Below are 112,695 nucleotides of genomic sequence, written 5' to 3'. Positions count from 1 at the left end.
AGTGCCTGCGCAGTTCCTTAGAGGTGCTGCTCACAGTTGCCTCAGGAATGTGGGCTCTGGAAGAAAAGGCAGACGTGCAGGGCCACTGAAGTTGTGCCAGGGCAGGTTCAGATTGCACATTAGGAAAAAATTCTTCGCCAAAAGGGTTCTCAGACACTGGAACTGACTGCCCAGGGAGGTGGTTGAGTGACTGTCCCTGGAGGTATTAAAAGACAGGTAGATGAAATGTTTAGGGATGTGATTTAGTAGTGCACAGGTACACTTGGGTTTGATGATCTCAAAGGTCTTTTCCAACCTAGTGATTCTATGATTCTGTGATTCCATGATTCTAAGGCACCAAGCCTGGAACTGCGCCGGGTGCCGAGCCCTGCAGCGAGCCCTTTGCCCCAGAGCCTGTTTGTACAGGAGCAACCCATCTCCCAACCCATCTAACATGCAGAGGCCGTGGGTGGAGTAAGACCATATATACATACCTATGCATATATTAACCCAGAGCATGACAGCTGAGGAGAGTCCAGGCTCATGAATGCACGCAGTGCTCACACGTGTGCTGCTCATGCCCTCATCCACACCTGCACCCTGGGGCAGCAAGGTAGAGCCCCAGCAGGAGCAACCCACAGTGGGACGCAGGAAGAGGAGTGTGCAAAGGCAGCCTCTCAACCTGGGACACGCCTGCAAAGGGATTTCTCCATCAAGCACTGGGCAATGCCTCTTGTTACACTCGGTCACCCTCCACAGATGGAATGTCACTGGTTGCCAGGCCAAGCTGAGTGACAACCAACTCTTTATACTGTTACCAGCACCGGTTTCCCATGTCATTGCAAGCCTCTTAGGTCTGCTTTGAAAGATCTCTCTGAAATAAAGGTCTGTGCTTACAGCTTCCTAATATGTACCCACCATGTCTCTTTTCTGTTCTGGGGGTCCTACTCTTTCCATGCAGCCATCCTTTTGTTGAGTAACTGTGGAGTCACACCTTAATTACTACAGATCCAGGCTGTGACTTAGGAAGTGGTCTGGTAGATCCAGTCTTGCCTTCCTCAAAGACCACCCTCCACCAGGAGCCCGGTCAGACTCCACCACAGGGCAAGGGCTGTTCACCCGCATTGGTTGAGGAGGGGAAGTGAGGATCAAAGTCCAATGACGATGCAGAAGGGCAGAGTTTACTCCAACATTTACCCTCTCAGTCCCGAGACTCCTCTCCATCTGCTCTGAGAGTCTAGAAAAGGCATGAAAAGCAAAACATTGCAAAAAAATGGTCCAATTTCATTGCAAGTAAGGTGGAAAAAGGTGCTGACCTGTCCTCAGGAGCTGCCAGAACAAATACACCCTGCTCTGACTGCAAAAACTGTTCTTATAGAGAGCTCTGGCTTGCCTTTTCTTTCTCATTTCCAAATTCAGTCTGGAGAATGAGATCTTTTCATAGTAATCCAGTAGCCCAGGGAGGATTTGTACATGCAAATCATCCGTAATCCCTGCTACAGCGTAAGAGCCACAATGCGGCTCAGAGAAGGTTAAATGCTAAAAAAATATGGCAGACATGGTAAGTATTTGGCAGGTTACATGCAACAAAAGATGAACAACAGCAACTGGGACATTATCTTTATTTGCTAAAAATAGAGTCCCTCAAAGTTTAAAGAAAAGCGCTTTATAATTGTAAACCTCTGCTCTGGCTGTTAAAGAGCCTTCAAAGATGGGCTTTGTGGCTTTGGGATGTCGCGTCCCCTTTCAAAGGCTGCTTGGGGCTCAGACAATTGAAACTCAATACAACATCAGCCACAACACAGGGGAATAAATAGTTCTGACATGACCCTGCTTTTCTCACTTGGGAGAGAGTGGTGCGTGAATGGGAGCTTTGTGGCAGGTACGTCCTGCACACAACCACATCCCACACCCGGGATGGCCACACACAGCCCAGGTTCCTCGGCAATGCAGGGCAGGGGCAGCCAGGCACTGAGGGCACTGTCAGAGCCACCAGAGAGTGAGCAGATCGGTTGCCCACGACACTGCTGAGTTATGCGCAGGCATTTGATACACTGCAGCTGACGGGTGGGTTGCAGAGCTGGGTGCCTGGCTGCCCCTCAACGCCTTCAAAGAATTGCTCATCAACCGCATGCGGATATGCTCAATTCCGTGGTACCCTGGAACAGGGCAAAAAAATTCCCCAATTCTCCCTTGCTCTAAACCCACATAACCAAGTATGAAGTTGGCCAACCCTGTTGTAGCTCAGAGTATTTGTGCATTAATGCAGAAACTCATTTTTGCAATAGAATAGCACCAAAGCCATTAACTTGACCCTGCGAGCGAAGAGGATGGTGTGATGTTCGGCACCAGCCAAAGAGAGAACAATAGGGCTATTTTTGTGGAAGAGAGTTCAGAGGGCTCCCCAGGGAGATGAACCTCTTGCTGGCCCATCATGCACAAGGAAAATAAGATGGAGCTCTTACACCCTGGCTTCTCTGTCATATAAATACCAGCTTCAGACAGGGCATGAAAGAAATCTATTGTCTCTAAGGCCACATTTCAATGCAAAATGCTCTGGGAAGGCCAGCAATCTCAAACCCCCCACACGTGTGCCTATTGTTTGAAGTGCAGAACAATTGAAGAGTGCTCTCATGGGCTAAAGATAGAAAGGCAGCTGGTGCTGTCCTTTTCCCTGTAACTGAGAATAAAACAATGCCCAAGTATTGTCTGCATTTCTAGAGCGATGACATTGGACTCTCTGCCAAGGGAGCATCTAAAAGATCAATGAAACCCAGGTTATTTATAAATGGGTAGTGTCATTTCTTCCCCGAAAGTAATTTCACTTCCTTAGCTTTTCCACCGGGCCTTTCTGCATGGTGAAGTGGCGGTGAAGCAAGGTATAAATAGCACCAAGCTGGGGAGTGAGGGAGGCTGCAGGACTGGCTGGTGGAAAACAAAGCTGTTGTGCTCAACCTGCATCTGACTGCACCTTCACTTCCCCAGACTGTGCCCAAGCTGCTGCATCACCGAGGTGGGCACCAGACATGGATGCTGATCCCCTTCTGCTGGGGGAAGGCAGGGCTCCAGGTGTGTGTCCGGCTCAGCTGCTGCACTGGGATGATCAAGGTAATCCTTGAGCCCAAGTGCCGTGGAGAAGAGCCTTGCGTGAGGACAGGGGGTGTAGTTGCTGTCTGCAAGATGGTATCCTACCAGGACATATTCAGAATAGAGGCTGGAAACCTGGAATCAGACGTTGGCTGCAATTTGGAGAAAAATAAGTCCATTCTGTTTGATAGGCCATAATGAGGATGTCATGATTTGAGGACATGCAGGAATATTGCTCCCTCCTAGGTGACAGGCAGTCTTGAGAAAGGTCCAGGCCTACCAGATCCCACAAAGAACTGTTGCCACTCCATCTTGAACAATTGACCCATGTCATGACATAGACTGAACTCAATCTAGTGCGAGGCTTAATGGCCGAATGCAGTGGGGAGGACAAGCTGAGCAGCCTGAGCCTGTGGTAAGCAGAATGTTGCGTTGATGGGCCAAGAGAACAGAGCCATGGCCTTCATCAGGCCAAAGAAACAACTGCTAAAGCCAAGCAGATCCCAGCCCAGCGCAGCCACTTCCATTGGCTTATGTCCTAACACCACTCTAGTCTAATTTCCCATGGGGCGAAGAAGTGCATGAAGAATGGAGAAAGCGGGAGGCTGGGATGGAATTGTCCCAGGGACCGATGCTCTGCAAGTGGCTGGTTTTGTGGGCTCGGTGTGTATGGAGGACACTGCTCAACCTTGTACTTGCAGATCTCAAAGCAGATGAAAACTGATGCAAACCCAGAACAACCAGGGCACTGCAGGGGCAGATCTGCATATGAACTGGCAGAACTGCATCCCAGCTCTGGTTCTGGTCAGGCTCTGCAGCTCCCTAGCAGCCTCCAAGGCAGCTCTTAGTCATGATTTCCAGTGGCTGCTGTTTGCCAGGGTCTCTCCCAGCAGGCCAGCTGCAATTAAAGTGCTATTAAGTATTCAAATGAACAGAGCAAGATTCTCTTTTCTCTCATTGTTTTGAAGTGCATCACTAAAACCTCAAGCATCTTCACTAAAGGTTCACACATTTCTGTAATTTTTGCAGTGTTCAGTGCAACCTTAATTTCCAAACAGATACTTTGTGGTGGCAATCCCTAGAAGAAAACTGCTTAAAACTTCAAAGTTGGTAAATTCAAAGCAAGCAAACAAACCCCCTCTGATTTCCCCAGTCTCCAGGTGAGCTCATTGTCTCCATGCCTGCGTGTGACCTTCCCAGCACCCTGCTTGCTTCTGGATGCTAATTTCTCACATCGTGTCTCTTCCAGATGCTTTCTCCATGCTAATACTCATTTTAGAGACTTTCTGCATGCGGTGTAAGCACAGTGCCTGGGGGGTCAGCCACCAGCATGCCCGTGTTGCTCAGGCCTCATGCCATGGTGACGTGCCTACCACTGCATCGAAGCGCTCATGGCAGCAGCTTCATGCATATCCATGAAGGGTTACAGAGGCAGCGCTTCACTCCCAGCTAAAGGACAGGGGGAGAAGCACTGGGGTAGATGGCCAGGCAGCAGGGCATTTGTGCTGGAAAGTGCTTACATAGCTGTGAGATGAGTGCTAACCCCATCCCAAGCACCATGAGGGCATCTGCATCACTGCTGCACCCATCTCCTGCTGCTGTTGAGGGGTGTAAGGCAAGCTGTGCTGTTGTGGTAGCTGCTGTCTCTCTTGCCTTGATGGGATAAAGCTGTGAGGATTTGGGGGTTTGCTTTGGAGGGAATCTTGCATGGCCAAGCTGAGCCAGAGGGACATTGTTGGGGTGGCAGCGTTGTCCTGTCACCTCCGCCTGTCTCACTGTGAGCAGACATTCTCTCTTGATGGAAATATGCCTGAAATAGCTCCTCTGCAGATTGTCTTTATCTAATCAGCCACTTTTGCAGTCCCCTCCAGTGCATTTCAGGGAGCTGATAGCTGTGATATGTTAAGTGTGGAAACCTCTAGCAAACTGTCCGACACGTAGAGTAATTCTCCTTCCTGCCACTTATCAGAGCCTGCTAATGGGAAACATTCCTCCTGGGGGTCAGGGAGCAGCCAGGGAATTTCTCCGGAGAGCATGGCTAAGGCGCTGGCACCCTCCTGGCTCTTCAGAGCTGGTTAGGAGCTGATCTGATGATAAAGCGCTCATTGAAGAGGCAGCTTCACAGTCTGGTGCTGGTGGTGTGGTGTCCCATGGGGAGAGGCTTGTGCAGCCCTTGGGACATCTCTGAGGAGCCCCATCATCTTCCGTCATATCATGGGAGGCCAACATCAAGCACAGAGCTACAGGAAGAGGAATTGGGTACCTCAGTGGTCAGGGAGATGCTCCCACTGCTGACAATGGTCGTGCAGGGCTGGTGGGACATTCAAGCAGGCTGTTTGCTTTGGGCAACAGGCACCTAAACCAAATATCCCTCTGCTAGGGCTAGAGCCATGGGCTCGAGCCATGGGCTCCTTGCTGTGCCCTTGGGGTTTTGTGGGAGGTCCGTAGGAGCCCTCTACGGGCATTGCCTCTCTGAGGATGCCCCATCACACCTGTCTGAGCAGGGCACAGCTCAGACCTTGCCAGCCATATGAGGATGACGTTCCTACCACCCTGAAAAACCACATCACAAACGCCAGTGCTGAAAACACCCGAACCCAGAGGAAGTGCAGTTCAGCAGCTGCTGGAGCAACCATTCCACATTTCCCTTTCTACAGATCTGCTTGGCCTTTGATGGACCCTGCTGGAACCTCTTCAAAGAGGGTGAGAAACTAGGGCGAACAGAAGGAACTGCAGAAGGAATCTCCGAAAATAAAATCGCTTTAAAGATAAGGCAGTGGAGGGGGTGAGCAGAGCGTGGGGCGGGTACGTGCCCTGAGAAGAATGTGTGAGGCTGGGCCAGCTGGTAGGTCTGGGCCGAGAGCTCTTCCCACTGCCAGGGTCCTGATGGCAAAGGTACTTGGCACCAGACCCACCAAAGGCCTCTGGTCCCTCCAGGGTGTGGGTGGAAACCTGACTCCAAGGCCAGGACAGAGAGGCAGAAGACCACCAGGGTGACCTCAGAGGACCTGTGGTTCACCAAGGCCTGGGGCTCATCAGGACACTGAAACTCTGCCATCTCAGCAAGGTTGAGCACCTCTGTCTCACCATGGTCAAGAGGGGTCTCAGCACTGCTGTCTGTCTGGTGGTCTCTCCAGGGGAGTTGCAGTAGATGCATCTGCAGAGCCCAGCTCTGCTCCAGCTGCTGCCAAATCCCGATGAGAACCTGAACTTCTGATCAGCAACCTGATGAGAGGGTGCCCACATGGAGCATGGACACGGGGACTTGCACCCCATTTTATCCTGATGTGCTCAAGGTTGCTCTGTTCATGCTACAGGCACCCCTCCATGGGAACATTTTAAGTCATGAGCAAGATTGGCACCGTGCAAAGTTCTTACATTACACTGCACAATCAATGAAGTAACCTCAAGCCATCCCTGAGTTCAGCCGTCCTCTCTGCTGAGGATCAAGCCCCAGGGGACAAGTCTGGAGTCCTCCTTTCCTCCAGGAGTCTCCCAAACTTCACTCCAAAGCGCGGGGGGGGGGGCGCAGAGGTGGGGTGTGTGTTTATTAACCCTGCCTGTCAAGAAGGTGTAGAGGAGACCGCACTGGGTACCCAGACTCATGGGGTGCAGTGGCAAACCCTTCCATCCAGCAGGCTGGATGTGGATCCAGCAGGCTGGATGGAAGGACTCACCACTGCTGGGGCTTTAGTGGAATCCTCTCTGGTGCTTGGTTTAGGTTCAGGGAAATTCTTGGAGCTGCAAAATTCTCTCTGTAACCTGGGCGGTGTGCCCAGGCTGAAACCACATTCCCTAAGTGGCTCCCGGTGCTGCTATTGTGGATGTGGCCATGCCACGTTCAGCCTGGGCACAGCGCTGTGCAGCTAATACTTAATCACCCCGTGCCTCAGTTTCCCCTGTCCTCAGGAAGCTACAACAACCCCAGGTCTTCTGGGAGCTTGAAGGCTGCTGAATTGGGAATAGCAAAACCCTGCAGCCATGGGCCCTGGGTTTCCAGCATCACCTCAGTGGGGTTATTTCTAATGTCTTTGTCCCCAGGACATGACCACACAACTGGGGAGCCAAGAGGCACTAAGGTGACCCCTGACCAAGGCTGGGGGATGCAGCCCTCTGGATTGTCTGGAGGGGCCAGATCCTGCCCCTCCCTGCACGTGTATGTGGATCCCAAGTCAGGCAGCTCTAGATAGGCTGATGTCCAGCTCTGGAGGTGGTTGCAGCTCGTTTCACATGAGCCTGCATTGAATCCAAGCAGCCCAGGAGTGCCTCTGCTCCCATCAGGGACATAGAGTGTCTGGGAAGGAGAAGGCAGCTCTGAGGGTCCTCTGCCCATGTTCTGAGGGGTCTGAATGACGGTAACCCATCCTGGTGGGGAGTGCACATCCTGGCTGCAATCGCTGGGCTGCTCCGCGGGGCCCCTTGGCCTGGGGAAGGTGGGCGCTGGTCCTGCCCTTGGCAGTGGCACATCCTGGTGCAGGCAGGAGGGAGAGGGGATGCAGAAATATATCCAGCCCTGCTTTGCTTTTTAAATGCACCAAAGCAAAGGTGAAAAGAGGAGCAGGGTACTTGGTGGGCAGGCAAGAGGGTCCTTCGGGGAACAGCAACACAGCCAGCCCAAAGGGTAGAAATCTCACTACTCTTCAGATACCAGCAACTGAAATGCCTTTTCCTTGTGCCTGGGATAGAAATCCCCTTGGCACAGCCGTGGGTTTGGATGGCCGCTGCTAAAACCTATTCCCATCTCAGGCAGCCTGTGGTGGTGCTGCTAGGGTGGAGGTTTGCTCCAGGCTGCCAATGTACAGTGTCTTGGATGCTGCCTGGGTAAAACGGTGTGGAGGAAACCCAGCAACCTCTCTGTTGAGAGATGTTTTAATCTAGCCTAGCCATGAACCAAGCTCCCCCACCAAGGTGAGCGAGCTAAGGGAGCAGGATGTGGGGTTTACCACTGGGCAGACCTTGCCAAAGGTAGAGCCCATCCACAGCAGCGTGCCTGCACTTGGGGGGCTGCTCTGAGGCCACGACAGCTCAGGGGAGCATCAGGCCCCTCTGGCCAAACTGTTGAGTTTCATCCATGTAACCAGAAGAGTAAATTAACATAGAAACATAGAGTCATAGACTGGCTTGGGATGTAAGGAACCTTAAAAATCATCCAGTTGCAACTCCCCTACCACAGGCAGGGACACCTCCCACTGGATCCATGTGCTCTAAACCCCATCCAACCTGGCCCGGAACACCTCCAGAGATGGGGCAGCCAAGGCTTCTCTGGGCAACGTGTGCCAGGACCTCACCAAATTCTGGTGTTTGTGGTCGTTGGTGTTAAATGGGCAGTGGCTGGTCTGCCTCAAGAAACAAGCCAAGCCCTTTGAGAAGGAAACAGCAGAGCAGCAGGGCCCAAGCCCCGAGGTCTTTCCCCAGTCCGCTGCTTCTAGGCAGTCTGGCTGGAGAGACCTGAACCAGAGCTGAGTGAGAGGTTGGGATGCTCCAGCTCGGAAAGGGCAGTGGCTGCACGCATCCCACCAGGCAGCAGCTCTCCTGGCACAGTGTGGGGAAGAAGCAGGAGAACCCATTGCTCAGGTGCAGGAGGAAATGGTGAAGCTCTCTTTCCTCTGGTCCCAGCCAGAGAGGCAGAACGGGCAGGCTTGGAGTGCTGCGCTGCCTCCCAGAGCTGGAGTCTCTCGCTCTGCCTTTGTACTCGCCTGACAATACAGGAATAAAAATAACCAGGCTGCATTTGCAGAGAGATAAAAGCGAAGTTTGCCTTTTGTGTCTCTCCGGGCAGTGGGACAGCAGCACCAATGGAGCTGTGCGGACATGACACATGGGAATTTCTGACATATCTTTTCCCACTCTGACCTTGACAGACACAATAAAAAGGGGCTTTGCTGCACGCACACAGCCACTCAGTCCTATCATCAAGGTTAGTAAGAAAGAGCATGTCTGTGTGCACGCCTGTCCTCTGCTACTAACCCGCTTCACCTCCGCAGCGTGGATGTTCCTGGAGGACAGGGGCTGACTCCAGGCATACAGGGAAGGGTGGGACAGACCTGGATCAAGAGCGTTTTTGCTGACGTTGTCAGGTTGCTGGCTACCAGCAGTGGCTACGTTCGTGCTTGCTGTGGCATTTCAGAGCTCTGCTGCGTGATACCACATTAGATGGATATTGGAAAGCACTATTGTAAATGTGCTTTTCCAAGCAGCTGTCATGGCAGTCTTCTAGAAGAGGTCCTTCCAGGGATAATGCCTCCAGTCTTGCTTTTATCTTCCTACAATATTGCTCTGCAAAACAGACCTAGGTCTTTGCAGAGGCGTTGTACAGGGCACCAGAGCTCCAACGGGTCTGTAGAGCTGGAATAGGTTTTAACTGGGTTTATCAAGAAAAGTGGTGTCGTTGACGATCTCTGGTGATGCCTGAAATGTGAATACAGATTTTGACACCAAAGTGATGCTGGCTCACCCAGCTAGGACTTGCAAGTGTGGGGCTGATAACAGCAGAAGGGAAGAAGACAAATAACTGTCTTGTAATTATAGTTATTATTTGCTGGTATTGTTGTTGCTGCTTTCTCTCGCTCTCTCAAATTAAAAGCACATTTGGTGACCATGTTGCTCTTGGGTGGCAGCCCAGCAGTGGGTGCTTTCCTTATGCACTGACCCCTTGTTCCTCTTCTCCTTTCAGTATTCAGGTGTCTTTCGCTCTTCCTTCACTGCTGCCAAGTCTTCCTCCGGCTGGGCAAGATGTCTATGCTGGACATGAGCGAGTTTGGGGAGGCTGCTCCATACCTCCGGAAAAGCTACACGGAGCAGCTGAAGCTTCAGACAATCCCATTTGATGGTAAGACCCCAAGGCAGCTCTTGGAACAGCCTCATATATGTTCCGTAAGCCAACCCCATGGCCATGTCTCGCCATGGCGAGCATCCCCATCCCCTTCCCCATGCTGGTACCTATGGTATCGCGGGTGCTGCAGAATTGCCCCCACCACCCTGGAGGACAGTAAGATCTCAGATGTAAGAAAAGCAGATTCTTGACTGTCCCCTTGTCTTCTGAGGAGCAGGCAAAGGTGGCTCTTCAACTCCCTGGACCCTAAAGGACAGGAGAGCTGAGGGAGATGAGGAGAGGGACAGATGGCAAAGCCTCCTCCAGCTCCATTTCATTTTGGAGATGTGCAGAGCTCACCCCACAGCCCTCCTGCTCTGTCCCAGCCATGCTGCTGTACCGTGGGTTTGCTGTGCTTTGGCTCCAGGGCCCGGCTCGTGCTCTGCCTCATTCCTCTCTGCTTGGCAAATGAGAATTTTGCTTCCTCTCATCATCCTTTTTCTCATGACAGTCTGATTGCAAGCTTACATGAAGCAGCAGGCTTCTGTCAGCCTTAGATGTTGACCCCGGCAAATTACATAGCTGCCAGACGTGAGAAAGGCAAAGAAATCACAGCTACTGTGACCAAGAGTGTAGGAAGAAATAATTGCTGCCCTTCCATGTTATCAAACTGAATTCATGTGTCTTTCTGTTGAAAACTTGAAATGGTTTCCCACCTTTAAACCTGTTTTTTTTGTATCCTTTCCTTCCCTTCCCTTTCCTTTTTTCCCTCCTTCTCCAGGAAAGAAGCGAGCTTGGATCCCGGATGAGAAAGAAGCTTATATTGAAGTGGAAATCAAAGAAAGCACTGGTGGCAAAGTCACTGTGGAAACCAAAAATAAGGAAGTAAGCAAAATACCTTTCATTTCCCAAGGGAGAGCCAAGTGGGTACTGTTGGGTGATATGTGTGACAGGATCACGTCTGAAATCCTTGCTGATAACCCTTCCACGCTCAGCAATCAGTCATGCCCCGAGGGGACACACACTGCAGTGTGTCAGGACACGTAGGCCAGTTACTTGCCAAGAGTGGCAACAGTTCAGCATCCCCCGCCGAGTGTTTGCTTTCAAACACGGTTGACCCTGCAGGACAGATGGAAGGAGGACAATTAGGCTGGTCCAGCACAGCTCCTGGCCATGGGAGGAAGGTCTGCCTGAAGGCAGCACTTGCCCCAATACAGCCCTTTGCAATGCTGAACCGCTGCCCGGCTCACCTAGAAGGTTGGAACAAGAGGTAAGGGGCCAATTGACCAATTCCTGCTCGTTTTAGCTTGGATTTGCAGCAGGATGAGCAGTGCTGTTGGGAGAACGGGTGCTGGACTAAGGGGAAGGATCGGCTATGTCTAGTGGTGAGGCTCCAGCTTTCCAGCGGGGGGAGGCAAAGCAAGCTGGATCACCTGATATTTGTCAAGATGCTATCCAGTACAAATAGCTGCAAATTAGCTTAATTAAAATTCCTTTCTCGGCCATGGGAGTCACATGGCCCTGAAACTTCAGTGCGGTGGTGCAGAGACTCACACTGGTGTAAAACTGGGAGAAAGAACAAGGACCTGCCCGGGCAGTGAATGGTAGACTTTGTTATTTCTGTTTCTTGGCTAGTCGGTGTGGCACTGAGAAGTGCTCATATCTAATGAATTTAGAAGAAATACATGTAATCATCTTTGAAAAGTGTCAAGGCTTTGAAAATATTTTTTTGTCTGGAACTGGGGAAAAAAGTAAAGAAATTTCCCCTCTCCAAAATAAAATTTATTAGGGAGGGGGTATAGATTTAAACGGTTTATTCTGATGTTTAAAAGCTCTTCAGAGTCTGAGAACAAAGTCGTTTCCAAACCTTTTTTGCTGTTCCCTCTTGAAAATGTCTTTTAAACAATTTGTCACAGATTTACAAACTCTGAAACTTTAGCTGCTTTCCCTGGATTAACATTTCCAGCAGGAACAGTTTTGAGAGAAATAACCCCACCCTTCTCCTTCTAACAGCCCTGCTGTTCTTAACACCTAGCGCCTTTTAACACCATGCACTTTGTACTCACCAAACAAAACTGTTTGAAAGTTTTCATTTAGTCTTTATTGCAAGCCAATTTGCTAAATCCAGATTCTTCCATTCAGGCTAGATACATAAAACAATAGTTTCCAAGCTTTTGGCTTCACAGGATTAAATAAATCCAGCTATAAGTGACGGGGTACAGGCTTCAGATGTTTGCCCAAATAACCAGGGACCGCTCTGAGTGAAAGACCGTGCCATTGTGAGGCTTTAGGCTGTGAAGAAGAGAGCAGGGTGGGAGCTTCAAGCACATTGTAGGGTGAACATCTTGGTGCGTCCCAGCTTGGACCTCCTCTGTCATGCTCGAACAGTCCATCACCCCCGGGAGGGAACAGGTCTGGGGCTTGGTGGCCAGAGTGCTGGTGGGAGTCACCTAGCTTCATCACCTCGAAACAGAGGGCAGCCCTGTAGGTAGAACAGCAGTCGTGGAGACAGATTTGTACAGAGTGCGTTACTGTCTGTGTGTCTGTCCCCTTGTGGGCTTGGGGAGAGAGGGTGTTCAGTGGGGGCTGGCATCCATCTGATGTGTCCCCCCTTCTCTGGCAGACACGGGTGGTGAAGGAGGATGAGTTGCAGGCCATGAACCCCCCGAAGTTTGACATGATCGAGGACATGGCCATGCTGACGCACCTCAATGAGGCCTCTGTGCTCTACAACCTGAAGCGTCGCTACTCCCATTGGATGATTTACGTAAGCTGCTTGTGCCTGGGGGACGGGAGGTGACCCTGTGGGGTGCGGAGGTGAAGAAGGTGTCAGGGCACCCCTGTCCCTCATCTGCCCGTTTTCCTCTTGCAGACCTACTCGGGGCTTTTCTGCGTCACCATCAACCCCTACAAGTGGCTGCCCGTCTACACGGCACCCGTGGTGGCAGCCTACAAGGGCAAGCGGCGCTCTGAGGCACCTCCACACATCTATTCCATCGCTGACAACGCATACAATGACATGCTGCGCAGTAAGCCCTCGCCTTGGGACCCCATCTTGGGGGATTTTGGGCTCTTGGGGCAGGGATGAGATGGATAGCATTGACTTAATGCCTTCTCCTTCTCTTCCAGACCGTGAAAACCAGTCCATGCTAATCACGTAAGTTTTCCTCTATGCCCTTGCCCTGCCCAGCCCTGGTGTGAGCAATCAAGAAACCCATGCTGCCCTTCCAGGGGAGCCCTGGATGGGCACCCTGTGCCCAAAGAGGGTCCCCCAAGTCATGTCCCCCCCTGCCTCAGCAGCTGTTGTCCCCCCGTCCCTTCCCACCCAGTCTGCCACCACACCAGGTGACAAAGCCCCACGCGCGGGCTCAGCGGGCAGGCTCCCCCACACCCCAACAGCTGCTGTGGGGAGCTCTGGCTGCCGGTGTCCTCCAAGGAGCGAGGGGGAAGGAGAGATGGAGGCCAAGGCCAGAGGGAGATGGCGGTGACAGTGGCCGGAGGGTGACGTGGGAGGGTGTAGGCCAGGTTGATTTCAAGTGACATATAGATAAGGGCTATATAAAGGACTGTAAAGGACCCTTCGCCGCTGCCAGGAGCCACAGACATTTTTAGCCTTGTCCATAGCCTAATTAGGAAAGGCAGGGGCTGTGGAGAGATGCTTGGCTCGTGTCTGGTGGCAGCTCTGCCCCCCTAGCTCCCCCCCGGCTCTTTGTGATCTGAGATTACAATGGGAGAGCAGCTAACTATAGGGATGAGCTCAGCTGGCCCGCTGGCCACCTGCACCCCATGTCGGGCACTCCGGCCCCCGTGCCCACCCAAGCAGGTTTCACCCCAGCATGGTGCCACCACCATCTCCAAGACCCCTCAGCAAACTGGGACGTGCTGAAACTACCCAAACAGGAGCAGGAGAAGCCGGTTTCTGGCTGATCCTGGACAGCTGAAGCCCTGGGGCCAGGCCTGTACAGCCTTGGTGGGCGCCAGCACCTCCTGCCATAGCTGTGGTGGGGCAGCTGACCCCCCGCGGCACCATGGAGGAGGCAAGCAGAGCTGGCGCTCACAGCCTGAGGACACGGCAAGGATGGAGCTGGGTTTCGCTACAAAGACAAGTCCCAAAGACAAGCACGTACACCCTGAGGCTGGAGGGGATTGATAGTGCCAGCTTTCCTGGATACTTGGCTTCTTTCTCCTGGCATGAAAAGGGGGCGGCAGGTCGGCAGGGGCTCTGTTTGACGTTTTGCCTGTTCTTTGCCTCATGTCCTTGATCTGTGTATTTCTGTTACTCTAAGCGGAGAATCTGGTGCTGGTAAGACTGTAAACACCAAGCGGGTCATTCAGTACTTTGCCATTGTCGCAGCCTTGGGCGACGCACCGGGCAAGAAATTAGTAAGACCCTCTTTTGAAAGAAATTCCTGCTGTTTTCTTCCTTTATTATTATTTTTCTTTCCTCCTCCCTCTCCCTTTCTTCTTATTTTTCCTTTTTTTATCCTTCCCCCAACTTTTTGCATTTGGAAGCGTGTTTTGGTCTGACGCACCCAGGCCTTGGCTTTTCCCTGACTTTTGAACAAGCAAGGCTTGAAATTATTCTACTCAAGGGGAAATGGATTTTCTTTTTCATGTGGCTGCTGAATTTGTGCCACCTAGAAGAGGTGCTTTAATGCCCTCTTTATCTTCTCTTCCTCCTTCAACAACCCATAAATCTTCTTCTTAAGCAGCATCAAAAGAATGGAGTAAACCTGTCATTTCCCGCCTTGCCTCTTTTAAGCCTTGCTTTTCATCCTTTTCTCTTTTCTTTTTTTTTTCCTCTCGTTCATTTTGACCCTTTTCTACCTTGTGCTTTTCTTGCTCTTGTTTTGATTCTTGCATTTCTTTGGTGCTGGTTATTTTTGAGCTGTCCTTGCGATTGCTTATCTCTTCTTGATATGTTGAGGCTCCAGCCTGCTTTTACCCTATAGAAACAAACTTTCTGCTTTAGGTATCAGACAAGCAATACTTCAGCATTATCTTCTTTACTCTTCTTTGGGTTTGGATTTAACTGTTCTTGCTTTTTGATGCATTTCTTTATTTTCTAATCTATTTAACTTTTTTTTGGCATCTTTTATAAAGTTTAATCCTCCTGGTTTTTTCTTGGACGTTTTTTGGCACTAAATGGTCATGCCCTGCTTTTCTGACCGTGCTTCTTGTGCTTCTTGCCTGGCTTTTCTGGGTTTCTAAAGACAATTTTCTTTCCTTTCTCTAGGCAGCTCTTGCCACTAAAACTGGGGTAAGTGTCGTAGACCTAATCTTTGATGTTGAGGACAGAGTTCTGCTGCACCATGGAGCTGTGGCGGGCTGATGAGGAATGGCTGTATGGGGTCTCTGCCTTGGATCTGGGAGCAAGGGCTGCCTCAGCGTTAAGTTCTCTGCTGGGCTTTGTATCTCCCACCTTCCCATAGTTTGAAGCTTTGGTGTTTCATCTCTCAGTGACTTTCTACCTTTCTAACTCCAACCTCTCTCTCAAGGGATTATTAATCTTCAAACACTCATTTCCAGTCAACACAAAGTTTGCCTGGCAGAAAGGGACAATTCTCTATGTCCAGCTCTCTGTGGCCAACTCTCCATGATGGACAACTCTCCTCGGGGCAACTCTACACAGCCAACTGTCCTCAGGGACAACTCTGTGCAGGGAGGGTTATGGTTAAGGTTAGGGTTTGAGACTCCCTATGTAGAGTTGTCCCCGCAAAGAGTTGGCCATGTAGACCTGTCACCTGGAGAGTTGTGCTATACTCTTGGCTGGGCATGGGCTCCTCCAAAGATCAGGTGAAGCCTCTATTCTCATGTCCCCGCAAGCCTCAAAGCCCAGCTAAGGGCAGTGGTGCGGAGCTGCTGGGAAAGAGCCTCTTTGCCATGGGCAGCACTTGGCTTTGGCTGCAGACTGGGGCCCTGATGATGCCTGGACATGGCACCCTCAGCAAAGACCTGAACTGCCTTGGCCCACCACATTGCCAGCGCTGATGTCCTTCTCTGGGGTGCATTTCTGAGGTGCTTGCTTAGCTCCAAGGAAATAACTGAGAGCCTTTGGATATCCAGCTAAGGTACAGTCCCTGGTGCTCCCAGCACCCCAAGGGCTCAGCTGTATACCGTTTCTCTGAAGCACTGAAGATGATGCACACTCTTTAGGGGGGGGGATGCTCATTAACATATGAGTCTCCGACTGCTTGGGCAAACTTACTAACAGCAAGATAGCAGGGGAGACTGAATCGGAGGTTCCCAGGGTAGCTCTTGGGGCAGCTCCATTGCATCTCACAGGCCAGGCAATATTATATCGGGCTGAATTCAAAGATAAACAATCAAAGGACACCCAAGTGACAAAATGCAGTTAGTAAAGCTGTGATTCGTGGCTGCTCCCTGTGTTTTTCATCCATCCCACACCTGGAGATGCAGAGACGGGGCCAACTTTGAACAGAGTGTGGGTCTTGGTGTTTCCCACCTGAGGAAAGCCCTATGGACTGTGACGTGTTAGAGCACAGGCAAAAGCTCTCATGAAAAATCCTGCAAGTGCCTGAGCCACCAAACTCTACTACTGTTGCCAATGAGTCTCTTGCTTCTCTCCTCAAATTCTTGTCCTGCATTGCCTGCATTTAAAGGTTGCCTCTTTGTCTTTGCATGTGAAACACACATGGAAAAACAAGTTTAGGGGAGGATTACTCTTGGGGCTTGCTCAGAAGAACTCCAGTCGTTCAGCAGAGCATGCCAGCTGAAACCTGGGAAGTGTTCCCATCACACTGTGACTCTGCTGGACATGTTATTGGGGTAGGGAGTCACAGACTGGGTTTGGATCTCTTCTTTTGCAATGTGCTGTGATTTGAACTGTCCAAGACTTTGGTTTAGTGGAAGAGGAACTGCCTGGCAGATTTAAAGAGCCTGAAATGTTTCAGACTGTTGTGGTGACAGTGCATGCTTGCTGTTGGTTTGCATATTGTAGCAGCTTAAGAAGGGGGCTCAGGACTGCTGTGTGCAGAGGAGACAATAGCCTGGATCTTCAGAGGGACCAGTTTAGGCAAAGAGAAGCCTCCAGAGAGCATTGCTGACCCCTAAACCGAGCTGCATTGCCTCATGAGACAAGGAGGTGCCTCAGGAACAGCAGGCTCTTAAAGACAGCAAGCGAGCAGAGCAGGCAGATGGTGCAAGGACCCTCACTCTGTTTCCCTGTATTGTTGCTAACAGAACCCCTTGGGCTGGGTGGGACCTGACACATCCTTTGGTTTTGTTTTCCAGGGCACCCTCGAAGATCAAATCATTGAGGCTAACCCAGCTATGGAAGCTTTTGGCAATGCCAAAACCATAAGAAATGACAACTCCTCGCGTTTTGTAAGTGTCTCAGCAGGACAGAGAGTTAATGTGCCACGTTTATGCAAGCTGAATGCATTGCCTGTGGTCTTGTGTGGTGTGAGCCAAAGGCATATAACAGTACTCTGGCCCTGCTTCCTAGTGGGATCACACTGCTGAGACCAAGCTGCTTCTGGTTATATCAGTGCAGTAAATGGTGTGCAGGTCAGAATGAATCGCCCTGGCGTCACAGCTGGAGAGAAGTCCCTTACAGGACCGAAGCTGAGAGGGCTGCTAAGCTCACCCTGGAGTTCTCAAGCTGGGACAGACAACCTGCCCCATCCAGGAAGCAGCACCTTTCTTTGCCAAGCCAAGCTTGGGTCTGCTGTGGGATGCAGAGCTCCTCAGCCACAGGTGGCTTTGATGCCTGAGCTTGGAGGAAAAAGAGGCACTCCTGGGTGAGATTGCTCAGCACCTCACAGAGCAGGAGGCTGCAGGCAGGCTCAGTATCCCACCACCCTGCAGAAGTGCTTAACTTTAAGAACAGGCCTGAGGACAGGGATTTATATGCTGTGAATGAAATTTCAGCATGCCTAGTGTTTAAAGCCTTAGGTGATGCTGTCTGATACTCTGCATGTTACAAACCAGAGAACTTCACTCGTCTATCCCTCCCAGAGCCCAGGAACTTGCCGGGCAGCAGCCGACACCTAAGAAGTTGGAAATGAGCAGTATCTTGTCTGTGGTTTGTAGGAGCTGTTCAGGGTTGTACCTGTGTAGCCAAGCCTTGCATTTACCTCTTGTGCATATTTTCAGGGCAAGTTCATCCGAATCCATTTTGGCCCCTCAGGGAAGCTGGCCTCTGCAGACATCGACATCTGTGAGTAAACACATGCCAGCTGTGATGGGGAGGGATTTCACCTCGCTGTTTGTGCTGGTGCTGGGTCAGCTCCAGGAAAGAGCAAGTCTTCCTCTAACCCCTCTGTCCTCTTTGATTCTAGATCTTCTGGAAAAATCAAGAGTGATTTTCCAGCAACCCAAAGAGCGAAGCTACCACATCTACTACCAGATTCTCTCTGGGAAGAAACCGGAGCTGCAAGGTAAGGCAGTGAGGCTGCAGCGTAGCCTTTATGGTGCAATGGCCTGAAAACAGCCACAAAGAACTCTATTGTCAGCTTAGGGGTCTACAAGAAATAAGCAAACCCAGCTCACCATGCGGGTACTGCCCACAAATGCTTTGCAAGCTGTGCAGGATCATAGGATTGGCAGCTAATTCAGGGTGGAGGGGATTTCAGGACGTGGTCTAGTACAGCCCCCTTTATCCTCATAGACTGAGAAGCCAGACTAAAGTCTTTTCTGCAACTGTCTAAGAGTAGAGAAGTGATAACTTGAGGTGGAGTGAGCTTTGCAAAGCTGCTTTGCATAGAGTCCTTGTCATGTTGCAGGTACAGCACTGACCTCAGCATGTGCAGGCTGGATATTTACTCATTTTGGGGTAGGGGGAAGCATTTTGCAGACCTCTCTGAGCTCCTTCAGCCATCCTACTGAGGTGATCTCTTTCAGGTGAGCTTGAAAACAGCTGCACAGCTCACTCCTGGCAAGGGCCCTGGGGTTAGATGTATTCTCCAGAACAGTCCCAAATGACCCAAATTTGCAGTAGGGCAGTGCTGTGCTCTGAGCAGCTCTGTCCTCCAGGTGCCAGACCACACGGAGCGCACAGGAAACCTTTCCACAGTGCGGAAAGATGGCTGGCACAGTCCCTGGAGGTGGTCAGCCTCCTGGCTGAGGGCTCTTGAGTTTGTTGCTGGCTGGAGAACAATACCTTATTAGGCAAGTCTGGAGAGCTGTGCAGAGCAGTAATCTTATCTGGTGGTCACAAGGGCATGGATGGCCACTTCTAAATCAGTCTGCAGTCAAGCTATATCCCAAGATAGCAGGCAGGAGGCACCTCACAGAAGAGGTGGACCCATGTGTGGACCTGCCCAGGCTTGAAGAGGCTGTTCCTCCCACTGGCTGGTGCCCTCTAGTTGAGGCTGGTGAAGCTTTACCTCTTCTTCTGTGCCCAGGGCTGCCCCTCTGCCCCACCTTTGTCTCTGTTAAACCAGTCTTACCCTCTGCATGTCTTCCCCCAACAGATATGCTGCTGCTTTCCCTCAACCCCTATGACTACCACTTCTGCTCTCAAGGCGTAACAACTGTGGACAACCTGGATGATGGCGAGGAGCTCATGGCGACAGATGTATGTGTACTTCCTTCACACTGCACAGCCCAAAGCAGGGGCCTGAGGGAGGGCACAACCTCCTTCTGGGCAGACATGGGGTTGTGTCCTGGCTTTTCTGTGTCCTTCTCTAAATTAGCTTTGATTTCCCTCTGGTTTATTGGCAATTGCTCTACACATGCTAGAAGAAAGAGCAGAGCGAGTCTGCTCAACAGCCTCCTACAGGCAGATACGGGAGAGTCATTCCCTACATTAGGGATAGAGCACCCTGCCCAGAGCCCTAGGATAGGGAGAACACCTTAAGAGACAGTGGGAGAACCAACCCTCACCATGGAGTGGTGATTTTGTTCTGTCTAATACTGCTTTCTCTCTCTCCTCAGCACGCCATGGACATCTTGGGCTTCAGCAATGATGAGAAATACGGCTCCTATAAAATAGTGGGCGCTATCATGCACTTCGGCAACATGAAGTTCAAGCAAAAGCAGCGAGAAGAGCAGGCAGAGGCTGATGGCACTGAAAGTGAGTTTGGCTCCATGCTCCAAGATCTGCCCAGCCTGGGCTGGGCATGCAAATTCCTCCAGGGCAGACTGTGATAACTTCCCTGGCTTGGTCTGTGAAGGTCAGTGATCATGACCCCAAGCATAAACACTGTCTTAGGACTTGCTGTAGGTGCACAAAGGGGTTTGTCCTTGAGCGGGCATATTGAGGGCAGGCTTTTCTGCAAGCACTAGGTGGTCTCTTCTGTATCAGCCGTGCCTCAGCCACATCACAGACTGTCACACCGTGGCTGTGCTTTGTCTTCTCCTGCCCTCCCATCACCTCTTCTCTTGCATTTCATTAAACAGCCTTCCAGAGCAGGTTGTCCACCAATGAGCTGGGCCATGATCAGGACTGTAAGGACCTGCTCAAGCCACAGCCTCCGGAGGAGCGGTTAGAGTAGGATACAGTCACTGTCTAATACTTCTCCTTTGTTGCTCAGGAAAATCCCAGGCAAATCATAGCTCTAAGAGTACAGTCAGACTGCAGAGCAAACCTGACCATTCAGAAAAGCCAGGGATCAAATATTTTCTATTGCTTCCACACTGCTGTGTTATGCCTGGCTCCCAGGCGTAACGGAGCAAGCTTCAAGGAGAGGATGTTCCAGCATGTGGAACGATGAGAAGGGGGAACCCTGTCTCTTAACTGGAAGGCTTAAGCAGTAACTGTACATCAGCTGAGGCAGGGATCCAGCAGAAATGACTACCTGGATCAGACTTTGGCATGCTGATGTTCATGAAGGACGAGTTCCCCTGGCCTGAGGAATATCAACATCCTACCTGATGATTATTCTAGCAGTGGTTTTCCTACAGAGGTGATTTTCTAGCTACGATCTGCTATAAGTCATCTATGAGAGATAAGCAAAAAGATCACATCTCTTCTGGTCAGTTTGAATTTAGTGCATGGGAATCCAAGCTTGGAACACATAGGGATCCTCAGATCAGGAAAATTCAAAAATTTGATGGAATCATAGTATCCCTGGGTGGGAAAAGACTCTTGAGATCATAAAGTCCAACCATACCTGTCCACTACTAAATCATATCCTTTTAAATACCTCCAGGGTTGAGGTTCCAGTGCCCGATAACCCTTTCAGTGAAGAAGTTTCTCCTAATGTCCAATCTGACATTGGACATTATGTCAGATTGCCCTGGCACAGCTTGAGGCCATTCCCTCTCATCCTATCACATAGGCGAAGAGACCAACACCCAACTCTCTACAACCTCCTTTCAGGCAGTTATAGATAGTGATAAGGTCTCCCCTCAGCCTGATAAGGTGCAGTAGGTCTGCTGTGGCTATCTCCTCCAAACAGTAACTTCTCAGGCAGGAGGTCCAGACTTTAAAAGCATCGTGTGATATTCAAGATGGAAAATCATGCTAGAAAGTGAAAAATCTAGGATAGTTAGGACTGATCAGCAGAAGAGTTGGTCGGGTTTTGTTTTGTTTTCTTTATTTTTGTTTTCCTGGGGCTTCCTTGCTGGCCTCTCATGCCTTTGTACTGTTTTACAGGTGCTGACAAAGCTGCCTACCTCATGGGAATCAGCTCAGCTGACCTCATCAAGGGGTTGCTCCATCCTCGTGTGAAAGTGGGCAATGAGTACGTGACCAAAGGTCAGAACGTGGAACAGGTGAGTGTGCCGGGACGCGGGCTCCCTGCTCACACTGGAATGAGGCTCCTCTGCAGGCATAATGTTCTCTGCACAGGGTGACTGGTGCTTCAGTTCACTCTCTTGAGTTTAGGAGGAGTCTCCAGTGCAGCATGAGAAGATGTATCTACAGTTACTGGCTTTTAGCAGCAGAGAAAGTTTGGTGGCAGAGCTGGCAGATAACTTGGATTATTAACCAAGGCTGGAGGTTCAATGCAGCCACAGCATAATTAGGAACCCAAACCTGGCCTGAATAGTGTAAGCTAGTCCTCGACTAAAATTCAAGAGGACCGTAGGAGCTGGTGTCCTATCCAAAGTCAGCTGTAAGCTCCGGCTGTGCACAAAGCTTCTGAAAATAACCCTTTAGTCTGAATCTGTATCCAAAGGCCTTGGAGGCTAAGACCAAGCCAGGTACACAAGAACACATTTTTGAGCATGTGAAAACTAATCTTAAAGCATATACTGTAACCATGAACTCCTTGAATGTCCTTTGTGTGCTGGGAGGAGCTCTATTCTTCAGCCTATAGCTTCTACAAGAGCAAGTGTAAGTGCTCATGACCTGCTCTGTGGTTTGCTTTGGCAGGTTGTCTACGCTGTGGGAGCCCTGGCTAAAGCCACCTATGATCGTATGTTCAAGTGGTTGGTGACTCGGATCAACAAGACCCTAGACACCAAGCTGGCCAGACAGTTCTTCATTGGAGTGCTGGACATTGCAGGCTTTGAGATCTTTGATGTGAGTTCTGCGGGCTCCCTGTGTTGGGTTCAGGGGAAAGTTGTAGCTAAACATCTCAGTCCCCTCATGCCTGACAGCTTTGTCTTCTCCAAGAAACTGCTGGCCTCTATAAGAAAAAAGAGCTCTTGTTTGGATTAATTTATCTGGGGCAAAGAGGCAGCTCACAAGGACTGTCCTAACATTGCTGTGGGCACATCTCCAGTGATTCCTGGCTACCTGCTCTGGTAGCAATACAGCTGAGCTTAGCAGGGATCACTCTTCGCTGCCAGACAAAGCAGAAGAGTGAATCCCTTTATGCCTGGAGCTCCTTCTTCTAACACAGGTTTGTTTTCTTCTTGCAGTTCAACAGCTTTGAGCAGCTGTGCATCAACTTCACCAACGAGAAGCTGCAACAGTTTTTCAATCACCACATGTTTGTCCTGGAGCAAGAAGAATACAAGAAGGAAGGCATTGAGTGGGTCTTCATTGACTTTGGCCTGGACCTCCAGGCTTGCATTGACCTGATTGAGAAGGTAAAGCATGAGTCAGGGCACGGGGATGGTACTTCTAGTAGGTAGCTTGATTGCAGAGACTGGAACAGTGAGAGGTGCCAGAGATGAAATTATTCCCTCCCCAGTCAATGGCAAGTACCCAATGTAGTTTTCCTCACACCTACATCTCAAAACTTCCAGCTCTTTGACACAAATTTTGACTTTATGAAACCACAGAAATTCTGTTCCTATCCACCAGGGAGTCACAAAAACTGGGGTGACCTTTTTTTTCCAGAGAACAGTGATCTCTGCCTCTTTTTCCTATCTGCTTACTGCCCCTCAGTGCCGCTTACTTGAGTACTTGCTGATTCAGAGTAGATGCATTTCCACCACTGCATGGAGGGAACTCTCCTTTTTTTGTTTTTGGAAAGGAGTAAACCTTTCAGGACACTAGAGAGGATGTCCCTTTCCCAACAATCTGATGGATGTGGGCAAGCCCTGAGATCTTGCAGGCCTGGCCAGTCCCACTCTGACTGGCTGGAGGTCAGATGCAGCCTAGAATAAACCAGTGATAGCTTGCTCCATGGTCAATGTCTTGTACCAATTGCCTGCTTGAGGATAAGCTCACCCAAGTCAAGTCTTGCCTCACTTTGCTCAGTGGCACAGAGAATCCCCCAGTCTGGGATAGGACATGGAAACACTGAGCTCAGACCTCTTTATACCACATTCTCTCTGCAGCCGCTGGGAATCCTGTCCATCCTCGAAGAGGAGTGCATGTTCCCGAAGGCCTCTGACATGTCGTTCAAAGCTAAGCTCTATGACAACCATATTGGAAAGTCACCCAACTTCCAGAAGCCCCGTCCAGATAAAAAGCGGAAATACGAGGCCCACTTTGAGCTGGTGCATTATGCTGGTGTGGTACGTCCCCTGTCAGCTCTTCCACGTCATCCACACCTTCCCTCTTGCGGGGCTGTCCTTACCTTTGCCTCTCCCCTCTGCTGTCAGGTGCCGTACAACATCGTTGGGTGGTTGGACAAGAACAAGGACCCCCTGAATGAGACAGTGGTGTCTGTCTTCCAAAAATCCCAAAACAAGCTCCTGGCCTCCCTCTATGAGAACTATGTGGGCTCTACTTCAGGTGAGGAACAATCTCACTCCTTTTTTGACCTCGATTTCTCCCTCCCCTTGCAGTAAAGCCTCCTCACGCCCAGGCTGATGCAGTATTCCTGCACTTAAAAGCCCTGGCAAAGTGAAGACCTACATTGACCCCTAAAAACTTCTCTGACCTGGGTTGGTGGGTGCTCTGGACATGCAGTGTTGGCCTGAGGGCTTTGGTTGGGTGGGTAGCACCAGCCTGAGATGTACAGTGCTGTAGAGCTGTCCTGGTGGCCTTGTGACTTGGGATGTGTGAAGGGGTCTCTTTTTACCCACAGCTGAGGGGCTGCACTACAGCTGGGCACTGCAGGAGTTGCTTTTGTTGGTCTGTGGCTTTGCTCTGCAGCAAGGCACTGCTATCTCTGCTTTACAGAAAGCAGAGGCTGTGAGTGTTTCAGGGGTGTTTGGAGGCTCTTAAAGCTAAGCAGTTGTTTTGCTGATGTAATTAATGAATATTTCAACCCAACAGATGAACCTCACAAGCCAGGGACCAAGGAGAAACGTAAAAAGGCAGCTTCTTTCCAAACAGTGTCACAGCTGCACAAGGTAAGAGCCAGAATCTCATCCAAGGCCATGAGAGAAGCTTGCTCAGAGGGTCCCAGTGTCAGTCTGACTTCCCTGCCAAGGCTCTGGAGTATCTTGCACATGAACTCCTTGGGTTTGTAGGACCACCAGGGCTCCTGAAGGACCACCACTAGGCAAAAACTCCTAACACTCTCTTGTCTCTGGGCAAGAGGCCTGTGCCCAGCCCTGTCCCTGTGCTGCTAGGGAAGGACACGATGGCTCCCTTTGAGCTGGGGCTTGTGCTGCTTCTGCCCACGTGACGCTTGCACTGCTCTGCAGCTCCTTCGCCTTTGAGAGAGCGGCAGTTAAGACTTGTAGTGATGTTTAGATAATGTATTACATGAACATCACTTTAAGTCTGTGCTACTTCTCTCCTCATTCTTGTCGGCGGGAAGGACAGCCTTTGGGCAGAAGAAATGGAGGAGGATCTTAGAGGTCTCTGAGCAGGCAGCTCTGCTGTTTTGTCCAGGGATGTGACCTGAGCTCAGGATAACACTCCCTACCCATTCCTGTGTTCAACATGCCAGTTATTCATTCACCACAGAGCATAAGCAACTGGAAAACAGCACAGAGCGGGGTGTGAGCCCAAAGCTGTGTCCTGCCATGACAGCCTTGTGGTGACGAGCTGCTCAAAGAGCGCAGCGCTTGTGTCAGAGCTCCTATTCAGGGAGACATGTGACTTTCTTCCTCCTGGACAAGTCACTGGCCTTGGGGAACGGTGTCTGTGGTGAAAAGTTGCCTCATGATGATATGGAGCTATAGGAAAGTGTTCCCTTCCCTGAGCTGGTCCTGGACAGCAGGGAAAGGCAGCTTGGAAGGTTCAAGGGTGCAGACACCTTTCCCACAAGAAAAGACAGGGCCATGTCTTGGCTTGAGCCCTGCCTTGAAGAGAAAGAAGGCCCAGGCTGGATCAGCTGGGGCTTCCATCACAGCTGAAGGGCACGGGCAGTACTGTGAAGGTGCAGGGAAAACCTGATGAGATGAAAACTGAAGCCAATATGGATGCCAGCACCGGATTTGCAGGGCTGATAGGCACCAGGAGGGCTGTGTATCAGGAATATGGTCAGTCCTGTGTTCCTGGCTCTCCACTGCAGCAAAACTTTAGCTACAAACACTTGGAAAGCATCTGGCTCCTCTCTGGCATAGCAAAACCTGCAGGTGCCATTTGGCATGTCCTTCAGCCCCATTTCTCCCACTCTGGCAGAAGGCACTGGTCCTGCTACAGGACTGAGAATGTCCCATTGACGGGATAGGGCAGAGAGCAGCCAGGGAGAAGGAGATTTCCCCTCTCATGAAGAGTGGGAAGGGGGTCGCAATGTCTGCTCTCTCCCTGCTTGTTGGGAGAAGAGGCTGGCGAGAAGTGTTGTAGGGATACAGAGCTGTCACCTCATCCCTCATCCCCCATGTCTGCCCTACAGGAGAATCTCAACAAGCTGATGACCAACCTGCGCTCCACTCAGCCCCACTTTGTCCGCTGCATCATTCCCAATGAGACAAAGACCCCAGGTAAGCATGGAATGAGGCAGTACCCTGACGGTTCCTTTGGGTGCCATCCACGTGTGGGAGCTGGCAGGAACTCTTGCACCCACCTTCTCCCCAACCCTTTTCTTGCTGCCACTGAGACCTGGCTCCATCTCAGTAAGCCCTGTGACCCACGCCAGTCTCATCTGCTGAGAATGGGTTTTGCCAGGGCCCCAGTTTGGTGTTGGTGGCTGCACTGCTTTGCACTTGTGTCTAACAGCAGGCATGGATGAGTCTTTCACCATCTAAGGCCGAGGCTGCAGCACTGATGCTCAGCATGGGTCTACAGGATAGGTTAACACCCGTGTTCCAAATGACAGGCTGTTTCCAGAGTTGCTGCAGCTCCATTTTGCCTGTCCTCTCAGCCTGAGTGTGTGCTCCCTCTTTGTTCTCACCCATAGGAGCCATGGATGCCTTCCTGGTGCTGCACCAGCTGCGGTGTAATGGTGTCCTTGAAGGTATCCGCATCTGCCGTAAGGGGTTCCCCAACAGGATCCTCTATGCTGACTTCAAGCAACGGTAACTCCCTCTTCTTCCATGCCCAGTAACTCGCACGTATTCTGAGGGGAGACAGACTTGCTCTGGCTCTGTCCTGCTGCTCAGCTTGTGCCCAGACCGTTTGGGATAGCTCTGCTGCTGGCTCTCTCATGCCATTCATGGATAGTTTGGTGCCAAACATGGATAGTTTGGTGCCAGACATGATGGTGAGACAGCAGGGCTGGTGATGTTTGAGATGCTGAATACAGGACTGGTCCAGGTGGATGGTGGCAAGGCTCAGGGCCTCCAATTCTGGCTCAAATTTCTCTCTGCTTGTGAGATCCTTACTATTCTCCAGGCTGGCCCCATTTGCCCTGCTTGGCCTGAGCCTGACCAGGCGTGGTGAGGCCAGTGGCCTCCTGCACAGTCTTCATTCTGTTCAGGGACTGAGATCTGGCAGGGTTCCCTGGTGCTCTGCAGAAGAGCCCATATGGCACCCTGCAGCTCCTGGTTCATACGTAGCTCCAGCCCCTGTACTCGGCATTGGTGAGACCGCACCTCGAATACTGTGTTCAGTTTTGGGCCCCTCACTACAAGAAGGACATCGAGGTCCTGGAGCGCATCCAGAGAAGAACAACAAAGCTGGTGAAGGGGCTGGAGAACAAGCCTTACAAGGAGCAACTGAGGGAACTGGGGTTGTTTAACTTGGAGAAGAGGAGGCTGAGGGGAGACCTCATCATTGTCTACAGCTGCCTAAAAGGAGGTTGTAGAGGGCTGGGTGTTGGTCTCTTCTCCCAAGTGATAGGTGGTAGGACAAGAGGGAATGGCCTCAAGCTATGCCACGAGAAGTTCAGATTGGACATTAGGAAAAACTTCTTCACCAAAAGGGTTCTTAGTTACTGGAACAGGCTACCCAGTGGAGTGGTTGAGTCCCCATCCCTGGAGTTGTTTAAAAGGTGGGTGGATGAAGTGCTCAGGGATATCATTTAGTAGTGGACGGGTACGGTTGGACTTGAAGGTCTTTTCCAGCCAAGGGATCCTATGATCCTATGATGTGCTTCCGGGGAAAACTGGCAGGAATGTGGTACTGGCGTGATGATGGAGCCCTCAGCTCTGTGCTGGGGTTCTTTTGCATGCCCACCCTCTGCTTTGACCCTGCAGCTACCGTATCCTGAATCCAGCAGCCATTCCAGATGATAAGTTTGTGGACAGCAGAAAGGCCACAGAGAAGCTGCTGAGCTCCCTGGAACTGGACCACTCACAGTACAAGTTTGGTCATACCAAGGTGAGACCAAGCAGCTGGTCCTTGGTAGGGAGATGTTGTCATTGCTATCTCTCTGCAATCCCAGTTTGCTCTCCCTGCCCAGCTTGCTCTCTGCCTGGCCACAGCCCCGCTGAACACCTGCATCCTGTGTGTTGAGGGGATTGAGGAGGGCAGAGGAAAAAACAGCTTGGGAAGAAACAGGTCTGAGCAGAAGATCACTTCTGCCTGACCTCATGCCACCCAACACAGCTTCCAGGGGACAGGAGAGCATGTGCGCAGGGCAAGGAGGTTTGTGTGCCTGTGTCTTGGGTGGGTGCAGCTCCAACCAGTGCAGAGCGTGGGTTCTTGCTTGTGCTGGGTGGGCACCAAACCCTGCAGTGCGTATCCCTCTCTTCTCTGTGTATCCCTGCTTTGGGCCACATGTACCCCAGGTCTGCTAGCCCTGAGCTCTCTGTCCTCTCTTCTGTTGACTCTGTTTTCACTCTCTTGCGTGCAGGTGTTTTTCAAGGCTGGTTTGCTGGGCCTGCTGGAAGAGATGAGAGATGAGCGTCTGGCCAAGATCCTGACCATGCTGCAGGCCAGAATCCGTGGGCACCTCATGCGCATTGAGTATCAGAAGATCATCAGCAGGAGGTAGAGTTGTGGGGGGAGGCAGAACTTTGTGAGCATCTCTCCTTGTTCCTTCTGCACATTTGGGTGGGTTTGATCTGTGGGGCTTGCCTCTGGCTGGCAGTGGTTGGGTAGGGCCCTGTCCTGAGGGTATGGAAGCAGACCTGTAAGAGGTATGACATGGGGCTGGTAGGGAGGGTCAGCGTATGCAGGCCTTTGGTTTCCACTAGAAGATTCAGAGGGACATAGAGTGAGGAGACCTGACAGCCATGCCACTCCACCTATCCCACTAAGGCCACTACAGTGTGCAGACAATGTGCCATTCATTCAACATGCTGCCCTCTGCCCTCCTGATGAAAGCCCCAGGCCTTCAAAATCCAGGTTTCTGCTGCAGTGAGGATGGGAGGTGAGGAGTCTACACCTATGTTGATGCTGTGCTTGTATCCCTCCAGGGAAGCCCTCTATACCATTCAGTGGAACATCCGTGCCTTCAATGCTGTCAAGAACTGGTCCTGGATGAAGTTGTTCTTCAAGATCAAGCCTTTACTCAAGTCTGCTCAGACTGAGAAGGAAATGTCTAATCTGAAGGAGGAGTTCCAGAAGCTAAAGGAGGCTCTGGAGAAGTCAGAGGCTAAGAGGAAGGAGCTGGAAGAGAAGCAGGTCTCCATGATCCAAGAGAAGAATGACCTGGCTCTCCAGCTGCAGGCAGTGAGTGCTTCAACCCTCTATGAAAGTGTAAAGATAGCATAGGGGTCCATGGTTAGAAGAAGGAAAAGAAAGTGCTAATTCCCTCCTTCAGCCTTTTGCAGTTCTTTGCGATTCCTCATTGCCACAATCCATTTGAATTGTTAGACTCAGGGCAAACCTGAAGCAACATTATAGACTTGCCGTCTCAGGGCTGCCACAGGGATTCACGCAGCCGTAGCTCTGGAAAGGGTCATCTCCTCATATTGGGGTGGGAGGGATGGGAACATATGCTTGCAAAGCTGTGGCTGATCTGTGCCATTTCTGTACCAGAAAGTGTCAGTAAAGTGATTCCTTCCTCTGGAAAGTTTAGCTGCAGTTAGCTCTTTGGCCCTGGTTAGTGTTAGTTGTTGTCCCGTGGCCCTTGAAGATGGACAGTGACTGGAGCTGTCATTTTTTTGTGCACCTGAGTACCTTGGGCTTGCTCTACCCCTTCCACAAGGAGAGCTTCCTCTCTGGGCCAGGGTAGCGTGGTTGAGAGCCTGCTGGTGTGCTCCTGCGGCAGTGCAAGAGCACTGGCTTTCCTGTCTCTGTCCCAGGAGCAAGACAACCTGGCAGATGCAGAGGAACGCTGCGACCTGCTTATCAAGTCCAAGATCCAGCTGGAGGCCAAAGTGAAGGAGCTGACGGAACGTCTGGAGGATGAGGAGGAGATGAATTCTGACCTCACCGCCAAGAGACGCAAGCTGGAGGATGAGTGTGCAGAGCTGAAGAAGGACATCGATGACCTAGAGATCACGCTGGCCAAGGTGGAGAAGGAGAAACATGCGACAGAGAACAAGGTAACTGACCATTCTCGCAGAATACAGCCTCTTTGCTCATGGTCTCGGTGCTTGTGGGGGCACCAAAGAGAAACAGCAGGGATGAGGCTGCTGGTGTGTGGGATATGGGCAAAGGAAGAGTGCAAAAAGGAATGGGAAGGGGCAAAACCTTCTGATGTCCTGCCTCATTGTGCAGGAGTGGTATGGGCAAAGAGTTCTGTGTGATGGCAAGTGATTTGACATTGACAAACCCCCGGTGGAACCAGCCTGGCCAAGGGGAGAGGGCCTGGCTGCTGCTGTGGTCCCAGGCTGCTGTTGTGGTGGACTCCTGCCTTTCGTGGGTCAGGATACTGTATTGGCTTTGCTTCTCCTGTTTCTGAGAGGATGCACTTAATTTTTGACCCCACTGATCTAGGTTAAAAACTTGATTGAAGAGATGGCTGCTCTGGATGAGATCATTGCCAAGCTGACAAAAGAGAAGAAAGCCCTGCAGGAGGCCCATCAGCAGGCCCTGGATGACCTGCAGGCTGAGGAAGACAAGGTCAACACTCTGACCAAAGCCAAGGTCAAACTGGAGCAACAAGTGGATGATGTAAGTCATCAACCAGTGACTGTGAAGGGAAAGAGTTTGAGTCATACCTCCGGGAGAGCCCAAAGGCTGTCACTGAGTGGGATCTGGAGGGTGGGATCATTATCAAATCCCTATTTAATATGGCTTATTAAAGAATAACCCCATGGACAAAGTGCCTCTGAATCAAGAGGTGGTTGAGAGTTCCCCATGGAGAGCAGTCCTGGGATGTGGGAATAGGAGTGAAGACCAACTAGGATGAACCCAACTCTGTATCTCTAGGCTGGGTGAAGCTCCCACAGCAATGGACATAGAGAAGGCTGGGGCTACAAAGGGTCCTTTCCCTCCTCACCTGTCTCCTTTCATTCTCCAGCTGGAAAGCTCTCTTGAACAAGAAAAGAAAGTCCGCATGGACCTGGAGAGAGCAAAGAGGAAGCTTGAAGGAGACCTGAAGTTGACACAAGAGTCAGTAATGGATCTGGAGAATGACAAGCAGCAGCTGGAGGAAAAACTCAAAAAGTGAGCGTGTGATGTTTGCCTGGGCTGTCCAATTGCTCTGCGGGGCCAGTCCCCATCTCCACATCAAGTGGACATGCGGCCTCCACAGAGGCTGTTGGGATGCGGCTTTGAGCACTGCTGGAGTGATCAGTCCATGCAATAAGAGGGCTTAGTTTTCCTGGGCTCTATGCAGAGATGCTGAGGAGCTTGTCAGCTGCACAGACAAATGGACCAGGTTGCTATAGGCCTTATTCTGTACGTGGAGTTGGAGAGGACATACTTGCCTGTCAGGATCCTAACATAGAGCTGGGACCTCAGCTACAAGTAGACTTCATCACTCGTGTCCCAGTGTCATAGGGGAACTGGAGAACAACACCTAGGGACCTCTCAGGGAAAACCTCAGAGCCAGGTTATCTGTCAGTTTGGCCACTCCAGCCCTCCCTCAGAGCAGTCCGTGCTCTGCTTCTTAACCCTGCAGTTCCCGTCCTATATGGGTTGGTTTGTTTGTCTTCTGGACTTGAGTGTTACAGTGCAGGGAACAATCTTCCTCTGGCTTCAGAGAGCTGGAGGGTCTCAGCAGGACAGTTTGGTGTGACCAGAGGCTCTACTTTCTTTCTGTACAGGAAAGACTTTGAAATGAGTCAGCTGAACTCCAGGATTGAAGATGGGCAAGTGACTGAGGCCCAGCTGCAGAAGAAGATCAAGGAGCTGCAGGTATGGTGGAAAGAGCTATTTTCATAGCCCAGGAGTCCTAAATTTCCACCAGATGTAATGTTCTGGGGAATCAGCATGAGCCAGTCTCTCTCTGAGCATAGGGGCATCTCCTTGGCAGAACAGTGATAAGCAAAGCTGACACTGTTATCAGAAGCAAAGCTCTGCCAAAGCATGGTGGACTAAAAACTAAAGCATGACCTATTGAGGTGAATATTTGCACCAGCATAAGGAACTGCTTCTAGGATGTAGTTTTCTGTCAAGACTGAAACCTCAAATCCAGTGTCCAAACTCTGAAGTTCCAAATCTAGTTTGTTGGACCTCTTCCTATCAGAGGGAGGCCCCCAGATTCAGGCTGTTTGCATGAAGGTTCCCACTGAAAAAAAAGCTACAGTCAGCCTGGACACTGATACAGGGTAGAGAGGAGAGCAGGTACCCTGCAAAACACGCTACCAAGGAGCACCAGGCATACCTGCCTCCGGCGATCCCAAAACAGATCAAACGTTTGCTCCAGACTGGTGGCTTGTTGCTCCCCAGCATCAGAGGAGCCAACTTGCTCCATTGTGGAGAGCCAAGATGCTGGAGCTTCACCCAGTGCTTGTAGCCTCTGCCTTATTCTGTCTTTACCAGGCCCGCATTGAGGAGCTGGAAGAGGAGCTGGAGGCTGAGCGTGCCGCCAGAGCCAAGGTGGAGAAGCAGCGGGCAGAAGTGTCACGGGAGCTGGAGGAGCTGAGCGAGAGGCTGGAGGAGGCTGGTGGAGCAACGGCCACGCAGTTGGAGATGAACAAGAAGCGGGAAGCAGAATTCCTGAAGCTGCGGCGGGACCTGGAGGAGGCAACCCTGCAGCATGAGTCGACGGCAGCCGCTCTGCGGAAGAAGCACGCAGACAGCGTGGCGGAGCTGAGCGAGCAGATCGACAACCTGCAGCGTGTCAAGCAGAAGCTGGAGAAAGAGAAGAGTGAGATGAAGATGGAGGTGGATGATCTGTCATCAAACATTGAATACCTCACTAAGAACAAGGTGAGCACTGGTTCTGTACAGGGCAGGTTCATCCCTCCTGTGAACGTGAGCACAACTGGTTGCAGTGTGTTCAGCACAGCCAAGTGTTCCAAGACCAGGTTGGATGGGGCCTTGAGCAGCCTGATCCAGTGGGAGGTGTCCCTGCCCATGACAGAGGGGTCGGAATTTGATGATATTTAAGGTCCAACCCAAACCCTTCTATGATTTATTCTATCTCCATGAGATCATGTCTTAAGTAGCTCCTTGCCACGGCCAAGGCCATCTCTTTGGCATGTCCCTACGTCACTATGGCAGTGCTTGCAGGATGCTTTGTTTGTTCTAGTCAAGTCTGGAGGATCTGGGAAGATATCTCCTGGAAGAGTGATTCAGAGAGCCTCTTTTAGCTTAGCAGAGACACGAGAGCTCTGACAGGCTCCTGCTCTCCGCTTAGGGTGCACACGGGGTCAGCTGAGCAGGACAGAGAGGTCCCACATTGATGCAGTCGCTGAGCACCTTCTGGGAGGAGCTGGGTCTCATGCAGGCTTTTCTTGGTGCACGCAGGCCAATGCTGAGAAGCTTTGCCGCACATATGAGGACCAGCTAAGCGAGGCCAAGTCCAAAGTGGACGAGCTGCAACGACAACTGAACGACGTGAGCACGCAGCGGGGCCGACTGCAGACCGAGAACGGTAGGCGGAGGTGGCACCCAGGGGACGCATGGCTGCCCTGGGCTGATCGTACACTGGGGCATCTGAGTGAGGGAGCTGCGGTTTGGCCGGGCAGAGTGTGTCCTCCTTCTCCCATGGACAAAATAAAACAGCAGGAGCTCCATCTGGAGTGGAGCGGGGTTGGGATGTCTGTGTTGTGCCTCCACTCTGGCCTTGCAGAGGTACATACAGCTTGGCAAGGAAGAGGACCTCTGTGATGATGATTGTGGTGTTGGGGGATGCGCTGTGATCTCAGGCATCAGGAGGGGGTTACTGGCTGGCAGACTTTGCCTTTAGCTGCTTCCACCTCTGCCCATGGGCACAGCTTGCCACGATGGGGGACTACAGGAGGAATCTGTGCTGCTGAAGGCCACAGACTTTTAAGCACTGTGAATTGAAGCCCTTCAGCCCCAAAGTAGCTGTTTTGGCTCTGTTTGAACCCAGGGGAGCTTAGTCGGCTGCTGGAAGAGAAGGAGTCCTTCATCAATCAGTTAAGCCGTGGCAAGACCTCATTCACACAGAACATAGAGGAACTCAAGAGGCAGCTGGAGGAAGAGACCAAGGTGAGGCTTCCAGGGCATGGCTGATCTCCGAGTGACACAGATAGCAGGGAATAGAATGTGTGTCCCACTGTGGCCGTGGCCCAGATTCTAGGCCTGGGGAGGTGGAACGCACCCTGCACACGGGAGCTCCAAGAAAAAACAGTTCCCTCCCACTGCTCCCAATCCTGGTGCCATGGCCAGTGTCCTGGAGCCTGGGACTAGCTGATCGTCTCACAAACTCTCCCTTCCTCAGAGCAAGAATGCCCTGGCCCATGCCCTGCAAGCCTCCCGGCACGACTGTGACCTCTTGCGGGAGCAGTACGAGGAGGAGGTGGAGGCCAAGAGTGAGCTCCAGAGGAACTTGTCTAAAGCCAACGCAGAAGTGGCCCAGTGGAGGACCAAGTATGAGACGGATGCTATCCAGAGGACGGAGGAGCTGGAGGAAGCCAAGTGAGTCTCATGGCAGGAGCCTGTTCCTTGCAGGTGGCAGGTTTCTGTTCGAGAATGGGATTTTCCCAGACTTCAGGGTGAGACTGCACCCTCCTGCCTGGACCTGAGGCTGTTTGGGCAGGCTGTGTCCTCCCCTCCTCAAAGCAGCCATGTGAGATGACGCTTGGGCTGGGAGGGCTCACCCCTTGCTGCTGTTGGCAGGAAGAAGCTGGCCATCCGGCTGCAGGAGGCAGAGGAGGCAGTGGAGGCTGCTCATGCCAAGTGCTCTTCGCTGGAAAAGACCAAACACCGGTTGCAGACAGAGATCGAGGACCTCTCAGTGGACCTGGAACGCGCCAACTCAGCCTGTGCTGCTCTGGACAAGAAGCAGCGCAACTTTGACAGGATCCTGGCTGAGTGGAAGCAGAAGTATGAAGAGACCCAGGCGGAGCTGGAGGCATCGCAGAAGGAGTCTCGCAGCCTAAGCACAGAGCTCTTCAAGCTCAAGAATGCCTACGAGGAGTCCCTGGACAACCTGGAGACCCTCAAGAGGGAGAACAAGAACCTACAAGGTAAGACTGGGCTCAAGGTTTCCCCTTGGACTCTGCCCAGGGTCCTCGTCCCTTCTCCTTAGCCACGTGGTGGGATGGGGATCCTTTGCAGGCAGGGAGGAAACCTTGCTGCTCAGCCAAGCCTGGCTTGGAGGGATGCAGCAGCCCAGCCAGGAAGTCAGCATGTGTCTTGCCCTCTTGCTGGGGCCGCTCTGGGCGGGCAGGCACCATCACTTGGCTCTTGTTGGCAAACAGTGTGTGTTCTGCTGCCGAGAGAGCCATGGCTGTGGCACACCACCAGGTTGGAGGTGTAGCTCTTGGACAAGCAGGGTCCTTAATGCCTCTCTCATGCCTTGTCCTTCACCCAGACTGCAGAAGAGCCCACAAATCTCCCCGAGCACAAGCTCAGCTGCTCTCCAAGGGTCTGGGGAACATCAGCAGAGCCTGGACAGGGGGACTGGAAGGTCACCTGTGCAGGGCTGGCCCCACAAACTCAATCCTGACCCCATGTCCTTCCATCCCTGCCAGAGGAAATTGCTGATCTGACTGACCAGATTGGTATGAGCGGTAAAACCATCCATGAGCTGGAGAAGCTGAAGAAAGCTCTGGAGAATGAGAAAAGCGATATCCAGGCAGCTCTGGAGGAGGCTGAGGTGGGTCCTTGTTTCTCCTTGATGCTTGCACGTGCCCACTGCCCTCAGGAGCCCATCCTGCAGCTCTGGGCGGGCGCTGCTGGAGCAGCAACGCATGCTGCGCCAGTAGAGTGAAGGTCCTGAGCTGGGCTGGTGCCCTGAGCACCCCAAACACCTCATCCATGGGGGTTCACAACCACAGCAAGGCATGGGGTTGTACAGGGCTCCCAACACCACTCTGTGCTGGGGGCAAGGCCAGGCTGCGGTGGGTGGCTGAGGAGATCCGCCCCAGGGACCTTCTCCTCACTGCTGCCGTCTTTAGGGGGCCCTGGAGCATGAGGAGAGCAAGACGCTGCGCATCCAGCTGGAGCTGAACCAGATCAAAGCTGATGTGGACAGGAAGCTGGCAGAAAAGGATGAGGAGTTTGAGAACCTGAGGTATGTGCAGAAAGGGGACACAATGGGACGTTGTGGAGGGGCAGAGGTGGCACCGTGGCCCAGACTGGGTGTCTTTGGGCAGATGGGGCTGATGCATCACCCTTCCCGCAGGCGCAACCACCAGCGAGCCATGGACTCCATGCAGGCCACACTGGATGCGGAAGCCCGGGCCAAGAACGAGGCCGTCCGGCTGAGGAAGAAGATGGAGGGAGATCTGAATGAGATGGAGATCCAGCTAAGCCACGCCAACCGCCAAGCTGCTGAGTTCCAGAAACTGGTCCGCCAGCTCCAGGCCCAGATCAAGGTTGGGATGGGTTGGGTGCTGTTCCCACTGCCAGCCCCAGGTCCCTCCCATCCCCACTGACCCCCACTCTGCTCTGCAGGACCTGCAAATCGAGTTGGATGATACTCAACGCCACAACGACGACCTGAAGGAGCAAGCGGCTGCCCTAGAGCGCCGCAACAACCTGCTGATGGCAGAGGTGGAGGAGCTGCGGGCAGCGCTGGAGCAGGCGGAGAGGAGCAGGAAGCTGGCGGAACAGGAGCTGCTGGAGGCCACCGAGAGGGTCAACCTGCTCCATTCCCAGGTGAGGGACCACCCGGATCCTAGGCTCCTGCTGTTCCAGTCCTGCCGTGGGGCCGTGGTGAAGGGCTGGTTCCTGTGGCACTGCTCTGCTCTGTCCACAGAACACGGGCCTGATCAACCAAAAGAAGAAGCTGGAAGCTGACATCTCACAGCTGAGTGGTGAGGTAGAGGATGCAGTGCAGGAGTGCCGCAACGCTGAAGAGAAGGCAAAGAAGGCTATCACGGATGTAAGAGCCCAGTGGGGCTGGTGGGTGGGAGGAGAAGGGTGGGTGTCAGAGCTGCTCCTGTGTCTGGCAGGGAGGCCTGGCCCTGTGCTGACACCTCTGTGCTCTTGGTCTTGCAGGCTGCCATGATGGCAGAGGAGCTAAAGAAGGAGCAGGACACAAGCGCGCACCTGGAGCGGATGAAGAAGAACATGGAGCAGACCATCAAGGACCTGCAGATGCGCTTGGATGAAGCGGAGCAGATTGCTCTCAAAGGGGGCAAGAAGCAGATCCAGAAGCTGGAAGCCAGGGTGAGGTGGCAGGGGCAGATCCCTGGCTGTGTCCCATCCTCTGGGGCCAGGCTGTACCTTTGGGGCAGTGAAGGGCAGCTCCTGCGGGCCTGGGACCAGCTTCGTGTCTTTGCTGCAGTGGCTTAGCCTTGACTGTGGCTACTCTGAGCTGGGGAAAGGGATTTGACCTGAGCTGGCCTCTATCCACCTGCAGGTGCGGGAGCTGGAGGGAGAGCTGGATATGGAGCAGAAGAAGATGGCTGAAGCCCAGAAGGGCATTCGCAAGTATGAGCGGAGGATCAAGGAGATGAGCTATCAGGTACGGCAGCACCTGGTGCAGCTCCAGCCCAGCAGGACTTTGTCCTTTGCTCGGGTCCTTGTGTTATCCAGCATCCCACTCCAGCCCAGCACATCCCTGGCTTATCTGGGCACCGTGCTGGGACCGGTACAGGCAGGATGGGCTTCTCCTTGTCCCAACTTCCACCACTTCCTCTGTCTTGCTCCTTTGGTGATACCTCTTAAGCTTGGAGGGGGGGAACCAGGGGGCTGGGCGGGTGCTCGCTCTGTGTGTGAAGGGCCCTGGCACTGCTGGGACTCCTGGAAGAAGGTATTGGGGCAGCCAGAGCTGGTACTGAGGGCTCTTCTAGAGTCTTGCTGATGGGGTTGGGGTGCTTGCAGGCCGAGGAAGACCGGAAAAACCTGACACGGATGCAGGACCTCATCGACAAGCTGCAGAGCAAGGTCAAGAGCTACAAGCGCCAGTTTGAGGAGGCGGTAAGTGCCTGTCACCACTGCAGCTCTCCTCCTGGGGTGGAAAACAGCAGTGGGTTCCCTGGCATGGTTGGCTGCAAGGGGATGGGACCATGAGGAGTTGTCAACCTGGTGTCCTGCTGTGCCATCCCACCCTCACCCCCTCCAGGAGCAGCAGGCCAACTCCAACTTGGTGAAGTACCGCAAGGTGCAGCACGAGCTCGATGATGCTGAGGAGCGCGCTGACATCGCCGAGACACAGGTCAATAAGCTGCGTGCCCGCACCAGGGAGGTCATCACCTCCAAGGTAAGCTCACAGTTGTGGTGAGTGGGACACAGGGCCAGGGCTCCTGCCATCCTTGGAGGCAGAGAAGCAGTCGTACAGCCCAGGGCGCTGCTCTCCTCGCCTGCTGCCAGGACCTGAAGGCTGGCAGAACCCTCCCTGCTTCCATATCCAGGATCTCAGCAACGTCCATTTGGTTTTTTTGCCAGCACGAGTAGCCGGTGCCCGGCCGCCCGCCCTGTCCCGAGCCGCCTGCTGTAGCTCAGAGGCGCGTGGCTGCAACAGCCACCGCCAGCTTTGCACTGCATGAATAAACATACACCTGTCAAGCCTCGCTCTGTTGTGTTTGTCACAGGGTAACCAGGGCCTTGGCCTCTGCTGCTGGGGATGCCAGCAGCAAGCTGGGGCCTTAGGGGACATCTGTCACAGCCAGGCAGGGACAGCAGAGAGGCACAGGCCTCCCACGTCCCTGCTCTATCCCCCTAGCTTGCTCCTAGGGAAGAGCCCTTTCCTTATCCCCTTCCCACCAAAACCCTTCAGCCCCTCCCAGCTGCAGGAGACAGGAGCCAAGGGCAGAAGAGACCCAAGTGAACCCACTACACCCCAGGGGAGAACATAAACCGTCCTCCCTCTGGTCCTGCAGGGCAGCAGGGGGGTTGTCACAGCTTTGACAAACGGACTGCAAAGAAAGACATCTCCACTCGGGTCTTTAAAATAGAGTTCTTTAATAGTTTCCATTTAATATGTTTATTTGCAGTTAGTAAATTGGCATTAATCCGGGCAGCACAAACCTCAGCAATCCATAGGGACAGTGCAGACTTCCAGAGCATTTGTCCCACCTCCCCCTCTGCCAGGCTGCCGCAGCCTCCGCCGAGCTCTCCCCTAGCACCACGCAGGACGCTTCCTCCCAGTGCTCTCCATAAATAAGACAAAACAAGGATGAAGGACAGAGCTGTCTGGTCCCTCTCAAAATTAAGACTCTTGAGGCATCTGGCATGGACAGATGAGCCCACAAAACCACAGCCCCAGTTCAAATTTGCCCCCTCCCTGCACACTCACCCTCCTTCCCCCAGAAAGCTCCCTGGCGGGAGGAGCTGCTGCGGGTTCCTTCCCTGCGCCTCAGCCCGAAGGAGAACGCAAAGCCAAGCCGGCTCTAGCAAGCGAGGACCCAAAAGCCACCCAAAAGCAGGCGGGGGTGATTCCAGCTCAGCCAGGGCAGAGGCAGCCTCGCCCCAACTGTCCGTTCCGTAAACACAGCGGTGGAGATGAGACTGCGGGTTTATAGCAGCAATCACTGGATGCACCAATTAACTGGACTGTGGAAAAGGCATCCCTTAACTTAAAAGCCTTTTAATTCGAAGCATTTATTTGAAGTGTACATCTATTACAGTTAAGAAGAAGCAAAGATACACCAAAACCACAAATACCCAAGAACAAAAAAAAGTACAGATGTGAAAGAAAGAAGCTGAAAGGAGGGAGGGGGGACAGGATGGGAGGGATTTGGTGAAGAACAGAGGTGCAACCAACGCAAGAAGGAGCTCCCTAACACAAGGGGTGCGAGCAGGGGAGCCTGCCCAGGGGATTCAGCCCCCAGGGAGGGACAAGCTGAGCCCAACGAGCTCCCAAAAGGCTCCCAGTTTATGCACAAGTTCAGCAGCGTTCACCACCATGGAAGCAAAGTACTGGCTGCAAGTCCCCAGCAGGACACCGAGGTGTGAGATAAGCAAGAGAAGGGTGACTTTTAGAGAGCAAGTCCTGCACCTGGGGCTGGAAGCCTCATCCACTCATCCAGGCCCCACAATAGGGATCCTCCAAGTGGGTTTCATTCTGCTGGCAAAGATTAGAGACAAAACACCACACAGCTCTAGGCCACCCTCGCCCCCTGGTCCCTCTCCAGAGCCTGGACAGAGCTGAAGTCAACTCATCTCATCAAATAAAAGCAGGAAATTTAAAAATCATTAAATCCATGTTTCAAAGAAAACTGGTTTCTTTTAGCGTTCTGATTAAAATGCACTTACTCAGGAGTTCAAGCTGCATTTCATCCCTGGGAACCTGACTGTTCTGGAGCAACAATTAAGCTTAAGCAGGTAGGGCATGTGCAGGCCTGGAGTCCAGGACTGCCAAAACCCAACTGCCCTTTTTCCAACATAGCCTAGGAAGCTATTTTCAACCAGGAATGTTTATACCCAGCATTTACCACATTCTGATTAAAATAGATCCAAGAAAAAAACTGCCATCTCCAGCAAATACTGCACCTCAAGATTAACGTGTATTAAGGACTAAAAGCAGAGACTGACGTAAGGCTTCCAGGCACAGCAGGTTAGCAGAGAGCAAAGGTCCTGAAAAGGATTGTAAAACCAGATTAGTTACCCAAGAAGGGACAAGCCGCAAGTTTAAAAAATTAGTACATTTTAATGCTAGTGCTCCATGAAAAAGCCAACCCTTGTTGCAATTTCATCACTGCTGAAACGTCTCTGTTCTCCTCAGCATTGTAAAATGCCTTTAAACGGGAAGGATCTGCAGGAAAGACAGCAGGAGCGGAGGTTCTCTCCTAATGCACAGATAGATTTAGTACCAAATGATCCAAAAGTAGATGGTAAAGAGGTGACTGGAGCTAGGGCTCTCAGGAATTAAAAGCACACGCACGCACGCACACACACACACACACACACACTCGCACTCTATCCAACCCCAAACCCCTGATTCCAAATCCCAACAGAAGAGTTCCACCTTGCGGGAGCTCTGCTCACAGCTGGTGTGGTGAGATCCCAGCAGATCGGCTCTTTGGACCTCATATTTGGAGGGCAATTTCTGTGCTTTTTGACTTGCTAATTCTGGTAGCCAGGAATGACAACCACAACTCAATTGGCACGTACAGAGTATCCTCATCTGTCCACAAAAAATATCCCTGCCCAGCCACACTGGATTGGGAGAGAGAAAAAAAGAATAGAGAGGCTGGTTTTTGCAGGTGTATATTTTTATCCCAGAACAACTGTAAGGTACATCCCTGAATGTGTTGCCCAGAGAGCTTTCCAAGTCTCATCCGTTAAGAGATCAGAGATGGGGACCGGGAGGGGGCTGGGGTTTTGACAATGCAGTAACGCTCCACGGTTCCAAGCCGCACACGCACACACACATTACACAGCGTATCCCTGAAAATCCACGGGCTGCGAGGTACCCTCCGAGCGCTGTCCGTCAGAAGCCAGAGCGAAGAATTACTCTTCAGAAAAGTCTCTGTCAATGTCCATATATGCCTCGTCGATGTAGCTAACTATGGCACAGGGAGATGTCCGGTCTGGACTGAGCAGTATAGATACAGTCTCTTTCCAGTAGGTAAAACTAATACATGAGCTCTGTAGGAAGAGATGGAGAGGCTGGTTAGAGCAGTCCACAGAGAAGACTTATCCCAAAGGCACACAAAAGTGACTGAAAAATCGCTTCCTGTTCAGCATTGCCTTCCCCAGCCACGGTTTCACACCTCTGGTTCTCCATTCAGCCCACCCTTCCCAGGGCTGCAGAGTAGAAGGGGTGGATGCAGAACCAACTACACCATCTACAACGGGCCTCCCACCACCCAGACACCAGCAGGGACTCCTAGCGCCTGCGGCAACTACAGCCCTGCTAAGAACACCACAGGGTGACCGCTGTCACCACCACAACAGGGTGACCACCTGCGCTGGCAGGCAGGGCTGCCCTGAGCATTACACACACACAGGCACAAACTCCTTTCCTGTCCAGTCCAAACTGGGACACGGCAGTTCAAGCTAATGCTGGCAGTAGCTCCCACTACAGATATAGAAGATAGAAACAAAGCACCCTCCCTGCTAATATCCCTCCTGCATCATTCTCCTCAGGCCAAAACGCCTCTCCAGCAGCCCTACATCCCATCATGCATTACCCACAGCCTCTACACAACAGACAACTATTTCCACCCCACCAGTGGCCCAAGACATAAGTACAGCAGTATGCATACACAGCACAACGCAGCCCTGAAACACAGCACTGGCAGAGACCTTTGGTTTCTGCAGCATCACCCCACCGAGGCCCAGCACACGATGGATGCATCAAATCCTGGTGTGAACATCACAACACAAAGCTCTGCATCAGCCTGGTGTTCCCCAGGACTGACTGGCTCAGCCCAGCGCTCCCCCAAGCAGGAAGCGCTAAATGAGGCTGAGAAAAAAAGCGTTCAAGTCTGCAACCGTTCAGCGGAGCTTCTCTCTCCCAGGCAGACTCCCTCTGTTGTACTGCGTTCTGGGGAACTGAAGCTCCTTGTTCTATCTACCCCTGAAGCCCTCGTGCTGCCCCTCTTCAGGTGCCTCACCGGAAGGAGATTACCTGCACTGCAGTTACATCAGCCATAAGGTTGTGTGCTACAGGTTACAGGCACATCAGAGAAGGGGTTCTCACTAACATATTAAAAACCCGTTAAAGCTGCCACCCAAACACTGAAAAATCAAGGAAGAAACCTGTACCATTCCACTTCTGCCTTCTAGAGCATAAACAAGAGAGTCACCTTCTTACGATAGGTCTTTCTTCCTCTTCTCAGTACCCAACACAGACCAGCTCTGGAGTGGAAACTTGCAGGCTGCTTTCCCCAGGGCCGCTGCCCTGTCTTCTACCAGCTACACCACACCTTTCCTGCACTTTTTGCTACGCCACTTTGCTATGGGAGGGATTCTGCCATGTCTCCAGATCCCCACCTCTCGAACTCAGCATCATCAAGCTTCTTTTCTGGGTGCTAGAGTCAAGACCTACGGTCCTGTTCACAGGGAAACCCAGCACCTACCTTGTGGTAGCCTGACTGCTTGCAAAAGGGAGCTGATTGGCTAAGACAGCGTGAAAATCACTCCAGAAAGTTACACTGGGGCACAGAACTCGCTCCCCCCTTTCCCTTCACAAACCCTCTCCATTTTCCCTAGGTAACTGGTAGGCAAACATTGCAATGATCGAGTCCTGCTATGGTAAAAGGTTCACGTACATTTTCTAAGCAGGTACTGTCTTTATCCTTGTTGAGGTAATGCTGTTGCCAGAATCGCAGGAGGCTGTGGAAATTGTTCAAGATGAAGCCTGGGTATTTTTCTGTATACTCCATTTGTTGCAAAGTGCGCAGATAAAAAGGTAGCTTTTCTTTCCTTCGGGCCAGCATTAGGATAACTAAACTTGTGTTCAAACAACTGACGTTTTCCTAAAAGCAAAAATGACACAGTAGGTCAAACAGAAAAACAGAGACATCAGTTGGACACACGTCCTTACAAAACACGCTTGTGGTAAGCATGCAGAGGAGTACAAAGAAAGAAGGGAAAAGAGTCTCCTCAAGAGAGGTCAGATTCCTCCCTGCTCCCAGCCCAGTCCATCGCTATATGATATCAGTAAGACAACCGCAAAGGTACTGTCAGCTCTTTACCTGCGTAAGTGTCTGTACATGAATAATATTAATGAGACGGAAAAGAAAAGACATTCTCATGGACATCTGGGACATATATGATAACAGGCGGCACTCTGACAGGACTTCTGCAACTGCAGCAAGAAGAAAAAGACAACCATCAGGTGACTGAAGTCTGGTACTTAGTCCATGCAATGCGGCAGTAAGCATTAGTGCTCAGTGCAGCAACAAACCCGCAAGATACCATTGTTTTGTCTAAACCAAAGTTTTTCAAAGCCCAGACTTAATATAACCATTATCACCACCAAACACACCCCTCATTTCTTATTCTTTACCTTTAGCATCAGACTGATTCTCAAACCGGTCCAGTGACAGCGTAATGCAGCGAACAAGCATGTTTGAGTCAACTAAGGAACTGTTGATCTGATTTAAAAATATCTGGAACTAAAAGAGAAATACCTTTTAGTGTTGCATTAAAAAAACCCAAGCAATAAAATTCACCCACACTACACGAACAGGCATAGATGGGGTCTGACAGAACAGCATTTCATACTCTTTCCAGATACACGTGGCCAAGAGGTCTACAAGGGGACCAGGTCAGCAAACCCAAGTAGGAAAAGCTACAAAAGGGTTTGCCAATGGGGCAACAGATTTCCAGATTTCTGACATTGAAAGAGCCCAGTTCTTGAAGGTGACTGGAGAAACCACCTTGAATCCTGCGCACAAGCACCTAAAACACATGCTTGACCAACATAAGGCTTCACAGATGTCAATTATTTCCCATTCCCAGAAACAAGACGTAGGTTCTTAATGCCACGATACTCAGGGTTGTTACCTTTTTGTTACCTCTAACAAGAGCAAGGGGAGATGAACATTCCCGGACCTGCCTGATCCAGCCCAACCCAATACTGGTACCAAGGGCTGACCAAAGGATCCCATAGCAAGTACTTTAAAATCACTATGGGAACAGCAAAATGCCAAACTCCTGGCACCACTAAAATCTCTTTAAAAGCTGTGTTACTTCAATGAGACCAAGATGTAGTATACTATGTTTTGAGAGAGGGAGACAAGACAGCATGGCTGTCCAGCTCTACACTTTTGTACAGCAGATGGTGCTAGGGAGGAATACAGTGAGGGACTCATACAGAATGGGAATTAAAAAAAGTTAGAGATGAATAAATAGGAAGTACACAAAGTATAAAGGCAGATTCTCTAAAATATGCGAGTTCATTTACCAGAGAACAATCTGAAATTAAAAACATCTTTCTCTTAAAATACATCTGTTTCTGTTCTCCAAGGGCTGCCAGACCTAACTGCAACTAGAGAAAAATTACAGTAACATAAGCAGGAGGTCATTCAAAACCTACCCAACAGTTGATGTTATGTGAACAAAGTGCACCAGAGCATGACTCCCCTTTGCACAGAGACCTGCCCATGTTTGATCTACATACGCAACTAAGTTTTATAGGTAATTACATCAACCATGACTTCTGAAAATGTCTGTAGGTTCAAACAACATCAAAGATGATATGCCTTTTTGGAGTATCAAATATCGATGAATGCTTTAAGTCATCTCTATGAAGAGCATCCTCCCAAACTCCAGTAGAAGATGTTTTGGAGCCTGTCTTAATGTCCACAAGTACCAGCTTAACCCAAAACACTACTGTGTTTTCACAGGAAACAGCGCTTCACAGGAAGCGCTCTACATCTTTGAGCCCTGACCTTAGGCCTGCCTGGTTATGTAGTAGGGCAACGTTTTCTGAATAGCTCTGTATCTGCTGACTCAGAATAGCTGGGAACACTTCTGAAACACCAGTGTGCACAGCAACACACATGCTTCTGAAGCGACACTGGTAGCTCACTCTTTAGTGTTTATTGTGCACGAAGCTCAACAATCACATCAGAAGAATCTCAGTTTTAGTGCTAGGTTTGGTTATAAGAGCATGTAAGGTGACCTACTGGGGACAGCTTTTACAAATATTTACCTTCTCATCTGTGTTGATGTACTTGTTGAACCTCTTGAATGCGTCAATATTGAATTTCATCAGCTCTCCCAGAAGGTCAAAGTAACTCTGAAGCACATCTCGTGATTTGCACTCACTATCAACAATGCAGTAGAGAATATGCTGGCACAGGAGGAAAACACGTTACCGCCATAGCTCAGCCCAAGCCAGCAGTACAGCACAGACTCCGATTTAAGCGCTATTTAAAACATATAGCTGCAGGTTTGGTTCTTAGATGATGGAACTGAAGACAGACAATTCGTGAGTTCCATCAACTTAACTCCCCAGTGATGCGGGCTATAGACTTGCCCACCCCACACCACACAGCCACGAGCATAAGTCATCAAGGCTTTTCAAAAATTGCCCTATTCCCAGTGAATTTTTAATGCTACATTTTTACCCCCATTTAAATTCATTACAGATAAGTCCTTCTTGTTCACTATGCAGATACGTTGCAGATAAGCTTGGCATAAACTTTGTTACCTCAAGGAGTCCTCTCTTTAGCAGGAACATCTGGTCTGCATAGGAGGTGGTGCCTCGCAGAAAACTTTCAACTGCCCTTGCTTGCCAAAACCTGAGAAATAGAAGAAATCAGGTTTTAATTATTTTATGACAACTATAAACACAATCAAAGTTCCTAACCAGTTTCACTTTGGTCTGCAGCTGGATTCAGAGCGGTTGATCCTGCAGAGACACTGACTGTACTGGGTATGGGGTTCAATGCTTTGAATGCTTTTTCCTTTCTAACCTGCGCTGCCAGTGTAGCCAAGTGCCCAAAGCCAGATCTTTCCACAGCTTACGTTTGTCAAGCACTTTCAACTGCTGTACAAAAACAACTTCCCAGTCAACTCCAAACAGCGTGTTACTGTGCCAGGTGAACCCACCTGAAAGAGGATTCAGCTGGTTCCTTCTTCATGACCTGAAGCAGCCTGGTCAACAAACCTCTCTTCCCATCACACACAAGACTCCTAGAGCAGGTGAAGAAATTACAGCATGAGTAGAAGGGCTGGCAAGCACCATACCTTGTAGAACACTGAATGCAGTCTCTTCTCCACAGCTTTCAATGATCAAAATCCCAGTATTAAATATACAGTACAAACACTCAATACTTTTACTGTTTCTACCAGTGGAAGAGTTCTCCTCACTGCCTTTGGTAAATGTCCACAATACCTGCAACACGACTTCCAAATAAATCCTAATGAAAAATTATTCATTTTCTCTCAAAAACTTAATGATTTAGAAAATACCAATTTACAGCTTGTAGGAATGAAGAGAATGGAAAAAATTATATACCGCATTGGAGCCTAGGAGTGAAAGAAACTACACCTTTATTTTCTCGACAAATCTTTATTTTCTCAACAAATGTAAAGGAAGCTCCAAATTCCATTTAGGAGGCAGAGCTGAGCATGGGAACCTAGATGCTACGTGAGGTAGCATCCTTCTGTATGTACTTGTAAAAGTACAGAGGCGGTAGAGCTGCAGTACTACTTATATTAAATAACATCTTCAGTGGAGCATCAACCCACAGTAAAAGCCTGTGCAGAAGCAATTCCTTGATCTCAAGTAGCAAGAAAAGCAACATAAAAAAAGCATTAAGAGTGAAAAAGAAACCAAGTTTAGGCCAGAAACTGAGCAATGCTGCCTGCCTGGTTACACCAACCATTCTGCAGAGGTCAAGTAAGGTGCTTCAAGCCCTATTTGCTATTCTGCTCAGAAAACACCCCAACACGTGTATTCAGCAGATGCACCCAGGTTAATGTTTTGTGCCAGCACCTTTGCCAAGGAGCTGACAAAGCCCCTGTGGGAAGTGGTTTGTCTGGCAGCACAGCAGTCTGCTCTAACCAACACATCCCAGGGAGATAAGAATCTTTGTACACTGGAAAAAAACCTGTTTACACCCTTTATCGGCTTCCTTTGTGTGCTCCCAGCAGGTGAAATTCCTCCCTCTCTCTCAATACTTACTCCTTTTTGAAAAAGGCCAGAGAGGTAATTGCTCAGAGGGTCTGAGTAACACAGACACCATTTCTTCCCCATTAGGCACAGTATTATGATAATATAGAAATCGTGTCAAAGAACTCCCTTCTGAAGCAAGGCAAACCTGCTCTGTGCAGAACCCAGGTGCTGCTGATACTCTGGGGGTATTCTGTATTCTGACAACTAAATTCTGTAAACGGTGTTTCATCTTACAAGGTCTGTACATCAGAATTGTGTATTAAAGAGCTTACCAAAACAAAACAGTCAACGTAACAGATACTCAAATATAACATGGTTGATTCCCTAAGTGGTTTAAGATGTTAATCTAAGTTAGCTTATTCTAGTTACTAACTGCTCTTAAAATAACAACTCTAAGTAGACACACTTAGATCTGTTTATGCAGACTGGAAACGTGTGCACAGACTGCTCCTGAATCTCAAAGCTAAGATTTATCAGTGGCAGCAATCCATGCATTAAAGGAATCGCAGTTTACTTTCCAGGTCTGTCTGCAATGCCTGCAGTGGGAAAGGCCAAACAGGCAGACCTAGCACATCATAAGGAAGTCCAGGCCGTGAACTGAAATCCCCCGTTTTAGGTTGCTTCAGTTTTTGAAGTGCCTTATTCTGAGCACAAGCACACTTTGGACTTGCTAATGACCATGAACATCATACAATCCTAGGCACCTCCTGCTGAAATAGGTCACTGAAACTAAAGCAGGTGAGGTGGACAGAAGGACCTCAACCGACACAGCTGACATCAAACCTCCAATGTAAGTGCTTGCAAAAGCTGGAAGCTGCTGACCTAAACCCTCTATTCCCACTCACCTGTCTGTGTTGACAACTGCATCAACTTCAGGGATGTTGGCTTTATGGGAGATCGCACTCAACTCATTAAGTTCTTGGCTGTTTAAAAGGAGATACTTGTTCCTAAAGCAAAACAGTTGGGGAGTCAGGGAGAAAAACATTATGAATCCAAAAGGCGAGCAAACATGCAATCCCATAAAGAGTAAAGCCACGTGCCTAGGAGAGCTGCAGGCCCAGGCAATCACCTTTCACCTCTCCTTACACCCCTCACCACAGCGTTCTCCCAAGCCAGGCCAGGTGGCTGCTGCTTCATAACCCCTCTCCAACATTAGCCAAATCCAAGTTTCAACACTGACCAGCTTCAGAATGCCAGCTTTTTACTGACCTATTCAGGATCTTATGGTTTGCTTTGTTTGTGAATATTTGCTTCCAGATGGCACTTGTTTTTCAAAGTCACAGCAACATTTTGCTGAACTTCAGCAGGCTTAAATAGCAAACTTTTTCACAGCTTCCTACAGTCTTTGCCATACAGTGACTGTGCTCCTTATCAGGAATAAACCTCAATCAGAAAGCAGAAGCTGCAAAAAACTACTCAAATCATCCTGGTATTACTCTGAGCAAATCACTTAGACTGGAATTATTTAAAAGCTTCATGAAATGAAGAAAACAAAACATAGAATTTACATTAAATGCTTCAAATACTGAACTTTTCATAATGAAAAGCTATTTATCTGTAAAATAAATTAAGCGCAGAACAAGTCTGACAAAGTAGAAATGTAGTCCAGTGGCTCGCTATGATGGACTCCCTGCCCAACATCAGTCTGCTCCCCTAAAGCCCTCCCACTTCAAAGTCCTCAGAATCAACAGGTTTCTGTAATGAAAATACAGCCTCTCTCCATGCCATAAACAGTTCTGCAAGTTTGGTTTATACAGTTTTACTGAAGTTAATAGTAGCACATGAATACTTGCTGTCATCCTGCCCTCAGCTGACTCAGCTTATCCATGATTTCATAGAAAGTTCATGTAATTATTTGTTTGAAACCCCTAACCAGATTCCACACATTCCACTTGCTCGAGTGCTACGGCTGAAAGATGTTTTCTGTTTAAAGAAGCTTGAGGTCTCTGTAATAACCACTGAAGTAGGAATAAGATTTAAGACGTATAGGAAAACCTGGAGCAACGCCTGGGCAAACAATGTCTTGCACGGAAGACTTACAATAGGTCAGCCTTTCCATTTACAATACATCCAGCAGTGCCCCACTCTTAAAACTAGTACTTTCCAATCAAAAAGGCTGATATTTCAATACGTGTATTTAACAGTACTAGAAAAAGCCTACACAAAAATATCACCCTGGCTGTAGATAACAGCAGCTAGGCAAGCAGTGAAGGTGTATACATATTTAGTGCAATACAACTCAAATGCAGATGTTTGTATAGAACAGGAAATCATCCTGCAGGACTGAATCAGAGCAACTGACACTGACAATGCAAGATATGATTCTGCAAGGCAGAACAGAGCAACCTCTATACCAGCAGAGGAGGTCTGCTTTTTCAGTACAAGCATTAAAAGATAAACATAAATAAATCTGCATCGCCCTTCAACTACTCCAGCAGACTCGAGCTTCCTAAGTACGCTTTTTGAAGGCCAACAGCAGTTTTTCTTCTATTTCTAACCCAGGTTCCTAATGGCTAGCTGATAGGCAATTGTTCCCCTAACATTTTCCCACCCTGTTTAATCAGGTCTTCTCCATAGCTGGCATTTAGACTGCAATCACATCTTCCCAGTCCATTTACAAAGCGAAAAGTGTACAAATTAACCTCTTCAGCAGTATGCTGCTTTCACCCTGATCTTCCAACAGCCTGTTTCACACATGTTCCACACTGAATTAAACCTGAACATGTCCCCACAGGGTACGTGTGCTCTTGCGAGCATGTTGGCTCACTACCAACTCCCGGAGAGAAGACAGATAAATAGCATCATGAAAGCTGCCTCCTTATTTCTTCAGCCAGAAATTCTTAACTCATCACAGAAATGTTTCCACTTTGTTTCAACATGAAGCAACATGGGCAATTTCAAATCATGAAGAGACACACTAAGACATGCCCACTGCAGAGCACATCCTTAGCCTTTACAAAGCAGGTGCTGGAAAGCACATAATGCCTGAATCGAGTGTAAGGACAGTACAACGTTTCACTTATACGGAGGCCGAACCATGCCTAGGACACCCGCTGTAACTGCAACCAGGCAAACAATACCACAGCTTTTTATACTCACTCATGGTGATCGCTAAAGCTCTGAAGAAGCCTCAAGAACTGTATCTTTAAAGTAATGTCCTAAAAAGAGAGAAGAAAGGTCAAAAAAAAATTCCTTTAGGATTTTTGGATACCATTAGTTACCAAGCTGACGTGAAACAGTTGAAACTGAAAGCCTATCCAAACCAAATCCATTTGGACAGCAGAGCAAGTGACTTGCATAAACGGAGAAGGTTGTTCTTTGAGGCTTCCCAAAATGGAACAAAGTAGAGACTGCCTGCAAGTCTATGCATGTAACAGTCATTCCTTCTCACTGCAAAAGCAAAAATGCTCATCGCTGTATTGATCAATCTCATACATCCAGGTTCAGGGGAAAAAAAAAAAAAAAATAAATCTATCAACTCAAATTCCCCCCAAAACTTTTTGCTCTGTGCCTCTTCTTGCTAGATCCACTATTATCTCATTGAGTGTTTATCCTAACTTTAGCTTCCAGGAACCACAGAATTTATCCCTTTCCCTGTTCCCAAACTGGGAGAGAGGGGAAAGGCTAAATTGCTAGAAAGAACTAAAGATAAAAATATAAGTGAAAATAACTCACAAAAAAATTAATCCTACTACAGAATCACAGATTTGTTTAGGTTGGAAAAGACTCTTAAGATCGTAAGAGTCCCACCGTGAACCTAACACTGTCAAGTCCACCTCTAAACCATGTCCCTCAGCACCACATCTACACATCTTCTAAACACCTCCAGGGATGGTGACTCCACCACTGCCCTGAGCAGCCAGTTCCAGTGCTCGACAGCCCTCTTTCAGTGCAGTAATTTTTTCCTAATATTCAACCTAAACCTTCCTGGTGCAACCTGATGCTGTTTCCTCTCATCCTAACCCTTATTACTTGGGAGAAGAGCCCAGCACCCACCTCACTACAACCTCCTTTCAAGGAGCTGCAGAGCGCAATGTAGTCTCCCCTTGGCCTCTTCTCCTGACTAAACAGCCTCAGGGCCCTCAGCTGCTCCTCAAAACCCCTGTGCTCCAGATCCCTCCCCAGCTTCACTGCTCTTCTTTGGACTTGTATATCTCTACTCATTTCTTGCACAAGTGTCCAGGTACTCAATGCAACTCCTCAAAATTATATGATAAATAAAACCAAAATCCAATACAGAATGTAAAAAGTTACTTACTGGGCTACAGTCACAATTTTGATTGTGTCCATGCAGAACGAGGATTGATGTAGAATGCTTTCTCCAGATCAGTTTGTCAAATAAGTTATTGAGGCCAGGAATCAGTCTGAACTCTGCTATCATTTTATGAACCTGGAAAACAAGACAAGCACATACTCATTTGCTGCAGCCTCAAATATGGATACAGCGTGGTCTGCTAAACAGGTCAGCACAATTACATCATCCTCTGACAAAAGAAAGTGAATTCTTTTAGTAAACAGTACATGTTTGTGCTAACATGCACACTACAGTAGCTTCCAGTTGGTGGTCATGGAGAGAAAACAGGCGTTAGGGGAGAAAGCTGTTAGCCAGTGCTTCAATCAACCTCTGTGCTTGCTGGAAGCAGCTTCGGACACTGGGAGATCACTTACAGCCCACTGAAAAGACATCTCTAGGGAACTTTTATGTATCACAAAACTAAGCTGAGCACATTCTGCTGCCAGTTGTGCTAAGCATCTTCTGTCTTTCTGGTTCACACAGCCGAAGCCCAGGCAGTCCTGAAGACACCACAAACTGCCAATGTCACAGAATCACAAGATCGAGTCCAACCACAAATCTAACACTGCTAACTCCAATGATTTTGTTCAAGGGACCTATGCAGGAATTCCAAGCAAAGTAGAATCCAGCAGCAATACAAGCACATTGCAGTTCAAGCTCTGCGCTGGGTTAAAATGACGTTGAACTTCCTCAGAGAATGCTCAGAAGAGAAGAAAATGCCAGATCACTCAGGTTTATTAACTGATCTGCCTGCCAAACTAGGACATGGTACATCAGAACGTGTTTGAAACAGGTTATAGAGTTACTCATGTAAAAAGCTAATAATTTTGGTGTGAATAGTTGCTAAATACCTTCAGTCCAAACTTTGATACATTTGAGGCAAGCAATTTGGAAGATAAGGAGCAGAAGTGGGACTCTCATCAGCTCTATGCCTATAACAAGAAATATCCTTCGAGACATAGGGCAAATTAAAACCAGGGACAATTGGGAAGCCCAACGTACTGTAAAAATCAAGTGCCAAAGCTGTAATAGATATTCCTTAAAACCAAGTCACCTAAACAATAACCCAGGTCACCCCCAAGATGCAGAACAACAACAAGCAGTATTTCAAGCAGAACACTGGCTTGCTCTAGTTCCTCAAATACCTGAATTAATCAAAAATATTTGAAGCCGATGCCACTTTACAGGTTTTCATTCTCATTCTTGCTCACAGCATAGCTGGTGACCTTTTGCATTCAACTTGACTGTAGCCACCAACTTTTCCGTCGCATTCCTGTGGCACCTCTGAATATCACACCAAAGGAAGCTCACAGAATCCTGACAGATTGCAAAGCCTGGAGTCCTTCGGTGCTCCCTTATTTTAAAATGTCCTTGGGACACTTTGATCTAGTCACAAGCTTCCAACAAAAACAGCTCTGCGGAATCTCCCTGAACAAAGCACTCCCTGTAGTTCCCGTCCCTCCGTGGCCAGCGTGGCACAAGCACAAGAAGATGAAACCAACCATGCGAGCTGCCTGCTTGGCCCCTCAGTAAGAGAGGGGCTCTATGCACATCATTTTAATGCCTTTGACTCTGTCCTACTGCCATGCAGAAATTCATTCCACATTAATTGCTCTATTGCGTTCTCACTTCTAAAACTATCAGGAGCTTCTGCTGCCTGCAGTTTGGCTTCCTAGAGCAGGGACAAGTAAATAAGCTGACTGCCTTTCACCACAACGCAGACATGTAAGACAGCCTAGAAAAAAACATAAAGAGAGAAATTCAGAGTGTGGCCACAAGGAGAAGGAAGCAAAGGCACAGATCTGCAGTGAAACACTTCTCATCCCTGAGGGTAGGATCATTCCCAGTGTGGCAGCAGGTAAGAGCCAAGTGACTGCTAGCACAGTTAGCCAGTTAAAACTTTTTAGCTGCTAGGCCAATAAAAGCAACGATTGGGAGCAAACATTCAGCAGCAGGCTGGGTTCATCAGGAAGCTGCATCGTGCCTCAAGCTATGCCAGACCGTTATGTTGATGATCATAGTGGACTGAAGCAGGTTTGTGATGCACTTCAGAAATTCTATACGAAATTTTTGTAATTTAAATCCAGAGATATCTTTGGATGTTCAGACTGGAAAATTGATATCACAGATCCTGTGCTTTTATTCCCTCAAAAAAAGAGATCAAAGGATGGTTTAGGTTCGAAGGGACCTTAAAGATCATCCAGTGTGAGTGTGCTATTGCAGACACTGCTGCTCCCTGCTTACTGGAACTTTCCACACAGAACAGCTCAGCTCTACTTCTTAATCTGATAGTCTCTTGGGAAGGGGAATGGATTCACATCTGTCACACAGTCTCTTGAACACTTTATGTAGATTAAGGCATAAAGGATATAGCCTGTATTTCAAAGGCAGTGGATTTTACAAAAAGAGCTGGCTCGGGACAAAAAGCTTTTGGGAATGAACTCAAGACCTTTCCAGAATTCAATTCCAGTCCTGAATCAGCCATGGAGAAGTGAACTGCATGCCAGCTTTATCCTTAGACAGTTTCCCCATTTGCATGGGGGCAGAGGCAGCAGAGTTAATTAAAAAAAGCAAGCTTCAAAGCTATTTCAGCCGCACACTTTCTACCTTGTCACATCTGACAGCAACACACAAGAGTTGACGCCGGGAGGTGAAGAAGCTGGCACCTCCAGCTCCCAAACAGGCACTGGCAGGACGAGTGCAAGCTGCAAGTAGTTTCTGCAGTATCTATTAAACTGCATTCTTGTGGTGAAATCGGACAGAGATGTATTATCTGACTTCATACAATGGAAAAAATGTCATCCTAACAGATTCATGTTCTGGTAGTTCCAGTTATGGCTTGGGCTTCTTTTAAGTTCTATTTTATGCCCAATAGAAACAGTACTTCCAAAAGGAATGACAATAGGATTATGAGTTTCTTATGGCAACAATTGTGGTTTCTGCAAGAATCACTGTTTTCCTCTGGTTACTGCTCTAGAGAATCTATTTCTTTTTAATGCTAAGTATCCAATTGTAGGTTCACAGTGAACAAGTTAGCTACGTTCAGGACCGTACTACAAATTTACTTCTGTTTAAAATTCAGATGAAGACTTAAAGAGACTGCCCATGGCAAGTATTTGTGACTCCAATACAGGGGGAGGTTACTAGCAAAGAACAAAACACTCAAGATAAATGTGCTCAAGGAACAGCCCCCCAACACAGCCGCTCTTGCCTAATATAAAAGCCCTTCAACAACTCAAAACAATTTGATCCTCCCAGTCTCTAGGGTATCCAAATGCCCCCACAATTAATTCCAAGCTGCTCCGCTGAGCTGAGCAGCTTGAGTGTGTTGGAAAACTATCAAAACCATACCAACAGATTGCTCTTCTTTCCCTGCACAATACGCTCTTGACCAGTTTAAATCACTTTACAGCCAAGCTACAGTGATTGGTTCTTCATAAGCCTACGTGAGGCAGGGAACAGATTATTTTTCATTTTGAAAGCAAGAAACACAAAAGGAATAGATGAGTGGGATTTCTAGACAGCGCCTAGTGCAGACAGCACTGAAGTGTATCCTCCCAGCTGAGAGTTTAACAACACACTCACTCAGTCGAGACATGGGAACCTACTGCAAAAATCACCCACTCACAAACTAATCCAGAGCATTTCCACAAGTAAGCTCAGCCAAAGAGGGGGAAGGCTGAAGGGGCTCCATCCAAGCGGCTCACCAGGAAGGGAAAGAAAGCCTGGCTGCAGCTCCCACAAGCATCCAGGTACATCCACTTGCTTCCTCACACACAGAGACAGGATCCCTCATCCAGGAAGCATTCTCCTGCATCCACCTTGCAGCTCCACGGAGGCTGACCACCTCTGGCACTGGTCAGCACAGCTTGTGACAAGCCCTGCCCCAGTGGCACATTCTGGGTCCCAGCAATGAAACACTACCTGTTTGTGCATGGCTGCAATGATGAGATTTGCCTGGCTTTATGCTTTGAGCTTTGCCTGTCATGTTTCTGTGTCCATGACCTAATTAATAAGGACTTAGGTTTAGAGAGACATCAGCTTCTGCCTGTGCTGACCACCAACAAGCACTCACCTGGTTCCTCTGTCTCCCCATGAGCAGCACACAGAGAACGTACAACACCTCCAGTTTATACATGATCTCATGCATGATCTTCATGGACTGTGGAAGCTGCGTTCGTGTTGAGGTGTTGGCCAACCCACTTTCATCCGAAGACTCTGAACAAGATGGCAAAGATGTGAGCCTGAGGCAGCTTCAACAGGAAAGGATTTTTTATTACTGACACACTGAAATACTGTAAACACAAGACCAGCACCTCTGCTTGAATCTTCTTCTCAACCAAAAATAGTGGCATACAACAAATAACCAAATTAAATCAAGGGCTACGGAAGAGAAACACACAGATTTTTTTAGAATTACTCAATATTTCATAATAAGTTAATCTGAATCGTCCATCTGAAATAAATAAGATCACCTCTATGAATTAACAGACTACTACACCAGAAAGGACACAACAGAAAAAGTAATAAAAGTAGGGGTGAGATTATCAGAAGCATTTACTACCAATCTATTTATATTTCATACCTCAGTACCAGTATACCTAGGCCACAATTAGGTAATGTTCATAGCCCTGTCTAGAACTATACTGCTAAAGGCAGAAATAGGATATAACTCACCATGGTTGCCAGTGGGAAACATGACAGAAATCATGAGCGACACAGAAAAAGTAAATAAGACTTAGCGAAACTTGTAGTTCAGAAAGGAGTTGGTTATGTGTTGTGTAAAGAGCTAGGTGATGAACTGCCCTGCCACAGCATAGCGTGAATGCTTTTTGAACCCATGTGAAGAAACACTAAGACGCAAACACACAAAGGAAGGAAACCATCAAAGGCGAAAACGTACAGACACCACTTCTGACTCAGAAGTTCCTAAGCCACAAGCGACTGAGGCAGAATCCTGGGAAAGTACATCTAGGTTTGCTTGCTGGCTGATGTGGTGGGTCAAGAGCTGTGACTAGGCATGTTCCACCTCAGCAACATTGCTTTGTGAGTTCTGTTCCAAAATAACAAGCGTTCCCCAGTTTCCACCAAGTTTGTGTGTATTAAGGTACATGCCAGATGCTGTTGGAGCATTCGCATATTTCAATTTTGTGTGTTTTCAGATGTTTTAATAGTTAATTGCTACAACACTGGATAAGGAAAAAAGTTTTCCGAAGCACTACAGAAGCAAAGATTTAGATATCAAAATTGTGGGATAATTCTTATTATGCTACCAAGCACGTCAAGTTCGACAGAACACACGTTGCATTTTTGTAACAAGGAAGGGTGAAGACACAAACTACGCACTTGCTTCAGAGCATTTTCCTAGGGCTGTATTAACACTTCCATACACTCACCTAGAACAATTATTTTTTCCCAATTAATTTACTTAATTTTGCAGGAACTATCATTCGTTTTTAAGGAAGGCACAGCTTGCATGGTGTGAAGACCCACCAGTTTAAATGTTAGAGCAAAACACTGGTGAAGTCGCCTACCTCAGATGTGCATTATTTCTGTCACTCCAGAGGAAATCAGTGCTGAGGATGGACAGCGTTACAGTGTTATCTAGGTGGGCAAGGGGCACAGTTTGCCTTAAGACATTTGCTTTTGCTTATTATTTCAGGAAAAATCAGTGCTACACAAGAACAAAACAGGAGTCAGACCTAAACACCAACGCATCAGTCTTCCATGCCAGCAAATGGGAATCAATGCCATTTGAAAGGCAAAGTAACACATAGCAAACACTGAAGAGGTTAAGATATGCATCAGCTAACGGTGTCTAGAGGAACACAAGCCACATACCTGTACTGCTCTGCTCCGCCTCCTCATTTGCCACTCTCATCAGCGCATCAAGTACCAGAGCATTGTCCAGCCAGGTGTACCATTCTTCCAACTCCTGGAGGAAGCTGGAAGTACCTGTTGTTTCAGACACTTTTCGTGTTGCCAGTTTGCACAATCGCTCGATGAAGCCTGGAATATTCAGAAGTGTAGCTGAAAAAGAAAAATCATTTTCCTATGATGTAAGATCACCAAACACAGTCATCAAATCCTCCATAGCACAAGGTACCACAACATTTAGGTTAGTAATACAGAAGAGTACACATGAAAAATTCCATCTGGTCAAAGAGACCCAAAGATGGAAAAAGTCTGCAAACTCTCCGTATTAAGGGCTGGAAGAGAGTGTACATAACCTGAGCATAATTCAATCAGTATTAAACTGGTTTGTGTTGAACTTACACTGGAAAAAAATTAGTTCTAGCCTACTCTAACCGCTTCTTTCCAGCCAATTTCTTTCCCTTTTGCTGGCACTGCCATTTTCCAGTCCACTGTGAGTCAATATCAAGGAACTGATCTGGCTGAAAATTAAGTTGGCAGAAATAAAGCAGCAGCCCTGGGAAGGGGCAGCTCCACCTTCCCCTCTCTCTGTGCTTTGCCACCCCCTTCATTTTACCTCCTGTGGCGCTTGTCTCCTAGCAAAATGAACTAGCTCACCGCAGTAGCTGGGTGGGAAGCTGTTAGCTTTTTAAGTACTTGCTCCCCGAATTAGTTCATCAGGGAGCAAAACAGATGGGGAAACCACGACAGCAGCCCCAGTTGTGGAACTGCACCCTTTGAAATAGCAGTTCAAGGACAGAAGTCGCTGATCTGCAAAACACCTGGGGGGCTTGGGGAGATGCTGCAAGCTGCATTTTGTCCTAAATTTTTCAGACTAACTTAATACACAGAACCTGTAATTATAGATATACAGCTAAGTCTTCACTTCACTACATGCTTGCAGATAAAGTAGAAAAGGACAAGAATTTGGCAATGAACATTATGTGAAAGAGTTGCAGGATTCTGCCCGTTGGTGCCATCTCTGAGAATAAGATCCCTGACCAAGTTTTTAAGATGGAACATGTTTTGCAGTCTTAGATACGGTCTCTGACTGCACAAACAAAAAACGCTTCATTGTTTGCTTGGCTAAGTTCAGTTCTGGAGGATCCACAGTTATTCAGTTCAACTGATTTAAAAGAGACTTTGTACCAACACCTACACACGATTGTCCACTGCTCTTCAGAAGCAAGCTCTGGTAATGGCAGGGGAGAAGCCAACACAGCTCCCTTCAAAGCTTCTCTTCTTCTGTCCCCTGGATGACACTATCAATCTCTCACTGAATGCTGCAGAGGTGGCAGTGGTTACAGTTTTATGTTTGCGGCTAACACAGAATGTTATTAGATGGGAGAATCAGCTCCAACCTTCTTTTGTGCACTTCCAAAAATTGTCTGATCTGGGCCTATGCAAATGTCTGCTTCAGACACTCAAAAGCTCTTCAGAGTTCTAAGAGCTGAAAACAGCAGATTCTACCCTTGAGGGTACTTTAACTTAAACGTCTTGTCTAGAAGGACAAGTAAGAATTTAAGACTTACACATCTGAAAAGTACTCAGCAAAATAAGGAAACCTGCACTGCAGCCAAACTTCAAGCTGAGATTAGACCCAGATTTCTAAGGCCGATGTAGTAAGGGCGATTAACGTTAAACATGCTTTTCTTCTTGATAAAGACAGACATCCTGCTCAGGAGAATATCAGAGAAAATCAGAGAAGGAGCTGCTCCAAGAGCAACCATGCTACATGCGGTTATAGTTCAGGAATTCTTATTTTAAGCAGGACAAGGAATTACAGAGAGCTGCCAAGGGGTAGGCCATAAGAGTAATGGAGGGACAGAAAACAAACCCAATTATTTTAAGCCATTTAAGTTGACCAGAGAGAGATGAAGTGACAGAAATTCAATCACCTAATTACCAACAACATAGAAACTGAAAGTTACAAAGTAAGTTTCATTTACAAAAACGACTACTAGGAAACTACTTGAGGAAAGTGAATAAAGAGAAATGCTTGGTAAGACAGAATGCTTAATGTATCCTCTAGAAACATGTGCAACAGATGTGACACTGAGAAGAAGGCAACTTTACACACTGTTGAGGTGGTTCTACATTTTCCCACAATGCAACAATTACCTTGATTAATTTCAGCTCGAGAAGGACCCAGGTTTCTTTTCTGCTGGGCATTCTTGGCCAGCAGCGTGTGCTTATCATCGCTTCCCGTGTCAAGTTCAGAAATTGTGACAGCAAGGATCCTGCAGAAGGTTGCAAGCTGCTGCTGATCAAAACTGGACACAAGGCTTGCAAGATTGGGAATATCATCCAGTTGTATCATTTCCTGTAGAAGGCAACATCAGTTGAGTAAATCATACATGACATTCAATACAGGAACAAGGACACTACCAGAGGGCAGCAGCTACGGTTACTCCCTGACCAGATCTGTGTGTTATTTCAGTGTTAGCAAAAGAGAAGCAATCACTGAAAATGAAGAGTATGAAAACACCTGCGATTTACAACTGGTGTCACTTAAGTTTATCATCTCAAGTAGTATAGATATCTAACTTTTAACAATTTCAAGTATTTAAGTCAAAATTTTGAGGGCTTTTCTTTTTTAAAGCTAATTTAACAGACAAATTGTGATTAGATATTACAAAGTTTCAGTTCAGTTTTCCACTTCTCTATATTCTCTAGGAAGTTCTCAAATAAGAACTGATGCCTTGATTGTTTCTCCTCAGTCTTTTTCATCAAAAGATATGAAAAAGATGTTGAAAACAGTTTTCAGCATTAATGTTTAGATAAACTAAGCTTGTTTCTTATCTTGGGAAGCACAATCCTTCAACTTTACTCTAAAAAAAAAGTAATAAGTTACAGAAGGCTGACCGTCTCCACAGAATGCATAGACACCCTTCATTCAGGGCTTTCCCAAGGTCACACCTTTAATACTTTCTTTTGCATCACATCAGGCCACTAAGCTGTAGTGATGCTGGCAAGCAACTTCTACACAAACTGGATTTTTGAAGACTTAAGTGCCCTGTTTGCCCATCCTACAACTTCAAATGATTTCAGAGAGGTGACAAGCCCCAAGGAAAGAATAAGAAATATGGGAAACCTTCCAGATGTCAGGAAGGCCACTGAAGTATCTGAAGTGTAACCAGAAGGCAAGCATGAAAAATGAATTAATGAGGTTCATTTTCTTTACTTGAAATACTGGTTGTATTTTACCGAGAGCTAGGCACTCCCCCTCCCCTGCAAACTACGCAAAACCACAACAACTATGACAGCACATGCATAATTTGGCTTCTGTATGGAACGTGACTGAAGTTAATGTTCACTGAACAGTCAGGCTTCAGATAAGTTAAAAGAAGTGAGAATGCTGGCTCACAGGATTATCTTCAGCAATTCTTCAAAGAAACAGCTGTCCTTCCTCTACTGGCTTGAAAAGCCATACAAACAAAATTAAGAAACCAGTAATTAACCTTTTTAACTCCCAGGATATCTTCAATGAGCGTTGCAGTTTGTAGGAATGTCTTTTTGTTTGTCATCAGTGTAAACAGGAACAAGACAAAGTCGTTTCTTTCTGCCAGTCGCCTTGTGACTCCTTCCGTCTAGAAAAGCAGGGAGATGCACAAAAAGATCTGGAGTCAGACAAGGCTCACGACAGAGGTACATGCAGGACAGTTTTACAAGACGATGCGTTATCAAATCAGCTATTCCTGAACCAGGAGACACTCTGTTTATGGTGATCAAAACTAACTCCAGTCCTTTTTTGAAGTTAACGTGACACTTGCAAAAACTACAGGCTCCAGGATGAGAAGCTTCATCAAGGCAGTTGTTTACTTGACTGAATCGAAAGTAAACATGCCATGCCTGCAAATACATGAGAGACTTGTTTCTGCTTTCCATGCAAATTACAACCAGCTCCATTTTATAGTATGTAAATGGAATGCCCAGATTCCTCCTCAGCTGTGAGTATTGCTCTCAGCTGAGCAGACTCTGAGCAACCATAATAAAGTGCTGGCCTTAATGAACTCAATGATGAACCCAAGCCATGCTAAAGCATGCACTAGGGTTTGTCACCAAGTTCATTAAGGGCAGCTTCCATGCTCTGATCTCTTGCTTAGTGCACAGCCAGGCTTTTCTGGAATTAACTGTAACTAAAAACTACATCCTCACCACTTCCAAACTGTCTATTCCACAACTGACAAATCACCAGCGCTCACGGAGCTAAACCAACCCAGATCCTTCCTGATTATTCGCACACAAACATAAGAACAGTTATTACTTCACAAAAACCATTTCAGTGACCCTGAACACTTTTCATTCAAGAGTGCAGTAAAACTGAAGCAAATTAAAACAGCAAGTCTATAAATTGCAAACTTGTTTCTTAGCATATTATGCTGTTGCCAGTTTGCAAATGTTGCATTACCTGTAGCTAAAAGAAAGTAGAAGCATTTCCTTTCTTCCCCCTCCTATGCGTACAGATACACAGTAGTGCAAACACCATCTATTAAGACAAACTCTCGAGATGATATGGATGTTTTTGGACGAGCTCCAAGCCAGTACCTAACTTTACTAAATTTTTTTATTAAACAATGCTCCTTAGGTTATGATACAATAAACTGTAATTAAACAAACAATCCTGAGGATGTTCCCTGCACGCCTAATCTAAAGCATGTGCTTTTAACTTCAGAATTTTAATGGCAAGGTATTTCAACAGGCCTTTAGCCCAGCGTCTTTCTTAGCTGATGACTGATCTGTCATCAACTGAGCTGAATATTCAGTATATGAAGGAGCTGCAGGATCAAACTTAATCCACTTTGCCATCACCATCACTGAACCTGACCAGCTGTATCTCAGGTTAGCAGGCATCCATTTCCAGTTTCAAGCTTAAATGCTGAATACAACAAAGGCTGACATGGCTTTTCTATGGAAACACAGATACCAGAAGATCCAAACTAGAGGATTTAACAGGAATTATTTCACTAACACATGAAAATACAGGGCAGTCTGACATTTAACTAAAGGAATTGTAATGAAAGTCTCAAATTAATCTTAAATTATGCTTAAAAGAGTCTGCATGTTGTCTTATTAAGCTCTACACGTAAAAATCACCAGCATGTAAAAATTCCACAGCAGTCATACTTACACATATACAGGTATTGTACAGTATGCTTAAACAGTCCTTGATGAGGTCATCGCTTACTGCAAAGGAGAAAACAGATAATCACTAGCTAGAGTTGCCAAGGAACATTAACTTCCACGGTAGGGACATGAATAGCTATAAAATGGGTGAGAATTTCAGATTAATCTCAGATCATATGTGCAAATGTCTTGGAGGACAGAAACCAGAGGATGAAACACGCTATACCAGCTCACATCCTTTCTTTCAAACCTACAGTGTGCACTGGCTAGGACCAGAGCCAGAGGTGTACTTGGAGTCTGGTGCACTTCTTAGTCACACACGAAAGAAAACGATAGGGGTGGAAGGAGGTATGAAAAACATCATAAATCAACTCAAAACTTGTCTATGAGACACATATTAGCTCAAATTATTAAGCACAGGGTGGGGGAAAAGGACAGTTCATGCAGTTTTCTCCACACAGCATCGGGAATTCATAGAAAAGCTTTCAATTTTATTTACACCAGCACTTTCATATTTAAAATATGTTTTCAGTACAAACATACAACAGCTGCCTGTAGCTCAAGTTCCAGTTACTCCACCTTTGAAGTTCTCTGGCTGACGGGCATGAAGCATACCACGACATTTCCCTTCCTTGGAAGGGTTCAGGGAACGAGCAGAATCACAGACAGGAGAAATGAAAACACTAAACTAAAGCTGCAGCAGCAGGAAAATTGCACTAAAGCCACTGTGCCCCGCAGGCAAATTCTCCTCACAGCAATTTGGAAATCAGCAGTCACTATGACCAGGTCAGGAAAACAGCACGCTCTTCATTATCTCACAGTGTCTAGAACTCCTATTACATAAACAATGAGTTATTATTAATAACTGTTAACTGCAGCTATAGTCACAGTAACAATAACAGCTTCCAGTGACTGCAGATTCACTGCATTGAGAGAAGTATGTTATGCTGCAAGCCCATGAATACTCCTGAGCCGTGCTTTGCAACAGGTGACTACCCTAAATACCATTACGAATCAGTACTACAGAGAAAAAAGAAACCAATGATTCATTTAGGAACAGGAAATTGCTGGTATGGAAAGAGAGGAACACAGAACTATAATAACTTCTGTCTGAATAAGGATACGAGGCAAGAATGAAAGACGATAAAAACATATTTTACTTACTTTTCTGCTTCTTTTTCTGTGTAATAAGAGTTGGCCTCATGAGAATTTCTACTAAAAGCTGTAACAAAAAGATAAAGAATTAAGGGAATGATCATTGGGATACAAATAACCAATGAATTTGTCAACAACAAACCAAACTTAGCCTGTCTCTGCTGAAGTCAGAGGTGAACAACGTAAGCTCTACAATCAAAAGCCCACTGGTGTCAAAATTACACCGATGAAAACAGTTTTATTTTCCATGAATAAATAATAACAGTTGTATAAAACAATCTCCCTCTGGCAAGTTTTAAAGAATTTTAGTCTGCAAAGAATATAATTCCACAGATACCATCAAGGATGGCTATCCCACATCTCCCAAAATCATGACTCTAACAATAACCTGCAAAGAGATGCAAATTTTACAAAGGCTCTCTCTCCCTGGCTCTTGCTGGGCTGCAAAATACATTTCAGGTCCAGACATAGCAGAACATTGTTGCTCTACATTTTAATCCCACCAAGCAAGAGCAAGTCACTGCTTTTGTACATGCTCCTTTTACAGATATTCACATATACATTTACAGCTGCGTGAAGTGTTGTCTCATTTCTATTTAAGGAATGGCACATTTGGCTTTCAAAGACAAGGCCTACGGTTCTGATAGACGCAGAACTGATCTGTAGTTGTTCTACCCCATTACCACTGGTTTATTTTAAACCATTAAAAACCAGCAGTCTGTTTAACAATGACTTAGCCACTAGAAGGAACTGATGACTCCTGCAAGAAGTAGTTTGAAAATTCAGTTTAAAATTGTTAAAAGCAATGCAGGCATCACCCAGTCAAGTCATGCCAACCCACTGACATTTTACAAATAGTTCTATTTGTGTCCACTTACATTAACTCTTTTAATGAACTACCTAACAGACACAGAGAAAAACATCTTATGGCACGGCTCACATTTTAAGGACTGCCAAATAAACAAATCGGCAGTTTAAAGAGGAATATACATAATATTTGCAATGGTAGCATTAGCATCAGTAGGGTAGAGAAAAACGACTGCAGCAGTACTGTGGTGCTCACGTTAATGGCTTACGTTTTAGGAGGGGAATACACACCTCAAGGCTCGGTACCAGAGATAAACATCCAAAGCTACCTCTGTGGACTGCTCTGCTCCTGAGAAAGGACCACTACTGCAACAAGGTTGTCTTTTAAGGTTGGCCGCATGATTGTTCCTGCCTTGCCAATGAGTGAATCTTTTCACATAATATTTATTTTTCCTTGTCAATACTATAACCCATCATATGTTTATCACCTTATTCTTGCAGAACTGGTATGCTCCTTGCATACACTCCAGGGACTGGACTGCAGTGGTGCGAGACACTCCTTGGAGAGGGCTTTCTTCAGCCATCCTACTGAAACCACTGCAGTATGCAGCAAGGAAAGTCCAATGGCAGAAAGAGAACAGGTAAGAGGATGCCTCACCAGAGGCAAAAGGGGCAGAAAGGGAGTTATGGGATCTTATTTGCTGGAATAGGATTGCATTCAAATCCAATGTCCACAAGGCTCATGTATTTATTTATACTCCATGTGTTTATACTCTTGGGTAATACTTCACATTTATTCATATACAGGTAGGAGACAAACGTAGTATTTTCTTCTTTGATGTAAAGGATGTCAGAATCCAAAAATATTTTAAAGAATACATTATCATGCATTATAGCACAGCGCAAATTGCAAGTTTAGTGTCCTTTGAAATTCCTCACGCCTCACAGTTTGAAACGCTGCAACATGGGCTCAGTACATGGCACATGGAGCCAGCAAATTGGACTATTTCCCTTTCAAGTCCTAGGGTAGGATTTTCAAAAACACATAGCACTGGCTTCTGTCACTGCCTTTAACCGGAATGAACTCACTTGTATCAGTCAAAACTCTGGCCACAGTACTGGGTAATTACAGTGCATCTGACATTTATAACCTCTAGCCCAAGAAAAAAAACAACAAACAATCCAAATAATAAAATCCAATCAAATCCCACCACACACACTTATTCTGTGCATTACCTTAAAAGCATTTCTACAGAGACTATCACTATTTCCCTTTAAAAACAAGGGAAATGTAGAACATTTTTATACAGTGTTGTAAATTGCTTGGGTAGCTGAAGACTTCTGTACTCAGTTGACAAGATAACAGCAACTAAACCAGTGCTGATTTCAAAACAACACAACCTAAATACCAGTTTTAATTCAGTAAAAGCATATCAAGCATAACAAGAAAGAATCACAAAAGCCACTGTTCAGTTAAACCAAAAAAAAGGAAGAAAGTGTCAACCAGTTCATTGGAAAATACAACTCATACATTTCTAATGAAAGCTGAGATCCCAGGGCCTGTCACCATAAAACTGAGCAAAGTTGGGTGTTTGTATGAAGTAGAATTAAAATAGATAAACAAAAAGATAGATTGCCAGAATGTCATGGAAATCCAGCAGCTGTGTCTAAAAAAAATCTTTCCCTAGATGAAGCAGTCCGTTGCAGGCCAGCAATAAACACAGCCAACCTGGGTAAGAGCTCTCTAGCATGCTTAAAAATTTGCCACACCCCCTTCGTGGGAAGCGAAGCTCTCGCTGCTCTAGTACCAACTAGAAACCATATGAAACTGTTCTCATGCAGAGCCTAGAGGGCTCACCTTTTGAGGTAAAACGACCACCTGAAGAAACAGACGGGTCTTTTGTATCACATAAGCGGCAGCACCTCACTTTTGATGATATTATACCTTGGAAAATAGACCCTTTTCACATTGTGATTAACAGAAAAAGGCACAACTCTAACGCTTAACCTCAAATTGGTAAAGTCATTCTGTAGCTTGCATTTCAAGGCTTCAAAGCTCTCAAAGACCTCACTCAGATTTTTTAGGATGTGACAATCATGCAGAAATCTTTTGATATCGTTGAAAAAAAAAACCCACCACTTACATCAACACCTCCAAATAAGTCAAATGTGTACGTATTCGGGAAAGTGGACTCTTGAGCAGCTTTTCTATCTTCTGTAACAAATGCCATGGCTTCCATTGAAAGAAGTGGAGAAATTTCCTGCATGCAGTAAAAAAAAAATTACACAGTTCAAAAAGAAAACTGTTCATCACTACAAACACAATTGCTTTCGACTGTCTGTGTGAACTACTGAGTAATCAATTACATGAATTCTTAGCTCCTACCTAGCAGCCAATTCATAGAATGAATTCACAGATAGCATCATGCAAACAGAATATGAAAGCAGTAGACTTTAAAGAAAGCAATAACACAATAACTCCTGGCTTTCAGGAAGAACAAAGCAGACAGTACCTTTAAGATGCTTTGGCACTGGGAGAAATCGCTGTTTGGGTGACTATGTTCATACAGCTTTTGTAGCAGTAAGGGAATCCCATTCCATTTTGCTTGTTTATCTCTTTCCTTTAACAAGGCCTCTGTGATCTGCAACAAAGGAAGAATAGAATTCCTGTGTCCAATGTTTCACAACCAGGAAAATAACCTTAACACCTCCTAAAACACCAATATCACGATGTCACAGAAAAATAGTTGATTGTAGATAGTTTGATAAAATCCAGCACCTCCTTCCATGCAGCAACTTACCCAGGACTGGTAGCTGCAGAATTTTACAGATGGTCCAAGTATTTTAAGTAGGACAGGGCTCACAGCAGACGTTATAATTTGAAGTACTTAATCGCACTTCATATTTTTATATTGATCAAATATTTTCAAATGGGAACATAGAACATATTAGTCTAAATAATTCCATTAGTAGAACTCCGATTGACAGGTCACTAAAGGAGGAAACAGGTGCCCTTGACACCATCCAAAATTACTCTAGTCTAAGGTAGAGAGAACAGCAAAGATGGAAAGGTTTCATTACCGTTACATTCAGCTGGTGATGAGTCCCTGAAGCCATTATTGATCATAGCAATGACCCAAACCCCTACAATTTACAAGCAGGCTCCAGAAGGATCTATCAAACATACAGTGAAAATTTCCTCTGTAGTCTTGGGCTGGTTATAAACAGAGACTGACAACTACATCAGTAGCATAACAACACCGGCATCATCCTCTGGGAAGCAGGCTGCAACCACAGAAGAGAACATCGCAGTATTTGCTACTGCATTTCTGTAAACTTCCTTCCATTTTCTGCCTTCTCCACAAAATATATATACAGAAACCCACAATATTCACCATTATATTTTACGCTTAAAAATGAACTAGAAGCACAATACTATAAATAAATATAATAAACCTGCTTTCCACAGAAGATGTTTTGAAGCCTAAGCACTTCCAGGTTACAGCCAGCAGACGCTGTAAAGGAGAAGCTCTTTGTTACAGTTTACCCTCCAGTTAATGCTGATCAAAATTCACCCCCCTTCCTTAACGAGACTTTAGATGCACCAAGACCAACCCTGCAACAGGGACTTGTCCTTGCACAGAAACATAAAGGCAGACAAAAATAATTACATCCAGCAGGATTTCTAGCCGGTTTTACAATTTTTTTATATGCCCTCCAAATGAGAAACAGAATACCACCCCCGCTCTCAGCCCAGCAAGACTGCATTTCAGTGCAACATTTGTGGATCTGCTCCTGCTCCCAGACTCCAACCTCTCAGCTCCCTCATTCTGCACAGGTCACTCACCACACCTTTCTGCACTTAAACTGCATTGTTTCCCTCCTGCCTGCTGAAACATTCACAGCCAGAAAATCTGTTTTCTTATTGTTTCATCCAAGACATCCTTCCCAGATACACCTCAGTGTACAGTTTGAGGGCCACTCAATTCCAATCAGACAATTATATACAAATATACTCCAATTTCTGACTGGGAATTTAATTCTGCTTGTCTGGCAGCAGACAGGAAGGGCAGAAAACTGATGCATGCACACAACTGCTCAACGCCAGCAACATTAGCTGCTATGGGTCCTTGCTTTTCTTTGAAGCTTCCCAGACACTCAGGGTTCTTTTCCTGACACAATACCCAAATTTGCACTTAAATAACAATTTTTTGGCTCCTGAAGTATCAGGCTTTCTTGCTACAAGGGGTGACTGAAGAAGCAAGAACAAACCTGTGACATAAAACTCCCTATATTTTAACTTTTCTCTGCTTCAGAATAACCAACTTTCTCTTCTTCAGAGTAACCAACAAGCACTGCTGGAACAACACCGATTCCTTCTGAGGAGGTCATTCACACAACAAATGGCAGGAGGACACCAGAAAGTCAAAATGGCTTCTCCTTGTTTGGGCTGCGAGTAATGGGTCAGCTCCTTTGAAGTCACAGATTTCCATTTCTCCTCATAATACTCAGTACAGAGAGAGCAAGAGGAGTTGAAGTTCTAACACTGCCTGATTTCAGGTTTGGGAGGAGTACACAGCCTTACAAGCAGTGGGAGGAACTGGATTAATTGCTGGGTAAAGTGCAAAGAATGCACAGCAAAATGCCAGGGAACAAACCCAACTCTCCGTCTCCAGCTGATGTGGAAGATACCACAGGCAACGATGACGTGCATGGGCTGCAGTCTTGGGTCCAAGTAGCACAGCACAGAATTCAGCATCCAAGTGCTCTCAGAAAAGGCCAAAAGCCCTTAATTGATGTTAAAACCTTGTTCTGGGCTCAATACCACAGTAGTTAATCACATACACACGTCTCAGTTTAGGCAGGATCCATCTCCATTCTCATTTCTGTACTAGCAGGTCTTCCTCTCCCTGTCCCAGACCAAGAGTCTGTCACTTGTGCTGATCTGCAGAACTGAAATTCTGAGTGTGTGAAGCAAATGTTTCCTTGCTCTCATCTTCTTTTAACTGCTTTCAAAAGAAAAGGACAAAAAAGTTTCTCTTGATTTAATACATGGCATCGGTTCCATTGCAACCTCTAGCTTATGGTCCCTTCTCTGTATTTATGAGGCTACCCAGGCTCTCAGTATTTCCATTGTGGCAGGGCAGTATTTGCCAACGCAAAGATTTTGGATTCCGTGGAGGGATCAAAATTCAATTAAATTGTATGGAGCTGTCTTTCTTTACGATCATTCTGGTTAAAAACAGCATCTCATGGTTTCTGCAATAGCAGTTACTCAATTGTTTTCATTTATAAGCAAAGTCGATTTCCTTCTTGCTCCTTCTGGGCAGACATTGAGTAGTCTCAAAATTAGCAGAGTCTTTTGGGGTCCATTTCGCTCTCCATCATTTTTTTTGGTCTCATCCAAGCAGGATAAGCCCATTCTGACACAGATTACTCAGAAATTTTCTCCATTCACACAAGCCAGAGAGCTTGCATACAAGATTCTTAAGTTCAGATGCCACCTAGCAGAAAAAGCAAGGCTGCAGGAGCCCAGCAACGGCATCAATTAAAAGAAAGGGCCAACCTGAGTGATGGTTGCAGGGGGTACGAGATGCCATGCCTTCCTGGCATTAGCAGACATCAGAGTAAACACCAATTACTGGGCAAACAAAAGAGCCAGCGTCACAGCTTCTCTCCCAGCCAGGTACAGTGAACCAAACTGGTACAAACTCCAAGGCACAGTCACTTCTGAGCAGTTGGCTGTAACACACCCAAGTGTTGAATCACAACCTGGGGACGGCATGCTGCGGCTCTCCAGACAAGCTGATGTTCCAGGCAGGAATCTGAAACAAGGCAGCATGCACCAGCACAAGCCCAGGCACCGAGCTCCCAAGCTCTGGCAGCCCAAAGCGGTTTGTAGGACGCCCTTTTCCCACTGGCAGTTCTTGGGGGATGTTCCCCAGCCCAGTGCTCATAAACCCGGCCAACACCAGCCATCTCCCCTCCAGTGGTGCTGTGGAACCCATGGCACTGTGGCTTTGCTGGAAGAGAAAGCAAGGACTTCTGAGAGGAATTAAGTACAGAGTTAAAAACGTGTTATCAAGCCCATCCATGACTGCAAGGCAGCTCAGACTGGGTGGTTTCCTCCTTGAAGTCTTCCAAAGGATTGGAGCCCAGGATATCCCAGGAGATTACTCCCTCCACAGACTGACAAATACCATAGGAATATTTTCCTGCTACAGAGTTTAAGTAACTTTTGTGCATAATTTTTCTTGAAATTATTTAAAGGGCTGAACAAAGGCACCACACACAAATCTAAACGTCTTTTACATTTCTTTCTAATCCTCCTGTGTTACAAATCCTTTAACAACACTTCAGCATCCATTAGCATAATGGTCAATAAACAACTAGGAATCATACCTAAATCTCCATCAAGTTATATCATAGAATTGTTTAGGGGTTGGAAGGGACCTTAAAGCCCACCTAGTTCCAACCCCCCGCCATGGGCAGGGACACCTCCTACTGGGTCAGGGGCTCCAAGCCCCATCTAATCCGTCCTTGAGCACCTTCAGGCAGGGGGCAGCAACGATTTCTCTGGGCAACCTGGGCCAGGACCTCCCCACCCTCACAGGAAAACATTTCTTCCTCTCATCTCAATCTCCCCTCTTTCAGCTTAAAACCATTCCCCCCCATCCTACCCTTGCCCTCCGATAAAAAGCGCCTTCCTAGCTTTCCTGTAGCACCCCCCTTTTGAGTACTGGAAGGCGTTAATATTTACCCAAACCCACCACTTGATCATACCTTTCCTCTTTTACCCTTCACTCCCCTATTGATTTTCCTACCCATGACTGCATCCTCCAGGCACAGCCTCTCCACCAGAAACAGATTATCCTCCTGGCTGCTTTGTGCCTGGTGCCCTTCCACGCGGTCAGAACTGCGTTACAAGCCTTGCTACAACATTTGTTACAGACCTAAAAGCTCTTATCGTTATGATTGCTTCAAAACCCCTTCCCCTTTCGGTAAGGATTTTCCTTTCCATTTGTGTCCCCGCATTGTGACAACTTTCACTGTCCTGTATAACAAACCCCTTGTTTTCAACTCATCTCCACCACCGTCTTCAGCTGTGGGCAGTGACACATCACCAGGTACTCCACGGCTGCTGATAAACAGGACCAAGAGCACACGACAGATGCCAGCATGCCATAAGCTAACCCCTTTGTTCTCCTAGAATTCCAGAATCATTGAGTTTAGAAGAGACCTGTAAGCTCATCCAGTCCAACCATCAGCCCAACCCCATCGTGCCAAACCATGTCCCGAAGTGCCACATTTTCAGGTTTTTTGAACCCCTCCAGGGTTGGAGACTCCACCACTGCCCTGGACAGCCAGTTCCAGTGCTTCACCACTCTTTTCAGTGAAGAAATTTTTCTTGATATCCAATCTAAACCTCCTTTGGCACAACTTGATGCCTTTTCCTCTCGTTCTATCCCCTGTTAATTGGGATGAGACAAACACCTCACTACAACCTCCTTTGCAGAGCAGGGATAACAGTCTTCTATTAAAATTGTGTCTTTATTTCACAGTTCACTGCCTTGCTCAACACTCACTACAGAAGGGTGTTTTTAAAATGTTTTCTGTGATCTTTCAAAAAGCAAAAAAAGTGATTCAGGTGCCAGAGCATCCTTCACAGCACTGAAGAATTCATGCTAAGACAGATTTCACAGCTCTGACACATCAGCTGTCTTTTTCCTTAGTTCCATTTTCTGTTGCAATCCTGCATTAAGTCAGGATTGGAAGTCCCCTAAACAAAGCAGAATTCCCATTCCCCGTGTTTTGCATGCCCACTTCTGAAGTATTCAAATGGTCTGAAAGTTTAAAAGGATGGATCTCAAACAGATGCAAGCGCAGGATCTCTACGTATTTTTAATGAAACTGAAGCCCTTCCATATCCTTCCCTTCAAAGCTTTTAGGACGTACTTTTAAAAAGCAGGAAACTAATATTTGTGTTATTAAATATTTAGTTTTCCTCTGAACAGTAATAACTTAAGATGTAATCCCTGACAGGCTGCCAGAAGAACAATTATTTAGTATTTTGGGGAGTGCCCCATCAACCCAGCTCTTCACTGTATCTTCCTTTCCAGATGCCAACAAAGATGCATGGGTCTGGCTAAACTGTCTTTTTCCTCACGCAACTTGTCACAAAAAAAGCCTACAATCAAGGCAAACGACCACCTATGTTTCCATTTTCAATGCCATACTACAGAAACAGCTCCTGGTCCATCCAGTGATTCATGAACTTGATTCAAGGAAACTGTGAGTGGTTACCCTGCCGCTGTAGGCAGGGAACAATGCAGCCAGGCCTCAGCTGCATCCAGCTTGGATCAAGGACACATCAGAGCCCCCGGACTTTTATTCCTAAAAAGAAACCCTGCTGATGATATTAAGCTGGGAGAAGTCCCAGTAAGAACACCTATTCTCAGCCTCTCTCCAGCTCCTACGTTCTTTGAAGTGTGGATTAGGTTTCCCATAACTGGTGTTTCTCGATCCTTCACAGACCTGGATGGAGCCCATCATCCTTTCTCCTGCTAATCCAAAAGCCAGGCATGGACCCCGAGACACAATGTCCTGGGATAAAACCTGCCACAGGTTCCAGCCAGGTCTAACCATCCCCACGCCTCCCAAACCACACTCTGCTCACCATCACAGGAGGAAGAGCAAGGCTACCAAGACAAGTAACAGGTCTCACAAACTTCAAAACCCCACTGCCTTCCCAAGAGCAGAACAACTCCAACACAGATCCACAGCTCTTCAAAGCACTACAGAATTTACCAGATAGCAATAACAGATACTGGTGTTTGTTTTGATAACCTTACTCGCAGAGAAAAATAAACCAACCTGTATGTAAAATTATATTAACCCCTCAGCGACTGCTCTTTCTTTGACACTGCTGAAGCTTCTTCTTTAATTCTCTTTGAAGGAAAGCAACATCTGTAGGGATACCTAAAGAAGAGAAAGCTCCAAGGAGACCTCAGAGCAGCCTTCCAGGACTGAGAAGGGGGTCCAGGAAAGCTGGGGAGGGGCTCTTTATCACGGAGTGAAGCGACAGGATTTTAATCTGAAAGGGAGGAGATTTAGATTAGATCTTAGGAAGACATTTGTTACTGTGAGGGTGGTGAGGCCCTGGCCCAGGTAAGTCATGGATGCCCCATCCCTTGAGATGTTCCAGGCCGGGTTGGATGGGTCTTCAAGCAACCTGATCCAGTAGGAGGTGTCCTTACCCATGGCAGGGGAGTTGGAACTCAATGGGCTTTAAGGTCCCTTCCAAACCAAATCACTCTATGAAAAAGCAGAGGGGCAAGGAATATCACACCTACAATGGTTTCCTTCATCTTCAGTCACACAATGTAACATGGCAGAAGTCCGACACCACCACTTCAGAGCATTTGGAACGTGTGACAGCTCTGGTCCATGTTATGTAAAAACACGCCTGGGTTTTCCAATACTCACTAGCTGTCCTCCACCAAAGAGGCATAAGCCTGCTAAGACTCGCAATTAGAGCTAGTAAAGTGGATTATATTCTCCTGAATGGTTTTTTGTTGGTGGAAGAAGGAAACAAAACAGATTATAAAACAAAATATTTTCTCAGAGTTAGAGGGAAACAACTGCAAAGCGCTGATCACCTGTAATGACTGGAGCTGGAAATCTGGATGTCTGTGGCAGAAAACATTTTCCTTCCATAGAGAGTTTTTTTTAGAGTGGATAGGGACTATAGTGCTCAAGGGAGCATCTGTTCCTAGGAACAGCAGATCAAGAAATACAGCTGGAAAAACAGACTTTTTTTCCATTCCAATTGTTTCAGCTAAGCCTTGGCAATGCTGTGAAAGCGAGAGCAGTGACGATGATCTGTTCCCGTGACTGCACAAGAAGCACACTAGTCTGCCAACAAATTGCTGGTTAGTCCATTATTACACTGCTGTCTCTACAGGGATTCATGTAGCTGCACCTAAATATCACCTGGTTTTGTGTTATACACACGCTTCTCACAATTGGCCTGCAGCAGATGAAGCGTGTGCACTCTTGCTGAGGGAATCTGAGCTTGATCACCTGAGCCTAAACATTCCCTTGCCTTCAAGGAACTGCAGCACAAACCCTGTCAGGTCTGATTTGCAAAGCCTGCATGTCCCAGCACAGCTGTGCCAGGAGAGGGAATACCAACCTGCCTGCTTACAGGCAATATTTTCTTTATTAGAAAATGGGAGTCACCTCTGGAAAGTTGGTCTGCTTCTAGTTTACCAACACTTGAACAGCGACTTTCGCTTACTTTGTGCTCAGTGATTGAGCAAACCTTGACAAAAGGTTACACGGTCTGATACCAATGACTGATGCTAGCGCTCAGGGCAGCAGCTGATTCAGCAACAGGGCTAAAATGGAGATATGAACGGGCAACACCAATATCTAACAAAATCTGTTTTATCCATCAACACTCTTATGATTAATAAAGCAAAGAGACCAACCAGCAAGAAAATTACAGCTCTGTGATGCGAGTACAGCAAGAACACACAAGAATCCACATTTCAGAGCTTCAGCCGCCCTTAAACCTGCCAGGTATTCAGGCAGCTGCTGTTGTCAAAAGTACTTTTGCGTCCTTGTAAGATCAGCCTGCTGAATTTTGAGATGTAGGCCTGTCAACAATTACCTTTGCCAACTTAAGGATAAGCCCCTGCAGTCCTCTCACAGAAATGGATCTTGAGATCACCTAAAAAGAGCATGCAGACCTTCATCAAAGAATTAACACCGCTACTGCCCATAGAAGAGTGCTAATGGTCTGACAGAGATCAGATGCTTAACTACAGTGACAAGGCTGCGGAGAACACTACTCAACAGCAGGCACCACAGCGAGGAGTTTCCCAGTCTCCCTGAATCAGTATCTCAAAAAGGGTTTCTTTTCCTCACAAGAGAGGTGCAGTTCATGAAGTACGTGACCTAAAACTTCCCTGCAAAGACCGGGAAGAAAGATCTGGAAGGACATTCTCTCAACTGGTTGTTCTAGACCCCAACACAGCAACTGATCTGCTTTCAGGCTTTACAGGTGCAAATGAGTCAAGGAATTTAATCCAGGGATACCACACTGTCACTGAGTCCACTGCAAGAAACTGAGCATTTTGATAAAAAACAGAACTTAAAGAAGAGCACACCAAACTGCCTCATACTTCTTTAAAAGTTGCATCAAAGTGGTTTATATTTAGATGTTATACAAACAAAAAACTGCTTCCAGGTAAAAGTACACAATTTGCAAAGTTCAAAATCAAACAGGGAGTTATTCCTCCCTCTTAGTCTAAGTGATTTAAAAACGTATTCCTACAGCATTTATGAAGCACTGGGAGCCCCAGGCATCCAAGCTTTAAGACTTTTAGAGCAGCACAGTGATACTGAAAGAAAAAAAAAAACAAACAAAAAAAAACCCCACCTCAGACTTCGGCATTATGAGAAGGAAGATGTAACCAGCAAAAGTTTTCCTTGATTACTATAAAAGCCTGGTCATTTCAGCCAGTTCTTGCCAAGAATTCATAAAAGCCCCAAATCAAAATGCAGTTCCACTGCATTTTTTCAAACAAACCAAAGCCCTGAGCAGAGGCTTCGTCCTCACAGCTGATGCTGGGCCACAATATTGCCGCAGGTTTATCTAACCTAAATCACTACTGTCACCCGGGAGCGAATAAGCACAAACGCAGAGGCGGACAGGCAAGCTGGGGAGACAACAGGCCACTTTTTCTACACGCCTTGTGAAACACATTCCTAGAACAGTCCTACAGACATAACTTCCTTCAAAAGAGGCAATAATAGGTTTAAATTCAAGCAAATTATCTTCTTTTTATTAAGGATTAACCAAACTAGTATCTGAACAAGCAGTGCAATAAATAAGAATGTAAGAGCTGTTAAAAATCACCTCCTGCTCCTTTGCCTATCTCAGCTACAGGAGGAGGCACAGACATTTGTGATAAACAAGTCTTCTCCAAGCAATGGCTCAGAGTCCCTGTTCATCAAAGCAAATACTGTTGTCTGCATCAGTAAAAACTACTTAGAGAAATCCTCTTTTTTTTTTTTATTCCATTTCAACTCTTTAAGATACTTTAGCTCAATAAATCACCACCTAAATGCAAGTTCAATACCTCGTGCTCTGGTTTCCAAGTCTCTGCACTATTTTGCATTTAATCTGTAAAATAAATGCAAATTACTCTTCTAATAAGAAATGAATAGTCCATTATCCACGAGCAGCTTCTTAAGAAAGCCAATATAAGCAGAGGATAGGCACAAGCCTAGGCTAACGAGTCGATTACATTTCTCAGCGTTTCCCAGCATCATCAACTGGGAAAGATGACAAATTTGAAATAGACCTGGAAGAGTTTAATGGAAAACCACCAGCATAAAACCTCCTCCGTTTCAGAGCGAAAAGGCCTCCTGAGCCTTAAGACGAGGCTCCACTTGTCCATCAAATATGCCTCAATTTTGATGCTGCGTTCTTACAGTTCCAGGCAGGGCTTCCTTTCTTCGCAGAAGAAAGCCACAACCGCCATCACCAACCAAAGCAACGACTCATCTACAGCACGGCAACCGCCTGGCCTGCTCCACACTCTCTTCAGGGAGCTTGAGAAGGGGAAGGAGGGAGAGACCGCACGAAGGTTCAGAGACAGCCTCCTCCGCCCCACCTGAGCCTGCAGACCCCCCCCTCCACGGCTGAGGCCAGAGCCGGGCTGGGAGAGACGGGGGACCTCGCCAAGGGGTCTGGAAAGGCCGCTGCACCAGGCGCTGCCCCGGCAGAGCGGGCACCGGGAGGAGCCCGGCGGTCCCTCGCTGCTCCGGGAGGGGCCGGGCAGACCCCCGCCCCTCGCTCAGCAGAGCGGGGCCTCGCAGGCCGTGCCCGAGTACGGGGCAGGAGGCGCGGCATCCCAGGGGAGCCCCGGGCCCGGTCAGCCCCGCCGGGCTCGCTTCCACCCCCGCCGCCCAAGGCCCCACCAGCGCGGCCTCGCCCCCCCTCCCCGTACCTGCGCCCCCCGCGTGAGGCCGCAGCCGCTGAGCTGCCCGTGCCGCAGCTGCGCCAGGATATTGGTGGGCACCGTTCGGGGCCCGCGGCGGCCGCCCCCGCCGGGCCCAGGGTCGCCGCTTCCTCCTCCTCCTCCTCCCGCCGCCGCCATGGCCGCTCCTCGGCTCGGCCGAAGACAAACAGGAAGCGCCCCCTCCCCCAGCCGCTTCGTACAGAGCGGCGCGAGGGTCGCTCCGCAGCGCCCCCGCCCGAGCTCAGCGCGCATTGCGAGGCAGGGGACGATGGGAAATGTAGTCCTGGCGGGGGATGGAGCCGATGTGCGCATGCGCAGAGGGAGGGAGACCTGAGAGCGGCGCCGGGTCCCCAACATGGGGAGGGACCTTCTGCCTCTGTATCGGCACTGGTGAGGCCGCACCTCGAATTCTGGGTTCAATTCTGGGCCTCTCGCTCCAAGAAGGGTGTTGAGGCTCCGGTGGGTATCCAGAGAAGAGCAACGAAGCTGGGGAAGGGGCTGGAGAACAAGTCTTATGAGGAGAGGCTGAGGGACCTGGGGTTGTTTAGCCTGGAGAAGAGGAGGCTGAGGGGAGACCTTATTGCTCTTTACAACTGCCTGAAAGGAGGTTGCAGAGAGGACAGTGCTGGGCTCTTCTCCCCAGTGTCAGGGGACAGGACAAGGGGGAATGGCCTCAAGCTGTGCCAGGGGAGGGTCAGACTGGATAGCAGGAAAAAAAATTTCACAGCAAGGGTCCCTTGTCAGAGGCTGCCCAGGGAGGGCGTGGAGTCACCATCCCTGGAGGGGTTTAAAAGACGGGCAGACGAGGTGCTCAGGGGTGTGGTTTCGTGGCAGATAGGAATGGTTTGACTCTGATCCAAGAGGTCTTTTCCAACCTGGTGATTCTGTGATTCTAGGAGGGTCCTTCGGGATGGGAGGGGGGGATAATGCTTCCATGTACGTGCCAGGTCTTCCCGGGCCACCTCACGTTGAGCTCTGCTGGGGGCTGACCACAAGTTCATAGAAATCATAGAAACAAAGAATCGTTTGGTTGGAAAAGACCTTTGAGATTGAGTCCAACCCTACCTGGCCACTGCTAAACCATCCCTGAGCACCTCATCTGCCCATCTTTTAAACAATAAATAAGAATGTAAGAGCTGTTAAAAATCACCTCCTGCTCCTTTGCCCATCTCAGCTACAAGAGGAGGCACAGACATCTGTGATAAACAAGTCTTCTCCGAGCAATGGCTCAGAGTCCCTGTTCATCAAAGCAAATACTGTTGTCTACATGAGTGAAAACTACTTAAAGAAATCCTCTTTTTTATATTCCATTTCAACTCTTTAAGATCCCTTAGCTCAATAAATCACCACTCAAATGCAAATTCTTTATCCCGCGCTCTGGTTTCCATGTCTCTACACTGTTTTGCATTTAATCTGCAAAATAAATGCCAATTACTCTTCCTAACAAATGAATAGCCCATTATCCACGAGCAGCTTTAGGGATGGGCACTCAACCACTGCCCCAGGCAGCCTGTTCCAATGCTCCATCAGTGTTCCAGTGAATAATTTTTTCCCCATATCCGATCTAAACCTCCCCTGGCACAAATTGAGGCCGTTCCTGCTTGTCCTAGCACCTGTCACTTGGGAGAAAAGACCAACACCAGCCTCACCCTAACCTCCTTTCAGGCAGTTGTAGACACTGATATGGTCTTCCCTCTGCCTCCTCCAGGCTAAACAGCTCTAGGTCCCTCAGCCACCTCTCACAAAGCTTCTCCAGCCCCTTCCCCAGCTCCGTTCCTTCTCCAGACACACTCCAGTCCCTCAATGTCCTTGTAGTGAGAGGCTCAAAACCGAACCCAGGATCTGAGGTGCAACCTCACCTGCACTGATCACAGGGGCACAATCCCTTCCCTGGTCCTGCTGACAGTGAGGGAATCAGCAGTGGCAGTGCTCTGTGTGCCCCCACGCTGCGTGGGGAGGGATGGGATGGTGCAAGAACACATCCACATACTCGACAGACCTCCCCATGCCCATGCTGCCTCACACTGAACTCTTCTGGGGCCTGACCACAAGTTTCAACTTACTTTTTTTTCCTCCGGGCTGATTTGTGATGGTTATTTTGAAACCATCAGGTTCTCAGTAAAGAACCTCTTAGATTATACATACATAGAAGGTAAACCTCTTAGGTTATACATAGAGTGAGACAGACAGCCACCAATGATTGCATCCCAACATCCCTTACAGAGAGATTCCAGAACATCTCTCCATCCTCACGTGGCACAACCCACACAGATGTCACCAGTGTCCAAGTGCAATCTCTGCCCTTCAGCAGAGGCCGAACCATACAGGTTTCCACTCAAAGAAAAGGCTTGCTAAGGATCCTAAGAAATCGTATCACACTTCTTTTTGTTAAATGAAAGTCTTAGTGAGATGGTAGTCACTCTCAAATACTGCAACAAACCAAAATTAAGGCTGTCTTGTGTTATTCTTACTCTTCCACCCTGCAGCACTAATCAAGATCTATCTAATTACACAGGGTACAACAGTAGCTGTGGACAGACAAGATCCTTCAGCTCCAACTAAGGAAAGATCTTGCCTCCTAAGGCTGCTACTCCTTGGTTCTGCTACTGAAGCCTTTTGGGTGAGGGCACCAAAACACAGTGCTTAGCAGAGATTACTGTGTTGGGCACCTGCAGCCTGTCCAAGTTTTTAGTTTTCGCCTACTTTCATGGTTAGGGTGATGCTGAGAAAGAATCAGGTCTGAGCACCAAGTGAAGCCATTGGAGAGAAACTGTAGATCAGACAGTGAACAGTGTGTGAGGTATAAACAGCTGGAAAAGAGAGAACCTTAATGTTACAACAAGCACCCACAAACAAGAGCTCCATTTTTGTCTACCAATGCCTTAATTTTAGGATGCTCCTCTCTCAGTACCTCCCTTGAAACAGTGGCATCAACACAGTATTTCTACAACAGCAGCTGTCCCATCTGCTGAAAGAAGCTAACACAGCCGCTTTCCATTAGAGCAGGTTCCAGGAGCTCTCGCACTGCCCGCTGCAGGGAGCAGCATCTGTTCAGTGTCTCCTGCAACAAGGGACCATGGCATTTCAGTCTGAACCAAGCTCTCTTCCACCCTATCTGTATGTATGCTACATACACAGCTCAGCTGGTCCACCCCAAGGCCAGCTTCATTGACCAAGGTGGCTGATGCATTTATTCAAGTGAGAACTCAAAGGGAAGTTTTAAAGAGGAGGAAATGGGAAAATTTCATAGGAAAAGTGCATTAGATTCTGTAAGAAGAAAGTAAGCTCCACTGCAGGGTAACTCAAACCTTTTGTACTCCAGATTCCACCTATGTTTGCAGACATTACCTGGACGCTTACTTGAACCGGTTTCAGGCTGGTGGTACCTGAACCACACTGACTCCACATAGAGGAACTGAGCAATTTTCTCTATTGCAACCGCTTTCCTCCCCCCCCAAACTCCCCCTGCCATCCTTCATGCTCGACAGACAGCTAGATTTACAAAGCCTCCACCTCAAAATCAAAAGGTTTTCTCAACTGGTCATCAATCAGGCTAACCGCATATTCATGAAGAGGCCAAAGATACGAGGTGGAGACCTGTAATCTCCAAAGTGAAGCCAAGGCTAGGAATCCCTGCTTTTCTCCTTCTGACAGGGAACGGCTCACGCTCATTTTTGTAGAAAATAGCATGCTATGGACTCTGTGCAAGCCTGGAATACTTCAAAACAAACTCACAATGAAATACACAAGGTATCTCTAACCTGTAGACTTTTCTCTTTCTGAACTCTTTTGCTGTTCAGACAACTAGTTGGTTTGAGATTGGCAACGTTACAGCATTAACAGCTGGTAACTGAATCACATTTCATGAATCAGCAGTAGCAAAATTTAATGGGAAGCAGTTTCCCTTCACAATACAATTCAGATTGTGAGGTATGACTTTTTCCATTATGAAACTATAAAAATATATTCCAGAGTCTGAATCAATAATTTAAACTGACAGTGAAAACAGCATCAGGTGTTATCTAGGAAGACCTGTCCCAGTACTGCAAGTTTGGAGTTAAAGGATTGACTGGGGCAACTCAGGAGGGAGTGTGAGTGCTTCCTAGTGTTTCTCTTCTCTCCACCACTCTCTGAAGAGGCATCTTCACGGTCTTTTGCACTCTCCCCTTCACCACGGTCGGAAGCTCTTCTGAAAGTGAATTTCTTGTTTTTCTTCAGCGAGTAAAATTCTTGCATCAAGTCTTCCACCTCCCACTGCTCCTCCTTCCGCTTCCTACAGCAATGCAGCGCAGCAGGGTCTATGGGATGAGCTTCAGTGTTGAAGACGTATCCTCCAGCATTCAAGACGCATTCCCCGTACGGTGTAATCACCACATCAAAGGCTGATCCGTCATTGTGAATGAAGTTGTCTGGGTCAAACAGCAGGTACAAGTATTTTACTGTTTCAGCCAAAAAGAAGGATTCCATGCGATTATCCAGCCTGTGATCTCTCAAGTCTTTGATCTACAAGATAAGAAATGCAGTGGGTTAGAGTTGTATCCAATTCAGTTAAGTTACGAAGTGAGTGGGAAAAGTCAAACCAGCTTGCGATGTGTGTCAGTTAAACAGAAAAGTTTGGCAAAACTTTACCCTCTAATTTAAACAGTTGTGTGTAAAGGTATCAACAAGTTTTCAGATATTTTGAATTAGCACAGTCTAGCAACAAGGAACAGGAAACTAGCAATCAGGAGAAATGTACTTCCTACCTGGGAAGAAGAGCCACTGTTGAGGCTCGGAGGGAAAATTACTCCCAGAAACATGACCAGGGGTTACAAGATCATCTTCACACAGAAATACAAGAAGTTTGTTTGAACAAAAAGTCATGTTTCAGCAAAAGCCATCACTTGAACCAAAAAACATCATTCATAGGACTGCTTTCTAAAAGCTGACTTTTAGCAGCCTTTCAGCTGACTTGGCAGTTGATTTAACACTTACAGTTGCAAATCCACAGTCCACCTTGCTGATTTTCTCTATCGACTCCACGGCATCTCTTCCCAGTTCTAAGAGGGTGGGATCTCTTGTAGCTCGGTACAGATACATTGCACTCTCAATCAGCTCTGAAAAAAGACCCAAACATTTGCAAGCATAAAGATTACCAAACCATGTACACAGGGAAGTAGAGATGTTTGTTGTACTAATTTAACAATACTGCTTTAAGATGATCAGGTAAACAGCCCAGGCTGCCTTCTGTTTCATCTGGCTCAAAGCACAGACGTTTGCTTTTATTAAGGATATGCTACAAAGAAATTCACTCCAACCAGATTGCATCAGCTCAGGTAGGAGTAGATAATGTTCCCCTCCCACATTCAGAAGGCAGGAGGGGAGCAAGAGAAAAGGATTACAACTCAGTTGTCAAAAGTAGGAAACAAAGATGATTTTAGAAAAGATTGCAAACAAGAAATTCAACCCTCAAAATACAGTTTTTAAATAATGTAAGCCTCTGAGACAGGGGTATCTAAACCACCACGAAAACCGGGACGATGGTCATACTCTATACAGGCAACATCTGCTCTGGGCTGTGTTTACTTACTAAAGAAACAGGTCTTTTTGGATGCTACAATACCTTTGGAAGTTAATTCTGATAAGTAATTTTGGTAGAAATGTCCAATGTGTGTATCACCTGAACACTCAGACCAAAACAAAATAAATTCCTCTCATTTACAAAGTTTCGCTGACCCAATAATCAGGTGTGATTTTTTATTGCCAAAGTTGTAGAAAAAACAAAACCAGAAAAGACAACAGATCATTTCACTCAGTATCACAGCCAACATATAATACTTCTTAGGTGTAACTAGAATTAGTTTCTTTCAGGAACTCGGAGCTAGGGTGGTCTATTCATACTCACTTTCACTTCCTAAATTTGAAGGATGGAAGCAGTCACATTAACATTTTGCATGACTTTAACACATCTCATGTCAGACACTTAAACACATCAATCCCACATTGTGAACTCAAGTAATTCACAAGCTCTCTTTATATGGTGACACTGGAGTCTGCTTCCTTTAAAAGGCAGCTCTGCCTTTGTGAACAGCAGAATACAAACCACGTAGCTTTGACTATGGAAATCGCTGGTAAAGCACACGCAGGAACTAAGTCAAAGCAAAACTAGGGAGGAGCTTCTGGAGGGCAGGTATCGCTAATGCTTAATCTCACCACCAGAGGAAAAGCAGGGCTCCAGTGCCTTTTTCTTTTATTGCTGCTTACCTGGCCTGAGTGGATATCCTTCTCTCTTGTCCACCGTGTAGCCCTGGGGAATGTTGTAGAACTCAGGCAGCCCACCAAACTGCTTCCAGACAGTGTAATAGTTGAGGAAGGTTCGCATGGCAGTATCTACATCCCCAATTAGGCTCTAAGAGAGAGGAAACAATTAGCAAAACAACTTCTGAGTGAAGAAGAAACAGTACAAGAATTGATGCAATAACACTCCTATTGTCAAAGCAAGAGATGGTGACAGAAATGCGTTGTTTAGCAGATCTGAACAGTGTACATAATATTTAGACATGACACCCTAAGTCTAGGTAGGACCAAAAAGACAGGTGCTGCTTTTCTGTTTGATCGCATTCCACACACCTGAAATAATATGAATTCTCTTTGATTTTTAGTCAACAGAAGGCTGAGTTCCTTCAGTCAACATTTCTGTTAGTCAACTCCACTCCATTTCAGTGGGAATAAAGTCCCCGACCTAACCTAAGCATTGATGAGAAAGCAAACCACTCAACAGCAAAGTATTCACGCAAATAAAACATCTATAAGGTGCTCGAAAAAGAGGTGTGGTTTTCTTTTGCCTCATATTCTCAGGTGGATTAGGGGATCGCTGTCAGTGCAGCTAGCTATAGCAGAACTGCTCTCTGTCATGCCTAATGGAAGATGTTTTCATAGAACATAGATAAAACCAACATCTGGTCTTCTACGGGCTCAGACTGTTGGAGATTTCACCAGAGATCAAAACTGACACCAGCAATGATGAGGTTTATATTTCTAACTTCGATATCAAAGAGCAACCCAAGACAGATGAACAGAATCGCCACATGCTACTGGTACGACAGCTCTTACCTGTAGGCCTGGCCAGTAGGCCTCCAGGGACTGAAAAACAGGCATGGACACTGTTCCTTTGTACATCTGAACCCAGAGATACCAGTCATCAAACTTTGTGTAATTTTTGATAGCTTTGTTATATTCTATAAAGAAACATAGATGGGTAGGTAGTCCAACAAAAAAATCTTTAAGAATGAGAGAACTTTTCACTTAAGCCATGTCAAGTGAAGGGCTTCTCAGAGTGGTTACTTTGGTAACTCTCTGTTATCACAAAATTTTACAACAAGACCCTTCAGGAAGAGTTTTGAATGTACCCAATTAGAGTATGCTTCTTTCCCTGTCCCACGTGCACAGTTTTCACAGGTGCAGCCATGGAAGCATTCCTGGGACACTTTGCACAGAAAACAAACCGCTCACCTAGGAACATGGACATCAGCTCCTTGTCCTGCAGGAGAATAGCACCTTTAACAAGGTATTCAAAGTAGGAATCCACTCCTGCCCCGATGCCAGCATCTTGGGCCACCCACTTCGCTGTTATCACATCAATGTGGTTACCAACCTGGAAGAAGTGAGGGGAGGAAAGAACACGTTAACATGGAAATAAAGCTAATCTATTAAATTAACATTAAAAAAAAAAATCCCACAACACAACCAGACAACAAAACCTTGGCCTTTTTTTAGGGCACCACTTCACCGATTCACAATCTCAACACCAACTCACATTTTCTCCATTAACAGATGCATTTTTCAGAATCAGGGAAGTACAAATTGTGTAAAATATAACTTTGGAATTTTATGCTTCCAATATAAACGCTGCACTGGCCAAATCAAAGTATCATAGAATCATACAATAGTCTGGGCTCAAAAGGACCTTAAAGATCATCCTGTTCCAACCCCCTGCCATAGGCAGGGACACCTCCCACTGGCTCAGGCTGCCCAAGGCCCATCCAACCTGGCCTGGAACACCTCCAGGGATGGGGCAGCCACAGCTTCCCTGGGCAACCTGGGCCAGGGCCTCACCACTCTCATGGTGAAGAAATTCTTCCTTATGTCTAGTCTAGTAGCATCATTATGCTACTGTAAAAATACAGAGTTTCAACATGATGTGCCTGGTCTTAATTCACATCCTACAAAACATCCCTCTGTACTCGGTGTTGGTGAGACCGCACCTTGAGTACTGTGTTCAGTTCTGGGCCTCTCACCACAAGAAGGATGTTGAGGCTCTGGAGCATGTCCAGAGAAGAGCAACAAAGCTGGTGAGGGTGCTGGAGAACAAGTCTTATGAGGAGAGGCTGAGAGAGCTGGGGTTGTTTAGCCTGGAGAAGAGGAGGCTGAGGGGAGACCTTATTACTCTCTACAACTACCTGAAAGGAGGTTGTGGAGAGGAGAGAGCTGGCCTGTTCTCCCAAGTGACAGAGGACAGGACAAGGGGGAATGGCCTCAAGGTCTGCAAGGGGAGGGTCAGGCTGGATATCAGAAAAAAATTCTTCACAGAGTCATCGGGCACTGGAACAGCTGCCCAGGGAGGTGGTCGAGTCGCCTTCCCTGGAGGTGTTTAAAGAACGGGTTGATGAAGTGCTTAGAGACATGGTTTAAGGGAGTGTTAGGAATGGTTGCACTCGATGATCCAGTGGGTCCTTTCCAACCTGGTGATTCTATGATTCTATGAAAAGAGGAGGATGAAAAGGTCCAGATAAAGATGAAGGCCAAGGACACAGAAGGCATGACAGCCGCCATGCTAATATTTAAATAGATCCTGCAAGCCTTGGACTCCTCAGCTTAGAAAGCAGCCCAGATGATGGAGAATACAACACACCATCCTGATTTGCTTAACAAAGGTGAAGAAGATCAGCTATTTAGTTTGTTTCTTGAACCCCCATAGCAGACATTTGTCTCTCAGCCACGTTTGTTGTGGAGCAGAACAACGGCATAATGCTGGGCTGCACCCTAAAGCAGAGCGCTGCAGGTGTCTGGGAACAATGTCAAACACATGACTTCAACCCAGTTACCAGCACTGTGGTTGTCTATCTACTTCTGTCTCTCTGTTTATGCTTTTATGCACAGAATTGCATCCACAAAGCTAGACAAAAAGCAGGGCAGCAATTTTAAAGCCCATTTCTCACTCACCAGCCCAATATCTGAGCGATTTTTCCACAGTGCCTTCAGAGCCTTCCTGGCAACATCCTCGAACACAGGGTCACCCGTTAAGTGGCTTAAAGTGGCAAATTCTACTATAAATGTGCCAATTCCAGCAGTACAGGTAACTGGAGTCTCCCCAGGGTTTACTCCATGCAGCAAGTTCACTGTTCCATACGGCATCCCAGTTGGGGTCTGAAAAGCTGAAACATTGCATTTTCAGTTCAGCGCTGTTAGGTTTGACAGACTGTGAGCATCAGATTCCACTGCAGACAGGCAAGAAACAAGGCTAGAGCAACTGAAGTAACTGCAAACAATTAAATGAAAGGCAAGTGCAATCCTGGGAGGGACAGCGAGGGTACCTCAGGCTACAGGCAGACTTGGGAAAGCGCCGCAGACCTCTCTCACCTTGCCCAGTGCAGCAAACTGCATCCCTACATTTTTTACAGCACCAGCAGGGTAGTTAAAATAGAATTACACACAACGGTCAGCAAACGCTGAGCTTGTGATTACTCAGTGGTAGCCCGAGTGCAGGCCACAGAAGGGAATGGTGCCATGCTCTCAGGGCATACTCTCTAGCAGCCAACAAAGGGGAAGATAAGCCTGCATCTTATCTTTACAAGCTGCTCTTTTACAGCCATTATTTATTATTTATATTAAATATATTTCCACTCAACAAGCAGTAAACAAACTGATGTGTTAAGTACATAAAACACCTGGCATGCATATACACAACTGGTACCACGCTTTTCGCAATGTCTTCCCTGCAAGTTAAACCTGCTTTGAGCTCAGGCAATGCAGGATCATGGGATGAGTTCAAACGTCAAGCAGTGACGCTTCTCCAAATGCATCGGTCCACTCAAACTACAGCAGAGCAACACAAACTGGACAAGTTCTCACCCGGCAGAAGTTTGCGAGCTGCTTCCTCCGCCATCCTCAGAAGAGGTCCAGAGCATGGCCAGCCCACTTCCACTTCAATGCCAGCCTTCTTCGACAGCAAGTGAGCAGAGAGGAGACCTCCCACTACTGGAATGGGCACAGGGAGAATCTCATTAAAAAACACAGAGGAAGAATGAAATCTGAAACCGCTTCTATTTATCTGTATTTGTCACGATGCAGAGGCAGTGTTTATGGAGAAGAAAAGCAAGATGGATCATTTTTAACAGCCTAATTCAATATGCCACAAAAGAAGAGTGGTTTGTTTCTTCCTGTCTGTTTGCAATACGTAGCAGATAGATATCGCCCAGTATTTTAGAAGCAACAATTTGCCCTACTACACCCACGCCACCCTGCAAACAATCAAGCAAGATAATGAACATAAATATGATATGAATTCCATTTCATTTTTTCCAGACAGCTTAATGCCATGTTTGTGCACAGAGCTGTAAATTCTTAGGGAAAAAATGCCTAGGCCAAAGTCATGAATTTCCATGGGGCTGAGAGAGGCAGGGAGTTACTGGCCCTTCTCTCAGGCTTATCTACCGTCACACAACAAGGACATGCACTAATTACAGTACTGAAAAACCTGTCTCAGCAGTTTTAGACAGGACAAACAAAATGGGATAACTAACAATCTTGTTCCCTGCCAATGCCTTTAGCTGGACAACTGTGAAGCAGTTAGGTTTCACCTAGGTACAAGATTCCAAAGGCCTTGTGATTTTCACGAAGCAAGACAAGTTTCAGCTTACGAGGCAGAAGGAGGCGATCAATAACCTCTATTCCAACGTGGTATATAGAAAAGTATTCAATTTGCACCATTTCAGTGCAGAAGGTGTTTATTCCAAAGCTTAAAACCTGCCACCATAATATGGAAATGGCCACGTCTGCTTCTATCTGTGTTGACGCAGGAAGCAAAAACGTGATGTGCAAAGATAAAAAGGAAGTGACACTTCTTCAGGATTTTTCTGTGTGTTTGCGCATCCTGCTACACTGCGCTACAAATCCACTCTGACCACTGCCTCATTACCTGTGTGTACAGCTCAGGCTCCTACAGGAAGGTAATTCAGCATAAACACTGTGGAAAAACCCACCTCACCTCGAATATTAGTTTCAAAGACAGATGCATTGACATCAATATCAAAATCCACCCCATCCTGCAGCACATTGACAATTCGCTGGAACTCAGAAACATTTCCTAGGATCTGTAGGGGAAGCAGAAAACAAGGCTCAGAGTTCATAGGAAAACAGAAGCACAATTCACTGTCAGAGGCCAATTCTAGTTTTGCTTTTACTATTTTGTGAAATAAAGAATTGCAACTAGTAGTAAAAAAGTAACTGTTTAACATCATAGAATCCTAGAATGGTTTGGGCTGGAGGGGACCTCAAAGCCCATCCAGTTCCAACCCTCTGCCCTGGGCAGGTATGCCTCCCACTGGATCAGGTTGCTCGAAGCCCCATCCAACCTAGACTGGAACACCTCCAGGGATGGGGCAGCCACCACTTCTCTGGACAACCCGTTCCAGTGCCTCCCCTCCCTCATAGTTACAAATTTGTTCCTAAAACTTCATCTCAACATTCCCTCTTTCAGCTTAAACCCATACCCCGCATCCTATCCCTACACTCCCTGATCAAGAGCCCCTCATCAGCATTCCTGGAGCCCCTTTGAGTACTGGAAGCTGCCCTAAGATCTCCCTGGAGCCTCTTCCAGGCTGAACAACTGCAGCTCTCTCAGCCTGTCCTTCTATGAGAGATTCTCAAGCCCTTGCATCAGCTTTGTGGCCTCCTCTGGACTTGCTCTAGTGGATTTATGTCCTTCCTGTGCTGAGAACTTTGCACATTTCACATCTTTATACCTGACTCAGAAGGGGAGCTCTGGCCACCTGCCTCTTAGGGCTGGAGCCAAGAGAAAAGCTCCTGTGTCAGTTAATATCTAATTCTCCACCATTTCCACCGGCTTGCACCAGAAACAGTGTGGCCAGCAGGAGATGGAAAGGGATTGTGCCCCCATACTCGGGATTAGTGAGGTTGCATCTCAAATCCTGTGAACAGTTTTGGGCCCCTCACTACAAGAATGACATTGAGAGGCTAGAGCATGTTTGGAGAAGGTAAATGGAGCTGGTGAAGGGGCTGGAGAACAAGCCTTTTCAGAGGTGGCTGAGGGAACCGGGGTTGTTTAGCCTGGAGAAAAGAAGGTTGAGAGGAAACCTCATCATTCTCTACAACTCCCTGAAAGGAGGTTGCGGTGAGGTGGGTGCTGGTCTCATTTCCCAAGTAAGAACTAATAGAAGAAGTAATGGCCTCAAGTTGTGCCAGGGGAAGCTCAGATTGGACATTGGGAAAAATTTCTTTACTTGAAGAGGGGTGAAGCACTGGCAGAGGCTGCCCAGGGCGGTGGTTGAGTTCCCATCCCTGGAGATGTTTTAAAAGACGGGCAAACAAGGTGCTCTGGGATCTGGTTTAGCAGTGGACCGGTACGGCCTGACTCGATGATCTCAGAATTCTTTTCCAATGTCAAAATTCCATGATTCTACGACTCCCCCGCGGCAGAGCCGGGAGGGAAAGGAGCGCGGAGGGCTCGTACTCACTAGTAGGGTGTCCAGGGCGTCGATCAGCGTGAGGGAGAAGCTGTGAGGGGGAGAGAGGCGGGTGAGGCCGAGCGGGGAGGAGGCCCCGCGGCCCTGCCCCGCCCCGGGCCGGCCCCTACCTGCCCCAGGTGTCCTGCCCGTCGCAGGTGAGTGGCCGCAGCTCGTCGTAGGGGAAGGCGCTCTCCAGGTAGTGCTCGTAGGCGTGGTAGAACATGCCGCGTACCCGCTCCCTGCAGCACAAACACCGTCAGCCCCCGCTTCAGAGCCGCCTCAGAGCCGCCTGGGCCCGCACTCACCGGTACGAAGCGATGTCCAAGGGCCGCGCGGCCCCGCCGGGAGCCGGGACCCACATCACCCACAGGCAGAGCAGGGGAGTGAGGGAACGCAGCCCCGCCATGGCGGAACCACCCCCCAGCCAATGGGAGCGCGAGGAGCGTGGCCCCGCCCGGCCCGGCCCGACGACCAATGGGAGCAAGCGGAGCACGGCCCCGCCCCTCCCTACAGCCAATGGGAGCGCGCAGAGCGTGGCCCCGCCCCGCCCTGCACCAATGGGAGCGAGCGGAGGAATGTCCCGACCGGCCCGACAGCCAATGGGAAAGCGAGGAGCATGGCCCCGCCCCGCCCCGCCGCCAATGGGAGTGCGAGGAGCATGGACCTCCCCGCCCCCCGGCCAATGGGAGCCCTCAGCACACGGCCCCTACCGGCCCGGCAGCCAATGGAAGCGTGCAGAGTATCGCCCCGATAGGCCCCGCAGCCAATGGGAGGGCGCGCAGAATGCTGCGGCACCGCGAGACAGCCAATGGCAGCGCGCGGGGAGTACGCACAGTGCCAGAGTGCCCCGCCCTGCCCCTGCCTGCAACCAATGAGAGCAGGCGGCGCACGGCTCCTGTCCCGCCCTGCCCCGGGTGGTAGACAGTGGGAGCGCCCGGGGCACCGCTCCGGCACCGCCCCTCCTTAGGTGGTAGTCAATAGAAGCGAGGGGCTCATCGCACAGCTCCGTACAGCAGCCAATAGGAGAGCCGGGCCTATGAGCTCCGCCCCGCCCTGCCTTGCGTGGCAGCCAATGAGAGAGCTCTGCGCATGCGCACAGCTCGGAAGGCCCGCCCCCGCCACCGTCCTGCCTTGCGCAGCAGCCAATGAGAGAGCAGTGCGCTTGCGCACAGCGTGGAATGCTCTGTTTCCCCCCCGCCTTGGGCTGCGGCTGTCGGGGTGTGTGGGGGGGGTCAGTGAAGCTGACGCGGATATGGGGTTTTCGCGTCCCTTCAGGAATGGTCGCGCGTTACCGGAGGCCGTGGCTCCCCGTGGTGGGGGCAGATAGAGAATCCTAGGAAGGGTTTGGATTGGAAGGGACCTCAAAGCCCATCCAGTTCCACCTCAGCCATGGGCAGGGACACCTCCCACTGGATGCGGTTGCTCCAAGTCCCATCCAACCTGGCCTGGAACCCCTCCAGGGATGGGGCAGCCACCACTGCTCTGGGCAACCTGGGCCAGGGCCTCCCCACCCTCATTGTGAAAAATTTCTTCCTACTATCTAGTCTAAATCTTCTTCCTTCCATTTTAGAGCCAGTTCCTCTTGTCCCCTCATTCCAGGCCCTTGTATAAATTCCCTTCCCAATTACCTGGACCCTCTTTCAGCATTTGAAGTTGCTCTGAGGTCTCTGCAGAGCCTTCCAGGCTGAACAACCCCAACTTTCTCAGCCTGTCCTCATACAGGAGGTGCTTCAGCCCTCGGATCATCTTTGCGGCCTCCTCTGGGATTCCAGAGCTGGACACAAGGCTCCAGGAGTCTTGTGAGAGTGAAGTAGAGGGGAACAATCCCCTTCCCTCACCCTGCTGGTCAAGCTTCTGTTGATGCAGCCCAGGATACGTTTGGCTGGTTGTGCATAACCTCCCTGGGTGGGTGAGAAGGCCCTGAGGGAGCTGGAGTAGCTATAAATGACAGTAAATGTTAGCATACACTGCCATGGTTTTGCAGCAATGACACATGACCAGCAATGTTGCCAAACCCCTGGGAAGGTGCTTGTCCTGTGGTGGGAAGTGGAGATGGTTCCTGCTACCACTTCTATGCAATTCCTGTGGCAGCAAGGCTGGAAATAACCCAGAATATTTGTGAATCGACTGGGAGGCTGTTTTTAAGCCTTCCTCCTGACAAACCATCCTCATACTCTCCCTCTCCTTCAAACCCAGCTGTCGGCAAGACCTGTGTGATGCCTCAGGATGCACAGCCAAGAAGGCAGCAGCCCAGCCTGTGCATGGGGCTCTGTGTGTGTGGGTCACCTCCTGCCCTGGGAGTGGGCTTCAAACCCTGTTGTGTGCCCCTGTATTCGAGTACAGCTGCTCCCAGTCTCATTCCCTGCAAATTGTGCCAGGGGAGGTTTAAGTTGGATAGTAGGAAAATTTTCTTTACCAAAAAAGTGGTTAAGCACTGGAACCATCTGCCCAGGGCAGTGGTGGAGTCTCCATCCCTGGAGATGTTCAGAGAATGTGTAGATGTGGCACTTTGGGACATGGTTTAGTTGGCATGGTGGAATTGGGCTGACGGTTGGACTGGATGAGCTTAGCAGTATTTTCTGACCTTAATGATTCTATGAGTCCCCTGTGGGTGTTGGCAGTGTGGTTCCTGTCAGGGAAGATTTCAGAGCCCATACTCTACTCCCAGTGTGACTGCACTGAGTTTAACGCCCTGCTACTGAGCCAGCAGTTTACATTTTTACATTGGAGCGATTGTCAGAGCTCTCTCCACCTACATCTTTAGATTTTGATTGGCGCACAATAAATCCTTCCATTTCTCCCCTATTTGTGCCTGTAGGTGAGGAGGTTTGGGATGGGACCCTGACAGGGAGAGCAGAAACAAGAAGAGAAGTGATGAGCCAGTACTTTGTCTGGCAAAGGTGCAGCGTGTAGAGATTCAAACCAAAGCATCTTGCTTGCAGGAGGGGAAGGGACACAAATAACCCAACACTTTGTCATCTTCTGCTGGTCTTTGATATCAGGAAGGACAGGCTGTTGATGTTCTCTAATGGAATAAACTCACTTTCCCACAGGGCTGTGCCCAGGGCTGTCCCACTAGATGTCAGTGCACACTCGTGTGCCAGCACCGCTTCCCCAAGCTCTGCTCTGTGGTGGCAACAAAAACCCACCAAGTAATTTCGACATATTGTTCATTTGCTGCGGCTGTAATTTAGGTTTCCAGGGCCATTTATCATAAAGCTGTCTGCTTTCTTATTCCATGGCTCAAGGCTGCTGGAGTATATCTTGCTGCGTTCCTGAGAGAATCACAGTATTGGAGTTGATTTCACTAAAAGCTGTCACAGTACATTACTGGAGCGCGTTTTATTGAAGTTCATTTTCCAGACTTAAATTTAACAGTGTTCTAGACCACTGTCATTTACCATATACCGGAACAGTAATTTCTCTATCAAAGTCAGTTATTGAATTCTAAAGTGTTTTTGAAACCGATACAGTATGTGAGTTGAAAGAAAAACAGGACAACCAGAGGGGGAGGCGTACAGTGTCTCTCCACCAGCTTCTGAGGGAGAGATGGGAAGGTGGGAGCGCACAACCACCATGGCGATGGAAGAAACAGGCTCCTTGGAGGCAACAGCCATGGCAGGCAGGTTGTAATTAGATGATCTTTAAGGTCTCTTCCAAATCAAACCATTCTATAGTCGATGAGAAGCTTGACATGAACCGTCAAGGTGCGTTCACAGCCCAGAAGCAACCATATCCTGGGCTGCATCAAAAGAAGCATGGCCAGCAGGTCGAGGGAGGGGATTCTCCTATGAGACCTCATCTGGAATACTGTGTCCAATTCTGGAATCCTCAATGTAAGGAGATGGAGCTGTTGGAACAAGTCCAGAGGAGGCTACAGAGATGATCAGGTGGCTGGAGCACCTTCCATCTGAGGACAGGCTGAGAGAGTTGGGGTTGTTCAGCCTGGAGAAGAGAAGGCTTGGAGGAGACCTTATAGCAACCTTTCAGTACCTGAAAGGGGCTACAAGAAAGCTGGAGAGGGACCATTCATAAAGGCTCGTGGTGACAGGACAAGGGGGAATGGGTATAAACCGGAGAGGGGCAGATTTAGGCTTGATATAAGAAAGAATTTCTTCACTGTGAGAGTGGTGAGACACTGGCCCAGGTTGCCCAAGGAAGTTGTGGCTGCCCCATCCCTGGAGGTGTTCCAGTCCAGGTTGGATGGGCCTTGGGCAGCCTGAGCCAGTGGGATGTCCCTGACCATGGCAGGGGGGTTGGAATTGGATGATCTTTAAGGTCTCTTCCAACCCAAACTATTCTATGATTCTGTGATTCTATGATTGTGGTCACTAATTGCATTAATTGAAGTGTTGTAAGTGGTTGGTGCATGCCATGGAAAAAAATGTGGCTAACTGCAACAGAGTTGAGCTGAGCATTATGGAAGAGCTTTCCATCTCTCAACCTGCAAGGGCTGTGGGTAGCAAAGAGCAAAACAAGGGTTGAACAGAGGAGGGGGACGTAAGTGGGACTGAAGGGCAACAAAGCAGTGTCTGGGAGAGCCAGGTTGATCAAAACTGCGCTGGTTGTGAAAGGGTTGTTTAGCCTGGAGAAGAGGAGGCTGAGGGGAGACCTTATCACTCTCTGCAACTACCTAAAATGAGGTTGCAGAGAGGTGGGTGTTGGTCTCTTCTCCCAAGTGACAAGAGGGAGTGGCCTTAAGTTGCGTCAGGGGAAGTTTGGATTGGACATTAGGAAAAATTTCTTCACTGAAAAGGTTCTCAAGCGCTGGCAGAGGCTGCCCAGGGAGGTGGTTGAGTCACCGTCCCTGGAGGTGTTTAAAAGGCAGGTACATGAAGTTCTTAGGGACATGATTTAGTAGTGGACAGGTGCTGTTGGAGCTGATGATCTCAAAGGTCTTTTCCAACCTAATGATTCTATGACTTTGTTGTTGCCACCACAGAGGGGCTCTCAGAGCCATGTGGGAGCAGCTCCTTTGGCCAGAAAGGAATGTGCTGTGCTGCAGCTTGGGGTGTCAGACAGCGTGGCTGCGGCTGTTGCTCGGCCCCAGCGTGTGGGGTGAACAATGACTTCTTGGTGGGTGGCAATGAAATTTGGTAATAAACATAGAGGCAGCTGGTGGGACAGAGATTATCTGGAGGAAAGAGTGGTTTTCAGTGTGGCTGTGGCATACACCAGAGGAGCATTACTGTGGTGAGCACATAATATCATACAAATTACAGGGGCTTCGATGCAATAAATCAAAGAAGATGCGGGGAGTGGTGCTTTCAAATGGACAGAGTATGTTACTAAAATATTTAGGCTGCATCAGAGTTAAGTGCTTCTTCAGATGCCTTGCTCCAGCTCATCAGGCTTTCTGTCTTTATGAAAAGGCCACTGGCAAAATAGTATGAAGTTTCATTTGGATGTAGGGGAGGCTGTAATTACAGGGATGTTTAACGCTTTGGTTTATGACATCTTTAGGCTGAGGACTTGTTTACTACCTGCCATTACCATAAGTGGTGCTGTTGCCCTGCTTGCAATTTTGATGCCCATTAAGATGGAAACTGTATGTAAATCAGGATCGCCCATTAATATTTATAATTCATGGTGGAATGTAGGAGTTTGTCTGTTATGAGAAGAACAGTAAACAGGAGTTTTATGAACACTGAAAACTGTTGCCAAGGTGGTTCTATTGAAATAATTTTCCTTTGCAGCTGAACATCAATTCTTAATTTTAGTGGCACGCATAGCAGGATGGAAACGATGATTGATTTTTCTCCAAGTGCTGTGGGCTGCTGCAGTTGAGATTTCACTATAAAAGACTAGACATTTCCAATTGCTTTTTGTAAGTTCAGAATTGATTTTATTTGTTTAGCACCTGACTAACATAATAAAAGAGAAAAGAAATACAGCCAAATATAAGACACAGAAAACTCACAAGCTACTTGGTTTCTGGTCTTCTTTTTCATGCTGCGATATTAAGCCATGCTGCAATTTAAAGAAGAGTGAGCTGGATTGCCAGCTGTCTGAATGTGACTGGCAAGGTGTCCCCATGAGGCACAGCCCTGCACTCCTTGACAGGGGGTAGGAACAGATGTGTCCCACCATAGTGACACTCAGCAAGCAACAGCAAAAGATGAGAAGGGGAGAGCTGATGCAGCACCTCTCCACCATGCAGCTTCCTTGCCTTAAACTGATTCTCTTCAAACCTCTTCTCAATTTTTCTTTCACTACCTAACTTAACAACCTATGTAGTTGCAGGAACTGTTGGTAGGCAGCAAGCAGAGAATTAATGTAGCGAGGGCTCCCGTTCCAAGCAGGTCTCTTCCAAACAGGGTTGTGCAGAAGCTGGTTGTGCTGTGTTCACAACGATTTGTGGCTCTGTATAGAGTTTGAATATTTTATGCGAGTCTGGCTTACGGTTGGGATTTTGACAAGTCAGAAAGCAAAAATAAAAACGAGTTAGCATCAATGTGTCCTGGTTTTTAGTATGGGGATTTATGGCACCCACATTACAGGACATCAATAAAGTCCAAAGCTACCACACTTGTGTGAATGTGGTTTAATTTTCTTTATCTGAGCTAGGATTTCCCCATAGGCATTGTGGCTTTGATATTCTTTTGCCAGGAAGATTTAGAGGTGTTCAGATGATTGGTGGCTGTGGAATACAGATAGGTGAACAGGGGACAGGCGGTGATTTGCTTTTACATTAATCCATTTTGTCCCCAGTGGCCAAAGAGCAGGTACACAGCCCTTGGGTGTGGGCAGGGGAGAGGTGTGGGTCTGTCTGCTGTCAGTCCCTTGCACTACGAGAGTCAGGGACTGCCTGCTGCAGCTTTTAGTTTTCTTGGTGAGCTTGCAAAAATAGGAAAATAAAAGGGAGAAGGAGGGTTATTCAGTCTTACACATGATGGGAAAGAGGTGGGAAGTTTGGTTATCAGCCAGGATTTTGACCTTGGAGTTCAAAAACCTTGTGTGTCTGGGAGAATCCTCCACCTTTTGCATTTGCAGAGTGAACGTTGTGAGGAGGGCTGAGTTTACAGCTGGAGAGAGGCAATAAGAGAACCCTCCTGTGGCTCTCTGGGAACACAGAGAGGTGGCAGAGACATTTTGTTCCCTAGTTTATGACTATGTAAAACAAATTCACTGAAACTTGTCACAGAACAAGGATCACCTCCTGTTAGGTAAAAGTCAGAACAGAGGTGAGTTTGCATCTCAAAGCAGGAGTCAAGGACTGTGTGTAGGAGCCTGTAAGTCTGCACTGGCAACTGTGGCCAATGGGAGTGTGGGACCAGAGGGAGGCAGGCTTGGAGCTGCTCTAGGACCTTGTGTTTGGGAAAAGGGAATTTTGTCCAGAGGTTTGGTAGGGAAACGAGGGAGGAAGTGGAACCCCACCAGCAGACAGTCCAGACTTGGGCTGGGGCTTGCACAGAGCTTGAGTGCCTGCTCCCAGCTGGCACCTCTGCAGTGTGGTGTGAACTGTGTGGAGATGGCACAGGAACAGATGTGGAGGAGTCACTTCTCTCCAGCATTCATCTTCTTTTTGCCTTTTTATTTTTGCTTTCAACCTAAAACTACTTTATTGCTGCTACACAAAGTATGATGTGTATCTGACATATATTAAGGCAGCCAGGAGGCAGCTGTGTGACAGCCTCATGCCTTCCTTCTGTCCTTAGACTTATTTTTTGACAGCGGTAAATAGTAAACTCCTCCCTGGTAGTATTGTCTCAATCTGCTCAGGGTAATAATCCAGCAAACCCTGAAAGACATTGTTCTCTGTGCAAATGACTTTGATAATTGCCAATTTTGTGACACAGGCATCGCCGTGAAAACAGCACAGTCAATCTCAGTAAATGGTCATCAACAGAAGCAGCTGCCCTGTGGTACTTGGAGAGGGGATGGTTCGCACTGGGAAGCCAGAGTGGGTCTAGGACAACTCTCTATGATTCTATGAAGTGGCCCAGAAGTGGTCACTTCTGCAGCAGCAGCCTGGACAGAAGTGCTGGCAAAGATGCTTGTATTGAAACCTCTCCATCAAACATTCGGTGGTTTGTAGAGGACTGAAAGAATGAAAACTTATCATTAAGAGCAAAACTTTCAGTTTTCATTTGTTAGTTTGGGATTATTGATAAAAATCAAACATATTTTCACTGGCAGTGACTTTTCAGAGCAGGGTTTGGTGGCTAACCACCCACTCCCTCCGTGGTCAACCAGAGCTGTTTCAGAGGTAGTTTTGCACTCCCGAGTCCCTGGTCTGTGTCCCCAGAGAGCTTCTTCCCCTCTCGACAGTGCTGTGAGACACAGCCGTGCCACCATGACAGCATCTCATGCCAGGTCAGGCACAGGCAGGGATGCCATACCTTTCTGTCTCCTGCTGCTCTGGACCTCTTCAGTGATCATAGAATCATAGGATACTTTGGATTGGAAGGGACCTTAAAGATCACATAGTTCCAACCCCCCTGCCACGGGCAGGGACATCCCCCTGGCTCAGGCTGCCCAAGGCCCATCCAACCTGGCCTTGAACACCTCCAGGGATGGGGCAGCCACAGCTTCCCTGGGCAATCTGTGCCGATGTCTCACTACTCTCATGGTGAAGAAATTCTTTGTAATGTTTAATCTAAACCTGCCCCTCTACGGTTTATACCCATTCCCCCTTGTCCTGTCACCACAAGCCTTTATGAATGGTCCCTCTCCTGCTTTCTTGTAGCCCCTTCAGGTACTGGAAGGTCGCTCTAAGGTCTCCTCCAAGCCTTCTCTTCTCCAGGCTGAACAACCCCAACTCTCTCAGCCTGTCCTCAGATGGGAGGTGCTCCAGCCCTCTGATCATCTCTGTAGCCTCCTCTGGACTTGTTCCAACAGCTCCGTCTCCTTACATTGAGGATTCCAGAACTGGACACAATATTCCAGATGAGGTCTCACAAGAGAGGAATAGATTGGCAGAATCACTTCCCTTGACCTGCTGGCCACGCTGCTTCTTTTGATGCAGCCCAGTGATGATACCAGTCCAGATGTGTCCTCAGTAACCCACTCCTCCGGGTTCCCAGAGCTTCGTGTCTTCTTTCATTCCTCAGGTTCTTGTCTGTTCTGCTGCTCCTTTCTTTCAAAAAAGGGCACGGAGCTTCTCACTGGAGTCCCTATAGCAGCGCTTGGGAAAACACCTTGCTGTCCAAACTGGGCTTAGACAACGGCTCCGTTGCTCCCTGTGCCCTTCTGTCAGCCTGCCAAGGCAGCTCCTGGGGCCTTGAGACCACGGGAAGGTGGTCTGCTTTTGGACCTGGGAGGGTTACTGCTTTTGCTGAGCTCTTGTGATGCTCTTGTCTCTTCTTCTTCCAGGGAAAAGCCTGTTGTGATTCTGGCTGCAGGGAGATGGATGACCACAGCGCTGCGGAGAAGTCACGCAGTTGACAAAGCTGCCAACATGGAAATTATTTTTAAAGGAACCAGTGTGCCTTTTTTGTTAACGATTATGAGTGGTCAAGTAGTAGGTGTGTCACAAGAGGACTATTTTCATGGCACTTCGGCTTCTGCTGTCTGAATCCTCAACTGTCAGTGGGCTGGAGGGCCACTTCCTCACTTGTTTGAAGATGATATTTAATTCTCCTCTGTTAATGTTTTTTTTTTAGAATCTGCTAGACAGCCTCAAATACAAGTGCTGGCTCTGCTTTCATGTCAGACAAAATGCATGTATCGAGGCATTCCTCATTGCTCCAGCTGTGAAGCTCCTTTGAGGCAGTGAGGAGACACAGTGGTGATGGACTCTGAAAGGACAGGCTTCCACATGGAAAGATGGCAGGCTGGCAGTGCAAAACTCCCTGCAATGACCTTCCAGCTCCACCAAAACAGAAGCAGATTCCTGTTTGTGTCAACACAGCAGGAAATCTCAGCTCCAGAGGTGGACATCTACACTGAGAGTGATTCAGCAGAGGACAAAACCACCACCTGTCTCAGCTCCTTGTCCTTGGTGAACCCAAGCATTTTGTTTAGCAATTTACAAAGGAGAAACCAGCAGTGGTGCAAAGGGATAACACCCCAGCCACTCATCCATCATGGCATGGTTTATCTGCTTCTCAAAATGGGTACAGGAGGGTTGGTGGGTGCACAGAACCCTTGGACCTTTCCTACAGCATTTTGAGGGTGCAGCGCATTTATTCTAGATAAGTCCTTGCCTTCATGAGTCTCCATTTCAGCCTGTGTCACATCTGCTCTTCGGTGGCAAATGCAGCAGTGCTGTGGCTTTTGCATCTCAAGTTTTCAGTTATGATTTTTTAAAAATTGGATGAGTCCCAACAAGCAAATAACGACAACAAGTTACCACCCTACCCCAAAAACACACCATAATTCTGGGACCAGGTTTGATAGGATTCTGTCAACGGATCTGAGTTGAATTTTGCTCATTTGAGACCAAGTTGTTGGGGCTCATTTCCTGTCTTTCCCCCTTTCTTGTTTATTTTTGTAGTGTAACAAAACTCTGTGAAGCTTAATATTAGAAATGGGTTAGCACATTTACTGAACCACGCTTGGATGTTTTAAAGGCATTTTGGAGAACATCGTCTTTGTCATTCACTCAAAAAAAATGTAGTAACCAAGTAAAGTGTAGTTAAAATTCAGATGACTAAGCTTATCTAGATTTCAGTCTAACAGGTCTTTGTGGGTAATGCCTTATACCAACACATGCTCTCTGAATTTGTATACAAATGTACAGGTAAAAAAGTGGTTTTCATAGCTGGAAAATATGACCTTTCTGAAATTCTGAAATTTCCTCCTGCTCTCTGAAAATAGAAAAAAAAAACCAATGAAAAATATGAGAGATTTCTTTTGCAGATTAGGGAGAGTTCTTTTAATCTACAGTCAAGGGAAGCTCAAACTGTATTCTGCAAGAATCCTCGGTGAGTCCTATGGCAGATGATAAACGATCCCTGTATTAGCTCTGAGGACTCAGCAGGACTATGCAGTCAGGATATGGGCTGCAAAATTATAAGGTTTTAAAACTTGAGGGCTCCACCAGTTTGCCTCTTTGTTTCAGAGACTTAAAGGGGCAAAGACCTTTTCAGACTTCCTCTTGCTACGCTCAGTGTAAGAAATTTAAAGTTTTTTGTTACTGACAGTTGAGTTTTTTAACTGAACTGCATGACTGCAGGCTGAGATATTAGGATACCAGGCAAATCTCTTGTGTTTGGCCCAAGCAGTGGAAATTCAGGGAATGTCACATCATTCTCCAGGTGCTGCCATGTCTGGCATTTGGCTTTTCTGGAGAATTTAGGCGAGTTTGATTGTGGTTGGGCTGACATCCGAGCATTGTTGGCATGAGCGCCTCAACTGCCTGCATTCCAGCTGGGTCTCGATGGGGTGGCTGTGGAGCAGCACTGCGAGCAGGGAACACTGGTCAAGCAATGCAGCAGCCCAACCTGGAGTCTTGCTGTGTATGTGGGGCTGACACCCCATGGGGGCTGGAGTTGTGACTTTTAGGGGGTCTGCTGGTGTCACAGAACCACCCAGCTTTCCCCAGGAGTGTCTCTCTAGCCATGCCACTGCCAGAGATGCCGCGGTCCCTGTGGAGATGAACCAGCCAGCTCATCTCCTAAGTGCTGCCATCGCAGTGTGGGATTGGGAAATGAAGCGGCACAGCGAAGGAGTTCAGAGGTGCTTGTGCTCCATGCTGCGCACTATAAAAGGTTGGTGAGGAGTGGTTACTCCGCTCTGCAGTGCTGGTTGTGATTACAAACATGCTCCTGCTAATGGGAACATGGCTTTCTGATGTTCCTCATGAGAAGTGAGACTTGCCCATTACAGCACGGCCAGTAGCCAGGCCAGACCAGCACCGGGGCTGCAGCTTTTGCCTTTGCACTTGTGCTGTCTCCCTCCTTCTTCCAGACCCCCCTGGAGGTGGATGTACTGCCATGGTCCTTCTACAACCCTTGGGAGACTCACTCCCATCCAGCCCGTGCCGTGGTAAGGGTCTCTCAGTCTCCCTACTCGCTGTTCTTTGATTAACTAGAAGGGGTAAATGCTCAACCACCAGAGCAGCCAGCTCAAACCTCAGCCTTCTTAATGAGATCCCCTAAGCACTGGTGGTTTTGGTTAATCTCTGATCATATCCAGCTGCTCTTCTGAGACCAGACAAACCTTTTTCAACCCAGATTTTGGAAAGATTCCAGTTCTGACAAATCCACACTTTTCAAAGCAGAGTAATGTTGACAAATACTCCAAAACAGAGAAATTAGGAAATTCTCATTTGGCTTCATTTGGTCTGGACTTGCTAAAATAGAAAGTCTGTATTTTGCTTATTTCCCCCATTAAAAGCATGGTTGTTGTAAGGGTCCTTCAACCTCCTGGTTGCTGCTGTGGCCAGCTATGCCACCAAGCATCTCTGGATGATGGCATTGCAGAGGCTGATGCCATGGCCTGCTGCAGAGCTGAGCTTTATTTTTAACTGTACAATCAACTACACCTCTTTCCCTGCCTAAATGAAATGTATGAATGTGGAATTAGCTAGTGAGGTACATCCGGCTGGTGGAGGTGCCATAAAACATTAACATCAAAAGAGGAGTGAAGTGAGGGAATAAGAAAGGGATGTTTTATTTCCAGTGAAGCCCCTCGTCACATGAACTTAAGCTGAAATGTGTCCATAAGCTCTTTGTGGCTGCGGAGAGCTGCCCTTGGATTTGGTTTCCAAGCTCATTTCCATTGCAAATGGCTTGCGAGAGCTCGACTCCTGTGAGGACTGGGGTGTTGGGATCATTGACTCCTGGAAGGGCAGCAGAAACCCCTCACTGCTTTCATGAGCAAAAGGCGAGTTGGGTTGGTTGGGGATGCCCAAGCATCTGCCCTGCTTTGCTCCCATACAGACACGGGGCTGGGGCAGGAGGTTTTATTGTAGGCAGAGAGGCCAGAGTGAGGGTCCCCTTGGCCATGGTCACTGCCAGCCCGAGAACAAGCCTTATGTCTTCTCTGTGCCCCTCAGTAGCCATAGGGTTTGATGGATTGACTGCCAATGAGTGGAAATGTTCATTCTGCCACATCCGTACCAAAGGGTGGGATTTCCCATGTGTTTCCAAGGTTTTCCACTGGTAACCACAACCAGGTCAATCTGCTGTCATTGCGAGTGCTGTTGGATATGTAGAAGAAAGGGGTTTGTGCACTTTCCTCAGCCTTGCAATGCCAGGGAGAGCTCCCCAGCTCCTGCCTGCATTTCTTAGCATCCTTCCCCACCTCAGGGGCAGGGAGAGATGTGCAGCCACTGCAGGACATGGGGACACTGTACTTGCATGTTTCCTGGCCAAAGCTGGCTGGGAAGTTGGTGCAAGCCGTGTGAAAGGGTCTTTCCCCACTAGAAGGACCATGCAGTGCCTCTGCCTAAATGATTTGGTGACTACTGACCAACCCAGCCAGCACCCAGGTGCCAAAGCCCCTTTGCTCAGTACGGAAAAGTGACAGAGGTGAGTTTTTCTCAAGAGCCCCATGGAGACTTTTCCCCTTCCAGTCTTTGTCTTGAGTCTTCGTGGATGTGTGACCAAGAAACCAGCACAGCAAGACCTTTAGCTGCACTGCCATGGCCCGACACTGAGAAATGCAGTCATCCATCAAAGCCAGCAAATACAAAATAAAAAAAGGGGTTTAAATAAGGCTGCTGAGGAAACAAACTTCCAGAGCTTGTATACCCCCTTTTGTCTGGGCTGGCAGCAGCACGTGAGCTTTGAATCTGTTGACCACTGTGTTTAAGTCATAGGAGAAAAAGATGCATTACGATATCATAATGAACTGCTGGCTCTTTCTTTGGGAAGGGATAGCAAGGCTTTGGAGCCTGGGAAGGGATGGCTATTTTGCTATGGGGATGTTTTGCTTTTTCTATGCACCTGCGATCCAATTTGACCGTATCGCAAACCTTTGGAGATATCTCATTTCGTACACGTGCAGTAGGGAGGTCAGTATTAGTTTTGCATCTCCCACCTACGCTAGCCAAGGCTGGGAGGTGGGTTCCTTTGGTTGCTCCATGGCCCTTTCTGAAGTACTGAGCAGGAAAGCTGGGCTGCAGCAAGGAAGAGGGCACATAGGAAGGGGTCTACAACAATGATCCCAAAGCTTGCGAGGAGCTGGGGCTGGAGCTGGGCAGTGCGGAAATTGCTTGGCAAAGAGAGCTGTGGCTGGGGTGGGAACAGCACTGCATGGTTAGGTGAGACCCACAGCTTACTTTGCAAAGGTCTGTGAAGTTTCCAGCCCTGCTAATAAATCAGTTGGCTGTGATTATAAAGACAAAGGAAATAATTACTTCATTGCATTTTCTTCTTAAGAAACTCATCTCATCACACCCCAGTGCCTGTGAGCAGAGCGGTGAGGAGTTTGCAAGTCCAGAGCGTGGGAGTTGAATTCAGACTGCCAGGTGCGGGCTGTGAATGCAAGAGAGCTACAGCAGCCAGGGCTCGCGTCCTGTAGGTTCAACAAGGTCATTCGGAAGCTAACATAAGGCAAAAACCCATGAGCCAAATGTTGCCTGGTGCTAAGGCAGCTCTTTGTTGTGTGGCTAATCCCAAATCACCCTCAGATCATCCAGCTGCCTAGGAAGACCTCCAAGCACCCAAAGTCAGCAGGTTTTGGTCATGAACACCGTTACTAAGCCCTTAATGGGACAGCAGTTTCAGAGAGTCTGGCCACTCTATAAGCAATGGCTTTATTTAGTACTTGTCTATCTCAGCCTGCCGTTAGAAGTTAGAATCGTTCCTTACTGATGGGAAACAAAACACAGCTCTGAAAAAAAAAGTATATCCTGCTGATGAGCTTTGTTTGCATTTCTTTGTGACAGAAGTGATTAAACTGCTAAATCACAGCTGCTTTTCTCATAAAGAAGACAAAGCATCTTTAGATCCCTACATCATTTCAAGAGTTGCAGAAAGCTCTAGGTAAATGGGAGTGATTTGATCTCTCTTGGTTTTATCGCTGTATCTCCTACACCCACAGGCTCTGAAGCAGGGTGTATTTGCTGTCTCATGGCCTAATAGCTTCCCGTGTTACTCATAACTTAAACACCGAGAGAGAGATAAGGGACTGGGTTTGGTTTGTTTCCTTTAAGAAATGAACATTAATAAATATCTCATTACCAGAAAGTGTCATAGTGAAAGTACAGAGCTTTCTCCTGTTCCACAGTTGGCTCTTTAATTTTCACTGTGGTTAAAGAGCAACATGAAAACCCTGAAAAATGATGCCAGTCACACTCAGCTGAGTTTTCAATAACTGCTGGATCAGATAGGGCTGAGCACCTATCGGGGAGATGATCAGATAGGGGCAGCGAACTGCTGCAGCCTTTGTTCAGCACAAATTATTCCCTGCTAATGTCCGGTGAAAATTTGCTGTCGCAGCACCCATGATCTCCGGTATTGTGGAAAGCTTCTGCACCCTTGTGCCCCAAGGTTGGTTGTGAGGAGCCCTCGTCCTGTTGTGAGCCAATGCCAGCAACACCTCTTCTTGCAACCATTGCTTCAGCCCATCTTGCTCCGGAGAGAGCCACTGACAAGGGTTTCTTCCACCAGCCTCATTTCGAGGAGGATGTTGATGGTCCAAAAACATAGGCTCGCCATGGAGGTGGCCAAGGATCTGGAGCACTGGAAGGTACTTGTGGCTGCTATCAGTCTGGTCTGCGGTCTTCTGGCTGTCAGGCTTCATTCGTGCTTGTCTCCCAGCTGGGAATGAAGATGCCTCTGCTGCAAAGGATGGCTGAAAAAGTGCACTAGCAAGGGTTGCCCAGAAATGAAGTTGAGGGAGGCAGAAAGAGAGGGGACCACCAAGCGTGGGGTGAGAGGGAGCAGTGCCAGGGCATGGGAGAGAAACAGTGAGTTAGGACTGTCTCCAGGCAAGGGGTATGCAAGACCCCCAGCAAGGAAGCTGCCTGCTCTCCTGGCTTCAGCCACGTCTGGGAGTGAGTGTCTCTGCATCCGTTCTCTAGAGTGGAAAATGGGATTCATTGCCAAAAGCACCCCACAGAGCCTCAAAAGATGACATGAACGAAAGAGGTAACACAAGAGATGTGACAGAGAGCATGGGCATCCATACTCAGTTCCCCGTCAGGGAAGAGTGATACCAAACCCAACAAGTGGCTCCATGCTGGGCAGTGGTGGTGGGGGTGATTTGATGCCTGGGTTTGGATGGCAAATGCTTTTGGGCAAATTGTGTTCTCCAGCACTGTGAGAACAGGAGAAGAGTTTGAAATGTCCAGTTATAGGAGTTGAAAGATCTCAGGGGAACACCAGCTTCCTTTAGGAATATATGTATAACACAGCCAGGAGTGGGGAGAGAAGAGGACAGTTTGGAAAATTGGTGAGCAAACAAGAAAGGGTCAGAAAGCAGAGAAAGGTCCACCTCCTAAAACTTCTAGAAAGGAAAGATCTCGTGACTTTTAGGCCAATCTCCTGACACGTGACTGTAGGTGTTTGAACACATAGAGCTGGCAATACCATGGATTATTTGTTACAAATGATTTACAAGGTCCTTCAGAGGGAAATAAATTTCCCAGGACAGTGTCTCCAGGGAAAATAATATGTATTTGGATGGGTGATCCATCATTCTGCATTAAGCCCATAAGCTCAGCTGACATCAAAGTGTACCTGATAATCTCTTATCTAAATAAGTTACCCTTGAAATCCTCCATCTGTGCAGTTCTGTGCTGTTGATGTGAGGACAAACTGTTGGGCCAGAACTTCTGCTCAGGAAAATGGCATGATCGAGGTGGAGAACTGCTGTGTCCTCCCCAGAAGATCCCACACCAAGTTTGGTTTGGCAGCAGTGGTCCCAAAGAGGTGGTGGAGAGTAGCAGTAGAGCCCTGCTATGCATTTTTGGAAATCTGATCCCTTTAAATCTTCTGGGGATGACCCACCTGGTTGTCTCTCAGCTCATGATCAGTGCCAAAGAAAGGCTAAACAAGCCTAACTCTCTCAGTCCATCCTCATACAGGAGGTGCTCCAGCCCTTGGATCATCTCTGTGGCCTCCTCTGGAAACACTCCAATACATCCATGTCCTTCCTGTGCTGAGAACTCCAGCACTGAGCACGGGGTTCCATGTGAGGTCTCACAAGAGCAGAATAGAGGGGAGAATCACCTTCCCATCACATGTCTTTGCAGCTGTGCTGCAAACCAGGGACCCTCATGGTGGGATGTGAAAGATGCAGCGTTTCCTTTGGCCAAGTTGTGGCTGTTGTTTGCGTGTGGCCAGCTGGGACCTGGCTTGGCAGGGATGATGTGACGCTTGTGCTACTAAATTCAAGAAATTAGTCACTAATTATAGCAGCCACCCACAGTGTGCCCAGTGGTGCAGTATCTGAGAAGGTCATGAACCCCATGAATCACCTGTGAATCCACATGTAATTCCGGTAAAATAACAGGAAATACAGGCATAAAGAGACGTCAGCCCATCACTGATTATGCCGATAGTATGTACCATCCTTGTTCCTTTGCCATGGAAACAGGTTTGGATGGGACCCAAAAGGGTAAATGCTCTGCAGCTACCTCTCTCTTGAATTCAGGCTGCAGCTTCACCTCCTTGCCTGCCTTGCAGGAGTATCTGGAGCTACGCACCAGCAGCCTCGTGGCTCACAGCCCCCTGGACCTCTGCTAGCCCTGAGCGGTGATGAGGACACCTGCAGAAAACTTCCATCCAGCTCCACGTACACCCTCCGTAGTCATGATCAGCCTGGAAGCATACGGCCAGGCTCTGCCTCCTGGTGAATGCATCAAGTCCAGTTCCTCCAGCTCGCCCCACAGGGTGGGGAGGGACCTTCCACCATGGACAAGCTCTGGGATGGAGAGTTGGGGAGCAGCTTCCTGCAGTGCTGGTGACCAAATCCCCTTCCCAGTGCAGCTCGCTGCTGCTGATACAGTTTCTGTGCTGGCGTAGCGTGCGGCTGCAGGGCACGGCTGCCAGTAAGCAGTATAACTAGAGCCTCTCAGATGTGGTTATTTTGTTTTTCTCCCATCTTCTCCACAGGGGAAAGCTGCGAGCAGAGCTCTCTGCCAGTAGTTTTGATGCATTAGGAGAGCGGGGCTTGCAGCCCGAGGCACACGTCAAAGTGTCTGCCTGGCATGGTGGGCAGTAAGGATGGGTCTCTTCCACCTGGTGGTCATCCCAGAGGTGGTGGGCACAAAAGCTGGTCGGGTCCCATTTGGGCAGGCTCCTCTGCCTCTGCCCATCAGCATCCATGGTGCTCCCTCTGCTCTCCCACCACCTGCAACCATGAAGCTGTTTTTGCTTCCTGGCTCATCTCCACGCTTGCCATGAACCCCCTTACCCTCTCCCAGCTTCTGCCCACCACCTCCTCACCATCCTCTTGGCACCCCATAAGCTGCTTTGCTTCCTGGCTCCTCTCCATCCCTGCCAGGAACACCTTGGCCTCTCTCAGCTTCTTCCCACCTGCTCCTCACTGTCCTCATGGCACCCCACAAGCCGCTTCTCCCCTCAATTTCCTTCTCTGACTCCTCAAACCCCACCTTGATTCCCCCCATCCTCCCGAACCCTCGCTCGACCTGCAGGGCTGTGCAAGCATCTCTCAATTAGCATGAAATTCAGCAAACCCAGGGCGTTTTGGAAGGGCTGAAGGGATCTGTGAATTTGCTTTGAATATAGCAATGTGTTTTGGCTAAAGGGAACAGAAGAACATTTTGAAAATGTCAAAATATTTTGTTTAGGCATTTTTTGAAACAAAATGTTTCACTTGGTAGTTGACAAAAAAAAAAAAAAAAAAAAAGAAAAAAAGAAAAGAAAAAAGAAAAAAATCGGTTCCAAATCTCCAAAGCAAAACATTCCCCCTTTTGTTTTGAGATGGCACCTGCACTGGAGAATCTGAACTACAAAGACACAGAAGCTGTTTTAGATATTAAATAAAGTCCAGGCACCCATGGGAGTTTCTTTGAGGGAAGTCAAAATGTTTCAAAGGGAGTCAAAACATTTTCTGATTTTTTTTTTTTTTGCCTTGTTTCACTATGGGGAAAAAAGAAATCTGCCCTTGCTGGGCTTGGATCAAGGTCTTCTGTTCATTTTAAGTTGGCAGCTAAGTAGAGATACTTATGACAACGCATGGGGCTTGCTATGGAGCTCCAATCTATTTCTCATGTTAGAGAGGGAATTAATGCTGGGGTTGTGTCCTCCACTGCGACCCTTTCTCCCTCTGCCACTCTACTCGGCTTCTCAGCCTGTAGGATGATGAGGCCAAAGAAAATATCTTTTTTCTATGTCTAAGTTTGCCCGAGCCCATGCTCTACTCTGGAGATCCTGTGGCTTTTCTCAAGGGAGGGTGACATTTCTTTGTGTTTTTTCACAGCCTTTCTTATTTCTTAATATATCTGTCTGTCTGGTCCTTGTCTTCCTGTCCTCTAATCTCTACCATCTCTCCATGAACATCATAGAATCATAGAACAGTTTGTGTTGGAAGGGACCTTAAAGATCATCTAGTCCCAACCCCCTGCCATGGGCAGGGACACGTCCCACTCAATTAGGCTGCCTGGAACACCATCCAGGGCCATGGCCCATCTCGCCATGCCCAGCGCTGGCTGCATGAGCCCCTTCTGAAAAAAACCCTTCAGATGACAAATATCCCATCTTTTTCCTGGTTTTCTAAGGTAATGGTTTGCTACAGTCGTGCCAGGTGCCTGTTTGTCTTTCTGCCATCCGTCAGTCCCCCATAGAGCTATTAAAGATGATGACTAACTTCCAGCAAACTTGCTCAAAGACTCGGAGCTGCGTTCCTACGAGCACAGTGACAACTGGGAACAGGGCTGTGGGGACCAAGTGGGAATGGGCGATCCCATAGTGTTTTACCTCCTGGTGGCACCTCCAAGGCTTGAGTAGCTCTTATAGTCCTGCTCACTGTGAAATGCCGGATGAAATATGTGCTTACAGCCCAGAAAGCCAACCGTATCCTGGGCTGCATCAGAAGAAGAGTGACCAGCGGGGCAAAGGAGCGGATTCTTCCCCTCCATTCTGCACACACTTGTTGGTGTGTTCACAATAACAGGAAGAAAAGTGCAAACACAGCCCTTGCACCAGGGTGGAGGACCGGATACAGCGATGAAAGTAGAGGTTTTGAAGTTGCCTGATGAGTGCTGTTGTCTTCATGCCAAAGGTAAAAAGAGAAAACGTTCAGAGGAAATTTGGTCTTCAGTTCATATTCCACCTCACGTGGTCAATGGTCATGGGAAATAAGGGGTTGTGCCCAAAGCCTCCTTCTTTGCTGTCATGCAAAGCTGATGTTGAGGGTCAGGTGGGTTTTCCCATGGAAGAACAGCCTAACAAACAACTGAGGCCTCATCATCTCTGCAGGAATTAAATGTATCTGGCTTCATGACTAGAAAAAAAAATGGTTAGTCTTTGGATACAGGGTCAGTTCTGGCCTTAGTCCTCAGTGTGAGCCCAAAGGGGACGGGCTTGGATGTCTTAGCATGATCTTGTCCCTCTATAGTGTGGAACAGTAAAATACAGCTCAGCAGTGGGAGTTCAAGGGTCTTTGCCAGTTTAGTGCCATGGCCAAAATATTAGGAGATTTGTGCTGATGTCTGAAAATGTTTAATGGGAGAGAAAAAGACTAAGAAATAAAGCCAAGTGTCTGTAAAGCAAATCTGACATATCTAACCAGAGTGTCCCCAAATTTCTGTGTTGGGAGGGGGCGCTGAATGGTCTCACCCCATCAAGACCAGGCATTTTGGGCTCTGAATGTTCTCACCCTGCCAAGACCAGGCATTTCTTCTCTGAGGAGAAGCGGCTCTGCTGGGTAACCACCCTGGACAGGATCTGCTTTTGGCAAAAGTAGGGGAGAAGAGAGGGTGACAGATGGGAAAGCACCAGCTTCCACTCTGGGATGCCAGGCTGCTGCTCCTGCTGCCAGGACACCTATTGCTTGATGGTAAGAGGACACTGTCTCCAAAGCAGGCCAGGAGCCCCTTGTCTTTTTCTGGGAATCTGGGGGATCTGTTCCATTTGTGTTGCTCTCAACATGCTCCTTCAACAGTTCTTCCCTTCCCTTCCCTTCCCTTCCCTTCCCTTCCCTTCCCTTCCCTTCCCTTCCCTTCCCTTCCCTTCCCTTCCCTTCCCTTCCCTTCCCTTCCCTTCCCTTCCCTTCCCTTCCCTTCCCTTCCCTTCCCTTCCCTTCCCTTCCCTTCCCTTCCCTTCCCTTCCCTTCCCTTCCCTTCCCTTCCCTTCCCTTCCCTTCCCTTCCCTTCCCTTCCCTTCCCTTCCCTTCCCTTCCCTTCCCTTCCCTTCCCTTCCCTTCCCTTCCCTTCCCTTCCCTTCCCTTCCCTTCCCTTCCCTTCCCTTCCCTTCCCTTCCCTTCCCTTCCCTGGAAACATTCCGGATCAGGTTGGATGGGCCATTGAGCAACTGGATCTGGTTAAAGATGTCCCTGCTCCTGCAGGGGAGTTGAACTGGATGACCTGTAAATGTCCCTTCTGACCCAAAGCATTCTATGATGTTTAGATTCTGTATGTGTCCATATAAATACCTGAACAAACAGACATGTATCCCTTGGAAGATGATCCGAGGGCTGGAGCACCTCCCGTGAGGACAGGCTGAGAGGGTTGGGGGTGTTTATCCTGGAGAAGGGAAGGCTCCGGAGGAGACCTTAGAGCAGCTTCCAGCACTGAAAGGGGCTCCAGGAAAGCTGGGAAGGAACTTTACAAGGGCGTGGAGTGATAGAATGAGGGGGAACGGCTTTAAATTGGAAGGGGGACGATTTGGATTAGACTTTGGGAAGAAAGTCTTCAGAACAAGGGTGGGGAGGCCCTGGAACAGGTTGCCCAGAGCAGTGGTGGCCGCTCCATCTCTGGAGGTGTTCCAGGCCAGGTTGGATGGGGCTTGGAGCAACTGGATCCAGTGGGAGGTGTCCCTGCCCATGGCAGGGGTTGGAACTGGATGGGCTTTGAGGTCCCTTCCAACCCAAACCATTCTATGATTGTATATATGACATGATCTGTATAATTTGTGCCGTCACCCATTCCTGTAACAGCTCCAGACTTGATATCATGAAGGATTTGTCTGCGCACCACTAGAGGCCAGTGTGCACCTTGAATAAAGAGGCCAAAGCTCTAATTAATAACCTCCTGTTGGGAGGAGAGTGTTTCTTGCAGGATGAGGTCTTGTCCCACAGGGGATACTGGCCGGGTCAGGGAAGGCGGCTGCCCACAGCTGGCAGCCCAACGGGATGGGTAGAACCTTCCAGTGATGGGCTCTGCCCAATCCTAACAACACCTTGCAAAATCCTGCCGTGCCATGATGGCTTGAGCATG

The 112,695-nt window shown here is 48.0% G+C and overlaps 3 protein-coding genes across 5 annotated transcripts; 1 reads left to right on the top strand and 2 right to left on the bottom strand.

Annotated features, from left to right (window-relative positions):
• The first annotated feature begins 8,852 nt into the window (after positions 1-8,852).
• On the top strand, positions 8,853-38,410 carry MYH7B (myosin heavy chain 7B). 3 transcript variants are annotated; one of them, XM_054081176.1, is made up of 42 exons: positions 8,853-8,983; positions 9,740-9,895; positions 10,659-10,762; positions 12,501-12,644; positions 12,750-12,906; positions 13,007-13,034; positions 14,164-14,260; positions 15,114-15,137; positions 17,132-17,224; positions 17,996-18,059; positions 18,181-18,279; positions 19,315-19,418; positions 19,778-19,916; positions 21,441-21,559; positions 22,161-22,310; positions 22,652-22,822; positions 23,519-23,698; positions 23,786-23,918; positions 24,405-24,481; positions 25,918-26,005; positions 26,422-26,539; positions 27,659-27,782; positions 28,258-28,394; positions 28,823-29,078; positions 29,654-29,896; positions 30,291-30,467; positions 30,817-30,962; positions 31,565-31,655; positions 32,283-32,672; positions 33,213-33,339; positions 33,802-33,920; positions 34,153-34,349; positions 34,551-34,900; positions 35,408-35,532; positions 35,834-35,949; positions 36,061-36,253; positions 36,333-36,536; positions 36,637-36,762; positions 36,879-37,049; positions 37,243-37,347; positions 37,707-37,802; positions 37,948-38,264. In XM_054081176.1, exons 2-42 carry the CDS (start codon positions 9,799-9,801, stop codon positions 38,104-38,106), a joined length of 5,838 nt encoding a protein of 1,945 aa, XP_053937151.1. In that variant the 5' UTR covers positions 8,853-8,983; positions 9,740-9,798; the 3' UTR covers positions 38,107-38,264. The 3 variants fall into 3 exon arrangements, with proteins under 3 accessions (XP_053937151.1, XP_053937150.1, XP_053937149.1); XM_054081175.1 differs by lacking the exons at positions 8,853-8,983; positions 9,740-9,895; positions 10,659-10,762; ... (1 more) ...; positions 14,164-14,260; positions 15,114-15,137 and adding an exon at positions 38,271-38,410 and having other exon boundaries at positions 12,794-12,906; positions 37,948-38,085; XM_054081174.1 differs by lacking the exons at positions 8,853-8,983; positions 9,740-9,895; positions 10,659-10,762; ... (1 more) ...; positions 14,164-14,260; positions 15,114-15,137 and having other exon boundaries at positions 12,794-12,906.
• A 380-nt stretch (positions 38,411-38,790) lies between these two features.
• Positions 38,791-77,909, bottom strand: TRPC4AP (transient receptor potential cation channel subfamily C member 4 associated protein). The gene is made up of 19 exons (XM_054081177.1): positions 77,722-77,909; positions 67,213-67,341; positions 66,844-66,960; positions 63,902-63,959; positions 62,742-62,797; positions 61,072-61,200; positions 59,732-59,933; positions 57,539-57,727; positions 55,773-55,915; positions 51,662-51,793; positions 50,503-50,561; positions 48,249-48,350; positions 46,335-46,418; positions 45,934-46,024; positions 45,433-45,573; positions 43,783-43,891; positions 43,469-43,581; positions 43,043-43,249; positions 38,791-41,414 (listed from the first exon to the last, which is right to left on the bottom strand). Exons 1-19 carry the CDS (start codon positions 77,869-77,871, stop codon positions 41,277-41,279), a joined length of 2,349 nt encoding a protein of 782 aa, XP_053937152.1. The 5' UTR covers positions 77,872-77,909; the 3' UTR covers positions 38,791-41,276.
• Positions 77,910-81,485: 3,576 nt separating this feature from the next.
• EDEM2 (ER degradation enhancing alpha-mannosidase like protein 2) lies at positions 81,486-90,881 on the bottom strand. Its single transcript, XM_054081876.1, has 11 exons — positions 90,764-90,881; positions 90,587-90,697; positions 90,468-90,507; positions 88,979-89,084; positions 87,844-87,969; positions 86,935-87,146; positions 85,225-85,366; positions 84,826-84,950; positions 83,977-84,121; positions 82,708-82,829; positions 81,486-82,236 (listed from the first exon to the last, which is right to left on the bottom strand). Exons 1-11 carry the CDS (start codon positions 90,862-90,864, stop codon positions 81,745-81,747), a joined length of 1,722 nt encoding a protein of 573 aa, XP_053937851.1. The 5' UTR covers positions 90,865-90,881; the 3' UTR covers positions 81,486-81,744.
• Positions 90,882-112,695: the final 21,814 nt, after the last annotated feature.

This window comes from Cuculus canorus, chromosome 16, assembly GCF_017976375.1.
Source record: "Cuculus canorus isolate bCucCan1 chromosome 16, bCucCan1.pri, whole genome shotgun sequence".
Lineage (NCBI taxonomy): Eukaryota > Metazoa > Chordata > Aves > Cuculiformes > Cuculidae > Cuculus > Cuculus canorus.
This window is presented reverse-complemented; position numbering and strand designations above follow the sequence as displayed.

Coding starts and splice junctions, on each gene's coding strand:
- MYH7B (XM_054081176.1), top strand. CDS start 9,799: ATGTCTATGCTGGACATGAGCGAGTTTGGGGAGGCTGCTCCATACCTC. Junction 18,060..18,180: donor CTCTGCAGACATCGACATCT/GTGAGTAAACAC, acceptor CTTTGATTCTAG/ATCTTCTGGAAAAATCAAGA. Junction 36,537..36,636: donor TCAACCTGCTCCATTCCCAG/GTGAGGGACCAC, acceptor CTCTGTCCACAG/AACACGGGCCTGATCAACCA.
- EDEM2 (XM_054081876.1), bottom strand. CDS start 90,864: ATGGCGGGGCTGCGTTCCCTCACTCCCCTGCTCTGCCTGTGGGTGATG. Junction 89,085..90,467: donor ACGCCCTGGACACCCTACTA/GTGAGTACGAGC, acceptor CTTCCCCTACAG/ATCCTAGGAAATGTTTCTGA. Junction 82,830..83,976: donor AGGATATCCACTCAGGCCAG/GTAAGCAGCAAT, acceptor GTCTTTTTTCAG/AGCTGATTGAGAGTGCAATG.
- TRPC4AP (XM_054081177.1), bottom strand. CDS start 77,871: ATGGCGGCGGCGGGAGGAGGAGGAGGAGGAAGCGGCGACCCTGGGCCC. Junction 46,419..48,248: donor GCAGTTGTCAACACAGACAG/GTGAGTGGGAAT, acceptor CACCTGCTCTAG/GAGTCTTGTGTGTGATGGGA. Junction 46,025..46,334: donor CCAGCTGAATCCTCTTTCAG/GTGGGTTCACCT, acceptor TCTATTTCTCAG/GTTTTGGCAAGCAAGGGCAG.